Source organism: Aethalodelphis obliquidens, unplaced genomic scaffold, assembly GCF_003676395.1.
Source record: "Aethalodelphis obliquidens isolate GAN/ISIS:26980383/991018 unplaced genomic scaffold, ASM367639v1 scaffold12, whole genome shotgun sequence".
NCBI classification, from domain to species: Eukaryota; Metazoa; Chordata; class Mammalia; order Artiodactyla; family Delphinidae; genus Aethalodelphis; species Aethalodelphis obliquidens.
The window spans coordinates 12,972,314-13,116,492 of NW_020837956.1; the positions used below are offsets into that span (position 1 = coordinate 12,972,314).

The 144,179-nt window shown below is 40.5% G+C and overlaps 2 protein-coding genes, 1 long non-coding RNA gene and 2 pseudogenes across 3 annotated transcripts in view; 2 read left to right on the top strand and 3 right to left on the bottom strand.

Annotated features, from left to right (window-relative positions):
- GALM (galactose mutarotase) overlaps positions 1–21,708 on the bottom strand; it is a 46,211-nt gene extending 24,503 nt beyond the window's left edge. The window contains exons 1-4 of the mRNA XM_027113343.1: positions 21,349–21,708; positions 14,241–14,395; positions 10,616–10,822; positions 4,649–4,730 (exon numbers count right to left, since the gene is read on the bottom strand). Of these exons, the coding sequence (XP_026969144.1) occupies positions 4,649–4,730; positions 10,616–10,822; positions 14,241–14,395; positions 21,349–21,538 (634 nt within the window). The 5' untranslated portion in view covers positions 21,539–21,708. The remainder of the gene's footprint in view (positions 1–4,648; positions 4,731–10,615; positions 10,823–14,240; positions 14,396–21,348) is intronic.
- Positions 21,709–53,671: 31,963 nt separating this feature from the next.
- LOC113623827 (uncharacterized) lies at positions 53,672–66,646 on the bottom strand. The gene is made up of 3 exons (XR_003434088.1): positions 66,426–66,646; positions 62,830–62,973; positions 53,672–56,640 (listed from the first exon to the last, which is right to left on the bottom strand). It is a non-coding gene; the product is annotated as an uncharacterized LOC113623827 (long non-coding RNA).
- Positions 66,647–67,004: 358 nt separating this feature from the next.
- HNRNPLL (heterogeneous nuclear ribonucleoprotein L like) lies at positions 67,005–104,492 on the top strand. Its single transcript, XM_027113342.1, has 13 exons — positions 67,005–67,332; positions 77,929–78,047; positions 83,469–83,706; positions 85,168–85,253; positions 86,798–86,894; positions 86,982–87,054; positions 91,558–91,629; positions 95,867–96,084; positions 97,964–98,085; positions 98,534–98,735; positions 99,411–99,468; positions 99,559–99,657; positions 102,770–104,492. Exons 1-13 carry the CDS (start codon positions 67,129–67,131, stop codon positions 102,823–102,825), a joined length of 1,644 nt encoding a protein of 547 aa, XP_026969143.1. The 5' UTR covers positions 67,005–67,128; the 3' UTR covers positions 102,826–104,492.
- LOC113624225 (uncharacterized) lies at positions 97,248–97,347 on the top strand (annotated as a pseudogene).
- A 30,208-nt stretch (positions 104,493–134,700) lies between the features above and the next one.
- On the bottom strand, positions 134,701–136,091 carry LOC113624176 (tyrosine--tRNA ligase, mitochondrial pseudogene; annotated as a pseudogene).
- Between the last annotated feature and the right edge of the window lie 8,088 nt (positions 136,092–144,179).

Consider the following 144,179-nt stretch of genomic DNA (forward strand, 5'->3'; position numbering starts at 1 on the left):
ACTCCAGGCCAGCCTATGGTCATCCAGGGCCACCCCAGGGATTGCAGCCATATCAGAGCCTGGTGCAGATGTGACTTGGCCCCAGCCAACTGCTTATTGGCCCATCCATTTTCTGCCACCAAAAGCATGCCCTGAATGCTTCAGAAGCCCAGCACTTCCCTGGGGACCATCCTGCTGTTTCCTGCACTGCCCATTCTTGTTCATCTCCGTAGAAAACACATTTCTCCTCCTCACTGCCTGGCAAAACACTACTCGCCCTTCCAAGTTTTATTTCATTCTCATCTCCTCTACCTGGGAGCCCCCAGACAGTGCTTTCCTTCTGTACCAAGTCTCTTAGTTACATCTACATCTCTTAGTTAAGTCTACTTAGTTACATCATTGACATGATTTTCCAGGTCAGTGGATAATATTCTGGCTGATTCCTCCACTGGACTGTCAACTCCTAGCAAGCCCAGATACACTGGGGAGGCATTTCTGAATGACCAAATGACTTTGGACTCATCTCAGTTAAGCCACTTGCTCGTGGGCTTTTGGTCAATGTTAAGAGTCAGATGAAGTCTGAGCTCCTAGAGATTTCCTCTCTGCTGAAAGTGGGCCAGACATGTGAATTCTTACATCACTGAAGGGTACAGTAGAAGTTACTGCCCTTTTTGAGGAAGTTACAAAGGAATAATATAATTATTTGTTTCTTAAGCATTTCTGAGAAAGGAGGAAGAAAAAAAACTCTATAATTTCAGTTTGTGTCATTGGGCAAACAGATATAATCTATGAGGGACCAGCTAATGTATGGATATGTAAAAGATACTTACAAATTTTTCATGAGCTCTGAAGTTGTTGCAACTTATTTACTTCTGTAATAGAGTTCTAATGAACTTGAAGGGTGCTGGAGATAGCCGTAAAATGTTACACTAAGAGCCTTGTAGAATCACAGAATGTAAGAGTTACAAGTGACCTTGCAGACCATTATTGGTTCTTGATCATGAGCGCATAATAAAATTTTCACTGGTCCACAGAAAACTGAGATAGATTTGGATAATCAGCTGTCACATTTCTTTAAAAAGTAAGAAAAATTGGGCTTCCCTGGTGGCGCAGTGGTTAAGAATCCCCCTGCCAATGCGGGAGACACAGGTTCGAGCCCTGGTCTGGGAAGATCCCACATGCCGTGGAGCAACTAAGCCCATGCGCCACAACTACTGAGCCTCCACTCTAGAGCCCGTGAGCCATAACTACTGAGCCCATGTGCCATAACTACTGAAGCCTATACGCCTGGAGCCCAGTGCTCTGCAACAAGACAAGCCACCGCAATGAGAAGCCCCCTCTCGCAGCAACTAGAGAAAGCCCGTGCGCAGCAACAAAGACCCAACACAGCCAAAAATAAAAGTAAATTTAAAAAAAAAAAGTCAGAAAAATTCAATTTAAAGGGTCATTTCTATTCTGAGATTAAATTTTCCCCACTTTTATGGTGTTAATATATTCTTTCTTTTATGAAACATGGTGATTATGAATGGTAGTTTCAGCTTTTTTTTTTTAAATGTAGCCTATTTATCTCTGTTCCTTATTATTATCCCAATTGGTTAAATTTTTTAAAATTGAAATATAATATGCATATATTCCCAATTAATTTTAATAGCCCTGTATTTGTAATAGCTTTCTAGCTTGGCAAAATGAAAAGTTGGGCAACCCCAGATAAGTTTCCCAAACGGTTTTTTAAATAAAATTTATGGGTCTGATTTATGAAAATTTATGAACCCTGATTGAGTTGAACCTCCTATTTGCAGAAAAGGAAATAAGCATCTATAGAGGTTAAATGTTAAAGCATTATACATGCACCCAAGGTCCCCTAGCTAGTCAATAGCAAAGCCAAGACTAGAACCTGGGCTCTTGCCTCCCTGAAAGTCCAGAGATCTCACAGCCAACTCAACTTCACAGGTGTTCAATATTAGTACAGAGTGTAGAATTTGATCCTAAAGCCACTTACAGTGCAGAACTGAGATGAACATGAGTTTTATGCAGTCAATTAGATTGCATGTTAAGCTGTACTTTGCTTTGCCACAATTATCTCTTACAATCATGACAAATAATCTTTACCTGGTATGAGTTATGCATTTTTGTGATTTTCATCTGATCAAAACTCAGCAGGATAGCATAAAATTTTATAAATATACAGAAATAAATATGCCCTTATTTCATCACCTCCATTTATAAGCTACTTAGTTCATTTTCTTCCTTATCAGTCACAAAACAGGAGCTGCCACCATTTTCCCCTTGCAGTTCACATCACATAGTTCTAATGCAATAATTCTGCATCTAGGACAAGATGGGCCAGCTTATTCACGCCCATCTATTGAGCCATGTCAATATCAGAAGATAACACATTACCAAGACAAACATAAAAGCCCTGGAGCCAGAAAAATATTCAACACTGTGACGCCAAAAATTTTTTAATCCATGTATCTTGATTCCTCATTATTATTCTAATTAGTTTTGTAGTCGCCTTGTTTATGGGAGTTTCTAATTCCTGCTGTTAACTGAAGTTGCTGTTCAGTATGCAGGCTCACATTCTTTTTCCCCTTAAGAATTCTGAACTACCAGCCATAAACACAGCCCTATTGCTTTAAAGATGCCGAAATAAAGATGCTCAAACAAAAGCCCTTACCTAAAGTAAGGCAGGTGCCCGGTACACTTTAGTATCTTACTTGGATCCCTGGGTCTTTCTTTTTTTCCAGTTTTGAAAATTTGAAATAATTTTAGACTTACAAAAATGTTGCAAAAATAAAACATCTATGTGTACCCTTCACCCACCTTTCTCTGCCCTTTTTCTGCCTCATGATGCAGTCTAGGATCCCATGTTGCATTTAATTATTGTATCTCCTTAGTCTCCTCTGTGACTGCTCCTCAGTCTTTTTTTGTCCTTCACGATCTTGATCTCTTTGAAGAGTACTGGTCAATTATTTTGTACATGATCCCTCAATTGGGTTCATGTCATGGCTTCTCCTGAATGGACTGAGGTTCTGCATTTTTGACAGAAAACCACACAAGTGATGTGCTTTTTTCAGTGCATCATATGAGGGGGATGTAATGTCAATAGTCTTCTTACTTGTGATGTAAACCAAGTAACTAACAAAGATGGTGCCCTTGGCTTCTAATTGCTCATATTCTATCACCTAAGCTCTTTATTGGAGCAGAGGTGACAACTAAGGTACTAGTACCCTTACACAGGGTGGGAACAGAAGGGACAGGTCTTCCTGACCTTTCACACGTAGCTACCATAGCAATGGGCTTCTGGAGGGCTGGCGCCCTAAACAGAAGCCTGAGAGAACAGACCACAGGACATAAGCCATCTGATAAAGGAGCTATGAGATAACACATCCGAGAAGTCAAGTCACTGTCAGACACAGGTAAGAGGCCTAGATCAGGCAAGGGCAGCACGAAGGTGGCCCTTCCTCCAGAAGGGGAACTGATACAGAAAGTGTTTGTGTCTTTCTAGATTTCTGTTCTTCCTTCCCTTCATCCTCTACTTTTGTTTACTTTAGTTTTCTTTGACGATGCCTTCAACATTCAGCTGATCTCTGATTTTAACAAAATCCCAATAAGAATATGTATCTACTGCTTTGGGGATAATTATTACAAGTTAATTTCTATAAACTGCCACAAATAACAGCACCCCTGCCGTTCATCTTGTCATCTATCTGTCCCCGGGAGCCAGATGGGGGTACACGTACAATCTAGTACAAAACTATACCCCTCAATCCTGGAGATAACACATGAACCAAGGTTCTTTCTTTCCTTTTTTAAATTGAGATATAATTCACATACCCTTTTAAAGTGCACAATTCATCAATGTTTAGTATATTTACAAGGTTGTGCAACCATCACCACTGTCTAATTCCAGAATCTTTCACCCCAAAAAGAAATCTAGTACCCATTGTCACTCCCCATTCTCCTCTGTCCCCAGCACCTGGCAACTCACTAATCTACTCTCTATCTCTATGGACTTGCCTATTGAACCAAGGTACTTTTGATCCCAAATAATAATGACCAAAATGATCTCAATCCAGTAAACCTAGGAGACACACACACACACATACACATGAATTTGACTCTGCCAACACCTCGCCTTCCCTTTTGGTACGCAGAACTCCTCCTTCCACCCCATCCCCCTAACTGTGTCTTGGAGGTGATGTATCTGTATTTGTCCTCCTCAGGGTACAACCCATCCAACCCTTTCCTTTTCTGTCAAAAACCATGACATGTTCTATCAGCGTCCTGCATCTGTGAGGTAATGCTTAGGTAAATTTATCTCTGCTCAGATGCTAAGGAGTAACAGATTTACATTTTAATGCAGAACTTCTGGAGTCTATGGCTCAGCTAGGATGACCATCTGACCCAGCTTTTTGGGATTATCTCAGTTTATGCCTGTTGCCCTGGCAAAATTATTAATAGCATCCCCTTACCCTCTCAAGAGTGTCCTGGTTTGGGTGTTTAAGTAAATGGTCACCCAACCATAACCAAAATAAATGACTAATCATGGTAATTATGGGCATTGTGTCAGGCCAACAAGGGAAATGTATTTAGGGAAATGAAGTTTTAATGTTTCTCACACTGCACCGCAGCTCTGCATTCCCATAAGAGGTTTAAATTCACCAACCTGTAGGAATCAGGGTTTCATCCACAGGCAAAAAAGCATCAGCTTCTATAGTGACTTCATGGTCGTATATATTCGGGGAACCCTGGGAGAGAAAAAGTAGAGAAAGAAAAGAAGGTTTAGTGCTCAGTCTTATTTTATATGTTTGCTTTATAACTTCTCTTGCAGAAATGTTTTCAAGTATTGACGAAAACTTTAGAAATCCCATTTGACCTATGATGATGATTAATTCGTTCATTTAAGTTAGGTAGATAGGGGCTCAAACATAGCAGCCGATACATTTGGAAGAAACTTTCGAGTGTGACCCCAGCATGCATGTTCTTTTCTGAATGGAATTATGAAAGTGAAAAGTCAGAGAAACAACAGTGGTTTGAAAGCCTTTTGGATTTTGACTTATTAGCAGAGGGTTTTCTTCTACTGTCCTCACATGCCAGGCAAACAAAAGAGCAAGGGTCAGTGACCTGTAACACACAGGTGGACAGCCAAAGCATCACCTCTAGGCTCACTAGGGGTGGGCCATGTCACCCCTTCTCTGGCCTAGTTCCCACTCAGAGGACCCACTCCCTCCTCCATGGCAGAAGGCTGGAAGTCAGAACTGGGGTCCCATCTCCCCTGTAAAGATGCAGCCTGACCTCCTGGTGGAGTCAAAGGCTGGTCCCTGAAGCACTGGTCAGTGGTCAGAAAGGCCCGGGGTCTAGTTCTGGACTTATTTCCTTCAGTATAAAATCGGTCTGATGTCCCCATTCTGTCCAGGGTTCTTGGGGAACAGTTCAGTAAGGATGTGTTGTGTTACTTACAAACTGGAAAATACACATATATGTTTCTAATAAAAAGGATTACATTTTAATAGCAGTATTTTAAAGCTTCACAGCAAAAGACGTGGAAAGGAAACCAAGTGAGGGCTTTTGCTGAGTGAATGCTCAAAAATAAACGAAACCGGTAGTTTTCAGCTAGGGATGATTTTGCCCCACAGGTGTCTCGAGACATTTTTGATTGTCACGGCTGGGGGTGGTAATGCTACTGGGGAAGCAGTCGTGTGAAGAGGCCAGGGATTCTGCCAAACGGCCTACCATGCTCAGGTCAGCCTCCGCACCCCGGCAACAAGGAGTCATCTGGCCCCAAATGTCAACAGTGCCGAGGTTGAGAAGCCCTGAGCTCAGCTAAACTGAAGGCTCCGAGGGGTTCCTGAGAAGTGAGCAGAGAGAGGCAGAGTGCTCTGGGTTAACTGAGAACATATTCTACTGTCAGAAGGCCTCAGCCACGAAATCAAATGGAGTCGTCCAGAGGACAAAGGCCAAGATTTCAGAGGCTGTGAGAATCGATGTCTAAACATGACAGAAATCGGTTTATTTACACTACCAGGAGGCTCTGTTTCTAACGAACTATGATTCTCCTGTACTGTCCCAGCGGTCAAGGGTAGGAGTGGGTGGGAGACAAGGCTGGGGCAGAGGCTTCTGCCCACACTATCTTAGCCACTTGTTTGGTCCCTGATCTGACCTGGGAAGGCAGGTCCAAAATGGGAGTGGCCTGCACCCCCGCCTAGAGCTGTTCCAGCCTAGAGGGGTCTCTCTCCTGTGTGGCTCTCCCTACTGTCACCTCAGGCCTCAGGCTACTGCCAGTACCGAAGAGGCCCCTGGGACTGAGGGTAGCCGCTGTGAGGGAATGAGAATTTGGGACTCTTTCTTTGGCTCTAATTGTTCAATGCTCAATTCAAGACTGAGTAGTCTTCCACTGTATAAATATATCACAACTTATCTGTTCTCCTATTGATAGACTTTTGGGTTGTTTTGAGTTTTTTTATTATAATGAATAGAGCTTCTTAGGAATTTCCTTGTTCTGTTTATTTTTTAGCACTAGGGCAGGAAGAAAATGATTCAGTATGAAAATCACACACCACTAAATTGAGTCCAAGATGTGGGGAAGAAGCCTGGGAGGAGAAGGAAAGGAACACTGACTAGGCACCCACTCTCTGAATTGTTGGGTCATTAAACAGCAGTAACATTCCTTCAGTAAAGGAAGCACGCTTTTCATTTTATGACTCTTCTGACCTGGAATAATGCAATGTCTACTCTGGTGGAATATTACTGTTGGATTCTTTTCCTTTTCAGGCTGATGAAAACTTGGCAAGGAATGCTGATTCACAAACAGAACTGAGGCCCATCTCTGAGTTCAGTGTTTGCTTTGGTTAACTTTGGCTGCTACTATTTGTAACATTAACCATTTATAAAGCTCACTGTGGCTTGGATGGGGCTTTAAAGACCTTTTTGTGCGCTGCCACTACCACTTCCTTACTTCAGCTCTTATCACCTCTAGCAGGATATAACAGACACTATTGGTTACTACCCAAAAGCTATCTCAACTCCATTATCAGCACCCTCCCTCTCCCCTGGCAGAACACTGACTTGTTGATTTAGCCTAAGTGAGGATATATTCAGGGAAAGGAACCCCACCCAGGCCCCAGAGGGCAAACTTTGATTTGTCTAAGCCAACCATTGTAGTCTAATTCCCTTGCTGGTGATTGGGTTAAGCAGAGCGTAAGACATACTTCTGGCCAACAAAACGTGAGGAAAGTCTGCTGAGGAGCTTCTAGAAAAAGTTTTGCTTGTTCTTAAAAATGGAACATTAGAGATATGAAAAAAAGAATAGTTCCTTTTTTTATGTCTGGATGTGACTATATGAAGAGGTGATTCATGGAGCTGTGGCAACCATCTTGTGACCATGAGGGGATAAGCTGGAAGACAAAAACCAGCTTGAAGAAGCAGAATGGAAGAAGCAGAATGGAACGATGGAAGAATTTGGGTCCTTGATGACATACCTACACAGTCATACCAAAACCAGAACTATTGCTTTTCATCTCAAATTGCCCCAGGCCTGCTTTCATAGATCTTTAGATAAAGTTTCAGTTAAAAAAAAAAAAGTTCTCCCAGTTTTGTGTTAGATAAGAAAGGAACGGCCAAAAAAAAAAAAAAAAAACCAACCTGCAACCTACATACCTTTTCCATTCTTTGAAAAACACAGTGCTCTCCTCCCCCTAGGCCTCCAACACTCAAACTTAGAAGTGATGAGTCAAAGTTTGACCCCCAAGTAGGACAAAAATACTGCTTATTAAATTTAAAAAACAAACAAAAAGAAAATATATAAGATGAGCTGACTATTGTAAATATCAAGTTTCGAGCTATTTACCTGGGGAGGGTTTAAGACACACAATAATGCTTTTCCAGGTAGGGCAAGAGATGTTCTGAAAATGCAGGGAGACCCCTTGACCCCAGGCCGGATAACTGCCTACCAACCCTTACCTGATGCTCCAAAAGGCTGGTGGCCCTCACCCACCCCATCCCTGAAGCTAGAGGCTGTGGATGTGAGCTGTACTTACTAAGACAGCACACAGAAGGGAGTTGACCCTGACCGCCCTTCAGTGTGGGGTCTGTGATCTGGGAAACTATTCAGCCTCTGGAAAAAAATTTAGAAATTTTTAGGAGTCACTCCAAGTCCTTGTAGGATTGGAAGGGTAGAAAATTCTGGTCAGGAGGGTCCTCCTCTCACATAAGCAGAAAGAGCCTTAGTGAACCTTACGTTCCCATTTTGCATCCTACATTGGAACACATTGGCAGAGTAATACTTCACGCCTAATTTCTTTTTCTATTTCTGAATCTATTCCTTTAGATCACCCCCTTAGTTACAAAAATGTGGAAAATAGTGAAAAATCACCATGATCTATTACCCACATAAAACCATTAATATTTTGTTCTATTTCTGTCAAGTTTCTTTCTGAACTTATTTTAAAAAGTGGGGTCTTCCACCTCCTAGAGAAATGGAAATAAAAACAAAAATAAACAAGTGGGACCTAATGAAACTTCAAAGCTTTTGCACAGCAAAGGAAATCATAAACAAGACCAAAAGACAACCCTCAGAATGGGAGAAAATATTTGCAAATGAAGCAACTGACAAAGGATTAATCTCCAAAATTTACAAGCATCTCATGCAGCTCAATAACAAAAAAACAAACAACCCAACCCAAAAATGGGCAGAAGACCTAAATAGGCATTTCTCCAAAGAAGATATACAGACTGCCAACAAACACATGAAAGAATGCTCAACATCATTAATCATTAGAGAAATGCAAATCAAAACTACAATGAGATATCATCTCACACCAGTGAGAATGGCCATCATCAAAAAATCTACAAACAATAAATGCTGGAAAGGGTGTGGAGAAAAGGGAACACTCTTGCACTGCTGGTGGGAATGTGAATTGGTTCAGCCACTATGGAGAACAGTATGGAGGTTCCTTAAAAAACTACAAATAGAACTACCATAGGACCCAGCAATCCCACTACTGGGCATATACCCAGAGAAAAACAGAATTCAAAAAGAGTCATGTACCAAAATGTTCATTGCAGCTCTATTTACAATAGCCCGGAAATGGAAACAACCTAAGTGTCCATCATCGGATGAATGGATAAAGAAGATGTGGTACATATATACAATGGAATATTATTCAACCATAAAAAGAAACGAAATTGAGTTATTTGTAGTGAGGTGGATGGACCTAGAGTCTGTCATACAGAGTGAAGTAAGTCAGAAAGAGAAAGACAAAAACCGTATGCTAACACATATATATGGAATCTAAGAAAAAAAAAATGTCATGAAGAACCTAGGGGTAAGACAGGAATAAAGACACAGACCTACTAGAGAATGGACTTGAGGATATGGGGAGGGGGAGGGGAAAGCTGGGACAAAGCGAGAGAGATGCATGGACATATATACACTACCAAACGTAAGGTAGATAGCTAGTGGGAAGCAGCCGCATAGCACAGGGAGATCAGCTTGTTGCTTTGTGACCACCTAGAGGGGTGGGATAGGGAGGGTGGGAGGGAGGGAGATGCAAGAGGGAAGAGATATGGGAACATATGTATACATATAACTGATTCACTTTGTTATAAAGCAGAAACTAACACACCATTGTAAAGCAATTATACTCCAATAAAGATGTAAAAAAAAAAAAAGTGGGGTCTTTATGCTCATGATTGCAGAGTCTCTTATGGCTTGTGTGTGCTTATTTTTTGGTTTGTCTTTAAGATCTCAAGAAGGATGGTGGAAGTTCCTGAAGATAAGGAACAAGCAAGTGAAGAACTGTCTTTCTTATTTTCAAATTATGTAAGAACCAATTAACTCATGCTATTTGAAAAGATTCTAGAAAAGAAATCAGCATATCATCAACAAAATCCTAAAAAGTGTAAAAATGCAAGATATTACTAGCTGGCTGTGAACATCATTTTGTAGTAGGAAATCATGCCAAAGCGATTCAAGTCTAGTATACAATGATGAGCTTCTTAGATGAAGAGAAAGTCATAGATAGAATCTACAGATTTTAGCTAAGCCTTTTTTTTATTCTGTCTCATGTAATAGCCTCCTCAGCAAGCTAAAATATTATCATTAGGAGGGAATGAGGTAGTTTAGAGGGAATTACCTAAGGGGGGCTGTCAGTGTCTCCACACCACTCCTAGGGTGGGCCGTACAGCGGGAGCACACAAACATTGTCAGCATTTATCTAAAGGGGCTGGGCTAAGCACATCTTCAAGGATCCAGTGATGGAAAATGCCTTAATTGGAAGTAATTTTGGTGGGGCGGTGTGGTGAAACTGGAGTGAAACTGGTGAAGCAAATGTAAGCACTTGCTACAATTAGATGACAGGGAGTTCTTTAAATAGCTTGTTACCTGTCTGAGCGTGTGGGGCAGCACAATGTACTCATTTCCCTATAACTTCCATTTGTGGACCACCTATTATGAGTCAGATGCTTTGCTGGGCACTTTTCCTCATCCCAGGGGTGACCCCATCGCCAGGGTAATTCCATACTGGGTTAGTCTCTCCAGTCACTCCCCCAGGTCATTCCACAAAGCACAATGCAGGAGAGAAGAGGGAAGTGGCACTTCACACTACAGCAGGTGATCAAAGGCAAGTTCACCTACCTGGCCTGCCAGGTTGAAGTAAGAATGGTTGGTCAGATTGACCGGAGTGGTCTGACTGGCCTGTGCTCGGTAGTTGATCACGAGCTCCCCGCCATCCAGTGTGTATGTCACCCAGACTTTTAACTCTCCAGGGTAGCCTTCCTCACCATCTGGACTGACCCGTGAGAACTCGACTCCATTTGACAGCACCTGAGGGGTCCACAGGACCTGGAAGAAAGTGTTTTTAAAGCTGTTTAGTCACTCCAATCCCAAGCTAAATGCCACATTTCAATATTTAAAGACAACTTGGAATCTGAAAAATAAAACAAACCAGTGAATATAACAAAACAGAAACAGACTCACAGACACAGAGAACAAAGTAGTGGTTACCAATGGGGTTACCATAGGGGTAGGGGATTAAAGGTACAAACTACTATGTATAAAATAAATAAGCTACAAGGATATATTGTACAGCGTGGGGAATATAACCAATATTTTATAATAAATTCAAATGGAATGTAATCTTTAAAAATAGTGAATCACTATGTTGTACACCTGAAATGTATATGTAATCTTATATGCCTTATCGAGTGCCCATTATGAGCCTAGGCTCTTTGCTAGAAACTTCGCAGACACTATCTGTCTCAGGGCTGACGTAAAGCAGGTGCCATTATCCTCATTTAAAGATGAGAGGATGGAGGCTCAGAAAGGATAAACTGCTTGTCCCAGGCCACACTGCCAATAAGACAGTGGATTTGAATCAAGTTGTCTGATCCTGAGTCTGCTTCCTTATTCTACACCATCAGAGGACAAGGTAGCCAGAGACCCCCCAGTCCCTTTGGGGAGCTCTGGGGTCACTAGGAAAGGGGCCCTTTGCAGACATGAGACCTCCATTTGTTGGGTGCTCACCAGCCAGTCACTGACCTGGTGCTTTACATAAACCATTTTATAAGGTAAGGATTTAGTTGAACCAACCGAAATTACCATCTTTATAGGTCAAAACAGTTGAGCACTGGCAATTTCACCTGGCTCCAACTAATATTATTACCCCCATTTTATAGATGAGCAAATTGAGTTCAGGGGGGCTAACTTGCCCACTTCCACCTCCCACATTCCAGGGGATGGAGTAGAACCCTGTCATAATTCATGCAATTGTTTAAAGGGAGAAATATCTTGTTTAAAGTCATACGTGTAATTAGTGACAGAGCTAGGATTCAAACTTAGCCTGACAGTCTACACTATTCCACATCTTACTTTCAGTCAGTGTTTTGTTCCAATCTTCGTTCCCAACAGCAGAGTTGAGGCCAAACACTCTCATTGCAAATAGAGTTGGAAGATAATAACTTCTGTGGGTCACAGGAATGGCCCACGAGCCCAGGCTCTGCCCACCCACTCCTGGCATGGCCTGGATCTCTCTCACTGACACTGCATTCACCAGGAAGAGGAGCCCAGTGGGAACGGAGGTCTCTGCCTTCACCTACAGTGAAAGCAGCTGGTATTTGAAACAAATTTGCTGACTTTAGTAAAAAATTAATTTTACACCCTAATTATCTCCCGGAAATGTTGCCTGGTATATGTGTTATTAAATAAAGAAAAAGGAATCCCCCAAACGGAAAATTTTAGGAATAGAATATTTGAAATAAAATCGTCTTAACTTGCTACCTAGTTTTTTTCCTTTAGAGAAAGGACACAATGGAAAGATTTTTGTGTAAAGCAATATTATCAGATAAAGTGGAAAGTATAATTCCTATTCACGGGAGGATTTCCCTGACCCTATGGTTTCCAAATTTCCTGAAAATTTCCGCATTTGCATCTCTAGGCCTACTTAAACCATTTCTAATCCTGTCAGGTTGTTCAAATTTCATCTTTAAAAAAATGTGTTGGTATAAGTAGAAAAACACATACCTGCAAACCAACAATTATTCAGTAATTGTTGAAACCAAATGCAACTTAAAACAAAGTCCATGTGATACTGCTCATGTTGCTACATGAAAACCTAGTGGCCTAAAACTTTCAGTGGCTCCAAGATTGCATTCCAAGTCTTTCCCCATCCCTCTGTGGGCTGTTGCACAGCCACTCTCCAATATCCACTTATTAAATGACATACTATCTTTTCTTCAAGAACAGTTCAAATCCAACCTCCCCAGTTGCCATTAATTTGTCCATACCCAGTTCCTGTAGCACACCCCTGGCATCTGTGTTATGGGGCTTGTTGCCTGCAACAGTTATGTAAGAATCCCTCACTATACTGGAGTCTCAGGAATCCCCATCCCCCTGGTTCACAGAAGGGGCTCAGCTGACACACTGCATAGGACATGAATACTATCCTTCTGCGTTTGTTCATACAGGGCATGCCCCATTACACAACACCACAGAAAATTCCATGTGGAACAGGAACCAGGTGAGCAGGAACAAGCTAGAACAAGGTGCTGAGGCTCCTCCGAAGATCCCTGGCCAAACAGAGCTGGGTCTAACTTCCTCTGGCTGGGGTTTGCCCATGCACCTGGCATATTCCAGAGACCCTCTGCCTTAATATTGCCAGGACAGAGGATACCCTCTGCCTTCATGTCTCCCTGGCGTGAGGAGTTCCATCATGGAGGAAAGGGGAAGTGATGGGGCAGTCCGGCTCTAAACCACAGACAGGAAGCTGGTAGGACAGGGGAAACAGAGTGACCAACTTCCTTCAACAGCATGGGTGGCGGTAAGAGGTAGAAAAGAAAACACTGTGATCCTTAACTGCCATACATGTTCCTGTCTTCTCTGGCTTTTTTCTAGGAAGTAACCTGGGTGGTATAATTTAAAGGAAAGCTAACTACCAAAATTACCTCTCTGAAATTAGACTAGTAACAGAATCACTGGGGTTCACCTGCAGGCTCCCACGCAGCTAAGAAACAGGAGGGCAGGCATTCCTACCTCAGGGAGAAGCTGTTTGGTCAATTTGTTTTCCTAACCTGGTTTTCCAGGGATTCACTTAGGGGATGGGAGTTTTAACGTGGAAAGGGGGAACCGGGGAGAATCGAGGTCATTTTGAGGCGTGAGGCACTTCATTGGAAGGGCAGCCTGGATGCAGTGCCACAATGCATAGGGAGGGGCTCACAGACAGATACATGGGGTGTGTTGGGTTGGGGGCACCCACAGCAGCCGTGGCGGACACCAGCAGCGGTAGTATAGGAATGAGGGCTTTGGGTCAGGCAGCCCAACTTAGGAGCTGTGTGGCCTTCCAGGGCCTCAGATTTCTCATTTGGTGACAGTACAGGGTTCTAGTGAGGGTGGGAGATGATATATGCAAATGCCGTGTGCAAGAAGTGATGGGTATTATTTTTAATCCACTTTTCTGTTGTGCCTAAGGTCAACCAACTCTGATGCCAAAACTGTGAGAAAGGTGCTCCCTGTCTTTCCTAAGGGCTGTCATCCTTTCACTCAGGGCTCTCCTGCCTATTAGAGTCAGATGAGCTAGTGAAGGGTGGCTCCTGGAACACAGCCGGCACATCTGCTCCCCCAAACCATGGGAGCAGCCTCTTTCCTGTATCACCTTACCATGCATTTGCTCTAGGGCCTAGGATTGTGCCTGGCAAACAGAAGGTATGCTTGAAGGTACTCAGTGAAGTGTGCCAGGTGAGGACTCCATCCGATGCCCCCAACTCACCTTATCAAACCCTCTGACTCCTCCATGCAGGCTGTTGGGCCCATTGTTAATGGCCAGCTGATACTCCTTCCCATCCAACGTGAATGTTCCTTTGGCAATTCTGTTGGCCACCCTGCCAACCACTGCTCCAAAGTAGGGTTGCTTTTGGAGGTATCCTGCAAGGGTATGGGATGACAGAGTTTTTTAATAACTTTAAACCAAAGACAAGGCTCACACCGCTGCCCACCACTTCCTTCTGAGGGCAGCTGCAACTTGGGCATATCTGCGTCCACAGGGAAGCAAGGAAAAATGGTGTTCTTTACACATGACCTTTTCCCTTTCCAAAAGCAATTCATGTTCTTTCCAAACATTTTAAAAGAGCTTTCTAGGGCTTCCCTGGTGGCGCAGTGGTTGAGAGTCCGCCTGCCAATGCAGGGGTCACGGGTTCGTGCCCGGGTCCGGGAAGATCCCACATGCCGCGGAGTGGCTGGGCCCGTGAACTATGGCCGCTGAGCCTGCACGTCTGGAGACTGTGCTCCGCAATGGGAGAGGCCACAACAGTGAGAGGCCCAAGTACCGCAAAAACAAACAAACAAACAAAAGAGCTTTCTAAAGCACAAAGAAGAAACTTAAATCATCCTGATCTCAACACTAGAGAGGACTGTTAGTATTCTTATGTATATCTATGTATGTATACCTTTCCATCTTTTAGTATATGTGTGCATATGCTTTTCTTCTTATAAAACTGAGGTCTTCATATATATGCTGCTCTGTAATTTGCTTCTAGGCCCATTTTCTTAACTAAAAATTATATTTTTGTGTAGTCTTAAAAAGAAACTATCTTATGCTTCTTTTTCTTTTTTAAAAATTATACAATTAGTACATGAAAATTTCCTTTAATGAGCATTAAATACCCAAGTATATAGAGTAGCCTTGCTGGAGGAAACACAGGACACCTGTTAAATCTGAATTTCAGATAAACAGTGAATAACTTTTTAGTGTAAGTATGTCCATATTATTAGAATACATGGGACATTCACATAAAACATATTTATTGTTTATCTGAAACTCAAATTTAGGTGGGTGTCCTACATTTTTATTTGTTAAATCTGGCAAGCTTAATAAAGAGTAAAACATGAAAACCATCCTTCATTTCTCAACTCCTCTCCTTCCCACTGATAATCACTGCTAACACTCTGGGATATACACTTCCAATTGCTTGTTTTTGTTTTTTAAATTAACTACATATAAGCACAAACAAATACTCAAACACACACATATTCTACATAAAGAGACAAACTACACATATTGTTTTGCAACTTTTCATTTATCAAATGTCTTAAGATCATTCCATGTGACTCCATATCCGTCTACCATATCCCTTTTGATGGCTATATGGCATGCTGATGAGCATAAACTGTTGTTGGGCTTTTCTGGGGGGCGGGGGGTGGGGCGGGGACATAAAGAGTGGTGTAGCCAGTGTCCTTGTACGTACAACGGTATGTGTGGGCATATTACAGTAACTTCCTTGTCTTTAAGCTCCTCTATGCTATAATCTTTTAGTTTAGATCATCATGGCAGAGATTAAGGTTTGGAGGTAGTTCATTTTTTTGTATTATTGCTACGATTACTTTCTGCTCTATTTTTCACTCAGTTGTCCTTGGAACTCCATCCCCCCTTCATGTGGTACTCTGTATCCATCACACCTACTGTGGGTCAGAAGAGTATGTGATTCAAGTGCATGAACTCTTTTTACCATGGCTGGAGGGGCTCTCAGGATATGGGCCCTGAACCTACTGGGCCAGTTATAGGTCACACGTTCCCATTACTCAACTGGTTGGGCATAAGTGAAACATTAATCACTCTCTTCCAGGTCTTCCCTGGTTCACTTCCTTGCCAATCTGCAGGTCCTCAGGGTCCTGCCCATAGACTCTCACAAGAGCTAACGGTTACTGACCGCTTCCTAAGTCTCAGCCGCTTTCTAAGTGCTCTACATTTAAATCATTTCATCCTCAGAATACTGCTATAAGGTAGGCAGTATCATTACTCTCATTTTACAGGCATGGACATTGACGACAGAAGGTTAAGTAACTTGGCCCAAAACACACAGCTAGTTAGTGGCAGAATCAGGGTTTAAACCCAGGCAGTCTGGCTCCTGAGTACATGTTCTTAAGCATCACATTATTTGGAGAGCACAAGACTTTCTGGTTAATTGACCTTACCACCATCTCTCAGCACAGGCAAGGCTGAGTCTCCACCAGCTTCCACCTCTCTCCCCACCTTCTTCTCTGAAGCTGTAGCTTTAAAACCCCTTACATTGAGTAACAAAAAGGGGTCTCTAGGACTTCCCTGGTGGTCCAGTGGCTAGGACTCCACACTTTTCCTGCTGAGGGTGTGTTCCATCCCTGGTCAGGGAACTAAGATCCCACAAGCCGTGCAGCACGGCCAAAAAAAAAAATAACTAACTAATAATAATAATAGGTCTCAATGTTGTTTTCATTTGCATTTCCCTGATGACATATAATTTCATTTGCTAATCGGGAGCTCAAAAATGTGAAGAAAAGCAGAATTTTTGTTCAAAAATTGTTTGGCTCTATCTCTTTTTGACTCCTACATTGGTCCATTCAACAAGCGTACACCAAGCCCCTACGCTCTGCCAGCCCCATGCTTGGCATCAGAGACAAGGACGAATTCAACAGCAAGGCTGCTGCCTCATGGGCTTGCAAGAATTCCCTAGGAAGGGACCACTTTTTGGCAACAATTAATAAGCCAGTGGAGGTAAGAAGCCCTTGGTTTAGATGAAGAGTTTTTAAGGATTAAACCACAAGGACAGCAGAAACCACTGTTCTCAACTGTCTCTGAGAAACTCTTCAGAACACATGGATTTTATACTATTTTCACAAGTTACTAAGCTTTTAAATCAAGTCAGAATTACAAAACGTGATAGTCCCCAAATTCTGATTAGGACTAAAAAGCTTGTTTTTGAAATGCAGAAAATACTGTTTTCCATGAAAAAGGGCAAAGTTTCTAGGTCGACAGGAATGCTGATTCAGTCGTCAGTTGCTGATGTAGGATAAAGGGTAGACAAAAAGTTTGTCCCTTTTTCTGGGCAAGGGACTGGCCAGAATATATTAATAAATGCTTAACCATGGGGTATGGCCCTGTCCACTCCTCAAGTATCCCAAGGATCCCAGCTATGACACCCACCTCAGACAGCCCAAACTTCAGCACGAGTGCCACAAATCTCAAATAAAATCACTCAGGAGTCTCAGTCAAACACTCCACACCTGAGAGACTTTCTTTCGGCTTTCTAAGGAAAATAAACACTAGTTTAATTGACAAGCACTTTTAGCATCCCAAATATTTTATATACTTTTAGATGGCTGCTGGTTGTCCCAGAGGAAGCTCCATGCCATTTTGTGCACAGTTAACAAAGTGAAATTAAAAAGTTCAAGGAGTAAGAGGGAAGATATTTGGGGGCAAAGGAAGGAGAGGAGATTAAAATGATTAATTGTTCACTATAGTCAGACATGATCACAGCCAATAGCATTTTAATCCATTTGGTTCAAGTGAGGAAACAGATCTAGAGAGGTTAAATAACTTGCCCAAGGTCTCATAGCTTTAAGGGACAAAGCAGAGATTTTAAACTAGGAATCCTCAAAGCTCCTACAAGGACATTCTTGGGCATCTGTAATATTAAACTGCAACCTCTAAACTGGTCTCTTTTCCTCCCACCCCCTCTTATAAACGCAGGTTTTCTAAGAGCACTAAGTTTATTTTTTTCTAAGCTTTCCATAATGGCTCTCATGGCAGTAATAGCTGGGTGTTGGTGGCAACTGGGCAGAAGATGAAGGGGGAGGAATAGCACTGATTACATGGGTAGATTATTTACACCTCTGGCTTATAGGAAATATCCTCATCACGGGTTTTGAAAGAAGTCATAATGACTGCAGGTGGGACGTGCAGATGAAAAACATTAAAAAATATTTTTAATTAAAAAAATGGCAGAAAAAATACTTCACAGGAGGCATTACTGATTTTTCTAGCCTATAACTAAAAGATCACATGATTTACCTCTTTAGAATTCTAAAGAAGAAAGATCTCATTTTCCGAGGGAGAATTTGAACTATTCTGACCTCCAGTCATGCCATCAGCCAAGTAGTTTATAAAATCTATCTGGGAAATTAGAGGTAGTTCACATCTAACCTGGCAAATTACAAAAGGACCATGTCTCATGGAATCATCCATGCTTAGCTCTTCACCTTGGCTCAAAACATTTTTTGGAGCATGGTAATATTACTCACTTTTACATCTTATTGCTTTAAATTATTTGCCTCAGTTTGTTTATATAATACTTACATACTCAGACGTTCTAAAAGACAGTACAGTGAAAATCTAGCCTCCTTCCTGTCTCTGTACCCCAGCTACCCAGAGTCCCTTCTTAAAGACATCCTCTGTCGCCAATTTCTTAACATGGGTTTTAATACACTAGAATTGATCAAAATAGTAGCAGACCGCCATTTCACACTATTCTAATTGAGGCAGTTATGCTTCCTGTAATGACATATATGAAGTTCAACCTCGAAGATGGCTAAACATATCAGAAAGCCTCACTTGACATTCTAAATGCTTCTTTATCTTTTGAAAATAGCTTGCTCTCCTTTTTAAATAAGTAATTAAATTATCTAAATTATAGCATAGGATTGAAAATGTCTATCTTGATCTAGCACCTAGAATACTTTACTTTTTTTTTTTTTTTTTTTTTTTGGCCACGCTACTACGCGGCTTGCCGGATCTTAGTTCCACGACCAGGGATGGAACCTGTGCTCCCTGCAGTGGAAGCGTGGAGTCCTAACCACTGGACCATCAGGGAATTCCCAGCACCTAGAATACTTTAGATGCTTTGATTCGACCTGGCATTTTGTGGTGCCTGTGACACAGCCTGATAAGAGAATACTATTTAACTTTCTCAAGAGATGTTAATAACATGGGGAACAGTAGTCAATACAAGCTAGACCATTGTAATCTGAGGGGGGGTCTATTTTTTTTCTCCCTTTTAAGAACATTTGGGGATAATACTTTCTTCCATCTAGACTCCCACAAGATTCATAGACTCACAGAGACGACTGCATTATTGCCCTCACAAAATAGGCACTTCTATGCCTGCTAAGAAACTGGTGCTTCCCAGGTGCCACATCATCATGGCACACGTTTCATATGAATTCCACAAAGATGCCTTGTGCTTTAAGGTCCATGTGACTCTTATATGAGAACTAAAATTAGTAAGAAGTGAGTGTGTGTATGAGTGGGAGGAGGGGAGGGGGAGGGTAGTTACCTCCTGAATGGTGAGAAAGAAGAGATGGAAATGGGGTGATTAAAGCAGATGCTCACTGCTTATCAACTCCAGTGCTTTACTGGCTCCGAAATTCTAGGTCATCTGTCCAATTCTCCTTGGACTCCACTGGGCAATTTTGCACCAGTCAAGTTATCTCTTTGTGATTCTGGTTCAGTCTAGCAAATGGTTATGCTACTAACAGAGAGAGGTGACTCAGCAAAAGTGATTCTAAAGAATCCTCTTTTGTCACTTGTCAACTCTCTTGCTTTCTGACTCTGAAGACAGAAGATAGGAACACCACCCCCAGAAGTAGAAGGGGGCGTGGAGAGCAAGGGTAAGAGGAGCTGATTTCCCCCAGCCCCTGCACCTTCCTACCAGTGAGTCTCCTGTAATAGACTCGCTGAAATCACCGAAGAAATTCTGCTGAAGGTTACCTACGTCCTGCTCCGAGCCAAGCTGTGGAGGCTCCAAAGGAGCTAAAGACAACCAACCAGAGGGCAAGGAACAGGATCCTCAGAAATATTTTTATAATACATTTCGCTAAGGAAATGAGCCAGTTTTATCCTCCTAAGGGAAAACCAATACTCTCAGGTTTCTTGACCTCCAACAATGAGCTATGTTACATATCTAAAGAACCAAACAGACAGAAAAACAGACACCTAAAGGAAAACCTCAAGCCTCCTCTTAACAGATTTCTCCCGTTGTGGAGCACAGGCTCCGGACGCGCAGGCTCAGTGGCCATGGCTCACGGGCCCAGCCGCTCCGCGGCACGTGGGATCTTCCCGGACCGGGGCACGAACTCGTGTCCCCTGCATCGGCAGTTGGACTCTCAACCACTGCGCCACCAGGGGAGCCCCTCTTAACAGATTTTGTCCATGCCCCTACCACTGAGCAGAGAGAATTAGTTCTCAAGCAGTTGCCCTCTGCTAACTTTATTTCAACCTCATTTTCTGTCTAGCTACTCGGGTGTGCCAAGAGATAGCAAGCACTATGTATATTTTCTTTTGCCCCAATCAAACTGCACTGTGAGTTATTTATTTACGCAAATATTTGGCTAAGGTCTATCTCCACATCTACACTGCAAGCTGCATGATGATGGGGACCTGTCTCATTGAATGAGACAGTTGGATCAACAGTGTTTGAATGCTGGAATTAATACATGTTCTTAATTGTCTACGGATTCCCACAGAACAAAGTCCACCCTAGCTATAAGGAGACTCGTTTCTCGACAGTAAGTTGGTCTTCCTCATTCTTTCAGCACATAGTTATTGATCAGCCAGGGGGTGATCACAGACCAAAGCGGATAAGCTTCTGCACCCACTAAGCTTACCTTATGGAGCATTTCTGAAAAAACCAGACCTCAGAGAATCTGATCAAGGAGAAAGGAAGTAGAAGACGCACGTCTTTGATCATTTTCCTTCTTCAGAAAGGGCAGGAGGAAGAGCAGGGGGCCACACCCGCTCTGGCCTGCACTTTCCCCTCCCCCCCTTACAAAGATCCGGCAGCTCAAAGATCGCTCCAGTGTTGCTGGAGTTTATCTTACCCTCAACTGACTTTTTAAATAAGACAAAGCCTGAATGTATAACCAGAGGCCCAGTCCTACGTCAGTTTCTATTCATTTTGTCTTTTTCCAAACACTGGATGGCAACACAGTGAGTTAGCCGGATCCAAGTACTCCTGATGGTCACAAGCTCCGTACTTCCCCTGCATCCCTGCATCCCGGGCAGGCTGTGTGGGGCAGTGTGCCAGGTGGAACTGGGGCCCGTCCGCAGCCCAGGGCGTAATTCAACCCACCTTCCAACTCAGCAAAGCCGAGCACCAAGTCTGAGGCTCTGCCCTGCCTGTCTTTAACCTCCAGGGCCGTGATGGTGCAGCCCCAGGAGATGATGTCTACTCTCAGTTGGTCTGACTGCAGCTGGAACTTCTCCACCGTCCCTGCCCCCAAGGGCAGGTCTCCAAAAACCGCTCTGGTCACCGAAACCATGGGGAAAGCCAGGGGTGTGCAGCTTCTCCAGGTCCTTCGAACTCCCGCCGCCAAACCTGGAACGGCAGAAGTTTACTGGAGAAGGGGCGGGACACGGCTCAGACTCCTCCCTTTTCTTGCCTGGATTTAGGGAGTGACCGCTCCTGCAAAAAATATCCTCTGGGAGATTTCTAAATCATTCCTTTGCCTGAGGGTGGCACGCAGGCAAAGTTTCCAGCCAGGCTGGCAATTTCCAGCTAGTTCCTTTCCTTTACTAACGCTGACTGCATTGCATGTTGGGAATGGTAGTCTTTGGAAGGTGAAATTGCATGTTGGGGCCTGTAGTCTTTCTAAACCCAAATCCTGAATCTGCAGGGTTCTATTGCCTTCGCTGACACGAGGTTCTCAATATGCAATGATCTGTTCATTAATGGTGGCTAACTTTCAGATAAAACGCTGATTAATGAAGAGATCAGAATTAGGAATAGTGAGGGAAGGAAAAGTTGGGGGAAATTTTGGTTTTTAAGTTAACTCTTTGATCCAGACCGGAAAGAAGTATGGAGGTAATTTAGAGAAGGGGTAAATAATTGCAGGTTTCTCTGCACACTGACTGAAGATGCATTCTGTTTGTCCCGCACAAACAACTCTGAACATGTTTCTGCTGGAGCCACTGCCAACAGCCTGGACAGGGTCACGTGTAGGTGATTAGGGCCTAGTTTATATGGAGACAATCTCTGACTTTCTTTTCTTCAGGGAACCGGGAAAGGACCTTGGGTATATACCCCTTCTTGTTCCTGAAATCCAAAGTTCCTTTAAGAAGGGATTAAGGATAAATATTTATTAATGTCATATACTGTACTTTTATTATCTGCTTTCCATAAGCAGAAAAAGGCTTTAAGTGGGACTTCCCTGGCAGTCCAGTGGCTAAGACTCTCCGCTTCCAATGCAGGGGATGTGGGTTTGATCCCTGGTCAGGGAACTAAGATCCTGCGTGCTGTGGGGCGTGGCCATCAACAACAACAACAAAAGGCTTTAAGTATGCACTGCTAGAAGAGAAAAGACACAGAGGTCATAAATAATAGTTATGCTTTGATGTGCCTCAGAATTATCTACAGAGATTTATTTTTTTTTTTTTTTTTTTTGCGGTACGCGGGCCTCTCACTGCCGTGGCCTCTCCCGCTGCGGAGCACAGGCTCCGGACGCGCAGGCTCAGCGGCCATGGCTCACTGGCCCAGCCGCTCCGCGGCACGTGGGATCTTTCCAGACCGGGGCACGAACCCGTGTCCCCTGCATCGGCAGGCAGACGCTCAACCACTGCGCCACCAGGGAAGCCCTACAGAGATTTTTTTAAATGCATCTCCCCAGGCCCATACCTGGAATTATGGATTCTGTGAGTCTAAGGTGAAACTCAGGAATCTGCTTTTTTCACAGGTTCCTCAGGTTATTCTTATGCAGTTTATCTGCGACCAGACTTTGAGAAATATTGCTCCAGGTTTTGATGGCTAATCTCAGATTTTTTTTTCCCTCTGATGGCAGAGGACTAAGATAGAGCTACCAAAAGCCTTGATAGGATTGTCAGATAAAATACAGGGGCCTGGGTTATTTCTTTGCTAAATCTGTCCAGACAGTACTGGGCCTAGGAAGGCAGAGGATTCTGGAAGCCTGACGACATGTTTTACTTGACCATCTGTATACTCAACTCAACTTTGCTTGACACTGCTTTTGATTTGATTCCTAGATACTTCAGAGGGGATCCAACTAGACTGTGGTGAACGCCAAAATGCGTCTATGACTAGGAAATTAGGAGAATTGGGATCCCATTCCTGGAATCAGATGCTAATAAAACATAACAGTCTCTCAGCCCTGTCTGTGTAGTTTGAAGGAATACTTAACATTCTTGCCACAAAACCTCAATTCTCATTCATGAATCAGGGGAATTCTGATAGCAAAGGAAAAAGAGAGCTTGCAGCAAGCTTCAGTGAAGCATAACATATAATAACAAAAAGACCCAAACAAGTCAAATTATAGACTGCACTGCACTCATACAATAACGGGTAGACACTCCTGGTGCTGCTTCATCAGAAATTCTCATAAACTCTGCCACCCTCATCAGCCCACTTAACGTTTATGTGTATGCTGATTCATACACAAGCCCTTTCTGCAATGCTGTATTAGCAAGGATGTCTTAGAATCTCTTCTGTGAGCAGGAAGACCGAATTTTCTTTTCTCGGCCACCCGTTCTCAATGTTCTGCCAAGCTCATGTTGTCACAGAAATAAATAAATGCATCTGGATGGCCAAAGCCAAGTGTCACCAGTGGGTGTCTTGTAGCTTGGCTTGTTGGAAAATGAAACATACCATGATGTCTCTCTAAGAGCTACACTTCTTGATTTCATTTTCCTTTAGCTTTGAAGGGTTTAACATATTGTCCCCAATAGGACTGCTTTGTGCTAAGTCAGGTGTCAGGCACAAATCTTGATTTTTCTTACCAAAATATCTTATGTTCTTAATCTCACAGTGCTAATTTAAAGGAATATCTGTGCACTTAAAAAGGAGAAGAAGGGGCTTCCCTGGTGGCGCAGTGGTTGAGAGTCCACCTGCCGATGCTGGGGACGTGGGTTCGTGCCCCGGTCCGGGAAGATCCCACATGCCGCGGAGCGGCTGGGCCTGTGAGCCATGGCCTCTGAGCCTGCGCATCTGGAGCCTGTGCTCTGCAATGGGAGAGGCCACAATGGTGAGAGGCCCACGTACCGCAAAAAAAAAAAAAAAAAGAGGAAAAAGGAGGAGGAGAAGAAGCTGAAATCTAAGGAAATATTCTCCATCCCAAATGTTGGATTGGGTTAAAAGCAAGGTAGTAATCTTGAGAATGATGAGAATGAAGCATTGTCAAATTTAGGGGGTATTTATTTTTATGTGGGGGATAGGGGCTGAGGGTAAGGTTATGAGGCAAAGGGAGTGGGAACTGTGACATTTAAGTCAAAGAGGAGTTACTTAAAGTGGATACCTTTTCTTTCAACCAGAGAGAGAGGTATCAGGGTGGACAGGTCAAGAATAAGGTCTGTTTTTCTTCTCAGCTGGAGGTTAGTCCCCAAAGCTGAATGCTAGGAGAGTCAGGAATGAGGAATCAAGGCCCTTGCTCCCTGGGCCCCACCTCCTCTTTCTACACAGAAACTGCAGGTGGGCTGTTCCTAGGACCCATTAGACCCTAAGCCCATAAAGATGTCTCCAAAACCTTAAGCTATTGACAGCCTGCTATGCAGAGCAAACTCTCTGAGATATAATAATAGTAAACTCTCTGAGCTATAATAATAAAACCAACTCACAATACCTCACAGTTTGTCAAAAGAGACCTAGAATAGATTCTCTTCAGTCAGGTTGATACATTACCATCCTCCTGTTTCCTTTCTCTTTGCTCAGAACTCCAGTGATGTTTACTGTCAGTTCTCTTTATCAGGTGCTCAGTATGCACTGTCTTAGATGATCCCTGATCTTTCCATGAATACATTTTGTTGTTGTTGTTGTTTATTCAACTATTGGCTCCCTGACTCAGTTTTTTTACATGTATGTTTTATAACCCAAACAACACTATATTTGGTTTCAGATGAAAACTACTTGTATCTGGAAGCCAGGCATACTTGGGAGAATGCAATCAAGTTCATGGGAGGTAGGATTCTTCACAGTTCAATTCATCTCCATTTCATCAACAGTTTTGAAGGAGCTGCTGGGGAAGGTATTATGGGGACAGGTGAGAAGTTGCTGAGGAAGATAGATAAGTTTTGCTGTATGACATGTTCATTTATCAAATAGTCAATAAGTATGTGCCAGGCACTGTGCTAAGTGCTGGTTGTACACTGGTAGGTAAAACATGATCTTTGCCTTCAAGATGTTTACAGTCTAAAGTGATATAATGTTCATCTCTATCCTCCATAAAAACTTCAGTAAAATCTTCAAAATTCAATTCATAGTCAATGCTAGATGAAACAAAGTACTGGGACTGGCCTCAAGATAGCTATAATTTCAGGCTTGCCCAAAGATGATCAGCCATATTGGGAATATTTTAGAATTCCCTAGCACCAAGAACAGTGACAGGCAATTTTAGATGCTCAATAAATAACTATTCAACAAATACATCATACATTTATATATACAATTTTCTAGTGGAGAATTGGTTCTGGTGCCAGAAAACCCAGGTTCATGAGGCAACAGAACTTACTGTCTGGGCAATTTGTTCAACCACTTTGGACCTCAGTTTCCTCATCTATGAAATGGGAATAATATCACATGTTTGACCCATCCAATTGTTAATTGATCACCAGTAAATATTAAGTACTAAAAATTTACTGAGCACTGTGATAAGCACCCCTATGAGTCAGACACTACTACCTTATACAGAAATTGAGACTTAGAGAGATTAAGTAACTTGTTCAAAATCACATGGGTCAGGAAACCAAGATTTGACCCCGGGCTGCTTGACTACAGAGATAGGAGCATTTAACCACTTCCTTATATGCTGCCTAGAATTATGGTCAACTGAGAACATGGATTCCAAAGCACTAACTGAATACTAAAACATAACACTAATGTAAAATATTCATCTTCTAATTTTATGGTAATTGCAAGTTTTAAAAACTCAGTTTCTGGAATTAGGTCACATTGGGTTCAAGAGGGCATTGTATTCACTTACTGTAGGTAAAGAAGGACCCAAGGAGAAGAACTAGTCCTTGGCAACCAAAGACTCTGGAAACTAGGCACTCGTCACCTCTGGACCTATTATATATTCATTTTTTATTTGTTATTATGTCTCCTGCCAAGAAAATGAAGCTCCAAGAGAGCTGGAAATTTCACTGTTACATCCCAGTACCTAGAACAGATTAGTAGATGACTAAAAAAAATTTGTTTAGTGAATGCTTGAGTGCTAGAAAGGATGTGAAGCATCTCTTTTACAAAGCTGGTGAAAGTCTCAAGTGATAAAACTCTGGAGGACAGCTTGTCAATATCTAGTAAAGTCAAAGTACATATAACTCAGCAATGGTCCATAACCAAGCAATTATATTCCTTGGAATATACCGTAGATGATCTTTTGCATATAGGCATAAGAATATTTATGGCAGGGTTTCCCTGGTGGCGCAGTGGTTGAGAGTCCGCCTGCCGATGCAGGGGACACGGGTTCGTGGCCCGGTCTGGGAAGATCCCACATGCCGTGGAGCAGCCGGGCCCGTGAGCCATGGCTGCTGAGCCTGTGTGTCCAGAGCCTGTGCTCCACAACAGGAGAGGCCACAACAGTGAGAGGCTGGCGTACCGCAAAAACAACAACAACAATATTTATGGCAGTAGTATGCATAAGAATGAAAATTTGGTTAAAAAAAAAAAGAATAAAAAATTGGAAACAACCTAAGGTCCATCAATTGAAAAGTGAGTAAAAATATTGTGGTAGGGGACTTCCCTGGTGGTCCAGTGGTTAAGAATAGGTCTTGCAATCAGGGGACGCTGGTTCGATCCCTGGTCAGGGAACTATGATCCCACATGCCCCAGGGCAGCTAAGCCCTCACTCGCCACAACTACTGAGCCCACGTGCTCTGGAGCCTGCAAGCCACAACTAGAGAGAAGCCCGCGCACCACAACTGAGAGCCCGCACGCTGCAACAAAAGACCTGAGCTGCAACTAAGACCTGACGCAGCCAAAATAAATAAATAAATAAATAAATATTTAAAAAAATATATTGTGGTAGATCTATGTAATGGAATATAACATAACAGGAAAACGAATGCACTAGGGCTCCACAGGACCTCAAGCATGAATTTCATATTTATGATGTTAAGGGAGAAATAAATCACTGGCAGAAGGATGCAGATATATCATTTATATCAAATACAAAAATTTGTAAAACAAACTAGATCTCCCAGAATTTGAGCCATTAGTCCAGGGTCATTTAGCTTGGTAAGTTGTACAGCTAGGATCTGAACCCAGAGCACTTTCCATTATATCAAAATGCTTCTGGTAAACACTGAAAGGCAGATATGGATTAGACCTTCGCAGAGCTCTGGCAACCTTATTGATTGATCTTTTCTTAGCTTGAGTCAGTTGTGGTGCCAAGCGACTGGCCTGGAGGGTGAGGTATTTTCTTCTCCTCATTCTTTGATATGAATAATAGATGTTTAAGCAAAATTACGTAAAGCAGCTTTAGAACAAGTCCCTCATCCATTACCTCTGGCTTGACTGTAGCACCTATTTATATGAATTCTGGAGCCACAGCTAGCCTGAGCACATTCTTTGCTTTTACACAGACTAGACAGCCACTTCTAGGTAGCTTTTGTGACAGCAATACCTTCAAGAGTCAAAACTCTTTTATTTCTCAAGGTATAAACCACCTCAAGCCTGGCTTAGGCAAAAAAGGGAATTTATTGGCTAAAGATAGCGAAAAGTCTAGAGATGTTCAGGCATGTTCAGGTATGGCTGGATCTGGGTTAAAACTATGTCAGTAGGACTTGGTATTTCTCTTCCTCTTGGTTCTGTTTCCACTGCATTGGCCCTATTTCCAGGACTGCTTTTTCTATATATGATTTCTAGCATCCCCAGGCTTATATTATCCTATGATAGCAATCTTAAAATAAATCAAACTTCACATTCCCAATAATATCTATAAAAGTCCCAGTACTGAATCTCACTTGGTCATGTGCTCTTCTGAACCAATTACCTGCTGCTTGGTAGGGTGAAGTCAGGCTGACCCAACAAAATGGACTAGGAAAGTCCGGGGGTGGGAGAGGGAAGGTAACTCCCCAAGGAAAAATCTGAATGCTGTTCCCAAAGAGAAAATGGATGCTGATCAGGCAAAAACAATGTGTGTCCACCAAAAAGAGTAATGTCATTAGAGTGTTAGAAGTTGGAAATAAAAAATAACTACACAGGGAAGAATGTAAATTGATACAGCCCTTATGGAAAACCGTATGGAGGTTCCTTAAAAAACTAAAAGTAGAACTACCATATGACCCAGCAATCCCACTACTGGGCATATACCCAGAGAAAACCATAATTCAAAAAAAAGGATATGCACTCCAGTGTTCATAGCAGCATTATTTACAATAGCCAGGACATGGAAGCAACCTAAATGCCCATTGACAGAGGAATGGATAAAGAAGACGTGGTACATATATACAATGGAATATTACTCAGCCATAAAAAGGAAAGTAATTGGGTCATTTGCAGAGACGTAGATGGACTTGGAGAGTGTCATACAGAGTGAAGTAAGTCAGAAAGAGAAAAGCAAATATTGTATAATAATGCACATATGTGGAATCTAGAAAAAAGGTATAGATGATCTTAGTTGCAAAGCAGAGATAGAGACGCAGACGTAGAGAACAAATGTATGGATACCAAGGGGGAAAGGGGTGGGGTGGGGGGAATTGGGAGACTGGGACTGACACATATACATTATTGATACTATGTATAAAATGGACAACTGATGGGAACATGCTGTATAGCACAGGGAACTCACCTAGTGCACTGCAGTAACCTAAACGGGAGGGAAGTCCAAAAGGGAGGGGATATCTGTTATGTGTATGGCTGATTCATTTTGTTGTGCAGTGGAAGCTAACACAACATTGTAAAGCAACCATACTCCAATAAAAATTAATTTAAAAAGATAACTACAGGGCTTCCCTGGTGGCGCAGTGGTTGAGAGTCCGCCTGCCGATGCTGGGGACACGGGTTTGTGCCCCGGTCTGGGAAGATCCCACATGCCGTGGAGCGGCTGGGCCCGTGAGCCATGGCCGTTGAGCCTGCGTGTCCAGAGCCTGTGCTCCGCAATGGGAGAGGTCACAACAGTGAGAGGCCCGCATACCGCAAAAAAAAAAAAAAAAACTACACAGGGAATTCTTGTAGAGAGTTCAAGCATTTAGAATATTTTGACACATCAGAATACCTGTGTCTCATGAAGAGCTTTCAACATTTTGTCAGTGCTTTCAGTAGCAGGTGTTGCCACATCCCCACATCTATTCTTGTTTTACTTTTGCCTTGGTCTCTTGACTAATGTGGTACTGACGCAAACTTGCTCGAAACTTTCTCAATATTTTTCAATTACCCTTCGGTTTTTCAAAGGACAAGAGTCACCAACATTCTAGAAAGAATGTTAGCTTAAATCCAGTCTAGTCTGAAGCACATTAATCTTTGCCTTGTCTGAAGACAAGGTGGATCAAGGAATTGCTCTCCAAGTTTATCTGAACTCCATCCCTCATAATATGAAAACATATCAAAAATCATGGGTGAATATAATTCTTGGCATAAAATAGCATTCAAAAAACATTTTAAGGGACTTCCCTGGTGGTCCAGTGGTTAAGACTCCACGCTTCCACTGCAGGAGGCACAGGCCCAATCCCTGATAGGGGAATTAAGATACCGCGCTGCGGTGCGGACAAAAAAAAAAATTTTTTTTAAGAAATCTTACTCAAATAAATGTGGAGCATTCGCTCTCGTGATCTTGCCTGCCTGATTCAGTAAGCTTTGATTCAGTCCGTTCCACTGCTAACCATGGGAACCAGTCATAGTGTGATCTTAATTCCTTAACTCCTATATGCTATGTCACTTGTTCAAGAGGTCCCAACACTTTTATAATTTCCTGCTTTTGAATGGATCACATTTGGCTCAGCTTGAATGATAAATTTCTGACAAGATGTAATAAGCAGTTTTTTTTGCCAAATCAGAACTTCAAAAAATTACTCTTTGATTTGTTAGAATTATATTTGGCTGTCTGTAACAGACATCCAAAATAATAGTGGCTTAAAAGAGATACAAGTTGATTTCTTTCCTAAAAACAGTCCAGTGGTAGGTATGTGAAGTTCTGGGGGTTTACTTTACTTGCAAGCTAATAAATTGCTGTTTCACGGATGCTGGCTGAAGATGCAAGATTCCTAGGTCTGAGACAAAAAATTTTATTACTCACTGCATGCAAGCATCATGGGCATCATGTTGGTGCTGGTTCCTCATGCCTTTCAAAACCCACGGAGGAGTACTTCCCTGGCGGTCCAGTGGTTAAGACTCCCAGTGCAGGGGGCACGGGTTCAATCCCTGGTCGGGGAACTAAGATCCCGCATGCTGTGTGGTGCGGCCAAAAAAAACCCATGGAGGCAGCATGGAGGGACAAAGATGGACACTCTACATATAGTGGGTTTGCATTTCAACTGAAATCTACCACTTTTACAGTGGCTGGTAAGAAAGCCTGCTCTTTGTCTGGGAGAAGACGTTACATTATCTCTTGAGCCTGTTGATTGCAAACTCAACTCTGAGAAATGATTGGCTAAAAGCAGTCAAGGTCTTGCATTGCTGGCATACCCAAAAGGGATGTTCAGGGATGCTCAGGCTCACCACTGCTTGTTTCAACAAGTGGTCCGAGGTTGGGATGGCCGCTCTGCTCAATATGGTCATCTGGGACCTAGGCTCCCTCTAACTTGTTGCTTCATCGTCTGTAGGGTGTGGCCTAAAGTCCACTTGGCCAAGGAGATATGCTACCATGTCCACAATTAGAGGAACAGGGTGGAGGAGAGGAGACAGGGAGAGGAACTGTTGGAGAAAGGGCAGCCCCCCTCCCTTTAAGAACACATCCTGAAAGTTCTATACTTCACTTCCCTTCATCTCCCATTGGCCACAGTGTATTCACATAACCATATCAAAGTTCAGGGTATGTTGGGAAATGTATAATCTTTATTCTAGGTATTCTATTAATGTAGTATAAAGGAGAAGACATTGGAGAATAACTGGCACTCTGCCACATTCTTTACTAAAAGTTGGTGGTATTTAAATAAATACTTTCCAGGGACCTTAGAGGGTTGCTAATCACCACTTTGTTCCTCCCATTCTTTGTACATAATGAGAATCTGACCCTGTGGCTTGGGTGGGTACTGGTCGCAGCCAGATATCTATGAGTACACACTCGGGATGGGACTACAGGTATCAGATACTCTACAGGCACTGCCCAAAGTGAGAACACAGAGGAATCATATGACTTCCAAGGATCTGGAAAATGACAGACATTTTACTCCAGATGATGGTGTGTTTGTGAGTATGGTGAGACTCCGAGGATCAAAGCTGCAAGGTCTGGAAGAGCTCTGCTTGGAGAAGTTTATTATGCCCAGAAGGTGGGTGGTGCAGCTTGGGAACCATTTTCAAGAGCCCAAGCCACACAGGATTTCCCCCCAACCCTCACATAAGTGGATCCTGTAAAAGACGTGGAGAACTCCAAGTCAGTCAGCCCAGGACAAGGGCTATTTCTGTCATGGAAGAGGAGACAGAACCACAGTTGGAGGGAGGGATTTCCAAGAGTCAGTGTTGACCCAGTATAGTTACAGTAAGGAATTTCCCAAGGCCAGCTGACTGGGAGTTGCTTGGGGCACTGTCCTAAGTAGTACCCAGCTGAGGTCCCTGGGATGACCTTGTAGCTGGCAGGTGTTCTCTACTAGTTAGTGGTGGCTCTGGCCTTCTAGTCTCGGGGAAGCTTCTCCTTCATGGAAGACTTGAGCCTCTGCTCAAAGTAGAAGCATTTGGCCAGTTCATTCTACTTGGACTTCAGCACATTGCCTCAGTCACCTCCCTTGATTTTGTACCATCTCTTACCAAATTGACTGTGTCTCTCTCCCTGCAGGTGGGTAAGACAATTATTGACCAGGTTAACTTTGTCCTGAACAGGGCTCTGGCAGAAGAAATCCTTGTCAAAAAGTATCACATATTAAAAAAAAAAAAAAGACTAAGAATGAGGCCCTTGGAATGGTCTCAGGTACATCAGCAGATACACCAAGATGTGTGGCATTGACTGATGAAACTATGTGGGTTCTCTAGGAAGAGAGAGAGAGCAGAGAAGGCAAGGAAGTGAGGGGATAGCATTTTAACAGCAAACGCTGGGGGCACAGGAGGCCTATCAGATGTGAGGCCAGGATGGAAAGGCTTATCAGAAAAGACTTTACCTGGACTCCTGGGGCACATTCCAGTGGAAATTGCTATGTGAGTTTATGGCAGCAACTTTGGGGCACTGGTAAATAGCCAAGAGGAACAGAGGCAGAGAATCTAGCTAGAGGGAAGGGGCCTGGCAAACACTAATGGCCAGGTTCCAAAGGTTACGGGGCGGCTCAGGCAGGGTCCAGCCAGAGTCAAGGCAGTCAGCTAGTCCATAGATGATTCCAGTAGATGAGCTCGTACCCTACTGTAAAGCGGGCCTTTTGCTCTTTGGTTTGTTGGAGACCGTCTTCTGGGCGTGCTGTGGATTACAGTCAGCAAGTCAGAAGCCTATAGGCAAATTCTGCCCTCCTTTTGGGTAGGCTTGAACAGGGAAAATTTTAGCCCTACTTCTATTCCTCTTCAAAAGGTCAACACTGAATTTAGGTCAGAGAATTGCAGCGGAATTGGCTGTTTCTTCTGGGCTCAACCACATTCTATAAAGGAGTGTGGTTATACAAGGGCCAGGTGAAGTCAAGAGGAGACAGAATGTGACAGGCCCCTGTGTAGTGTTTTTTTTCTGACACCACTTCTGATACGAAATGTGTGCTGTTTTACCACATACCAACCAATCCTATGACACTAATTGAGTGCCCAACAATTCAATTCAATTCTGACACTATCTACCTAGAATTAGGGTAAGGTCCCATGAGTTAAGGGGCTCACTCCCACATGACTGCCCCTACTTCAGACCAGCTGCAAATGGGGTACGCAGGCTACCCACTCTTCTGCCTGGCTAACTACAGATTTGGGAGTTCCCACGAGCTCCCCTCAGGTTTTTTTTTTTTTTGAATTTTATTTATTTATTTTTTTATACAGCAGGTTCTTATTAGTTATCTATCTTATACATATTAGTGTATACATGTCAATCCCAATCTCCCAATTCATCCCACCACCACCCCCCTGCCACTTTTCCCCCTTGGTGTCCATTCCCTCAGGTTTGATAATATTCTAGAATGACTCATAAAACTCAGGAAAAACACTTTACTTACATCTACCAGTTCCTTATAAAGGATATAACTCAGGAACAACCAAATGGAAGAGATGTGTCAGAGAAGAAAAAAAATTTCCCTTACCCTTCTAGGTTCTTCTGGTTGGTCTAAGAATTAAATTGACATGAGAAAGATTAACAGGAGAAAATCAAACACTAATTTAATAACATGTATACATGAGAGAGGCCAAGGAAAACTGAGTAACTCACCAAAATGGCCAGAACCCTCACCTTAAACACCATCTTCAGTTAGAGACAAAAGAGGATGTTGGGGGTAGTGGTTTGGGACTCTAAAGGGGAGGAAGGCAATTAACATGAGGTGGAAAAGCAAATGTTTGTTGGTAAACAAATGTTTGCTGGGCCATGCAGAGACAGTGGGACACAGAGAGGGATTTTAACAAACAGACTTTGCTAGGTTCCTCTCTGCCAGTCATACTTAGTTCATACTATAGTTATCTATGGTGATAGCTCCCTCCCTAGAACAGGGCCTCTACATTCTTTAGGCAGTTAGGGGGAAGGTCAAAAGTTCTTCCTAAGTCTTTTGGGCCTTGATAGTTTTCAGTTCAGAATAATCTGCATGTCAAGAGATATTTTGGGGTGGCAAATTTTGCTCCCCTACAGATGCATAGGGCCAGTTATAGGGGATGGGGGTGGGGAGTGGGGATTGGCACAGAGCTTCCATGCTCTCTCCTGCCGTGCCATCTTCCCAGCACATGAATGTGTTCACCAACTTGCAAGCCCATGGAACTTATTTTTTAGGTTTTTAATCAAGGGTTTATTAGCTAGGCATGATTAGTTAAATTACTGGCCACTGGTGATTGAACTTAGTCTCCACCTCTCTCCCTCCCTGCGGAGGTCAGGGGCTGGGGCTGAAAGTCTAGCCCTTTCATCACTTGGTTGGTTTTTCTTGTGACCAGTCCCCATCCTGAAGCTATCTAGTGTGGGTCCCCACCACTTAACTCCCCTAAGGGTTACCACATTAGCATAAGACACTCATCACTCAAGAGAGTCCAAGGATTTGGGAGCTTTGTGCCAGGAACTGGAGACAAAGACCAAATAATTTTTTATTATTACCACAGCCCTCAACTGGGCCCCACCACCCACTCTGTCTACCAGAATAACCAGGTCAAGGAGGAGAAGAGAGAAACTTCCAGACAGGGCAGTGATTCTCATACTTTGGTGCACATTAGAATAATCTTGGAAACTTATTTTTATTTTTTATTTTTTTGCGGTACGCAGGCCTCTCACTGTTGTGGCCTCTCCTGTTGCGGAGCACAGGTTCCGGATGCGCAGGCTCAGCGGCCCTGGCTCACAGGCCCTTTGCGGCATGTGGGATCTTCCCGGACTGGGGCACGAACCCATGTCCCCTGCACCGGCAGGCGGACTCTCAACCACTGCGCCACCAGGGAAGCCCTCGGAAACTTATTTAAAATGTAGATTCTTGGGTCTGACTCTCAGTGACTCAGTGACAGTCACTGAGAGAGGAACCTGAGTATCTGTATTTTTATTTATTTTTAAATTTTTATTTATTAATTGTTATTATTTTTGGCCACTTGGCATGCACAATCTTAGTTCCCCGATCAGGGAAAGAACCTGTGCCCCCTGCAGTGGAAGCGTAGAGTCTTAGCCCCTGGACACCCGGGGAAGTCCCTGTATTTTTAATAAACTCCCTAAATGATTCCCATGCTCGCTGAAGGTTGAAAGCCAGGGAGTGAGCATTTCCTTTAGTCTTACACCCAACCCCAAAACTATTCCTTTCTATAAGCTTGTCCAGTCAGAGCTCCAAGTCTGATTGTAGGTTACCACCTTCCCCTGACTTAAAGACGAGGAAGAATTACAATTGAGTACAAAGGACTCCCAGGTGAAGCAGATTTTTAGGATCCTGGAGATTCTGCCTCAGGTTGGAATCAGAATCTCAGCAAAAGGAATCAGAATTAACACTGGTCAGTGTCTGCTGTGTCAGGGATGTGCATGCTAGGCGTTTTCATGTGGTTTATCTGTGAGGAAGGTATAGCTGTTATTATTTCATGGCTGGGAAAACCGAGACTCAGAGAAGATGTGGCCAACTATGTACGGCCGGTATTCAAACTCAGGCCTGCCTGGCCCCAATACCTACCTCAGAATGGTAAGTAATTAAAAGGGAACATGCTGAGCTGGTGTGACTTAACTGTGGGCTGGAGTCGCTGCAGCCACAGTACCGAATGTCAGTCACTCCGTAATCACTGCTATGGAAATGGCAGCGCTGACACGGCAGCACTGGGCTGCCAAGTAGGAAAAGCTTCGGCCTACAAATGCTACTTACTGAAAAGCTACTTTCTCAGAGCCTCCCTGGGAAATCACCAGTCCTGCTGAATGTTTTCCTGTCTTTTTGCTGAACTCAAATCCCTGTGGTAGGAGAGCCCAGCCAACGGTTCTGGAAATTGCTGGGATCATCACATCTTGGGCTGAATCTGGTTGAGTCCAGCATGGTTGAGTCTAAGTTGTTCCTCTTCTGACAGGAGGAGTGTGCCCTGGAGAGTTCTATGCATCTAAGTTCTGTCAGCAAGGCCAGGGCAGGCCTAGTGGGAGAGTAGCCCTTCAGATCATGGCTGGGGTAGAAGGAGACAGGCTGAAACAGGAAAGGTGTCACCCAAGGCTTTTTGAGTTAGCCAAGGTCAAATCCAATGGGAGCAGTGGGGAAATAAGTAGGAGAAGGAATATAAAAGTCAGCAGCCAGAATTTTTTAGTTGGTCAGAAGGAAGTAGACCAGGTGATAGGAAGTGGTTCAGGGATGAGTCACTGAGTGGACAGCTTGGCCACCACACCTGGAGTGTGTCACGGGGCAGGCATAGGACCTTAGAAGAAATATGTGGATCTGGCCAGATTCTGTTCTGCTTCCATGTAGGTTCTTCTCCTTCTCAACTGGAGTCCACAGTGTGACATGACATTGATAGAAGGAGCAGGACAGGGAAATACTGGTGTCACCAGGAGAAACTGGCCAAGCAATTACCAGGGTTTGGATTCACCCATGAGCCCAGAGTCTAGTCCTCGGCCTTTCAGGCAAGAAACTCAGTCCATTTTTTTTTTTTTTAATTTACTTTTTCAAGTACTTTTTGGAGTTTTTTGGCTGTGCCACACGGCTTGCGGGATCTCTGTTCCCTAGCCAGGGATTGAACCCAGGCCGCGGTAGTGAAAGCCTGGAATCCTAACCAGTAGGCCACCAGGGAACTCCCTATTGAAGTACAGTTGAATTATGATGTTGTGTTAAGGAAACGCCATCTTGTTAGAGCCCCAGGATGAGTCCTGCTTAGGGCGACTAATAGCAGCTACACTCTTAGGAGACTGATGTATAAAATAAAAGCCCATTCTATTTCCTTAAAGGGAGGTTATCCTTTTCCACTGCCAGCCTCTAGTATTGAAGAACTAGTGATGATGAATTAATAATCAAGGACCAGTTGATAAGCATGGATTGGAGCAGAAAGCTGGAGAGTTTGGGCCAGGGCTAGGCCCCCCAAAATGTACTTGCTCGTAAGTGGGAGTTGTCTCTGATGACTGGATTGCTGACGCCCCACGGATTCAGTGCCTCCCATGGTGGGTGCGGCATATAACCAGCCAATGTTTGTATTTTCGATTTGGCTTTTTTTGTGTGCTTCTGATTCAGAGTGTATAATTCAACTTGGTTGTGCAGAGAAAATGGATTTTCTTATTATTTTGTCCATAACTGATGTGCTCTTCTCTTGAGCTCCTACCTACTGGTTAGTTGTTTGTGGTGGTGATGATTAGCCAAACGTCCCAACTGGTTTAAAGCATGGTAATGCTGGTAACTGAAATGAGCCCTTTAAGTATGTTAAAAGATACAGTGAGGCATTTAAAACTTTTTAAGAGTTTGTTTGAGCAAAAATGGATTGGCATAGGGCACCACCAAACTGGAAGTGGTCAGGAGCTCTCCACTAACAGGAGCCTGGAGAGACACTTTTATAGAAAAGTGGAAGCAAAGTAAGGAAATTATTGATTGGCTATATATATATATTTTTGGCTGTGCTGTGCAGATTGTGGGATCTTAGTTCCCCAACAAGGGATCGAACCCAGGCCCTTGACAGTGACAGTGAGGAGCCCTAACCACTGGACCGCCAGGGAGTTCCTGATTGGCTGTATCTTAAAGCCCAGTTGGCTATTTGTGACTCGTTGTCCTTAGGTTTCAATTTCCTAAACTTGAGGCATTGACAGGCTTAGATTTTGGTTTGCTTACATAGGCCCCCATGGCATTAGAGCCACCTCAGTTTAATGGATTCCTTGTTGAATTAATTTAACAGGTATGTTCAGTTTCTCTTGCATTAAAAAAACAGAAAACAAATCCCCCTCCCCCCAAAAAAGCAACAACAAAAAAATCCAAACTCTCAGATAACCGCCCCTCTCCCTGCTTCTTTTTCTAACTTGTTGAGCAGGTGTTGAGAAGAGGGAGGGGTATGGCTTATGAGTACATGTCACAGCAGGAAGAGCCAGGGTCCTCGGCTGCGGGTCCCTTGCTTCCTCTGCCCCCACGTTCACTTGTTTGCTATGGGCCTCATGGGTTTCCAAAGCTGCAGCCTGCTGCAATTAACACGTGGCTCTTAACAGCCTTGGCAATGCTTCCTAGGAATGCTGACCCCCCCTCTCCCTTGCAGACTTGGCCTCCACTCAGCTTCCTCTGACTGTGAGCCTCTGCTTCACCCTCCATTGGCCTGCTGCCCTGGGGGTCCCCTGCAGCGTCTGCAGTGGGGTTTTCTTAATGACCTTTATCCTCTCTCATTAGTTCTACTGCAATATTCTCCAAATAGCCTCTATGGCCTCCTCCAATCTCTTTTTCTTTCTGAAACACCCACATAATCACGTCACTCCCTTCCTTCAAAACTTCTAAGAGCTTCCAGTTTGCTGTAGGATAAAGTTTAAACTTTAGTGTGCTTAGTCTGGTATATAAGACTGAACAATTTGACTTCAATTTGCTTTCCAGCCTCATCTCCCCTTCTCCGGCCTCCCACGCCCACTTAACACATCATGCCCTTTCATGCTTCTCAGTTTATGTATTCTTCTGTCTGGAATTTTCCTTTCTCTACATTCTTTAAGGCCTAGCTCAAATGTGTTTCTGTGAAACCACGTTTTCTTTCTCTTCATCTTTGCGTAGATCTCTATTATGGCACTTATTAGATCTTTAAGGAAGATAAAATATTTTAAATTAAACTTAAAGGCTTAAGGAAAATTTGTGTCTTCAATAAATTATATAATAATTTGAACCTAGATTAACTATAAATGGTCTTTTCTGTGTACAACAAGCAGCCCCTGGACATTAAAGTAAACCCACTTTGACATTGACATATTTAGATAATTTTTAAATATAAAAGTCTCATAATTGGCTTGTTAAAAGTGCTTGTGGTTGCAAGTAATAGGATACTTGTTTGCAACAGCAAGTCATAGTAGGTTAACAAAAAAGAGTTTTCTTTTTCTCACACAATGAGAAATCCAGAGCTGAGCAGTCCAGCACTGGTACAGCTGCTGAGAAATGCTGACAAGGACCAAGTCTTTCTGCTCCACCTTCATTAGCTTATGGGCTTTTATTCTCATGCTTGTCCTCTCATGTCACCAGCTGGCTGTTGCATCTCCAGGCCTCATGCCTGCTTTCTAGGCAGGAAGAAGGAGGAAAAGACAAAGGAACAAAAGGGCTCTGCCAGTTGTGATTACCCCTTTTAATCTGTAAATAAAACTTCCCTGGAAATCTCATCTGAGAGAGTTCTGCTTACATTCTATTGACCAGAATGAAGTCATACAGCTGCTTCCAGCAGCAAAAATGGAAAAAGAAATATAGTTGTTGGGGGATTGGTTCCAGGACCCCTTCGGATACCAAACTGTGGATGCTCAAATCCCTTATACAAAATGGTGTAGTATTTGCACATAACCTACTCATATGCTCCCTTATACTTTAAATCCTCTCTAGATTACTTATAATACCTAATAAATGCAAATGCTATGCTAATAGCTGTACATACAATGTAAATGCTAATGTAAGTAGTTGCCAGCATGTGGCAAATTCAAGTTTTGCTCTTTGGAACTTTCTAGACTCTTTTTTTGCTTTGAATATTTTCAATCTGAGGTTGGTTGAATCCATGAATGCTAAATCCATGGATAAATACAGAGGGCCAACTGTATTTTGCTCTCTAGCCCCTATAGTGGAAAAGGGTGGGAGAAGAGGACATTGTGAATGGCTTTTGGGTTGCCAATACCTGAAGTCTATCACAGGGCTCCACTGGGTTATATTATTCATGTGATAAATTATAAAGAAGGATCTTGATGGAAGGTAGGGAGAGAAAATGGTGGAATATTAGGATATATTGAATCAAAAACCTCAGGTCTGACCTTTGTTTCCTGGCCTTAAAGCTTTGGCAAAGAGATTACTCAAATCCAAGAGACTTCTCTTTATGGCACTCTTCTCTTTCAGATTCCTCCTGCAGAACAGATTTTAAAAAAATCTTTATTGAAATAATCCGCAAACCATAAAATTCATCCATTTAAAGTGTACAATTCAATGCTGTTAGTATATTCACAGAGTTGTGCAACCACCATCTAAATCTAAGTTCAGAACCTTTTTATTATCCTAGAAAATAACCCCCTACCCAGTAGCAGTCACTCTTATCCCCACCCCTAGCCCCACAAGCCTAGGCAACCACTAATTTACTTTGAGCACACATTTTTAAAAGAGTGACTTTCTGCTGGAAAGTCAGTAGGAAGCACTACAAAAATGAGCTTTGGGGGTAGGTAATTGGATGTAAATATATCATGGAAGGCAATTCATCTGCTGTAGTAGAGTTTTGTGTGTGTGTGTGTGTGTGTGTGTGTGTGTGTGAAGGAACTGATGATGCAGTACTGCACCCAATGAAAGCAGAACTTTTAAGCACCTCATTTCTTTCCTCATTTTGTCCCATAGAATCATGTTGTTTTCTAAATCTTGTCTCTTATATTTCAGCCTTTCTTAAAAGTAAGTGAGATTTATGAAGACATAAATTAGATATAAAGTTACAAAACTCAAAATTCAAATGCAAAATCTCATTAGTGGGAAGCCAAAGAGAAAAGGAAAAAAAAAAAACAACCCTAAGGCCTGAAGGGGCCAAACATTTGCTGATTGAAAGTGATAACTGAGCCAGGTGCCTTTCTTCTCCCCTGGTACGGGTACAGCCCCTGTACCTCTTTGTGTTATTTGCAAGAGAGAATATCTTTTATCTGCTGAAATGAAAATGAGCAAATGGGCCTAAGACTCAGAGTAATTGCTTTCATTATTGTTTGCAGCATTCCCTCTAACTGTCATATCCTGCTCTACTTCATACCTGTTGTATGTATCTAGATGAGAGAGAAAACAGGAAATGAGGCAGGTACTGAGCAAACAACTATCACCAGAGAGGTCTAGAACCACGGCTTTCTGACCAGAGGTCTGAGGAACTTTGGAAACAGAAAATTTGTGCCAGATAATATTGAGAAAAGAAAAACCGTGCCCAAACAGAAGTGAAGGAACATTTCAATGAGACAGATTTTGATATTGGGTTACGTTCCACTTAAGGTAGAGATCTTACCCCTGAAGACTGCAGATTTGAATGTTGTTCATTTGGTTTCTGATACAATCAAACTATCAAGTTTCTTTTCCTCTTAGCTACATTTTTCCTTTGCCTTTAATTACTATCACTATAGCAGGAAGACATTTTGTACCAGTTTGCTATTAAAAATGGTGTACAGTTAAGTTAGCTTTCTGTTTATTTTTATCTTATTTTTTTGAGATTTAAATAAATCAACAGCTGCGTGGATGCTTTAATAACCAATAATTTCACCTCTGAAGAAAAGATAAATCCTATTTTAAAATCTTTTTCCAATTTATAAAGTTCATAGGACTTCCCTGGTGGTCCAGCTGTTAAGACTCCGCACTTCCGCTGCAGGGGGCATGGGTTTGATCCCTGGTTGGGGAACTAAGATCCCGCATGCCGCGTGGCACAACCAAAAAAAAAAAAAAAAAGTTCATAAATGGGAAAGTAATATTTTTGGTTTCTAGAACAGTACGATTTCTTCATAAGCACAGTTTTTAATTCTCTGCTTAAATTTTTGAAGCATGCAAAAAAAAATAGAGAAAAATATAATAAACAGTCAAGTTTCAAATCTTGCTTAAGAAATAAAACTTTGCAAATACAATCGGCCCTTCTGTGTATTCGTCACCTAGTGCATTCCTCACTTTTCCCACAAAAGAAGAAAATTCATACCTGAATTTGGTTTTTACTCTCAGACGTGCCTTTATAATTGTGGTACATATCCATGTAATCCTTGTTAAAAACAAGACAATAGGCCCAAAATGGAGTCACTTAAGCTAAGCCCTCAGTTTCTCAACTGAGACTTAACTACAGTTTGGCTCTCCCAGAAATGAAATCTTAAACCAGTCAATTAGGAATCAGCACTAGTTAGGTAATCTGCCTGACAGAACCCCTGTCATCTGCCTTTTTGCCAAGTACAACTTCCTTGTACCTGCTCCCTTCTACCTATAAAAGTCTTTCATTTTGTACCACTCCTTGGAGCTCCTTTCTATCTGCTAGATTGGATGCTGCCTGATTCATGAATCACTGAATACAGCCAATAATATCTTTAAAATTTATTCAGTTGAATTTTGTTCTCTAACATCCTTAAACAAAATCAGGTTTTCTGCATATTTTAAACTTTTCGGAGTGAAGGAAGCACTACAATTCTGGCAGCAGCTTTGGCTTTGGGAAGGCCAGATAGCTGAATCCTGCTTCAAGGTCATCTCTGGCACCCAGTTCAGGGATCAAGGCATGACCAATGATCACACGATCTTGTAGTTAACTTTACAGCTAATCAGTGCAGCTATAACAAATTACTTGAACAAGACGTGTAAGTTGGATTTATTGTTAATATCTGGAAATTCCTTTTCAAATATAATTTAGCTTTCTAGATATAAGTTGGAGTGAAAAATCTCTTTGTACGCTTTTGTATGTTGAAATTCTATCAGTCTCTGAAGTAAAAATATGTATTTATTATTGCAAGAGGAATATGCCAGAATAATTAATGATGATTATGAAAGATGTTAATTTTATATGAAAATTATTAAGAACTTTTCAATAGTTAAATAAATAGGGAAATAGATGGACATTTAATACAACTATTAAGAGTGCATTTGCTAGACTGTTGTAGGAAAAACAATAGATTTATATTGAGTCAATAAATGTAAATCCTTATGAAAATAATAATACAAGTCAGAATAATAAAGATTATATCATAATTTTAATAATTGTGCAATTATTTGTATACTGGTACAAAACATTAAATAAAATAATCTTTAAGAACTCTACTGTTGAGTTCTTAAAGGAGCGGCTGGGCCTGTGAGCCATGGCCGCTGAGCCTGCGTGTCCGGAGCCTGTGCTCTGCAACGGGAGAGGCCACAAAAGTGAGAGGCCTGCATACCGCAAAAATAAATAAATAAATAAAATAAATAAATTTTAAAAAATAAAATAAAGACTGTTACAAGAGACAAGGAAGGACACTACATAATGATCAAGGGATCTATCCAAGAAGAAGATATAACAATTATAAATATATATGCACCCAACATAGGAGCCCCTCAATACATAAGGCAAATGCTAACAATTATAAAAGAGGAAATGACAGTAACACAATAATAGTGGGGGACTTTAACACCTCACTTACACCAATGGACAGATCATCCAGACAGAAAATTAATAAGGAAACACAAGCTTTAAATAACACAATAGACCAGATAGATTTAATTGATATTTATAGGACATTCCATCCAAAAACAGCAGATTACACTTTCTTCTCAAGTGCACATGGAACATTCTCCAGGGTAGATCACATCTTGGGTCACAAATCAAGCCTTGGTAAATTTAAGAAAATTGAAATCATATCAAGCATCTTTTCCGACCACAACACTATAAGATTACAAATCAATTACAGGGAAAAAAACACAAAAAACACAAACACATGGAGGCTAAACAATACTTTATTAAATAACCAAGAGATCACTGAAGAAATCAAAGAGGAAATCAAAAAATACCTAGAGACAAATGACAATGAAAACGCGATGACCCAAAACCTTTGGCATGCAGCAAAAGCAGTTCTAAGAGGGAAGTTTATAGCAATACAATCCTTCCTCAAGAAACAAGAAAAATCTCAAATAATCTAACCTTCCACCTAAAGGAACTAGAGAAAGAAGAAGTTAGTAGAAAGAAACCAAACCCAAAGTTAGTAGAAGGAAAGAAATCATAAAGATCACAGCAGAAATAAATGAAATAGAAACAAAGAAAACAATAGCAAAGATCAACAAAACTAAAAGCTGGTTCTTTGAGAAGATAAACAAAATTGATAAACCTTTAGCCAGACTCATCAAGAAAAAGAGGGAGAGGATTCAAATCAACAAAATTAGAAATGAAAAAGGATAAGTTACAACAGACACCGCAGAAATACAAAGCATCTTAAGAGACTACTACAAGCAACTCCATGCCAATAAAATGGACAACCTGGAAGAAATGGACAAGTTCTTAGAAAGGTATACCTTCCAAGACTGAAGCAGGAAGAAGTGGAAAATATGAACAGACCAATCACAAGCACTGAAATTGAAACTGTGATTAAAAATCTTTCAACAAACAAAAGTCCAGGACCAGATGGCTTCACAGGTGAATTCTATCAAACATTTACAGAAAAGCTAACACCCATCCTTCTCAAACTCTTCCAAAAAATTGCAGACGAAGGAACACTTCCAAACGCATTCTATGGGCCATCATCACCCTGATACCAAAACCAGACAAAGATACTACAAAAAAAGAAAATTACAGACAAATATCACTGATGAATATAGATGTAAAAATCCTCAACAAAATACTAGCAAACAGAATCCAAAAACACATTAAAAGGATCATACACCATGATCAAGTGGGATTTATCCCAGGAATGCAAGGATTCTTCAATATATGCAAATCAATCAAGGTGATACACCATATTAACAAATTGAAGAATAAAAACCATACGATCATCTCAATAGATTCAGAAAAAGCTTTTGACAAAATTCAGCACCCATTTATAATAAAAATCCTCCAGAAAGTGGGCATAGAGGGAACCTACCTCAACATAATAAAGGCCATACACGACAAACCCACAGCAAACATCATTCTCAATGGTGAAAAACTGAAAGCATTTCCTCTAAGATCAGGAAAAAGACAAGGATGTCCACTCTTGCCACTATTATTCAACATAGTTTTGGAAGTCCTAGCCATGGCAATCAGAGAAGAAAAAGAAATAAAAGGAATACAAATTGGAAAAGAAGAAGTAAAACTGTCACTGTTAGCAGATGACATGATACTATACATAGATAATCTTAAAGATGCCACCTGAAAACTACTACGCTAATCAATGAATTTAATAAAGTTGCAGGATACAAAATTAATGCACAGGGCTTCCCTGGTGGTGTGGTGGTTGAGAGTCTGCCTGTCGATGCAAGGGACACGGGTTCGTGCCCCGGTCCGGGAAGATCCCACATGCCGCGGAGCGGCTGGGCCCGTGAGCCATGGCCACTGAGCCTGCACGTCCGGAGCCTGTGCTCCGCACCGGGAGAGGCCACAACAGTGAGAGGCCCGCGTACCGCAAAAAAAAAAAAAAAAAAAAAAAAATTAATGCACAGAAATCTCTTGCATTCCTATACACTAACAATGAAAGATCAGAAAGAGAAATTAAGGAAACAATCACATTCACCATTGCAACAAAAAGAATTAAATACCTAGGAATAAACCTACCTAAGGAGGTAAAAGACCTGTACTCAAAAAACTGTAAGACACTGATGAAAGAAATCAAAGATGAGACAAACAGATGGAGAGATATACCATGTTCTTGGATTGGAAGAATCAATATTGTGGAAATGACTATACTACCCAAAAGAGTCTACAGATTCAATGCAATCCCTATCAAATTACCAGTGGCATTTTTTACAGAACTAGAACAAAAAATCTTAAAATTTGTATGGAGACACAAAAGACCCCAAATAGCCAAAGCAATCTTTTTTTTTTAATATCTTTATTGGAGTATAATTGTTTTACAATGGTGTGTTAGTTTCTGCTTTATAACAAAGTGAATCAGCTATACATATACATATATCCCCATATCTCCTCCCTCTTGCGTCTCCCTCCCACCCTCCCTATCCCATCCCTCTAGGTGGTCGCAAAGCACTGAGCTGGTCTCCCTGCGCTATGCGGCTGCTTCCCACTAGCTATCTATTTTACCCAAAGCAAACTTGAGGGAAAAAAACAGAGCTGAAGTAATCAGACTCCCTGACTTCAGACTATACTACAAAGCTACAGTAATCAAGACAATACGGTACTGGCACAAAAACAGAAATATAGATCAATGGAACAGGATAGAAAGCCCAGAGATAAACCTGCACACCTATGGGCAACTAATCTATGACAAAAGAGGCAAGAGAATACAATGGAGAAGAGACAGCCTCTTCAATAAGTGGTGCTGGGAAAACTGTACAGCTACATGTAAAAGAATGAAATTAGAACACTTCCTGACACCCTACACAAAAAATAAACTCAAAATGGATTAAACACCGAAATATAAGGCCAGACACTATAAAACTGTTAGATGGAAACATAGGCAGAACACTCTATGACATAAATCACAGCAAGATCCTTTTTGACCCACCTCCTAGAGAAACGGAAATAAAAACAAAAATAAACAAATGGGACCTAATGAAACTTAAAATCTTCTGCACAGCAAAGGAAACGATAAACAAGACGAAAAGACAACCCTCAGAATGGTAGAAAATATTTGCAAACGAAGCAACTGACAAAGGATTAATCCCTGAAATATACAAGGTCTGGGTACATTGACAAGATTTGTTGCCTGAAAGACTTTGCTGTAGAATGACTGGGTAGTGAACTAGCCTTATTATTGGAGGATCCTCTACTGTCAGTGTCTGGAGGTCTCTTCTTTGGGACTGTCTACTTCCCTACAGGAGAATCTCTGATTGGGCAAGGGTTGGGGCTAGGTATATGCTTGGTTACTGACATTCTGGGAGCAGGAAAGGGACATGCCTGGAGCTTCCATAGTTCAGCATATAGCTTCTTACATAATATACCAGTTTTCAACTCTATGACTTATCCTTGCCCTGCATGTGGCTTAGTCTCCAAGTCCAGAGCTTTTTGGGTTGATTTCTCTGGAGTTTGAACTTCCATTCTCCTGTGCAGTGGTGAGTAGAGAGGGGAATATTTATCTGGCTGCTTAGAGTTAGGATGGGGACCTAGGACTAGAGGTCCAACCATTTTCCACACATATAGTCACCAATCCCACTAATTTTAGAGTCACATCTTCATTTCTACCTTTTGTGGTACTTGCTGCCTCCAAACACTGAGACTTTCAGTTTCTAGCTCATTCACTGGAATTCCCCTCTGAGATGCTTAGATTTCACCTTCCTCTGTTCTATTAAGTTAGTTATAACTTCATTTACTTTCCATCTTCCATAGTTTGTTGATTATTCTTTGTTTCTGTTTCCTTTCCAGTGTTGTTGGGGGTAGTGCCTTTTTATTGTATATTCCTTTACTTTTATTTTATTGGTGCTTGAGAGGAAGAACAGACATGTGATCACTCTGCCAAGTCTTTCTTCCTTTATCTAGTTAACTTGATTTTGAATCCCAGGAATTATGGTAGTGAGCGTTCCCAATAATTGGCTGTAGGAATAAAAACCCCAGAGAAAGGTTTTATTTATTTATTTATTTATTTGGTTGCTCCGGGTCTTACTTGCAGCACGTGGGCTCCTTAGTTGCGGCAGGTGGGCTCCTTAGTTGTGGCACACGGGCTCCCTAGTTGTGGCATGTGAACCCTTAGCTGCGGCATGCATGTGGGATCCAGTTCCCTGACCAGGGATCAAACCTGCGCCCCCTGCATTGAGAGTGCAGAGTCCTATCCGCTGTGCCACCAGGGAAGTCCCCAGAGAAAGGTTTTGAGTCACTTTTTAGTGAAAGAAACCCTGTGCAAACAGGCTCAAGCAAAAGGAGAACTAATTGGCTCATGCAAGTTGGGAGGTTCAGAGGGTTGAATGAACAGCTTTGGTCTAAAAGAGAAATTCAGAGAAATAATCTATTATGTAGGAGGAACACAAGTTATCTATGTTAATTAGTATAAGTAAAATAAGTTAAATTAATAAATTCAGGACAAAGTGAACATGTCAGCTAGAAGTTTTGGAAGAAGACAAAATGAGAAGAGAAATGGGTAGGAAATGCAGAATGCCTATATTTTTGTGAACACAAAAGCAAGGGCAGTGAAGAACACAGTGGAAATTGAATCTGGTGTGGTTCACTCAATTGTGATATGCGTGTTCTTTCCCCACAGTTGTTCTGGCAATAGGACATTCTCTTTATAATAATGACAAAGACCACACGCAAATGAAGTAAATAACTAGTAAGGGCAAGTCATAGGTAGTCCAGCTAACTGAACCTTGGGGGACTATTTATTATTTTTATTATTATTATTATTTTTTTTTTCGGTACGCGGGCCTCTCAATGTTGTGGCCTCTCCCGTTGCGGAGCACAGGCTCTGGACGCGCAGGCTCAGCAGCCATGGCTCACGGGCCCAGCCGCTCCGCGGCATGTATCTTCCCGGACCAGGGCACGAACCCGTGTCCCCTGCATCGGCAGGCAGACCCTCAACCACTGCGCCACCAGGGAAGCCCCCTTGGGGGACTATTTAGAGAGGAGTTTTTGGAAGTGATTTGACCACAGATAAAAGAGTAATATCATGAAAATAATTTGTTTGTAAAAAGGATTATCTAGAGGAAAATAATTTGTTTGTAAAAAGGATTATCTAGACCCTGTGGGCTTGAGAGAGAGCTTCTAGGTACTTCCAACCTGTTATTTTTCTCCCTGACTTTGGTCAAAGTTAACGAAGACAACAAATCATGTGCTTGCATATTCTTATTGTCTCACCAGTTGTTTCATTGGCACCAATGCCTGAAGGAAACCCTAGGAATCCAGGACTGGGAAATAGTGGGAGTTTCTACTCCTGGTGAGCTGGGTAAATTAGTCTGGGACTGGAGGAATTGAGCCTACTGCTCCAAAGCAGATGGTAGGAGAAAAAATGAGTTAACATGGAGTTAAAAGGAGTTAGGTATAACTGGATCCAGGGGCTCAAATGATGTCATCAGGGCTGTTTCCCTATCTCCTAGCTCTCCTTCTCTCTTGCAGTTTCATTCTGGGTTTCTCAAGTCCCAGATGCTTATGCTCCCAGCTTAGCAAATCCAGCAAAAAGAGCAGCCTTTCCCAGTAGCTCTGACAATAAACTCCTGAAGGTGATTCTGGTATGTTCTGCTAGGTCACCTACACATCTATGAAACAAGCAATGACACTAAGGAAATGGGGAACTCTGGTTGGCCTGGTCTGGCCACTAGTGTGCTCTTGTGATGATGATCATGTGGCCCTGAGGGAAAGTTCAGCCCCAACTAAGATACCCGGATTAGGTTCCTTACAGGAAAGAAGAGCTCTATTATAAGGGGGAGGAACCAGACTGTTAAAAACAAGATATGTCCCTTAGAGGTTCATTTGTCACTGATGGAGTAGAATCTTATCATGTGTGCTAGCCAGTGTGGTCCCTAACAGAGATTACATCATTTGATATAAAACGTTCCAAGCTTTTAGAATGAATAGGGAATTAACTTGTTCTAAGTAATATTAAGTAAATTTTAATTTAGTGTGACAATCATAGTACCTGCAGAAATGATGCGATAGCCTCATTTTTTAGGCTTCATAAGTATGAGCTTAAAAAATTGGTAGCTGTGAACATGGAGACCATGGCAGTGGCTAACAGTGGAGGAATAATTTCAGAGTAGGGGATGTGTCCCTGTTGGCTTGACAATGCCCAGACTTCTCCAACCTAGCCTTCATCTTAATGCTCTTCTTTGGGGACTTCCCTGGTGGCACAGTGGTTAAGAATCCTCCTACCAGGGCTTCCCTGGTGGCACAGTGGTTAGGAATCCGCCTGCCAATGCAGGGGACACGGATTCAAGCCCTGGTCCGGGAAGGTCCCACATGCCGCGGAACAACTAATCCCATGTATCACAACTACTGAGCCTGCGCTCTAGAGCCCGTAAGCCACAACTACTGAAGCCTGTGCACCTAGAGCCCGTGCTCTGCAACAAGAGAAGCCACTGCAATGAGAAGCCCACAAACTGCAACGAAGAGTAGCCCCCACTCACCGCAGCTAGAGAAAGCCCGCACAATCAACGAAGACCCAACACAGCCAAAAAAATAAAAAAATAAAAGTAAAATAAAATAAATAAATTTATAAAAAAGAATCCTCCTGCCAATGCAGGGGACACGGGATTGAGCCCTGGTCCGGGAAGGTCCCACATGCCGCGGAGCAACTAAGCCCGTGAGCCACAACTACCGAGCCTGCGCTCTAGAGCCTGCGAGCCAAAACTACTGAAGCCCACGCTCCTAGAGCTTGTACTCTGCAACAAAGAGAAGCCACTGCGATGAGAAACCCGCACGCTGCAATGAAGAGTAGCCCCCGCTCACCTTCTCAACTAGAGAAAGTCTGCACGCAGCAATGAAGACCCAACACAGCCAAAAATTAATTAATTAATGAATGAAAACCTTGAGGATATATAAAAAAAAAAGCTCTTCTTTTTTTAAAAAAATATTTATTTATTTATTTGGTCTTAGTTGTGGCAGGTGGGCTCCTTAGCTGCGGCTCCAGGACTCCTTAGTTGTGGCATGTGAATTCTTAGTTGCAGCATGCATGTGGGATCTAGTTCTCTGACCAGGGATCAAACCTGGGGCCCCTGCATTGGGAGCGTGGAGTCTTATCCATTGTGCCACCACACATTGAGGGAGTCCCTCAATGCTCTTCTTTATCAAGTGTTTAATCCAATTTTTTCCTGACTAGAAAAGAATATAATGGTTCCTTGTATGTAAATGATACCTAAAAATGGCCACCTATGAGAAAATAGAGTTTTACCTATCAGAAAATAGTCAACTTTTCTGAAATATTTATTTTATAAAGTGAGGACTGCCTAGGAAATATAAAACTGGGAAACGGCAAGGTATTTTTTTGTAAATCAGATGTAGTCTGAATGTTCTCACACCTAGTTAGCCCGTGGGAACCGAAAAAGTCACATCAACAATACATGCCCACCTAAAAGACTTCAATAACTTCTGCTCCCAAAATCTTCACCAGTTAATTCAGGAGCTGTGAGCGGGTTTCTTGCATGTGCTTAGGAACAAACCTGCTCATGTTCCTGTGGTGGCCCAATGTCCTGGTAGGAGTCCTTTGTTCAAAATCTGTTTGAAGAAGGCACCAACCCTGTTGCTGGGACCCGCCAGGTAAATTCTGCTTTTCTGCTGCAGGATCCTACATAGCACCTGCTGTACTTGCTTTGCTCCACCCATTCAGAAATGAAGACAATACCCCCAGCCCACTCTGTTCTTTATTACTTGGGTCTCAAAATAATACTGTACATGCCAAGTCTGACAAAATATCATGAGAAAGTTTCTCCAGTTTCGGATTCAGACTCTTCTTTGAGGGACCTAGTGGCTCAGGGTGGAGTAGAGGTGGAGGGGTGAGACGCCGTGCCTTCCACTCTACTCTTTCTAGATTCTTGTTCACAGTCAACTCTCTTTTCCTTTCTTCCTCAGCTTTCAAATCCCCCAAGCCTCCAGGCATAACTCTCTGAGTCAACACCCCTGTATTAGTTTACAGATTCAAATATAGGCCCCAGAACAGGAGACGGTGTATGTCAACCATTGCCCTCTCTGACGAAGTGTAGGTCCACTGGATCACCTGCTTCTCAGATAGATTGCTTTTCAGAATAATGTCATCAAAACTTTTAAAAATAGCTTTTAATCATCTGTACTAATGGATCAGGGGACAGAATGGCTATATAAATGTTGACAATGGTTTTATTCTTTCCTAATCCTACAGTGGTAGAGTAGCCTACACTCTTCTTTGTCCTATATTCTATACTAGCTGTGTTACTCAGCACATGTTCATAACTGAAGTTCTATTTCTTGTGCTCACTTCCATTAAATGAGAGAATGAATGCTGTAAAGTATTCTGCAAATGTTAGATGCTGTAATCCCTAATACATTTTTAACAAAATTGGGCATTGTCAAAATGTTTTCAGTAACTTTCCCATTGAAGCCAAACGTACAATAAGTTCTTACTCAAATCCAGTGATGGGGATTGGTCATGAAATAATTCTGAATTCATTTTTTTCTTGTATGAAGTTTCTTTCCTTTGAAATCAGTGGCAATTCTGAATGTGGGCTAAGTCCGAGAAGCATTCTGCAGAATAAGAATCACATCCAGTACTAATGAGTCATCCTGTCCTTCTTCCTTATCTGAATCACATATCAATTTGGCTTTATGGGTTTTTAAAAAATGATTTTGTAACCATCTAAATAAAGTTTCTTTTGATGATATGCTTATAGTGGGGAGATTAAAATTATCTCTAATAATGAAATGTATAATAATCTTTAAAGATTAAAACTCCTTAGAAGAGTTTGTGAATCATAACAGTACTTAATTTTATTTTAACCCTTGTGGTTAGGGCTCCATGCTTCCACTGCAGGAGGCACGCGTTCGATCCCTGGTTGGGGAACTAAGGTCCCACATGTCACACAGCGTGGCCAAAAAAAGAGAAAAAAAAAGCCTTTAAAATTTTTTCCAAATTTCCTTCCAGCTTTGTCTATACGTGCATATATTTTATATAACTGTGATCACAGAATATACACTATACATGTAGTTCATCTAATGAGGATTCTCAAACACGGGTGATTCCCCCCCCCCCCCCCCCCCCCCAGACAGTTGGAAATGTCTGGAGACATTTTTGATTGTCCCTACTAGGGGCAGGAGTGCACTACTGGCATTTTGTGGGTAGAAGCCAAGAATGCTGCTAAACATACTACAATGTATAGCCCCCTCTCAAAAAAAGAATTATCCAATCCAAAATGTCAACAGTGCCAAGATTAAGAAACCCTCATACACACACATTTGTATTATGCTTTTTTTTGTATTACGCTTTTTTTTAACGCTTTTTAAAACTTTGTTAATACAGCCTTTTTTATAAAAAGATTCTTGTAATTATCCCTTACTTTATCTATTTGACAATCATAATTTATCTAATAATTTCCCCTCTCTCAGATGTAAATAATGTTATGAACACCTTCATACATACAGCTTCTAAATTAGTTTGGATTAAACTTAAATTCTCATGAGTAAAATTACTTTGATAAATGGTATTATCATTTTATTGCTCAAACTTGGTATAGGGACCTTATAAACATTAACTTGGGCAAAACACATTCATTATTAATTGCTTATTAAAGAGAAATAAAGTTTGCCTTTAATTACTGTTTCTAATGCTATAACTTTGTAAGTGGGAAGTAATGGTGCTGGGGGAGGATTATGTCTGACAGTTTTAGCTTTTTGAATAGGCAATGTGATTTCAGGAGCAGAGGATATCTCTTTATCCATTTTTTTTTTCTCTTTTTTTCTCTTTATCCATTTTTATGTTCCCCACTATTTTTTGAAATCTCACTTAAGTCTGTGTGTGTGGGGGGGAAGGTAACCATGTGCCTTAGCCTCCTTTAAAACATAAATACAGGGAATTCCCTGGCGGTCAAGTGGTTAAGACTCCGCGCTTCCACTGCAGGGGGCGTGGGTTCGATCCCTGGTTGGGGAACTAAGATCCTCGTGCTTTGTGTTCCCATAAAACCATTAGCATTCATGTTGTGATTGGTTCTTATAGTTATCATTATACTTAATGATTTAAGAATTGTTGCTCTTGTTATCATACTCTGCTAGAAATATCTCCTAAGGGTGGTGGTAGAAGCCAAGATATTAAAGGTCTGGGAACAAACACATGGCTCTTTCTCTCAGCCAGCATGAAAAAGCACTCTCTAGCAAGATAATATTGGTTTTTGTTTAATTTAACAGGGACACAAGGCATTAAAAATTAATGAACTGATTGAAAATTTTTTTTTTTTTTTCGGTACGCGGGCCTCTCACTGTTGTGGCCTCTCCCGTTGCGGAGAACAGGCTCCGGACGCGCAGGCTCAGCGGCCATGGCTCACGGGCCTAGCCACTCCGCGGTATATGGGATCCTCCCTTACCGGGGCACGAACCCGTGTCTCCTGCATCGGCAGGCGGACTCTCAACCGCTGCACCACCAGGGAAGCCCGACTGATGAATTTTTAATAACTAGGGAATACATATACATGGCACAAAAGCTGAAAAGTATAAAAGAATGTATCAAGTTTTCTTCAAACTGGGATTTCCAGCAATCTAGTTTCCCTCTCTGGAGGGACTAACACGGATATGCTAGGTATAGGCTAGAAACTGCCATAAACAACAGGTCCCCAAATAAGGCACACAGGCAAAATAGAAGTTCATCTCTCTCATGTAACAGTCTGGAAGTACATGGGGATGGCGCTGCTCCATAAACATCATCCCAGGATCTGGTGCCTTCAATCTTGCTATTCTGCTCTCCCTTTTAGTGTTGCACATGGTGGAAGCTAACTCAGCGCCACATCTGTACTCCAGGATCAGGAAGGGAAAGAAAGGTCATGGAAATCAAACAATTTCTTTTTAAGCAAATGGTGCAGAAGTTGCACCGTCATTTCTACTTATATTCCATTGGCAAGAACTTTTTTATATGGCCATGCCAACTGCAAGGGAGGCTGGGGAATGAAGTTTTTAGCTGGGTGGCTGTATGCCTAGCTGAAAATGCAGAAGAGAGCTTAATTTGTAGCTATGGGGGTCTATAAATAAGAATCCTTTCATAATGTGGCAATGGTGTCAACTGGATTATGAATGATTGAATCTGTCCCAGTAGTGAACTGTGAAGTCTGGCATGTCACAACTATATCTCTCAAAAATACCGGGAGATAAAGTAAACAGCAATCAACAGAGACTTGATGATTCAATACAGTTCATTTCTAGATTGTCTTCTTTAACCCATTCTTCTCTTTCTTATATTTGAACCTCTAAGACTGGGGCATGATAGTCTAGAGGTCACTGGCAATCCAATCTTCCTTCTCCACTACAACACCTGGCAGAGTTAATCTTTTAAAGTTGTGAAGTAGGTGAAATTTATCTCTGGTGATCTTAGCTTTCCTTGCCCTCCTTCCCTTGACATACAATACCCAAGGTGCCATGACCATTCAGAACCCCACACCATAGTACATACAAGACTGCTCTCCATGTAAGGCTGTGGTTACAAAATTCTCTTCTTTGCTCACCTGACAATTACCCCCTTGGTATTCCACCTCCAGCTGGTTGATAGTATTGAGAAATGGGGGTATAAAAGGGGTTTAAGGAGTGGTCGAAATGTTACCACTTGTGAAAAGAACTCAATTTGATTAGGTAGAACTGTTGCCTTACCTAGTTTAAAATGACTTGAGTTTGTCTTACTGTTTCCAGGACAAAACCAAAAAAAAAAAACAAAACAAAACCAAAACCAAAAAAACCCCACAACCCTCCCAAACATATATTTATACACAAACACACATGTATCTATCTATCTGTCTATTAAGATGTCTGAATTGTACAGGTACACATTGGTATTTATGCAGAAACATTTCTAAATACCATTTTTGTAAATTTTCACTTCTTTTCACTTTGCTTTTCAAAAGCATTGCACTATGGAAACAATCAAGCAGATTGACTTTCTTCTCCCTTCCTATGGTCATTCTGGTGTCATTGGCAGAACAGCTGAAGCCATCTTAAGATTTGCTTTCAGAATGAGATAACATACTGTATTAGTACTTTCTTTTCTCACTGTACATCTTTATTACAAGATGTAAATCAACTATACTTCAATAAAAAAAAATTATTACAACAGTTAATTTGGTGATATGTAAGTTGATTATTTCTATTTTTACTTCTCTTAATTTGTTGAAAGAATACTTAATATTAAAAAAAAATCTGTGACTAATAAAAGATTCCACAAAGAGCATATATACTGGCCAATACTTGACCAAGACTCAATAATGGACATATTTATTCAAACATTTATTCAAATGCTTCCCACATCACAGCACAGGTAGAAAATATTAATATTGCACACTGATGTAAGCTGGAGCCATCTGGTCTGGAGGCTCTGCCTGCACCTGGCCTAACCTAACTGCCCCAAGTGTTGAAGGGAATCATTATCTCAGCATACTCCATTCATTGGGCAACCTGGTTGGAGAGGGCTTATAAAATGCTATTCAAAATGTGGTCTTCACATCAGCAGCATCAGCATCACCTGGGAGCTTGTTAGAAATGCAGAATCACAGGCTCTATTCCAATTTACTGAATCAGAATCTGCATTATCATAAGATTCCCAGGTGATTTGTGTGCACATTAAAGTTTGAGAGTACCGATCTAGAAAATAGTGGGTAATAATACTAGATAGATGGGAGGCAAAATAGCCAATCATTAAAATGTTTTTTCCCTTGCAAGAAGTTGTGCTAAAATGGCCTGCCTGGGATCTGAGATTTGATCATACAATTTTTCTGTCATCATGGAGCTTTATATATATATAAATTATATATACATATATTACATATGTGTATAATTTCAGTGTTCTATAAATGTGCAGCACAAAATGCGTGGTCTACTTAAACCAAACATTCGTTTTTTTTAGGTGAGTATGGAACATAAACAGGCTTGCACCTAACAGCCATTTCATCCTCCTTCAAGCTTCAAGTATGCTTCCTGTAGGGCAGAGGACTGGTAAGCCAAAAATCACATTCTCCAGACTCTGTTGCAGCTAGTTTTATGGAAGTATGTAGGTTTCAACAAACAAACACTTTCGTGTAAGATCTGGAAGTCTGTTTCTCTGATAGGCATAGCTGTGGAGAAAATTTTTTCTTCTGTATCAGAGATAACAGAGTTCTCATTGTTCAGTCATTAGCTTTGTGAACATCAAGAAGCATGGGTGGTGCATCCATTTTGCTGATTCAGATTACAGTTGGTAAGGTGTGACTCTGGAGCTGGCTGTGGAAGTGGCAGCTTCTTGATTCTGGTAGCTTCCAGACAGTGGCTGTGGTGTCGTAGTTCTGAAGATGTCAGGTTCTCAATGAGGAAGAGCACAGCTCTTTTGGTATCTTAGTTCTGAGGTGTGGTTTTGAGAATTGTTCCATTAATATTCTCAATTATTCTCTTCAAGTGTATTAATACTTCCTGCTAAAACTAACTGGAGTATATTCTGTTCTCTGCAACCAAACTTTGACTGATATAATCTGCTCAATATGTTTTCAAGACCACTCATTTTTCATTGATTTATTTAGCAAATATTTATCGAAGGCCTTCTCTGAACAAGTGTTGAGATACATATTAAATATATATATTTTTTCAGATGTGTAAAACAATAGTTTTAGTTCACACAAATTACATGTTGCTTTAAAAATTATATTTCCAGCAAAGTAGTTCCATCCAAATAGAGCAAAAAAATTAAAAGTTCCATTTCCAATCTAATCACCATGGATAGTTCATATGTCCTCATTGGTATAATGAAAAGATGATGGGGGGACTTCCCTGGTGGCACAGTGAATAAGACTCTGCGCTCCCAATGCAGGGGCCCAGGTTCAATCCCCGGTCAGGGAACTAGAGATCCCGCATGCATGCTGCAACTAAGAGTTCGCATGCCACAACTAAGGAGCCCAGGAACCACAACTAAGGAGCCCGACTGCCGCAACTAAGACCCCACGCAACCAAATAAATAAATAAATATTAAAAAAAAAAAAGAAAGAAAAGATGATGAGAATTTAGAGACAAAAGATTAGTCTTTCCAAACTTCATCTAACAAATGGAGGCAGAAAGGACCTACCCTACCTCATAAGGTTTCTGTGAGAATCAAATGAGGCAAAGTATGTGAAACTGCTTTATACATTGGAAAGGGCTACACAGTGCTGGTTATTTATAATTAGTAATAATAGTAACTTTATCCTACAAAGTTTTCAACATTGGATACTTATGATAGCACGTTTAAAGACAACTATTTTTGTTTGCCTAATTCTCAATTCAGTGCAAATTCTGATTTTCATATAAAGGTGTTCTTAAAGATAAATCAGAGTGACTACTCACTTTGGGAAAGGAATTTTCACTTTTGAAAAATATTCACAGTAGGAAATCTTTCATTAAATGTGCCTCTCTCTCACATTTAATACAATTGTTGATTTACAAATTTAAATAATACACATTTTGGTACATTCAGTGCACAAAATGAGCTATATTTGTTTAGTTGTGTGAAAAACAGAATTATATCTTACAAATGATCTCATTTCAAATATGGGTAAGGAGCAAATCAAATTACAGATCAGTCTCTGAGACACCTACATAGTCATAATTTGCCATGTTCACATGCTTTATTTTATGCACTTCTTTTTCTTGAGCTATGCGAAAGAGAAGCATGATCTAGATCAAGAAGTGTCTAGTTAGGGCCTCCTATGTACCAGGCAGTGTTTTAGGTTTTGAAGACACCAAGATGAATGAGATACAGTCATCCCCTATGTTACAGTTCAGTCCAGCACTGTCCAAAGCAGCAGCCAATTGTATATGTAGCCATAGATCACAAGTGTGGCTAGTGTGACTCAGAAACTAAATTTTACATTTTATTTAATTTAAATTAATTTAAATAGCCATGTGTGACTAGTGGTCACCGTGTTGGAGAGCACAGGTCTAGGCCAAACCCAATAGCTAACTTGGGGTTACCAAAAAAATAAATAAATATAAGATGCATGGGCAAGACCCTTTTCTTCTGTCTTAAAATAAAGGTGGCCTATTAATTTTCTGGTCTTAGGGGTGGGGGTGGGGAAAGTGCTGCAATGGTTTGGAAAAGTATATAGCAACAAGAGAAAGTTATACAATTCTGTTTAAAATCTGTTCTCTTTGATTAAAATATCCCCTAACATGTCTAGAATGAAAGACATTGCCAGGCCAAGAAAGCTAAAGACAACAAAGGTCAAAAAACTGAGGTCTAATTCCATCCAAAAACAACAAAATATACTTCCTTCTCAAGTGCTCATGGAACATTCTCCAGGATAAATCATATCTAGGGTCACAAATCAAGCCTTCGTAAATTTAAGAAAATTGAAATTGTATCAAGTATCTTTTCCAACCACAACGCTATGAGACTAGATATCAGTTACAGGAAACAAACTGTAAAAAATACAAACACATGGAGGCTAAACAATACGCTACCAAATAACCAAGAGATCACTGAAGAAATCAAAGAGGAAATCAAAAAATACCTATAAACAAATGACAATGAAAACACAATGGCCCAAAACATATGGGATGCAGCAAAAGCAGTTTTAAGAGGGAAGTTTATAGCAATACAATCCTACCTCAAGAAACAAGAAAAATCTCAAATAAAAAAATCTAACATTAACACCTAAAGGAACTAGAGGAAGAAGAACAAACAAAACCCAAACTTAGTAGAAGAAAAGAAATCATAAAGATTAGAGCAAAAATAAATGAAATAGGAACAATGAAAACAATAGTAAAGATCAACAAAACTAAAAGCTGGTTCTTTGAGAAGATAAACAAAATTGATAAACCATTAGCCAGACTCATCAAGAAAAAAAGGGAGAAGACTCAAATCAACAGAATTAGAAATGAAAAAGGAGAAGCAACAAATGACACTGCAGAAATACAAAGGATCATGAGAGATTACTACAAGCAATTATATGCCAATAAAATGGACAACCTGGAAGATATGGACAATTTCTTAGAAAAGCACAAACTTCCGAGACTGAACCAGAAGAAATAGAAAATATAAACAGACCAATCACAAGCATTGAAATTGAAACTGTGATTAAAAATCTTCCAACAAACAAAACCTCAGGACCAGATGGATTCACAGGCAAATTCTATCAAACATTTAGAGAAGAGCTAACGCCTATCCTTCTCAAACTCTTCCAAAATACAGCAGAGGGAGGAACACTCCCAAACTCATTCTATGATGCCACCATCACCCTGATACCAAAACCAGACAAAGATGTCACAAAAAAAGAAAACTACAGGCCAATATCACTGATGAACACAGATGCGAAAATCCTCAACAAAATACTAGCAAACAGAATCCAGCAGCACATTAAAATGATCATACACCATGATCAAGTGGGGTTTATCCCAGGAATGCAAGGATTCTCCAATATATGCATATCAATCAATGTGATAACCATATTAATAAATTGAAGGATAAAAACCATATATCATCTCAACAGGTGCAGAAAAAGCTTTTGACAAAATTCAACACCCATTTATGATAAAAACTCTCCAGAAAGTAGGCAGAGGGAACTTTCCTCAACATAATAAAGGCCATATATGACAAACCCATAGCCAACATTGTTCTTAATGGTGAAAAACTGAAACCATTTCCACTAAGATCAGGACCAAGATAAGGAAGTCCACTCTCACCACTATTATTCAACACAGTTTTGGAAGTTTTAGCCACAGCAACCAGAGAAGAAAAAGAAATAAAAGGAATCCAAAGCAGAAAAGTAGAAGTAAAACTGTCACTGTTTGCAGATGACATGATACTATACATAGAGAATCCTACAGATGCTACCAGAAAACTGTTAGAGCTAATCAATGAATTTGGTAAAGTAGCAGGATACAAAATAAATGCACAGAAATCTCTTGCATTCCTATACATTAATGATGAATCATCTGAAAGAGAAATTAAGGAAACACTCCCATTTACCATTGCAACAAAAAGAATTAAATACCTAGGAATAAACCTACCTAAGGAGACAAAAGACCTGTATGCAAAAAACTATAAGACACTGATGAAAGAAATTAAAGATGAAACAAACAGATGGAGAGATATACCATGTTCTTGGATTGGAAGAATCAATATTGTGAAAATGACTATACTACCCAAATCAATCTACAGATTCCATGCAATCCCTATCAAACTACCAATGGCATTTTTCCCAGAACTAGAACAAAATATTTTGCAATGTGTATGGAAACAAAAAAGATCCCAAATAGCCAAAGCAATCTTGAGAACGAAAAACGGAGCTGGAGGAATCAAGCTCCTGGACTTCAGACTACACTACAAAGCTACAGTAATCAAGACAGTATGGTACTGGAACAAAAACAGAAATACAGATCAATGGAACAGGATAGAAAGCCCAGAGATAAACCCACGCACATATGGTCACCTTATCTTTGATAAAGGAAGCAAGAGTATACAATGGAGAAAAGACGACCTCTTCAATAAGTGGTGAACAGCTACATGTAAAAGAATGAAATTAGAACACTCCCTAACACCGTACACAAAAATAAACTCAAAATGGATTAAAGACCAAAATGTAAGGCCAGACACTATCAAATTCTTAGAGGAAAACATAGGCAGAACACTCTATGACATAAATCACAGCAAGATCCTTTTTGACCCACCTCCTAGAGTAATGGAAATAAAAACAAAGATAAACAAATGGGACCTAATGAAACTTCAAAGCTTTTGCACAGCAAAGGAAACCATAAACAAGACAAAAAGACAACCTGCAGAATGGGAGAAAATATTCGCAAACGAAGCAACTGACAAAGGATTAATCTCCCAAATATACAAGCAGCTCATGCAGTTCAATATCAAAAAAACAAACAACCCAATCCAAAAACGGGCAGAAGACCTAAACAGACATTTCTCCAAAGAAGATATACAGATAGCCAACAAACACATGAAAGGATGCTCAACATCACTAATCATTAGAGAAATGCAAATCAAAACTACAATGAGGTATCATCTCACACCAGTCAGAATGGCCATCATCAAAAAATCTACAGACATTAAATGCTGGAGAGGGTGTGCAGAAAAGGGAACCCTCTTGCACTGTTGGTGGGAATGTGAATTGGTACAGCCACTATGGAAAACAGTATGGAGGTTCCTTAAAAAACTAAAAATAAAACTACCATACGACCCAGTAATCCCACTACTGGGCATATCCCCTGGCAAAACCATAATTCAAAAAGAGTCATGTACCACAATGTTCACTGTAGCACTATTTACTGTAGCCAGGACATGGAAGCAACCTAAGTGTCCATCGACAGATGAATGGATAAAGAAGATGTGGTACATATATACAATGGGGTATTACTCAGTCATAAAAAGAAATGAAATTGAGTTATTTGTAGTGAGGCGGATGGACCTAGAGTCTGACATACAGAGTGAAGTAAGTCAGAAAGACGAAAACATATATCGTATGCTAACACATATATACGAAATCTAAAAAAAAAATAGTTCTGTAGAACCTAGGGGCAGGACAGGAATAAAGACACAAACATAGAGAATGGACCTGAGGACATGGGAAGGGGGAAGGGTAAGCTGGGAAGGAGAGAGTGGCATTGATATATATACACTACCAAATGTAAAATAGCTAGTGGGAAGCAGCCGCATGGCACAGGGAGATCAGCTTTGTACTTTGTGACCACCTAGAGGTGTGGAATAGGGAGGGTGGGAAGGAGACGCAAGAGGGAGGGGATATGGGGATATATGTATACGTACAGCTGATTCACTTCGTTATACAGCAGAAACTAATACAACAATGTAAAGCAATTATACTCCAATAAAGATGTTAAAAATAATAATAATAATTGTGGAAAAAAAATAACAACTGAGGTCTAAACAACCTAGTTTAGGGAGTTCCCTGGCGGTCCAGTGGTTAAGACTCTGAGGTTCCACTGCAGGGGGCAAGGGTTCGATCCCTAGTCCAGGAAATAAGGTCCCACATGCCACATGGCATGGCCAAAAAAATTTTTTTAATTTTAAAAATAAAAAATAAACCCCCTAGTTTATGTGTTATCGTTAGCATTCCTTGCCATTTTTATACTGGTCTCAACATCGACAATCAGGCAAGGATGAGGTTATTAGTGACTTGCTTACCATGGAAACTTCCTTGATGGGGTGGGGTGGGCCATACCCAAGATATTTTTTTACTCAAATTTAAAAAGAAAAGGAGAACTGAGAGCTCATAATTAACAAAGTTATTACATGCTACTGATCACTTATAATTGGGAGTGGTCTGTAGCACTTAATACGTTTTTGTTAAACATTTGAGCAGCTACCGGTTAATTTTACCTATATTTTCATATGCAAGATGAATTTACTTTGATAAATTCTATTTACTCTAAACAGTGGATGCTATGATTTTACTCTTTTTATTTATTACAATTATTTTTAAAGATGTCTAAACACTATCAATTTATATGAGTCAAAGAGAAAGGTGAAAATAAATATTATTTCTAAGACTAAAGGTAAGTGGTTATAACTGATAACAAGAATATGAATTTTACCTGTCATTGTCTGGTCATATACCAGATATCCTTCTAGGGTCAATATATTTATTTTTGCAGATCTGTCACAAATTATTATTTTTTTGAAGAGGCCAAACACAGTGGCAGCTCCAGACCCAAAGCAGATGTGCCTGATAACAGCATCTGAAAGAGAATACCATTGTGGTTACACTTGACTACACAGTGAGCTAATAGTGCTTGAGGCACTTCCTGCAGGGTGCATCCTCCTGGAACGCTGGTGTCTTATCACCATAACTAATCAAATGTGGACTGAATTAAAGGGGCTAGTTTGGGTAAAAGCACCATAGTGCTCGTTCTTGGTGATCTCTAACAAGGAAAGTGGTATCATCACAAATAGTATATTCTGGATTTGACAAACTTTCATAGGAACTAATTGATTTGTCTCTGAATGGACTTTGTTCTTTCATGTTAAACATGTCTTAATTAAAATACATCTCTAGGGTTCCAATCCTTTGGAAATATTGCTCACAAGTAAGCTGAAGGTTTTATTTGATTTTTGCAGAAGGTGAGGCAGGAAACAAAAGTTTTGTATATTAAGTGAAATAGCAATATTGGAAATTGAGTTTGGGTATGAATATCTTATAATTTGCATCTCTAGTTGTTCAAACGATGCATCCATCAGAAAATGGTGAGAATTTCCTTTTTATTTCTGCGCCTTGTCTATAGAAATTACATTTTAAAATGAACACTAAAACAGTGTATTATATTTAAAATTTCCTATGGAAGCTAATTGAATTTCATTATACCAACGAAAAAACTGATAATTATAACCTATTTATGCCTTCCCAGAGTTACAGCTGTATAAGCTCTAGTAGAAATTAATGAATGAATAAGTATCATGATAAATGATTCTAAATTTGATCTGTATGTCCGTGGCAGTAAGCAATGCAATACTTAAATCATCATTCTTCTCTACGAAGAGTACTGGCTCTGGAATCGGACGCTTGGGTTCCAGTCCTGGCTCTCTAGTTTACTAACTGTGGCTCTAGGGCAGGTCTCTTAACTTCTCCTAGACTTTCTATAATTGTACAACGGCCATAGTAATAATAATGCCTCTGGCTTTTGTCAGAATTTATTGACATGACACTTGCAGTGGTTAGCACAGTGCCTGGCACATTGTAAGTGGCTGCTGTTATTACATGTATGTTAGATGTGCCTTGTAGCCTCTCTTGGGTATGTGCCCTGTTTCCTCAACCTGATGGCAAGCTTTGAGAAGACAGATACCAGGGACTTCCCTGGTGGTGCAGTGGTTAAGAATCCGCGTGTCAATGCAGGGGACACGGGTTCGAGCCGTGGTCGGGGAAGATCCCACATGCCGCGGAGCAACTAAGAAGTAGCCCCGCTTGCTGAAACTAGAGAAAGCCCGCGCGCAAGCCCGCGCGCAGCAACCAAGACCCAACGCAGCCAAGAATAAAAATAAATTAATTAATTTAAAAAAAGAAGACAGAAGCCAGCTCATATATTTTTCTAGTCTCTTCATCGCCCAGCACAATGTCTTATAAATTACTTTACATAGGTCAGCAATGAGGTTTAAAACTGAAGGGCAATTTGGGGCTAGATTATAAAGGACCTTGACTATCAGTTTCCCTAGACCTTCGCTGGAGCTCTCTCTCACTCTAGTATAACCCCTAAGTCCCCTTCGAGCTGCTGCGTCAATGGGAATTCATGGCTGATTGCCTACCCCAATCAACAGCAGCCAATCCAATCAAGCATTCAGACAATTTACCAAAGGCCTGAGGCTGTATGTACAGTAGTGCAAAAAAGAGATTCCAGGTTGAGCTAAGTAACTGATTATTTGCACGCATTTAGGAGCTGTTTCTGAGTTTTAAAGGCATTTCTGGCTAACTGGGAAGTGTGTAATTTCTTGATCTCATCTAAGTTAAATCGTGCAGAATATAATTTATGCCCTCCTTATTTAGCTCTTCTCATGTTTTAGTGATGAGCTAGTTAGCCTTTTCCATATCTAAGAAATTACTGTCACTGAACAATTCATCTGCAATAAGCTCAAAGGTCACTGTACTAACGGATGAGTTTTAAACAAGCTTCCTGAGTTTTACTTCTTAGTCTTTTAAATTAACAATTTGATTTGAGCTGTCCGAAAAAAGAATTAAGTTTAATACTAGTACGTATTGACTCTAACCTACTTTTAGTGAAGTAAACGCTGAGTATAGTAGCAAGGTTCAGCAAGGCTGGGCTTCCTTACCAATTGATTGGTGCGAGAGCTGCATTTTAACCTGGTATAATCCATAGGTTGGTTGCAGGCTTTGAGAATTTTAAATATTTTCACTATCACACAAAATATTTGGGAAGTTTGTACAAGGCCGTTCAGCTCTGCTCACTGCTCCCAGTGCTCTGGAAACATTTCCTCATCTGCACCCAGCTCTGCAGCTCCCTCTTTGATACTTCTACTTCCATTTTATCATAATTTAGAAAAATAAAATTCGAGTTGTTTTTTAGTTCTATTTTGTCAGTGTACACCTGCAGGCGCACACGAATTTGATTATAGCTGTATGGTGTTGTAAAGAAGCTTGCAAATGGATTCCGAAACGACAGGCAGTGTAAATTATAAAAGTAACAAAACAAACGTAGGTTAAAGCACTGTCAGCAATAAATACAAATGGCTTTTTGGGGGGGAGGAAATAGCTTTGGAAAGAAGCGACAATAGGCTGGGGGAGGGAAAAATCCACCCCATTAGGAAAGGAAGAGCCACACTTAGGGACGCATCTGAGGGACAAGGACATTAGAAACACTTAAGTGACTCTTGATCCTCGGCAATCCTCCAAGGGTTAGAGTCACAGAGGGCAGCTAGGTTGCATGAGATCTGCCAGTTCCTCTTCTGACACTGGACCTTTATTTCCCAAGGCCCACTCGTTCAGCCTTGTTGAGCAGGGAACTTGCGCCCGGGACTGTACAGGAACTGGGTTTGCAAAGATGAAAAGAGCACACACAGTTCCTGTCTCCAAACGCTTCTAGTCTTGAAAAAAAGAACATCCTAGTAGGTGGGTATAAAGGGCCCTGTTGCAAAAAGAGGGCAGTAACTAGAAGCTCGCGGAGGCCTCAGGGCTCCACAGAGGAAATGAGCTGTGTGTGGTCCAAAGGACAAACACTTTTGATAGGTTTTCATATCTTTCAAAAATAAATGGTGTGAAATAAATAGATCGCCTAGAAAGGAAGGGGTTGGCATGCAGGAAGAAACTTTATGTGGAAGGTTTAAAACACATTTAATGGGAGCTGGGACTTGATACAAGTCTCCCGTAATTGTCAGGAAAGAAGGGTCCAGAAGACCCGAGTGCTAACCGATCAAACGAGCGGCTTTCTTCACACTTGCACCTCAGTAAATGTTGAGTGTTCTGTAATATCTACTTAGGGGCGGGGAGAGAGTCCATCCACTTGTATCAGATTTTTCACACAACATAGGGAGAAGGCTACTTTCACGATTCTAATCCCTTTTTCCCCTCACAGCCTGTAGTTTCAGGGCTGCGAGATGTCTCTGCAGGGATTTTCTCTTTTGAAGAGAAGTAATAAAAGCATTTAAATTAACGGGAGGGCGGTTAACACCGCAGTCCTGGACCCACCGCACGCCTCCTAGTCCGCCGGGGTTCACTCCGCGCCTCACCTCCAGTTGGCCCAACAGCGCTAATGGCCGTCGGGTAGCCACGGCTCCAGATCCGGACGCTGCGGGCATTGAGCGGTCAGGACTAGCAAACCAGCTGAGAGTTCGGAAGGTGCAGGGAGAGGGGCGAGGCCGGGCCGTGGGCGGCTTTTGACGAACAGCCCTTGCAGCCAATTGGAAGCCTGGTCGACTTTTCTCTCTGCCAATAGGGAGCGAGGCCCGGGCTTGGGGGGGGGGCGCTTCCCGCGGGCTGAGGCTGGATTCGATCCTGCCCGGCGGCCGCGAAGGTGGGGGTGGAGGCTCGGCCTGGGCGGCGAGGAGTGGATTAGGGGAGGAGGGAAGACCGGAAGCCACGGTCGAGTCCCCATCCTTAGATTTGCTCCCCGAGACTGGGAGCGGAGACGGAGGAGGAGGGAGAGGCTGAATGTTGGCTCCGTGATAAAGGGGAGCGGCCGCTCCGGAGCCTCCTCCCGGGGCGCCCTCCTCATCCCGCGCACTCTCCGCACCCACCCGGCTTCTGGGCGCGCGGCCCACGCGGACAGACGGGCCGCGCAGACCTTCGCTGAAGAGGCGCTGCCCGCGACGGGGACTGGCCGGCGGCGTCCGAGGCCCGCGCCCCGCCGCCACCCCCACCCGTTAGCCGGCCGGTCCCTCCGGCCGCCGCCATGTCCTCTTCTTCATCCTCCCCCAGGGAGACGTACGAGGAGGATCGGGAGTACGAGAGCCAAGCCAAGCGCCTCAAGACTGAGGAGGGGGAGATCGACTACTCGGCCGAGGAAGGCGAGAACCGCCGGGAAGCGACGCCCCGGGGCGGGGGCGATAGCGGCGGCGGTGGCGGCGGTGGCGGCGGCCGGAGCTTCTCACAGCCGGTAACAAAGCGCGGCGCCCCGACCGCCGTGCCTGGCGGCTCCCCGGGAAGCAGGGCCCAGCGGCAGGGACTCGGCCTCGGGGCCTCCCGCCCTCCTCGTTTTCCCTTTTCGCTGCGGGAAGCGCCGGCTCTTCTCTTTGGGGCTTTTATTCTTCGCCCTACCTGTTTCCAGCAACCCGACCGCGGATCCGGTCCCGGCCTGGCCGCAGGCCCCGCAGCGAGTCCTCTGCCGGCCCGAACTTGGGGAGGGTCGCGGGGCGGGGGCGGCGGGGAGGCGTTGCTTCCGCTCCGGGGGGCTCTGGTGCGCGATTAGCCCTTTGTTAGTTTTCACTCCTCGGGCGGCTGGCCGGCGTCTGACGACCCGCTCCCTTCAGCCCCCTGCCCGCAGCATCCGCGCGCTGGTCACAATCACGGGATGGTGGCATTGGTTCCGCCCAGGGCTCTCTTCGCCTGGGTCCTGAGGAGAGCCGCCGCTAAGTGACAAATTAAGCTCTGGGGCTCACCGCCCAGTTCCCCTGAAGGTTTAATTAAAAATTTTTTACTCTTGGCAGGCCTGGCGCGCACGCTTTGCTCCCCAGTTTCCTGATGATTGCTTAGTATAGTGTTTAGCTCTTCGGTTAAAAATAAAATGCGTTGGCAGGTGTTCGCACACGCCTACTTACAAGTAAAACGAAATCTTAAAATCACCTCAGTTCTTCATGGGCAGTGTGTTCCCAATTCGTTCCACAAAAAGAACTGAACTCAGGACTGCATCAAACACACGTTCCTAGATTCTTGTTTCTCTCATCAGAAAGCTTAGATGGAGGCAGAAGGAATGTGAAAATCGTTTTATCCACAGCAAGTGGCAACTCAGCTTCAGCTGGATGGAAACTAAGGAAACAAAGCAAAGGAAACGTTTTTGCCCTTTTTGGTGCGCTTAAGCTGTTTTAATGACTGGATGTTCTTTAAACATTTAACACATTCTAATTGTGATTTTTTTTTTAAAGCAAACTTAACCCGAAATTTACGAAATAGTGCACATATATTCTAATATTAGATTAAAATGTTTTTCACCTTTAATAAGAGGGAAATTAGAAGTCTTTTAGCTCTTGTTTGCATTTTAATGTAAAAAATTCTGGTCAGTAATCCCCGGTGTTAGAGTTTACAAATACGATAATGTTGCAACACATTTTAAAAAGGAGCTTCTTCTTCCTCTAAATAAAATAGTTTATTTTTTAAGTGAAATTTTATTTTTATTTATAATATTTATTTTTTTGGCTGCACTGCTCTGCATGTGGGATCTTAGTTCCCTGATGAGGGATCGAACCCGTGTCCCCCTGCAGTGGAAGCATAGAGTCCTAACCACTGGACCCAGGGAATTCCCAAAAATAGTTTTATTATGGCTAGATATTGCTTTCTACTTCTGTTCCTGAATATTTGGAGTATTCAAAATGCAACTTGAAAGTGTGAATAAAGAAAGTGCATTTTTTCTTAGGAAGTTTCAGTTCAAAGCTAACTCCATTGTGGAAATTGAAAACACAATTGGAATATTGGACTCTTATAACTGATATTTAGATGCATTGGATCAGTGTATTTCTTTTGCCAAAAATTTGCTCGAGTTTTTATGCAGTAGCATGAAATGTCTTACATTAAGTGTCTTGGAAAGATACTTTAACCAGTTTACAAAAGTTGTTTTTGAAAACATTAAATATTAAGCCAATAGTATTATTTTGGATGTTGGGAAGAAAATAATGTATAATTAATACATCCAAAGTGAATTGTATTTAGCAGTGGAAATAGCACTGGACAGGTCTTGGGGAGAGTCAGGAGTCTTAGCTAGCATACAGTCTGTGTGACCTTGGGAAAGTCAGTTAACTACTGTTCTGAGTTCTGTTACAATGTAAAATGTGAAAGTTGAACTTCACGTTTTCCATACCTGAAGTTGTAGTTCAGTGATTAATGTCATGCAGCTTTTAAATTACCCAGGCAGGAACTAATGTATGCAGATTGAGTTATAAATTCAAATTTTGTTTATCTTATTGCTGTTTTTTCTTAGGAGCGGGTGAATTGCTTTTATTTAACAGTAGAACCAGTATTGTACTGTGAAATCTAATGAAGGATTATTTTTCCTGTTTTTAAACATTTTTCTTCGTGTAATTTTGGGTACTTGTTTGAAATCATTGCAACTATGGAAACCTGTGCATAATAAATTTTACTAGGACAGGAATGCCCTGAATAGAAGTTTACTGTCTAGTGCGTCATCATCGAGAAATATGGTAATTCATCTAACGGAAAAGGATTTGACTCAACTGCAGCCCAGCCCCTTTGTACAAAGTGTTTAAGTAAATGCAGATCAAGTACAATGATAGGTAATTCTTTCAATGCTAGTTGGAAGTTTGTAAAAGTGTACAGTAAGACTTCAATGATTTACATTGTTTGGCTTTTCATTTTCCTTGAGTTATTTAATAATAACTAGATTTAAAGAGGAATGTGAGTATTTAAGAAAAACTGTTTCTACAAATGCTCCTGATTTAAGGATGAATTGTGAATGATGTTTTAAGGTGTAAAGAGAAATGAGTTTGTAGTTTGGATATGAGAAGTAAGACACTCTTCAAATTTGTGTCTTCTGGTATTAATTTGAAGAGCAAAAACTCGCAGAGTGTTTCAAATTCTTTGGGCTGCATTTTGAACAAAGCTTAATTATGGAGGTTCATGCTATGTATTATACAATTACTTTATTCTTGTGGAGTAAATTGTGTTCTTAAATTTAACAGGCATGATCTTCAAGATCATAATAGTAAACTTCTGTATCTGCTAACTTTTATGAAAGCAGCTTGACTTCTGAATATTAGCACTTCACTTGGCAAAACCGATTGAGGAACTGAGTTGGGAGTTTACTTACAAAAAAAAGTCTGCTTTTATAGAGATTGGTATCAATAAAAATTTATGGAGTACTAATGCATTTTAGAGACTTAAGTTTTTCTTTTACTCTATTCTGCTAGTGACTAAACAGGCAAATCAAAGATTGTTAAAGTGATTGCTGATGAGGTGAAAATTTAAGTTTCTCAACTTTTAATAAATAGACTTGTAAGATGGCAAAATGCCAAGATAAAAAATATGGATCCTAGGATTTCCAAACAAAGGAATATGCATTATATAGAGAATCTAGTTTGAATTTAAGATATAGTTAAACTTTAATGATCTGAATTACAGAGATGATAAGACTATTATGATGGCTTATTGGGATGAATATAGAATGGGAGATGGGATGAAGGCACTTTGTTAGCTTAGCTCCCACAGGAAAAGTTTAGAGACTGTGACAGTGAGCATAGTAACTACACTGTGGTGTGTACCTCAGAGGTAAGTGCCAGAGCCTTGAGGCTTCTGTAACGGTAATGTCCTGTGTCTTATTTAGCTAAGCTGCTGCAGTAGAGTGAGAATTTTAGGCTTAGTTTTGGGAAGTAAATGAAAAGTAGTAGGTTTTACTATCTTTTGGTTTTAACAAGTGACAGTTTCTTCATGTTAGTACATATAGTGAAAAGTGCTGTTAATAGAGCCCTAAGCCCAACCAGAGCAGGTGTCTTGGCTCTGCTACCAACATGCTTTGTGACTTAACCTCTTTGGAACTCAACTTGCTACCTATCACATGAGATGGCTGGATTAGATGATCACTGTGATCTCTTAGCTCATTAAAAAAATAATACTTGAGCCCTGTCACGTGCTAGGTGCTGTTCTTGGTGATGGGATATAATTTTAAAAAAAATTCCATATCTAAAAATCTGTGATTCTACATCATTTAGTGCTTTATTTTATAAAGGAGTGAAAATATATATTTTCCCTCTATGAAATTGAATACAACTTTCAAAGCTTGCAGTTGCAGCCACAGCACCAACTCAAGATGAGCTTAAGCAACAAAAAGGGGGCAGGGGTAGGGAATTTATTGGCCCGAATAACTATGAATGCCAAGTTGTAGCATTAGTTTTAGGCATGGCAGTATCGAAGGTTTTAGATGATGTCATAGGGACTAGATTCTGTCTCTTTCCATGTTTCAGCTCTATTTCCTCTATGTAGTGATAAAGCTAGGTTTACATTTTTATAGCTAGTAAATAAAGAAGAACAGTCTCTCCCTCAGAGTCCATAGCTATCCCCTCTGATCAGCCATTTTTTATATCTCCCTACCCGCAACTAGTCACTGGACTACCTCTGAAGTTGGGGAGTTACGACTGTGTGACTGAGAATACCAGTGGAATAATATGAGGTTGAGGAGTTTTTGTTTGTTCGTTTGCTTGTTTTTGTGTTCAGCCACAAGAAGGGGGAAGGAGTTTTGGGTAGGCAAAACCAAAGGATTTCTACCACATGAGCAAAAAAAATAAAGATTACTTTTTAAGAAGTTATTTGAATCAAAGTTATTTTTGTTATGTGATCAAATGTTCCTTAAAACATTTTAGGATAGGAAAATTAAAGGGTTTCCTGTGTTTTGGATCTGCTCTATTAAGAAAAAGATCAAGTAAAGAGATGTGATTGTTTAATTTTAAGAAAAACCGGGACTTCCCTGGTGGTCCAGTGGGTAAGACTCTGTGCTCCCAGTGCAGTGGGCCTGGGTTTGATCCCTGGTCCGGGAACTAGATCCCACATGCATGCTGCAACTCAGAGATCGCATGCTGCAACTAAGACCCGGTACAGCCTGAATAAATAAATAAATATTAAAACAAAAAAAAGAAAAACCATGTACTAGTTAACTCTAAGTATAGTGTGAGTTAAAAGCTATTTGCAGCTGTCCCTTAAAACTAGTTTGTCCTTGATCTATGTGAAGTATCCAAAGTAAAAGGGGGGATAATCTTAAGTATCTGGAAATCTGTACTCATTTCTTGGTAGTACTTTGATAAATTCTAATGTATCCAGAAAATGATTACCAGAATAGAGAAGGCACTCAAGATCATATCATAAGAGGAATGACAGAAGACTCTGGGGGACATTTAGCCTGAAGGGTAAACTTAGGTGTGATTTAAGAAATCATTTCAAATTATAGGAAGGTTATGTAGCAGAGGGAAATGAAGATAAGGACAGGAGGTGGCAATTAATGTTTACCGAACCCTGTTAATAACAACATCTAGCACTGTGCTAGACATTTCATATTTGTCCTATTTGTTGTAATTTTAAGTGATGAAGATTTTGTTTTATTTTTTATTTATTTAAAATTTTTTTTTTTTTTTTTTTTTGGCTGCGTTGAGGCTTCATTGCTGTGTGCGGGCTTTCTCTGGTTGCAGCAAGCGGGGGCTACTCTTCATTGCAGTGCGTGGGCATCTCATTGCGGTGGCTTCTCTTATTGTGGAGCACGGGCTCTAGGCACGCGGGCTTCAGTAGTCGTAGCACGGGGGCTCAGTAGTTGTGGCTCGTGGGCTCTAGAGCGCAGGCTCAGTAGTTGTGGTGCGCGGGCTTAGTTGCTCCGCGGCATGTGGGATCTTCCCAGATCAGGGTTTGAACCCGTGTTCCCTGCATTGGCAGGCGATTCTTAACCACTGCGCCACCAGGGCAGCCCTGTTTTATTTTTTTTAAAGTGAAACTGAGGTTCAGAAAGGTTAAGTAAGTAGCGTAGCGTAAGATCGCACAGCCAGTAAATGTCCAAATATTCAAACGCTTGTCTGACTTCAAAGGCCATTTTGTGTAGGAAGTTACAGGGAGACAGATTTGGATGCATATTATGAAGAACTTTCTAAAAATATAGTAGATTGTCTCACAAGGTAGTGTGTTTTCCTGTCATTGGAGGTGATTAAGGAGAGGCTGATAATCACTTGCAGTGGATCTGTGCACGTTTGGTTTTGGAGGATGAATTATTGAATTTGAGCTTGGTCTTTTTTATATATTATATTTATAGGAGGATAGAAAAGGCTGTTCAGTGGCTGTTGAGCACGTGTTATGCGTGGAGATGTTGGGAAAACAAAAAGCCTGAGGACATTATGCATTGCCTTTGTGAGTTTACAGTTTTACTATATCGAGAGCTTTAATGGGCCCTTCTCATTCCTCTCATATGGAAGCTTCATTTATATTCTGTTCTATTCTGAGCTTCCCTTCTCTTTAGTTAAGCCTGGTTTTCAGTCTGCAGTTGTCAAAATTGGCATTCAAGATGGATGTTATTGGAGTTTGTCTTTGAGGTAGCCTTTGAAGAGGGGCTGGGGGTTTGTAACTGGTCTGTAGCTTGCAGTGAGGACCAAATAATGTCTTCATTATAGTTGACCCAGTTTACTTAAAGAAGGGATTGAGTAATTAAAAAAGAAAAAAGTATACGGAAATTGCAGGTATGCCTCCATTTGCTGGGTACTTATTTGGAATATTGTTTCTAGTCTGATAAATAATAGATATAAATAGACCAGGAGAGAGCCTAGATAACTAAACATTTGAAATGGAAAGAATTTGAGCTTCTGTATGAGAAAGGATTAAAAAATACTCCTTAAGCTTTAGAAGACGTGGTCAAAGTATTAATATATGGATGGAGTAAACAATACTGACTATTCACCAATTTAAGATTCAGATGCATAGTATGATGCTTACAGGAGGTAATTTTAGGGTAGTAAAAGAAGCTCTGAAGATGATTTCAGATTTCTTATCACCACCATATAGTATAGGTAGAGATAAAATGTTGATTTAAGAAACATGTTAGGGGCTTCCCTGGTGGCGCAGTGGTTAAGTATCCGCCTGCCATTGCAGGGGACACAGGTTCGAGCCCTGGTCGGGAAAGATCCCACATGCCATGGAGCAACTAAGCCCATGCGCCACAACTACGGAGCCTGTGCTCCAGAGCCTGCGAGCCACACCTACTGAAGTCCGTGCGCCTAGAGCCCATGCTCGGCAACAAGAGAAGCCACCGCAATGAGAAGCCTGCACACCCCAGTGAAGAGTGGCCCCTGCTCACCCACAGGCAGCAACGAAGACCCCAACACAGCCAAAAATAAATGTAAATAAAATAAATTTATTGTTGTGATGAATTAGGAGATTGGGATTGACATATATACAGTAATATGTATAAAATGGGTAACTAATAAGACCCTGCTGTGTAAAAAAATAAATAAAATTCAAAATAAATAAATTTATAAAAAAAGAAACATGTTAGTATTTGTGGGGAAAAAGAGGGGTGGTGAAAATATAGTTTGAAAAGATAACTTTAATATATCAGTTTTATATTTGGAAACACCACTAGGGTTTTTTAATTTTTTAAATAAACTACAGAAAGGATGAGAAAATTTTAAGTTCAAGAAAAGGGGACAGGGCTTCCCTGGTGGCGCAGTGGTTGAGAGTCCGCCTGCTGATGCAGGGGACACGGGTTCGTGCCCCTGTCCGGGAAGATCCCACATGCCGCGGAGCAGCTGGGCCTGTGAGCCATGGCCGCTGGGCCTGCGCGTCTGGAGCCTGTTGCTCCGCAACGGAAGAGGTCACAACAGTGAGGGGTCCGCGTACCGCAAAAAAAAAAAGAAAAGAAAAAAGAAAAGGGGACATAATTTAAAAATAGAGAAATATCAAGGTAGATAAACTCACGAAAGGCAGAGTCATTGAGTGGGAATAAGGGAAATACAGAGGGTATGGGATATATTCTCATCCTTGAGGTTGAGATAATCATATCTCCCCCTGAGTACCATATTGATTGCATTTAACATCTTTCAGCTTTTAAAGAATAACTTAAATCTTGATCTGTTTCATTTAAGAAATATAATTAAGTAGTAATGTATTAAAATCAGATCTTTTGAGAGATTTTTAAAATTGATCCTATAATCCATTTCTTGTAAGAAGACCAGTTTGAAAAGTACTCATTTTTTAGCACCGTATTCAGGATAGTGGTTCTCTGTGTTGGGAAGGGAGGTAGGAAGAGGAGATGTGTTCAGCTCCCTCTTCCTAGTGTTTTATTTATTAAACTGGGTAGTGAGTTAATGAATATTTTTATATTCTTCATACCTTTTCGTAGGTCTTAAATGTATTATACAATAATTTCCCAATTTTTTTATTATGTAAAATATTTAATTACATATGCCCTTCACCTAGATTCAGCAGTTTTTAACATTTTGCCATTTGGGATTTTATCTCTATATGTGTATATATTTATATACATACTTTTTTTCTCTATACTATTTGAAAGTAAGTTGAGACACCATGATAGTTCATTCCTAAATATCACAGTTTTCCTAAGAATAAGGATATTCTTTTCATATAGCTATTGCCATCATAATGGTACCTAAGACAATCAAAAACATCTTACAGAAAAACCCAAATGAACTTTTTGGCTAACTCAGTAATATCCTGTTTATAATTCAATTTCTCCAATTTTCCCTAAGATGTCTTTTGTAGCAGTTTTTATCAATTGTAAAATGAAGGCTCACATACTGCATTTGGTTGTTGTCTTTACTCTCAGTCTGAAATTTTCCTTCCACTATTTTTTACTTTTGGAGGAGCCCAGGCCAATATAATTTTCTTTTGCATTTTTACCTTTGCTAGCTCATTTCTAAGGACCAAAGGAGATGACTGTCTTATTTCTTGTAGTTTATTATTGTCTAATTATTTTTAGAGTAAAACTTATTATTTATACTTTAAATGTTTTCTCTAAGTTAGGTTTTTAGGTATTATTTAGAGCTTTCTTCCTGTGTTATTGTCATCCAGTAATTAAGAGCTTAATGAGGATAATGTACATTTGGTTGTTGAGTTTCACCGAGGCGGTCGCATTTGTTAAAGTTGCTAATAAAGTGTTGGTATACATAGGGTACAATCAGAATGGTTCATTTCAGACTTAGTGGCATGTAATGAATATCTGTTGAACCATAGAAAAAACTCAGCATAAGCAATTCAAATAAAATTCCAAGGACTGAATTAGTATTTGCAAAGGATTTAATTTATTTGTTGGATTTGACAAGAGTGTAAGAATAGTCTCATGGTTACTTTATATACTTAAATTAGTTCTATTTTAAAATTCGGACATTTTTTTATTGGCATGGCACAAGACTGTTACAGTATTTTCTAACAGTCTTTATGATAATAAAGCAAAGTTGGTGAGTCTTTAAAAATAGCCAAAAAGGGATTTAATGTTCCTAAAATGATTCTTAAGTTTTAATGGTAAAACATTTGTGTTTTTAGATTAGGAGGAAAAACCCTTTTTTCCTGTTTATAGGAGGAAAAAACCTTTCCTTTAATAGATTTTTTTGGTATACGTGTGAATTGTACTTGGAATTCATTTCTTTCCTTTTAGAAATTACTTTTTAATTGGAATATAGTTGATATATAATATTATGTTAGCTTCAGGTGTACTGCATAGTGATTTGACTTTGCATACATTATGAAATGATCACCATAAGTCTAGTAACCATCAGTCCCATACAAAGTTATTATAATATTATTGACCATATTCCTTATGCTGTATATTACATCCCATGGCTTATTTATTTTGTAACTGCAGGTTTGTACCTCTTAATCCCCTTCACCTGTTTCACATCCCTCCCCCCCAACCACCCATTTGTTCTCTGTATCTGTGAGTCTGTTTTGTTTTGCTTGTTGCTTTATTTTGTTTTTTAGATTCTGCATAATACCCTTTAGATCCAACCATGTTGTCACAAATGGCAAGATTTCATTTTTTATGGAGGTCATTTCTGAAGTGATGCAAGAGAGGTACCCAATGGCTAGTTGTAAATACAGATCTTTGTCTTAATAGAACTTGAATAAGTAAATGAGAGCTATTTTCATTTTCAAGCTAATTCTCCTACATAGTCCCTTTTAAAATAAAGTTTAAGACCATATGTTTTAAAACTTCTTGCTGGGCATACTCAAAGATACACAGTACTTCACAGAAGCCCAGGAAGGCTTGTTTGTTTGTTTTTTTTTTTTTGGCTGTGCCACACGGCTTGTGGGATCTTAGTTCCCCAATCAGGGATTGAACCCAGGCCCTGGCAGTGAAAGCACCAAGTCCTAACCACTGGACAGCCAGGAAATTTCCCAAGGCTTGTATTTTTGAGTACTCCTTGTTCATCAGCAAAGATGGTATCTTGTATAAATTTAAGTTGTCAGGTGTACTGAGTAACTTCAAATTATTGTGGGACTAGGTAACCAATTAAACAAGGACAAATGATGATATTAATCTATATTGCAGGAAAAATAAAGTATATAATCTTTATATTAAAGAAGAAATTTTAATTGGGACTTTTTGTTCATTTGGTCTTCTTGAGATTTTGATTTTTATGGAAGTGAAATTATGAATATAAAGTATGTTTCCAATTGTAGCATGTAGCATGCTCTGTGTATCTGCTGACTTTTTTTCTGAGATTTTCTTGAAGTTGAAGGTTATTTTTTTATTGAAGTATAGTTGATGTACAATATTATGTAAGTTGAAGTTGAAATGAGTTATTAAATAACTTATCTGTAGTTCTTATTGAGAGAGAATGCTCCCTTTTAAGAAATCAGAATTTTCATGCCAAACATTTAATTAGTGATTTTACTCTCGGGTCCTTTCGCTAACTTATGAATTGCAGTTTGGTTTGGGATTTTTTTTTTTTTAATGTTTGCTTTTTAATGCAGAGATGGGTTTACTAAAAGAGCAATTTATTTAGACTTTTAAAGTTTTTAACTAGAAATTATTTTATCTTGCTAGGAGGCAGGTGGAAGTCATCATAAAGTTTCTGTTTCACCCGTTGTCCATGTTCGAGGACTCTGTGAATCTGTGGTGGAAGCAGACCTTGTGGAGGCTCTGGAAAAATTTGGGACAATATGGTAAGGCCAATAGGGACTTCATACAGATTGTGAAAACAGTATGGTAGAACAAACTTTGCTTGCTTGCTATAAGCCTTGATGTTTAACCATAGTATATATTGTTTGCCTATGATCGTATATCTTTGAAGCCTTCTGAGGCTTTCTGGGATTATGCATGGATGAATTTTTGTGTATCCATGATCCCCTCTCACTCCTCAACCAGGTTGTGTGTAAAATTGATTATTGCATCTTTCATCTGATTTTCAAATGAATCCATGATTCCTTCTTAAACGCTGCTTTTAAACCATTGAGTTAATTATGCCCTTCATCTTCAGAATTTCAAATAGTGGTACTTAAATACTGATTTTGTTTTGTTTTGTTTTGTTTGAACTATTTAAGAATTAGTTGGCAATGAAAAGTGTGTAGATTAAGGGTAGGCATTATTTGCTTAGGTGCGTGTTGCTGTGAGTTCTTATGCAGATCATGAGCGTCAGTGTTTTATCCTAGCTTGTCTTCCTTTTGTGTTTTATATTCACTCAGGCTCCTCCTTTTTCCACAGCTGGTGTGTACTTAAGAATATTGACTTAAATGAAATATATAATTAGAAAAGTGAATCTGCTGCAAAAATAGACACTCTAAAACATTTTGTAGATTATTTTTGGAATATGCCTGGCTGTTCTCTTCTTAGTATGGATAATCTAGAGTTTATTTTATTATTATTTTTTCCATTGATGAGTACATTTGGGGTTTTTGTTATAGGCATCAGACACAGACTAAGTCATAATATGTAAATAGAGAAATTTCAATATACTTGCTGAGATTGCTTCAATTTATAAAAATTTATGTGGAGTTTTGAGTATTGAAAGGATGGTGAATAAATAGATGGGGAGGGAGTGATCAGAGGTTTCAACAGAGGAATCATTGCTTCAAAGGAGTAGGGGTTGTGTTACCTTCCATCATGAGATCTTTTTGATTAATTTCCTTGGTGACCTCATCGAGAGATGGATGACTTAGCAAACTTGTTACCCTTAACTTATGTACCTCAGAAACCACTGTTAACATATTGTTGATCCTTGGAGGTACAAATTGGAAATCCACACAGGCATTAAAAAAGCCCATTTCTTGAAATATCACTAAGATAACTATATCACTTCTTAGTCATTTGGAGTGGATATTGGAAGTTAAGTTTGTCTGGACAGTTACATAGTATTGAAGCAGACTCCTTAGGCTATATTTATTTAGACTTGCATGTTGGTACTAGTCTAACCCAGTCACTATAAGGACCTTCTAGGTGGTGCACAGTCTCATGGAGTTATAAAAAGATGGTTATCTCTGAATTATTACTTTCTTCTGTTCTTATATATTTAGGGGTTTTTTTGTTTGTTTGTTTTTCTTTTTCTTTTTCTGCTGTACGCGGGCCTCTCACTGTTGTGGCCTCTCCCGTTGCAGAGCACAGGCTCCAGAGGCGCAGGCTCAGCAGCCATGGCTCACGGGCCCAGCCGCTCCGCGGCAGGTGGGATCCTCCCGGACCAGGGCACGAACCCACATCCCCTGCATTGGCAGGCGGATTCTCAACCACTGCACCACCAGGAAAGCCCCATATTTAGGGTTTTTAAAGTTATTTTCTTAGAGCCAAGAAGTACCAAAGCAATGTCAGAAAACAAGTTGATGAGCAAATACAGTTGGAAACTTCAGGGAAATAATAACTATATTGATATTTTGATGTTAATTATGACCATGACCTGAATGTTGGGGATTAAAGAAATAGAACTATTTGTTTAAGTTTGTAAGTAATTTGAATTACTTCTGAGTGGCCTGTCTGTTTTTATTATTTTATTTATATACTTAAAAAAATTATTTATTTGGTTGTGCTGGGTCTTAGTTGTGGCAGGCAGGCTCCTTAGTTGCAGCTCGTGGACTCTTAGTTGCAGCACACATGTGGCATCTAGTTCCCTGACCAGGGATGGAACCCGGGCCCCCTGAATTGGGAGCTTGGAGTCTTATCCACCGTGCCACCAGGGAAGTCCCAGTTTTAGACTCTATACTGTTCGATACTTAGTCCATGGTAATGTGTTCCATATATGAATTTTATTTATTTATTTTATATATAATTTTATTTATTTATTTATTAATTTTATTAATTTGCATATTACATCGTTCTGTCCTCGAGATTGGTAGTTATGTGGTTAGAAAAGTCATGAAATAATCGGAACAAATTAGTGTATAATTACGAGCGTAATTGGCATAAATATGTATAATAGGAGTTTCAGTTGTGTGGAATGATCTTGAATAAGAGGTGGCTGCTACTAAAGCTAACAGAACCTTGAAGAGCCTCCTATGAGGAGTAGGTGTTTTGCTTCAAAATGTTGCATTTATAGAACCTTTCCCTATTTTTTTATTTGTTGATTTATTTAGTGGTGTGGGGGGGGAGGGAATTACAAAGATTATAAAGAAACTGCTCGTCTTAAATAGGTGAGTCACCAAGTTCAATATATAGTAAGTTGATGGGCTTCCCTCGTGGCGCAGTGGTTGAGGGTCTGCCTGCCGATGCAGGGGACGCGGGTTCGTGCCCCGGTCCGGGAGGATCCCGCATGCTGCGGAGCGGCTGGGCCCGTGGGCCATGGCCGCTGGGCCTGCGCGTCCGGAGCCTGTGCTCTGCAGCGGGAGAGGCCACAGTGATGAGAGGCCAGCGTACCGCAAAAAAAAAAAAAAATATATATATATAGTAAGTTGATACTTAAAAACTAGATGTATAGGAAAGAAGTTCAGGAGAAACTATAACAAGATCTTGAGAATGGTTGTGTCAGGATAATAAAATTGCTATTTTTTTTGTCTTTATTTAATCAAAAGAATATTTAGAAATACATACTGAGTCGCTTTTCCTCCCTTATCCCCTCTCATTAAAGGAGAGGATGCTAGGTAGTGATTAGCTATACCAGTTTAAATTTTAAAACAAAACTTTTGGGACCTAATTTGTGTAGTAAATCTCTTGCTTCCTCCTGTTTTTATTTAAAAATTAGTAAACATGTTTTAAGCTGTTAAGTTGAAAGCACCCACCCTACCTACCATGTTCTTTAGACTTTTTATTTTTTCTCTCTTTGGTCTTCCAGTCTTTCTCATACTAATGCTTTAAAAAAAATTTTTTTTTAATTATGTGCCAGGGCTTCCCTGGTGGCGCAGTGGTTGAGAGTCCGCCTGCCGATGCAGGGTACGCAGGTTCATGCTCCAGTCTGGGAGGATCCCACATGCCGCGGAGCTGCTGGGCCCGTGAGCCATGGCCGCTGAGCCTGCGCGTCCGGAGCCTGTGCTCCGCAATGGGAGAAGTCACAACAGTGAGAGGCCCAAGTACCGCCAAAAAAAAAAAAAATTATGTGCCAGGGGCTTCACTGGTGGCGCAGTGGTTGAGAGTCCGCCTGCCGATGCTAGGGGACACGGGTTCGTGCCCCCGTCTGGGAAGATCCCACATGCCGCGGAGCGGCTGGGCCTGTGAGCCATGGACGCTGAGCCTGCGCGTCCGGAGCCTGTGCTCTGCAACAGGAGAGGCCACAGCAGAGAGAGGGCTGCGTAACGCAAAAAAAAAAAAAAAAAGTGCCAAACACTTTAAGTGAATTCTAAAATGTCTTTGTGACATTCTAATTTTCCCTTCCCTATCTTCATATGATGCCACTTTTCCTGGGTAACCTGTTTAACTTTTAGCTCTGTGCTTCTAGCTTACTTCTTATAGTAGTTAATGACAGTACTTTTTACTACAAACAGGTGAGTCTATTTTAATAGGCCAATAAAGAATTTAAATATTTTTGGGCCTTTATAATTTTTCTGTGTTTCCAAAGAGCCAAAGGGCATTATTAACATATTTACTTGGTGATATCATTTAGCTATAAAACAACTTATTTGTGAGAGGAGAATATTTATTATTCCTTAATTTCTTTAGCGTAGACCTGATTCCAGGGTTTTCTATGTTTTTGTATGCAAGACTTTAGAACTTTAGCTAGGAGTTTGCATTTCTAAAACGAATGTTTCTCTCTGGGACTTTATATCTTGCATTTATAAACTAACCCCAGGCGTTATTTTTTCTGTGTTTTATTCTTTAATTGTGAATGATGTGGGTTGAGAGAACTAATAAGCCTCATAGACCAACAAATATTGATTGAATACCTGTCATGTGCCAGGCTCCATTTCTAGATTCTGAGGATGTAAAGATGATTGAGGCAAGGCAAGCAATATGTATGCAGGAACTGTAATCTTGATGATAATCCTCCCAGTTGTATAAATTAGGAAGCTGAAATTCATAAGAAATTACATAATTTGCCAGGCTACAAAGTGGTCTGTTTCTTACTAAGAAACACTTGCTAGGTTTTGAAGTTTAGTGGTTGGTCCTGGATGTCTGATTGAGAAGCAGTGCTGTCACTGAGTACCTGACCTGATGTTATTTCTCTGGCCTTCTGCTATTATAAAAAGCACATTGATTGTATTTTAAAATATTTTTAAGGTCCTTGTTCCTGTGAATAAAGGACATGTTTCCCTGTTCTGATCCATGTGTTCTGATTTCTCGCTAACCTCCCTTCCTTCATTTCTTTATTTTTCATTTCATGTATTAAAATATATTCCCCTTCCCAAAGAGTATAAAATGAAGAGTAAATACTTCATTGTCTTGGCCATAGCATCCATGATTACCATATTCTAGTGAATATCTTTTTATGGATTCTTTAATATTTAAAAATATTTAAGAATTTTAGAGGAGATTATTTTATGAAATTTGGTCTGTTTGTAGTTGCTTCTTTTGGTTCTCTGTTTTTAGTAAGAGAAATGGAAGTGTAGTCATTTCTTAGTGTGGCAGTTACTTGTTTGCAAAATTCAATAGAGATGGTAGTTTCTGTTGTCGAGGAGATCCATCTGCTAACCTTCTCGAGTTTTATCTCTATTGATTACTTTTTAAAAAATTTTTTTTATTGAGGTATAGTTGCTTTACAGTGTTGTGTTAATTTCTGCTGTTCAGCAAAGTGGCTCAGTTATACATATATATTCTTTTCCATTATGGTTTTTCACAGTATGTTGAATATAGTTCCCTGTGCTCAGTAGGATCTTCTTGTTTCTCTACTGATTTCTGTATCTAGGTATTTTCTAATGCTGCTTGGAAGTGGCAGCCTGAGGAATAAACTGGATGGCATTATTAACAACTGGTAACAGAATTGTGCTTGAGGAGGGCATGAGGTAGTTAAAAGCTTTCAGTCACAGGAAGAGGAGGTTTCAAATATGTACAATCTACCTGGTATACCACAATTTATTTGGATAATTTAAGAGTTGACTAATATTGGATACAGGTAGTGAAGACTACTAATCTGTATGATTTGAGACATTTTTATTAAAGTCTGCTTTTACTTGATTGAGAAAAATAATGTTAATTGAACTTGCTATATTATTCTTTTCCAATCTCCCTTTCAGCTATGTGATGATGATGCCTTTTAAACGGCAGGCTCTAGTGGAATTTGAGAACATAGATAGTGCCAAAGAATGTGTGACGTTTGCTGCAGATGAACCCGTGTACATAGCTGGTCAGCAGGCTTTTTTCAACTATTCTACAAGCAAAAGGATCACTCGGCCAGGAAATACTGATGATCCATCAGGAGGCAACAAAGTTCTTCTGCTGTCAATTCAGAATCCTCTTTATCCAATTACGGTGGTATGTATTTTAGTAAGACAAGCTAAATTAAAAGTGATTTTGGAATTTGTCTTGAGTGACTAATCTGTAGTTTTCTTCACTGCCATATAGATATTTGAAAATAGTGGATTTTTAAAAAACAATTATTAAAATTGATTTTTTTTATTATTAAAATTAATTTTAATTTTGACTATCAAATTTAATGAACAAAGACATGGTGAGCACTAAAGCTATAAAAAGTCAGAAGCACAGTTGTCATAATTAAATAAGCACATTAATTTTTTTTATTAACATCAGTGTTAACTCTCCTTCTGTTAATAAAGCGTTAGTCGGACTTGGTGGAAATGATCCAAGAAATCTCTCTCTAATATGCCAGCACATGTATTAAGAGCATCTACTAGGTAGTGACAGAATTCCATAGTACAATAAGATACATTTATCATTATAAGCTGTTTAGAGATAGCTTGTTAAAAACTTCTCTGATTTACCTAAAAATTCCCTTCTTCACTCTTTAGAAAAGTGATATTAAAATTTAAAAGGATTCATGTTCTTGAACCAGTTCAGTTTTCTACTTCATGATAATCACATACTGTTTAATAATAAACTAGTGATAAGGACACTGGATTTTTGTAATGAATAAAATATCACAATAAGAAGAGCTTCATTTAGTATGATTTCTAGGGTATATGATATTTGGACATAAACTTAAAGCATAAGACACTATTTAAATTTAGACATTATGTATCTATTTACTTTTGTAATATGTATAGACTTATTAATAAACAATATTAATATATTTACAATATTTGGTGTTTTAGGAGAAAGAATATAACTAGTACAAGTACTCCGATTTGTTTACTGTATCCTTAGTACCTAATGGTGTGGCTGTGTAATTGTAGGTACTCAGAATTTTGAAAGTTGAAGAATTGTTCCTAAGTGGGTATTTAGGGTTCTCTCTTAGATGATTCAGGCATCTTGTTTGGTGAAATTTAACTCAATATAAATGATCTTCCCTGGGTCTTTTATCTATAGCCATTGTCCTTGAAAATAAATACTGAGTTGATCTACTACTACTCTTTAATAAATATTTATTATTATAATTTAAGTGATTATAGTATTAAACATTTCAGAGTCACATTTGGAAAAAAACAAAGTGATTACAGCTTTGGTTTATTAATTGTGTATTGTCAGAGATTCTTTTAGGTACCTGTTAAGAAAATAAAAATTGAGGATTCATTTAGGAGATTAAAAATAAGTAATAATGCTTTTCAGATGTTTCATTGGAAGTTCTCTAATGTGGGTATATTGTGTAGGTGAAGAAATAACTTTAGATTTATTAAAGTGTTGCAGTTTTTAAAAGTTTAATTAATACTTAACAGAAATGACGTCTTGACAGTTTTTTTTTAGTAAAACAAAAGAGTATAGCTTTATTATTTTTCTAAGTATAAAATGTGATGAAGTCTTGTTTTCTTTACTTCATAGGATGTTTTATATACTGTATGCAATCCTGTTGGAAAAGTGCAACGTATTGTTATATTCAAGAGAAATGGGATACAAGCAATGGTTGAATATCCTTTATTTGTAAATTTTTTATTGATGTGTGTGAATACTGTGTAATATAGATCTTAATTTTTCCTGTTTAATCATTTCTAGACAAGTGATGTTTATTCTCCCCACCATCCCCTATATCTATTTGTCTTTGATTTAAAGAATGAAACTGCAATACCCACAGAGAATTTTACTATTTTTGATAAAATAACTTGCTACCATAAAATAGTCCATTGTTTCATCTTACAGCGTGCTTTGCTGTTTTAATGAGGAAAAAATAACACTGTTTGATAATATGTTCACTTGTACCTTTTTGAAATTTTGAAAGTCCCAAATGGACTTTTCTGAATCTCTCTTTAAAATAGGCAGCTTGGAAGTATCAAAACGTTGGAGTTAATAGACCATTTCTTGCCTTTCTTCACTGAATCTTTTAAATGGTCATGGTTTATGTAAGACCTGCTTCCCTATGTTAAATTTGTTATACATTGAGTAAAAACAGCAAGTTGCAAAATAGTACATATAGTACAATCCCATTAAAAAATAATAATTTTAAAAAGACGTAACTTATGTGTATGCATAGAAAAAGGTTGGGATATACAACAAACGCTTTTTTTTTTAATTTTTTAAAAATTTATTTTATTTATTTAATTTTGGCTGCATTGGGTTTTCGTTACTGCACATGGGCTTTCTCTAGTTGTGGCGAGTGGGGGGCTACTCTTCGTTGTGGTGCACAGGCTTCTCATTGCGGTGGCTTCTTTTGTTGTGGAGCACAGGCTCTAGAGTTCAGGCTCAGTAGTTGTGGTGCACGGACAGGCGGGTTCTTAACCACTGCGCCACCAGGGAAGCCCTATAGCAAACCCTTTATGGTGCTTACTCTGGCAAGTTGTTTTTTTTTTTTTTTTTCCTACTACTTTTGTGGTTTGATTTTTTAATTTTTTTTAACAATTACAAACTTAAGTAATTTTTAAAAACTAGTAAAATGAAAGATAAAGATTATAAACTCAGCCTTCTCAGAAATATATAAAAATCAAGTATTTCTTTTGTATTATATTGATTCTTTGTAATGTTCTTCCTACTTTATTTATTTATTTATTTTTGGCCATTCCATGCAGCTTGCGCAGCTTGCAGGATCTTAGTTTCCTGACCAGGGATTGAACCCACGCCCTTGGCAGTGAACGTGTGGAGCCCTAACCACTGGACCACCCTGTTCTTCCTACTTAAAGAGTAAAATATTTCCTGTTTCAAGATAGAAAGCTGGCCTTTGCTAGGGAATGGGACCATGCTCCATGCTCCCTCCCACACACCCCCAAACCACAGGTTATAAAGTACTTCTGATAACCTAGAAGGATTAATGTATTATAAGTAGTTTTGGTTGTATTACGTTTTCTTTGGTACCCTTGATCTTAAAAATAAATTCTCCTACTAAAATTCATAGAAATTTTATTTGGTAAAGCATTTTCAGAAGTGAGAAAGTTATTTCTCATTTTTTTCAGTCCATTTCTTAATGGAGTGAATAATGGTAAATTTTGGACACCTTAAACCAAATTTCCTTAATAGAGCTTATGTTTGAATCAGTCCTTTGTGCCCAGAAAGCTAAAGCAGCACTCAATGGAGCAGATATATATGCTGGATGTTGCACACTAAAAATTGAATATGCAAGGGTAAATATTTTTTTTCAACACTTCACCAAAGAAATATATATGCTTTGGATATACAATGTGAACTTACTTTCTTTTTAATCTTAACAGCCAACTCGTCTAAATGTTATTAGGAATGACAATGACAGTTGGGACTACACTAAACCATATTTGGGAAGACGCGGTAAGTATTTTATGCATTTTAGATGTACTTACATCTGCTGTCAAATTTTTACATGCAGTTAGAGTCCTTTTTCCTGAGATGAGCTAGTTCATTCAAATGATGAAAACCTTGTTGGTGAAGCTTTTGTTGCAAAAGACCTTGTAATGCTGGAAAAGAACCTTGAACATTAGTGCCCCTTACTGGTATGTACTGAGTTATTTATATTTAGTTCAACAAGGAGCCCACACATACAGGCACGCCCGCAGTTCAAGGACTTGCATTTCTCCAAGCAGCTCTCTCTCTTTGGAGGAGAGGAAACTGATTCAGAATATTACTTACAAACTGCAGACTTGCACACTGCTTCTCTATGGAAAGGACTTTTCCCCCAAGCTGGACGAGGCATTAAGAAGGATAGAGGACTCCAGCAGGCTGACTCTACACTTCATCACGCACAACATCGGCATCAGCAAAAAGCCCTCTGAAAAACTCAGACTTGCAATTCACCTTGACTGCATACTGCATGCACCATCACCCCAAGTTTTTAAAGGAGGACACTTAACAGTACTTCAGACTTGCATGGGATGAATACCATGATAGACTGTGCCCACTTATTCAAGTTGTATGTATATATTGGTTTGACTTCCCTTAAGGTTTCAGTTGTAGAATTTAAAACTTTTCACTGACGGATACTAGATTTTATAACAATGTTGTAAATCTTAATGCCCGTTGCTGTAACTGTTAGCAGCTTAGATTCAAATTGTTAATTGACAAATAACCAGGGCCAATTTATCTACAGGTCTTGGGAATTATAATGCTCAACCAATCCACACAGATATTAAAGATAAAAGGATTAGAAAGGTGCATACTTGCTGCACTTTAAGTTTACTTTTTTTTTTCCCTCAATTGTGGACATTGAATAGAATAACATAATAATGAAAAGATGCATTATATGTAAAAGACGATTTTCTGTGTGGTTTGATTTTTGTAAAGTGGCTGTTTATAAGTTGTCACTTTTTGTAACAATTTAAGGTTATCACTCATGTTAATTTGTGTAACTAGAAATTTTGACATTTCAAGTGTAGGTGAAAATACCATGTGTGTTCAAGGTAGAATATATTTAAACTTGATAAATCTGAAAATAGGAGCATTTCATTTGAGATGCATTTTCACCTATAACTTATAAATGCTAGATTTCATGAGCATAGATTTGACTGATAAAATTGTTCAACTAACTGTATGGCAATTCTGGAATATACAAATAAAAATGTGGATCTTGTAAAAACAAGGGGGCTGCAGTATTGGCTACATCTCAACTACAATATCAGTGTCTGAACCATGTGTTGGAAAAACTCACCAAGATGAGTATGTCTGTAGAAGTCAGTAAAGTAGGAAAAAATTTTATGGCATACAAAATATCTTGGGCAGTAGGGACTCCATAGTGCATGTACTCTTGCCAAAAGAAAAAAATGAGACAGTGTGGTGATCCTTTGCATGTTTGAATATTTAGGACTTTTGGATGATTGGCTCCTTTAATTCTTAGTTCTCAGGAAATCATCTTGCCTTATGCATGGGGTTGCAGACAGGTTTGTTTAGTAATGCAGCTTTGGCTGGACCCCACATTTTTCACTATCACAGAAATCTGCTTGGCAGAGGCTTGGTACATTTGAATACAGTATTGAAAAACAAAGCCTTAGTACTCAAACAACAGAACAAGTGGTTGATGAGAAATCTCTCACTTCTGTTAAGTTACAGTTACTGAATATTCAGTTTTTTTTTTAACTCATTTGAAATAGTTTTGATTACATTTCTCTTAATGTCTCTTAAAGCATTTGTAGTATGCTTCTTATTTTAATAGTGTTTATTCTTTTTTTTTTTTTTTTTCTTTGCGGTATGCGGGCCTCTCGCTGTTGTGGCCTCTCCCATTGTGGAGCACAGGCTCCGGACGCGCAGTCTCAGTGGCCATGGCTCACGGGCCCAGCCGCTCCGCGGCATGTGGGATCCTCCCGGACCGGGGCACGAACCCGCGCCCCCTGCCTAGGCAGGCGGACTCTCAACCACTGCGCCACCAGGGAAGCCCAATAGTGTTTATTCTTTTAAAAGGTCTGAATTTTACAAAAGCCAGCTTAGATTTTTATACAAGGAATTACAGTCAGAAAGTTTAGAAATGTGTAAGGTAGATATTTAAATAGGGAAATATAATTAAAGGAGGTAAAACAGAGTTTTAGTTATTTATGCTTTCAAGGGAAAAGGATTCTTGTTTTCTAATTCCTTACAGGTAGATACTTGTCTGTATAGCAAATATCATATGGCAGTTTGGTTTTTTGTAGTGGCTTTAGCTTCCACTCACGTTGATACTGAATTGTAACTTTTTCTACCCAAAAAAGAGTGATTTTATAAATATAACCTCATTTCAAAAAGTTCTTTTCAGCTCAAATTACGTTTTAGTGCAAAGAATTCGTAGCCTAGACTCCAGAGAATCCCTCCAGAAATGTTAAGCAACACTTGTGTATGTGTGCATCTTTTGGGGGAGAAAAAGTCCACAGCTTCCAACAGATTTCAGACTGAATCCATGAAAGGTTACAAACCACTATTTATAGATCGATATATTCAGTGTTTGACTCTTCCTCACCCTTCTTTATGTGACCTTATATTAGGTAGTAAATACTTCCAATAAAGAGAGTTATTGAAGAGAAATTACTATGAGAAATACATTATGAAGAGAAATTATTCAAGAGAAGTAATGACAATGTTTGGCTGAAAGATACCTTGGAGATCATCTACTCTAACTTCTTCACTTTATGAATGAAGATTATTTCTATGATTATATAGCAAATTACTGGTTAAGTTGAAAATTTATGATTCCTGATTCAGTGCTCTTTCCTTTATAGCACACAGTTAACTATATCAGTAAAACTAAGCCATGAAGACTTTATGGTGGTTTTGGTTTAAGATTCTTAGATCAGATAAGGACTTATATTTACCATTTGGTGGCATGCTTAAGCAGAGGAACGTTAGCAGAATGGAACAGCAGACTGGATTGATTGAAGAAGAGTGAGACTTAAATGATGATGCTGGAAGCCGTGTAAAGAAGGAACTGTGAATGTTTAGACTGGAGAAGAAATGACTTTGGGGAAATGGAGGATCATAATAACTTCTAAGCATCTGAAAGGGTTCTTGGAGGAAGACTAAGTAATGAATAAGGCTGCGAGGCCCTAAATGGAGTAGAATATATGTAGAGGACAAATTTCTGTACAATATAGAAATTAATTTTCTCATAATTTAGAACTAACTGAAAATGTAAGGGAAAGTAGTGAGTACCTTGTTACCAGTGTTGGGTAAGCAGAGGCTAGATGGTCCCAATTGATGGTCTCAGGGATGATGTAAAGAGAATTTAACACTGAATAAAAGTTGAACTAGATGACCTCCTAGGTCCCTTTCAGTGCTATGATAACTTGGAATAGGTAATTAAAACAATACTTCTGTAGACTGAAGTGAAAATTAAAGTATTTCTCATCTCCCATAAACCTCATTTGTTTAGGTGACTAAGGATATGTAGAAAGCCTTTCTCTTTGAATTTTCAAAGATGAGAATGATCAGACTCTTTAGATACATTTAAAAAAATCTTACTGAACACCATAATTTGATCAGCAAACTTTCCCAAAGTATTATACAATGATTTTTAAAATTTACTAACATAGGATGTACTATTTTAGAAACTTAGAAGTAATTTTTTTATTGATGTCTCAGATTTGGGAAAATTGGCATGCCTTCCCTAAAAATGTAGTTAGCATAAAAATTATCCTTTAGGAGTATTGTAGTACTCTCGTCCAATAATGTAGCCCCCTTGGTTAGCTTTAACTTGACATATTTAAACTTTGGGGAGTGCTTCTAGTGTTGCCTGGTGTTAATTTAAGGTCTATAGACAATGGCCAGTCCATGACACAATATGGACCAGTGATGTGAAAATTTCCAGCTCTCCAGTCAGTAGGTGTTTGTAAATATGTGTATATACATACAAAATACTCTGTGTTTACTGATTGTGAAACCATGTAATACAGGTTGTTGTTGGCTTATGCTGAACTTCTTGAAAGAAGCCCACTTTGAAAATGTGTTGCTGTTGAAGCTAATAGTATGCATCAGGTACTGTCTTTCAAAAGTACTGCACTTAAAGCTTGTTTTAAAGACATGTATTGGTAAAAACTTCTGTACAGTGTCAAACTCTAGCATTGTATACATCACCTTCTGAAAAGTATCCATTCTTTCCTTTAATTTGAAAGTGTGATTGTATTTGGCATTTGCCAAAAAGATATTCTCAAGTTAAGTGGAATTTGTTAGATAGAATTATTTTCTTAAACTTTTGGTGTTTGTATTTAAATTGGATATGAATGGATGTTTAACATTAACCAGGAATCATATTTCTCTTATGAATTGTAATGGATGTTTTGAATGGGTGTTTCCCATGTGAGAACTCTGTTAAGTACTTGGGTCAAAATTGTTAAAACCATGTTTCTACTTTTGTGTCAGATAGAGGAAAGGGTCGCCAGAGACAAGCCATTTTGGGAGAACACCCTTCTTCGTTTAGACATGATGGCTATGGTAAGTTTGTCAAGGCAGAAGGAAGGTAGTATAGACAAACTATTAGAATTTTTGCATTTCTGATGAAGAATGGCACAATTCTTGTCTCTATTTTTCCTGCTCACCTGACTTGGTTTATGGGATCAGTCCCTTATAAATGTACTCCAAAGGAGTTGTCCCAAATCCTTTGTTTTCTTAGACTATTGTTATATCACATAATCTTTGATGTAAATGAGAGCTATTGTTTGGGATTGAAAGCTTTTTTACCATTATATTTTGTTTTGTTTTGTTTGGGCCTTGATTAGTAAGGGGCTCTAGTCTGTCAGAGGACCAGAAAGAAGTATAGCTCAGTAAGTGTATTTTCTTCCATTCTAGCAGTTATGAGTAAAGAGGAATTTAGAGTAATAAAAGGCAGAGAGAATGAGGTATTTGTTGAAAGGAAACATGTTTTTGGTTAGATCCTTAATTCTTTTAGTTCTACAGTTGGTACTTCAGCTTTGGTTAAATTTGTATTTAATTCTTTTTTAAAAACTTCTCAGTTTTAATGTTTGCTATGTTGATAAGTTAAGATTATGAAAGCTAGAATAATAATCTTCCCCAGGAAGAAGTTAGGTATCAGACTGTTGTCTTTGTTAAGTAGATGTTGAGAATTGTTATTGATAAAAGTTTAAACTGGTTATAAGTTCTGTGTTTTTAAATATTTTTTTAGTTTTTAGCTGTAGTTATTGACCCACCTATTCTGTGGTTTAAAGTTGCAGTACAATTAGAGGTACTGTTAGAAGTGGTAGAAAATAGAAATTGCTATGTTGTACTCTTGGGAGTTATTATCGAAAAGCCACCAGTGTTTCCTGTTGTCCGAAATATTTTCAAATTGTGTACATGTTTGATGACCATTCTTAGCTGTGAGTTTTAGCTTATTCCTTAGTGTCTTTATTTGAACTCCAGGAATTTATTAACCCTGTGTGTGTGTGTTTTTGTGTGTATGTGTATTTGTTCAAGTTTCTGTGGTAGTCTGTATTGCAGAAGAGATTATGAAACAATCTCTATGTTATGTCAAAACAGTAAGTGTGGTATAGAAGGAAAATCTTACTACAGTCGTTTTCGTGTGTTCCTTGTTCATTTTTCTTAGTTGTTTCTTTAACAGAGTAAATATTAAATATGGTCATACAAGTAGTTTTCTGATCCTGCAATGAAGAAACACTTATTAGGAATCTACTGTGCATTGTATAATGGAGGATTTCAAAAGAATGGCTAATCAAAGTTTGTAGTATAGTTGTAGAGTATGTAAATGTGTCATGGCAGTTAGCTTAAGGCCAAAAATTGGTTAAATGTTCTGCTAAAGGGGGTTAGAAAAATCTGTGAGCATATAAATGAAGGACAAAACTCTACTGTAGTAATGTTGACACAGGCTGTTTTCTCAGTATGGCTTTTCAGTTTTGTCTTCACTTAATAAAATACAAGAAAAATTGCATAAACAAGAATATGTTATATGCCCTAGAAGAACTTTATATTTTCTAAAAGCCTATTGTGAAGTTGTGTGTCAGTTTCATGCCCTTATTTATTTAGAGTGTGTGTGTGTGTGTGTGTGTTCACGTGCGTGCACATGTGCGTGTGTGTATAAATATTAAAATGTAAGCTTACTTAAAGAGAGGTGCAAAATTCTTTGGAATGACGTTTCATTCAGGTTCTGGAGAGTCCTGCTGAGGAGGAATGGTTATGGTGGGTTGTGTAGGGGCGTCCATTCTGAGCTATGTCCATTGAAACATTTAACTAAGGAAAATCTGTTCTACTTTCCTAGGGAAGTAAGCAGAACAGGATATAGGAGATAGTGACAAATAAAGATTGATTGAGGAGAGAAGTAAGATGAGGAAACTGGGGAAAAAGCAAAGATGACAGTGGGTGCTAGTGATATTAGCCTTTTTACAAATGCTTCAAATCACAGCTGTATCCCTTCAGATCAGCAGTTCAACAAAACAGGTTTATTTGCATTTTAGTGTCATATCATAGGTAGCTTTTCCTTTATAATGGTATGTGAGAAAGGAGGAATAGAAAAGGTTTATTTAATAGATTAAATTTATTCACATAGTTTATTATAGCAGTATAAATTTGTGCTTTCAGAATTCTTTAGATCTTTTAATTTGGGAAGCCCAGCCATGTGAGATGAACTGATAGAAGCCCTCATATTTGAAAAGTGGCAAAAAATAATGTACAAATTTATTTGCTCTGAGCACAAGAAAAATTTCTATATTAATTGTTAGCATCTTTGGATATGGTTCCTGGACCAAAGATATTTTAAGTATCAAAGATGGGAAAGGCCTTCAAAATGTTCAAGATGCTGTTTATGTAGGATTTTTCCATATAAGTGAATTTTTTAAAACCTGAAGCAGCAAAACATTTTGCATGAACTATTTAGTATAGGAAGCTTTTAAGAGACTTTTTTTTCTTATCTCCTTAATATAGGTAACAATTTAAATAGTGTAAGTAACATAATTTAATACTCGTGGCCCAATGTCATAATTACAAACATCAGGTATTCTTTTGCACTGAATTTAATTATTACTTATGGCAGTAGATTATAAGAGTTTTTGGACCTTGGTCAACTTAAGCAGAGTGTAAGTTTCCACTGCCCATCTACTGTACATTTTTCAACTTACTGTAAAAAAATTTACTGATAATAGTGTAGGTCATTACTGTACTAACAAATGGTAGTAGTGGGGGTAGGGCTGGGTGGAGTATAATATGCATGTGTATTTTTGCAATAAGGGTAAGAATGATTGATATTTGACCCCAGTATAGGTATAATAGTCTAAATTAGAGGCCAAAATACATAATTACAAGTAACTCATCATGAGCTATATTGATTGTCTTGATAAACTAGATTACCAGCAATAAGAACAGTTGAAAACCATGACCAATTTAAGGCAACACTGATGATGATGTATTGATAAAGTATGCCTCCATAAAATTGCAGAATTTACACTATATTTGCGTGTGCTCGGTGGTAGTGTTGCTGTGTTGTTATGAATGGCAGCTATATTTAGAATACTGAATTGGAGTCCACATAAGCTGTAATAATGTGCTATGATATCAAAATATAGTAGTTCTTAGTAACTCACCTAGTAGATGACAAGTGTCCCTTAGTCTAACATAAAAATGAAAGCCGGTAACATTACATATTATTCTTAAGAAATGAGGAAAGAACTTGGGTTTTTGGATTGGTTTCTTGCACACCAGGAGAATCGTTGCATGCACCCCAGAGCATGCTTCTCTAATCACTAACTCAGGAGTGCCTAAGATGTTGGTTTATATTTTTGGGTTACGTATCTCCATCTTAGTTGCTTCTTCTGAGTTCTTACGCCTCTCTTCTTGCTACTGTAAATGTGCCCTGTGCAGACTTTTAGTATCACAGTTTCTCCAGACTCCCTCATTCCCATCTCTTCCATTCACCCTAGCTTTGTTTTTCCTCTTACTTCTAATCTATTATGGATGGGAAAACAGGATAAATTAAAGTTGTTTTGAACTACTCTAGAGTTAGCAAGTTGATTCTTAGTAAAGATTCTTAGTATAAGAGCTGGATTTGTTTGTGTTTCTGTGACAGCAGTTTCAGATACTCAAGCATTTTTTTCTTCTGGATTCTTGATGTTGTTTCAAATAATAGAAGTTGCTGAATAATGACACCTCTGAGTATGTGTGTGTGTGGGGGGCTTATTAACTAAATCTAGGGTTTTAGTTTCCTAAATTATAATCAGGGGAATAAAATACTAACCTGCAAGTACATTAATAGTAAAATATATTCAAGGGGACAGCTTTTCAGTGGAACTAAAGATGTTCTTTTTGTTATATCTGTATATAGTTTACTAGATTTCACTGTAGATTTTATTATATTATCCTCCAAAAGATGTTGGCAGAAGTTTTTTTTTAAATTTTGAAGTATAATTTATATATAGTGGCCCAAAGTTTTACACTGATTCCTCCTCTATCTGTAGCCTGATCTTGTATACTTTTTTGTTAAACTACTGTTTTTTAAAAATAAGGACTTAAAGCCTGGTATATGCAGGTGTGTGCAGGTCAGCGTTTATTGGATCTGGTGCAGTAAATACAGATTTTTGTTAATTCCCACAGGTTATATTTGAATATTCATACGTTTGAGTTTTCCTTGGATATACATCAACCTAGCTAATATTAAGAGTTTGTTTTTGTGTGCGGTGAAGTGTGTCTGCTAAAGTTGTGTTTTGTTTTGTTTTGTTTTGTTTAATAGGATCCCATGGTCCATTATTACCTTTACCAAGTCGTTACAGAATGGGTTCTCGAGATACACCTGAGCTTGTTGCCTATCCATTACCGCAGGCATCTTCCTCTTACATGCATGGAGGAAATCCCTCTGGTTCAGTTGTAATGGTTAGTGGATTACATCAACTAAAAATGAATTGTTCAAGAGTCTTCAACCTATTCTGCTTATATGGAAATATTGAAAAGGTGAGTTTTCATTTAAAAAAATTATTATTTGTTTTAAGTTTCATTTTATATGAGCTTCTTTTGCTAGGATATGTAGTAGGAAAATCTGAAAAGGCTGCAAATATGTGTGTCTTCTCACACACAAGTTATTTCAGTAGTGATCCACATAAGCTAAAAATTCATTAGGTAGGAATTCTAGAAATTATTTTTTGTAGGTAAGTGATCAGAATAGGATGTTGGTACTAAAAATATTTTTTAAATTACTAATATAAGTCCAAAACAGCAAGTAGTTTAATCAATTACTAGCATATTATAGGCATAAAACCTATATATTTTTTAATCATTTCAAAGATATTCTAACATTTAACATGTTGAACTGTGGAATTTTGAAAAAGCAGTTACTTTCTTGGAGCTAGGTATATATAAACATGTCTCAGAGTTTGACCATAGCTATGAATTTTAGGAGAGTTCTAGATTCATATATTTGCCTCCCAAATATTAGAGTTCTAGTATCTTCTGAGGAACAACATACTTTAACCTCAGTCAGTATTTGAAGTTGATCCACTTTGATAGAATGTGTCCAAAACTTTCTGTCTGGAGGCTTACACTCAAAACGTAGCAAAACATTTAAATTTCACACATTTTGAAGATCTTTAAAATTGTAACTTTATTTTCACCAGATAACTCTGTGGTTTCCCCAGATCTGTGATGTTTTGTTTATTTTTTTATTTATTATTTTTTTCAAAGAGGTCTTTATTTATTTTTGGCTGCGTTGGGTCTTCATTGCTGCGCACGGGCTTTCTCTAGTTGCAGTGAGCAGGGTCTACTCTTCCTGTGGTGTGTGGCTTCTCATTGCGGTGGCTTCTCTTGTTGCAGAGCACGGGCTCTAGGCGTGTGGGCTTCAGTAGTTGTGGCACACGGGCTCAGTAGTTGTGGCTCACAGGCTCTAGAACGCAGGCTCAGTAGTTGTGGCACGCGGGCTTAGTTGCTCTGCGGCATGTGGGATCTTCCTAGACCAGGGCTGGAGCCCGTGTCCCCTGCATTGGCAGGTGGATTCTTAACCACTGCGCCACCAGGGAAGTCCTGTTCAATGTGTTATTAATGTTAGTGGTACTTAATAGCTGTTTAGGGACTTTCCAAGGTGTAGGCACTATCCTGAAAGATAGTCATACTTTATTCCATCTAACCCTTACAGCATTATATACTAAAATTGGAATAATATAAGAGGATAAGTATGGCTCTGTCAAAGATGTCATGAAAACTTGTGAAGTGTTGCCTATTTTTTAAACTGCCCCTCCTTGCCTAAGCCTTCTTACTGGCAGTGCTGTCTCAAGGCCATCTTGTGTTATTTCTTATATAGTATCTTGTTTATTGCTTAAAGCAATAAATGGCACTCTGAATAGTTGGTAATTACTATTTACTTTAAAATTTCTGACCTACCTACTGGAATATAAGCTTTAAGAAGACTGTGTCTATTATGTTTGCCATTAAATCCCCAGTACCTAGCACAGTATGTTTATTAGAACATGTTAGGCACTTAATAAATACTTACTGAATGAATAAATATTGATGAGTCCTGCCAAATGTTATTATTATCTCCATTTTAAAAGGAAGTCTGTGGCTCAGAGAAGTGAAGTAAATTGCCCCAAATCACACAATTAATAAATAGCAGAGTCAAGGCAAGCCTATGCTCTTCTTTAGTGTGCTGTACAATAGAACTGTAGTCTTGCTTTTAAACTTTATTGAATTTTGGTTAGAATGTCTAATAGCAGAGCAGAATAAAGTTAAGATTCCAGGTGATCTTCTTTATTTGATATCAACCACCTATAGTACCTTTTAGAAATTCTATTACTGTAAAAGGGAATTAAATGTTCACCTTTTTGGGATTTTGTATTTACAGGTAAAATTTATGAAGACCATTCCTGGTACAGCACTGGTAGAAATGGGTGATGAGTATGCTGTAGAAAGAGCTGTCACACATCTTAACAATGTCAAATTATTTGGGAAAAGACTTAACGTTTGGTAATTATTTATCTTAAGTGGTAAATTTAAAAAATACTTATCCTTTTTATTAGAGACATTAATTTCCATTTTAGAATATCTGAAACTAGCAGCTATAGTGATGTCATTTTAGACACTTAGGGTCGTATAATTTAGATTTTCCATATTATACCTAGTTTTAGTTTTATGGTCATAAAATAGCATGTTAAAATGAGCAAGTTTTTTTTATTAAAGTTTTCTAATATGAAAATATATTCAATAGATTTTTCTTTCTAAGTGATGTCTAAACTGTAAGAGTGATTATAACTCAAAATTTAAATATTAGTAAATACTGAAACTGTAAATTGCTACATATGCCTTTTTTGTTAAGATTGATACAGGCCTTTATGTTAACATTTTGAGACTGCCTACTTGCTGCTTTTTATCTAACAAAGGTATGTTCTGTACTTCTTACCTTTCCGATCTTTAGTGTGTCTAAACAACATTCAGTTGTTCCAAGTCAAATATTTGAGCTGGAGGATGGTACAAGTAGCTACAAGGATTTTGCAATGAGCAAAAATAATCGCTTTACAAGTGCTGGCCAAGCATCTAAGAATATAATCCAGCCACCCTCGTGTGTACTGCATTATTATAATGTTCCATTGTGTGTCACAGAAGAGACCTTCACAAAGGTAGGCACTGGAATACAAATTGTGTAGAATGTTCCTATTTCCTATTTTAAAATATATCATGTTTTAGCCTCATTTTAAAGTCTTGCTCTGTTCATCTTCTGCTTTTGATATTATTGGTATTCTGTTACTTATTTGGTACTTAATATAGTACATCCTTTGACCATTGTACTTTTCTGGCCTCCATCCTTCACTGGTCTCTTTGTTGTTTTGTGGCTCAGTCGTTTTGAGAGTTGGAATTAGAATGAGGTACCCTTAGTCCTGCATTCAGAAAGTTCTTTTACCATGTCCTTAGATCTCACCCATAACAAAATTTTATATATCCCTGCATTTTTCCCTAACTATAGGAAATGCTTCAGAAAAGAATTGATTTTTCTGGAACACTACTCCCTATCTTAGGTACTCGATAAACCCTGGTCAGCTTTGAGAATATATATTTCAGTTACAAATCTTGTTTTTATTGTACAACACTAAAATTATATACATAGTTTATAGGATATCACTATTTTAATTGATTTTCTCATGCACCTTGTTAATCTAAAAACATATTTGATTTAATTCATTCATGCCATACTCAAAACTAAAATGCTACCATAAAGTTTACTTTCTGGGGGGAGAAAAGGGTAGGAATCTTTATTTTGGCTGTATTTTTAATGGAGTTTTACATTTCTTTGACAGTTGTGTAATGACCATGAAGTTCTTACATTCATCAAATATAAAGTATTTGATGCAAAACGTAAGTGCACATTTTCTCTTTTTAAGTTTCCTGGTTAATTTGATGATAAGCAAATAACAACTGAAGTTGTGTTTCTTTGTTTTGTTTTAGCTTCTGCCAAAACACTTTCTGGGCTGTTAGAATGGGAATGCAAAACTGATGCAGTAGAAGCCCTCACAGCACTAAATCACTACCAGATAAGAGTTCCAAGTAAGTAAAATCGTGTCATAATTATTCAGTGGGAGTTACCATCAGAAACATTGTTGATAATTTAAAAGTAATATTTATTGGTTGTTTTTTAATACAGAGAAGTTTGAATTTTAAAAAGGCATATAAATCCCACAACCCTCATAATTCTTACATTAGTTACCTCTTGCTGTGTAACAAATTATTGCAGTATTTAGCAGCTTAAAACAGCAAAACATTTATTATCTTACTGTTTCTGAGGATCAGTAATCTGTGTACAGTTTCGCTGGGTAGTTCTGGCTGGTAGTTCAGCCTCTCATGAGGCTGCCTGCCGTCAGCTATAATCTGCAGTCATTTCAAGTCTTATGACTGGCGGCTGGAAGATCCACTTCCACGCTCACTCATGTGGTTCTTTGTAGGGACAGTAAGCCACATTGGCCATTTCATGGTAGCTCTTTTCTTTCCGAATGAGTGATTCAAGAAAGATGAGAGCAAAAGGCCAAAAAAACAAAAGCCACAGTGTCTTTCATAACCTAATACCGGAAGTAACATACCATCACTTATGCTGTAATCTTGTGGTCCCACTGACCAACCATGATCCGGTGTAGGAGGCAGGGAACATTGGGGCCATCTTGGAGGCTGACTTCCATAATTCCTGTTGATCTTTTTAGAAGAAAGCGATAAATATATATGGTTAAAAAACTCAAACAGTAAATACTGGTACAAATGAAAGTTAAAGCTTTCTATAACCTCTAACCTTTCTTTTTCCTTTTATTCCTCCTCCCCAATGTATATATCTACATTTTAAAAACTTACACAAAATGGTTCTTCTATACATACTATTGTGTGCCTTGCTGTTTTCACTTAATATATCTTGGAGCTGTTTTCTCTATCAGCAGGTGCAACGCTACCCTGGTTTTTTTTCCCCCACAGAGTAGCTATTTTTAGTAGAGATGTACCACAGTTTATTCAATTTATCCACTTCCCCACTGATGAACACTGGTTGTTCCCAATTGTGTTTTTCTATTAGTGCAGTAAACATCCTTATAGTTGCATGTTTTGTGTTTGTAGGGCAGTTTCCTCATAGTGGAGAGCAAAAAGGTTTATATTTTGGTAAATGTTTCTAGATTGCCCTTTACAAAGGTTACACAACTCTACCACCTGTGGTATATGAAAATGCCAACTGCCCAACACTCTTACCAACACCGAGTGTTGTCAGACTTTGAATTTTAGCAATATGATAGATGAAAAATGGTATTCCACATTATTTTAATTTGTATCAAATGAAACTGTCACTCTCTTTGTTTATTCTCTCTATAATGGTAAATGGCCTCTTTTTTACAGTGCAAAGAACACTCAAGTATTTAACTTTTGAAGTTTGTGCTGTGTAATTTACTTTGATCTTGGATCTGAAGAGTGTTGAAACTTTATTTTTCTAAATGATAGGAGAAAAAATAGTATTAATTTTATTAGGTGTGATGATGAATGATTGTGGAAGGGGAAAAAAATGAATACACACTGAAGGATTTATGGGTGGAATAACATATCTAGGATTTGCTTTAAAATATTCTAGCCCCGGGCTTCCCTGGTGGCACAGTGGTTGGGAGTCCGCCTGCTGATGCAGGGCACACGGGTTCGTGCCCTGGTCCGGGAAGATCCCACATGCCGCGGAGCGGCTGGGCCTGTGAGCCATGGCCGCTGAGCCTGCGCGTCCGGAGCCTGTGCTCCGCAACGGGAGAGGCCACAACAGTGAGAGGCCCGTGTACAGCAAAAAAAAAAAAAAAGTTAAAAGATATTCCAGCCCCTCAAGAGTGTGCGGAGAGTAGGTAGATGAAGTAAGACTGCCAAATGTTGACAATTATTGAAGCTATGTGGATGTTTATTATACTGATCCATATACTTTTTTTATGTTTGAAAATTTTCTTACTAAAAAGTTAAAAAATAAACAAGTAGGAATACCTCTTTTCATTTTACCTTTAGTCACAAAAGCAAATTTTAAATAGTGAGTCAACACTTAATTTTTGATGGAAAATTTTAAAAGACTTTATATGTATATTTGAGATATATTCAAAACAGTGTATGACTTGCAAACTCCTTGGAGACAGGTACAATTATTTCTTTTTTTATCCTCTGCAGTGTCTTGCAAATATTTGTTGATGTATATGCTTTTTCTTTTATAGGAATTTTTTTCCTTAAGGAGCGATAACCTTTTTTTTTTTTTTTTTTTTTTTTTTTTTTTGCGGTACACGGGCCTCTCACTGTTATGGCCTCTCCCGTTGCGGAGCACAGGCTCCAGACGTGCAGGCTCAGCGGCCATGGCTCACGGGCCCAGCCGCTCCACGGCATGTGGGATCTTCCCGGACCAGGGCACGAACCCATGTCCCCTGCATCGGCAGGCGGACTCTCAACCACTGCGCCACCAGGGAAGCCCAGGAGCGATAACTTTTAATACTAAAATTCTGGTACATTAAGATACCAGAATTATTTCTGCCTGTTCTGAAAAGTTAAAGAGGAATGTATAAAATGGAAGTATTTTTGTGGATTATACCTTTTTTTTTTTTTTAGCAATTTTAAAATTCATATGCCCCGTTGATGATCAGAGATTTAATACTTGCTCTCCTGGAACTTTTTCAGCTCATTGATATCTTCTTATACATTTCAGTCTTAACCCATTTCCCAAGCTATATTTGAATTAACTTTTATAGAGTAATTACCATTGGTAATATTTTCTGCAAAGTAGTTTTGCTGTTGGACTTAGATAAGCCTAATCCTGATACTATTTATCTGTAATGTCTAATTCACTAAAAAAAGATTGTGGGAGCCTCCTATGTGTCAAATAATGTGTAGAACAATAGGAATGTAAAAATGGACAAAGTTCCGGCCTTCATGGAGCTTACCTGCTAGTAGGTATGAACGAAAGAAATCTTGCCCTTACCTTACATAAAAATTTTCCTTCTTCCAGTACTATAAAAAGGTGAAATATTGGGTCGGTTAAAAAGTTCATTCGGGTTTTTCTGTAAGATGTTACGGAAAAACCCGAATGAACTTTTTGGCCAACCCAGTAATTTACTCCGCTAACTCAAGGTAATCATGAAAGTTTAAGGGAACTATTAACTTTGTTTTTTAATTTTTACAGATGGTTCCAATCCCTATACATTGAAGCTTTGCTTTTCTACATCATCCCATTTATAAGAAGAGAAGAGCATGTTAGAATTTATGTTTACCTTTATTACAACTTCAAAGCTACACTTCATTTTAAAAAAGAACTAAAATGGTTCATCTAATGTTGCCTTGCTTACTTTGATTCAATATCCTGTCCTGTAATAAATATTTTGCCTTGAGTAAATTTGTTGTAAACTTAAATATTGAATTGCTTTCATTTTAAATAGAATATCATAATGTAGACTATCTACAGCTTTCTTGTAGATTACACAAATATATCATTTCTAATCTTATTTTTCTTCCACAGTGAAAATATATTTGCATTCTTAATGCTAATTATATGCAAGTATTTTTCCATTGTGTATGAGATTAATGCAGGTGAAAGTATTGCATTTTAATATTATAGAATTCCTATTATATGTTTAGATGTTTAAGTATGTTGCAGTTATTCGTATTAAACATAACTTGTATTTATTAAGTATTTTAATCAAGTTTGAGAATAACATTGCATATATGAAATTTTAAGTACTACAGATTTAGCTGATTTTATATTTCTGAAAGGCTAACAGACATATGGATACACTTGTACAATATGCACTCAAACTTATTTAAACTGTTTTTTTTTTTTTAAGTCATTGTCCATTTGTATTGACATGCCTCTGTTTCTAGTTCCAGTTTGGAGATTTTATAAAGTTACAACAATGAGTTAATGTGTTCATCTTCATTTGTTGCATGTGACTTGATCTTGAAAACACATCTGGTATTTGGCATTGAAATTTTAATAGAAGTTATGATTAACAGTTCCTCTTCTAGGTAATGTGAGATCCACGGATGGGCTTTAGGGAGTCTGTGAACTCCCTAAAATTGTATGTAGAATTTTGGGTACTTGCATTTTTATTTTTTACTCTTAAATCCATCAGTAATATATGTATTTTTCTACATGGTACAAGGTATAAGGATCTAATTTTATTTTTATTCCAAACAGAGATATCTATTTCTTTCAATACCATTTATTAAACATTCTTTCTCCCACTGGATCTGTTTTTTTTTTTTTTTTCTTTTTTTGGGAAAACAACATAATGCATACATAGGCAAGTAAGATATAAGGACTAAGCATTGTATTGAGAGACTATACTATAACACACATGTTATCAGGTTCACAGCTTTTTAATAATAGAAAACTGAGCTAGCCATTTTATTTTCATCTTTAAAAGAAGGGAGAATATGTTTTATCTACCTAGAGTAACTGTGAAGTCTATAGTTGGCAATAGCAGTTTTGTGATCCTGAGAGTTTTAAACAAATTTGTATACAGAAGTTTCATTTAGATCTTTTGAAAAAGCTTTATTTTGAATTTTAACAAAATTCAAAAAAAAGCAGTTTGCCTTAATCCTTTTAGAAATGATGCAGGGGTTTAAAAAATTTTTAAGAGCTATTGAATAGAAAGTTTAGATGGAAATTAAACACACACGTTAACATTTATTTCTCATTGAATTTTGACAGCAATGGACCAATGTCCCTTTAGCCCTCTAGATCTAGAAAATCTTAAATTCAATCTAGAAGCATTTTAGACCCTTATCATGGAACCCAATAAGTTACGCCAAAGGTAACCTGTGAATGAACTATAAATGTATGATACTGGGCTGTGTACCTAAGTTTACCTGACTTTACAATAAATGAAGCTTTTTTCCCTCTTCTATAAGTACTTTTCTACATTTGTTGCAAAATTGCTATGTCTTAATTTTAAAAGGTAACTTGTGAGTTTATGCAATAGTTGTCTCCTTCCCTTGCCCTCCTCTGAAAATAAAGATGGATGTCAGTGTTATAGATTATTTTGTGCCTAAAAGTTTAGGAGACAAACCTGTGGATGGTGACAGGGCTTATTTAATTTATATTTGCTTTAAGTAGTATTGACTTTTAGATATGAATTCTATCTTAATGCTTTCTCCCCACCAAAGTGACAAGTAAATTCTTCAGATGTAACTGAGTTGGTAGGTTGGGCCTTGCTGATTTATGCACTGGTGTGTCAGTCCTACTCTGTTGCTGTCAGTAATGTCTTTGACAGTTTACTTGGGTATCACCACTGTTTTTAATCTTTTACTTTTTAAAAAAAATTAATTTTATTTTTTGGCTGCATATTGGGTGTCTGTTGCTGCTCATGGGCTTTCTCTAGTTATGGCGAGCAGTGTGCGGGCTTCTCATTGTGGTGGCTTCTCTTGTTGCGGAGCACGGGCTCTAGGCATGTGGGCTTCAGTAGTTGTGGCTCGTGGGCTCCAGAGCGCAGGCTCAGTAGTTGTGGCTCGTGGGCTCTAGAGTGTAGGCTCAGTAGTTGTGGCGCATGGGCTCAGTTGCTCCACGGCATGTGGGATCTTCCGGTACCACAGCTCGAACCTGTGTCCCCTCCTGCAGTAGCAGGCAGATTCTTAACCACTGGGCCACCAGGGAAGCCCAAGAGTATCACCACTGTTAATGGAGTTTGCTTTGGCAACACCAGCAACATTTTTCCCTTTGTTATCTTTCTGCTTTTAAGAGAACATTAAAGGTTAGGTCTTATAGCTGTAAAGAAATAGTAGTTTTGAATTTATTTTTTTAATACTGAAATTCTATTCCATATCCAAATCCCATGAAATATTTGATAATAAATCTACAGAAGTGATTCACGGAATATAAGCTGCCTTTTAAAATTCCTACTTTCCTGCAGAGGGTATTACCCTACCAAATAAAAAATATTTGCAGTTGCAGCTGACATGAGACTTAGCAGCACCTTAGTGATTTGATTTATCTAAACAGTATGTTTTCTAGGACTGAACTGAGAGATGAGGATAAGAATGACTAAATGGGGTCAGTTATGTTTCATGTTTTCTTTACATTGCTATCTGGAGGAATAGATAGGTTGCTGGGTAAATGCTTCTTAGTAGTTATCAGTGATATTCTCTTTCTAGAATAAAGAAATTTTGAGTGCAGAACATTCTTCCATAGTTAGGAATATAAAGCACAAGATTTGCTTTACTTAAAAAGTTCAGGTGACAAAGGTCCTTGTACGAAAGGTAACTTACAATAACCTTCCTGTCTCCATATGGCTGTCTGGCCCAGGAGACTTTCAGTCCATTTGAGGGGCCATGTAAAGAGAGCCTTCTTATTCATAGTACTGCTGGTTGGGCTCATAGAGTTAAGCCTTAAAAAAACAAGGCCATTTGATGAAATGAAAATGTAAGGTTCATAGGTTCTGTCTCTCAGCATGTTTTATCCAGAGTTTTTTGTTTTTTTTTTTAACTATAATGATTTCCAATATCAACCAAAAAGTAAGTGAGTGTGCAGACATGATTCTTGTTTAAGCCAAAAAAAAGTTGCTGGGGATTTTAAATCTAGTGGCTGTTTAATCTGTGATGTCATTGCTTTTTCCTAAAACCTAACATTTCCACCAAATGGATTCAAGTGTTAATTAAAATGATCTATTTTATTTTAGTAAGCTTATCATTTTCCTTGCCACCTCAATTTTAACATGCTTTGAACTTGAACAAATACAGTGGATTTTGCTTTACTAGTAAAAGTTTCTTCGATATAAAGCCCCTTATCTGAGGGAACACTTGAAATTCTCTTAGGTTTAATTTATGAATGAGGAAGTTAGAAATGGTAGGTATTGCTGTGCCTCCGCCCTTCCCTGTTATGTAGAGTAATCAAGGTTTGAGTGAGCCTGACTGAGTCTTGTCCCTCTAGCCCAGTGGTTCTTTTTTTTTTTTTTTGCGGTACGTGGGCCTCTCACTGTTGTGGCCTCTCCTGCTGCGGAGCACAGGCTCCGGACATGCAGGCTCAGCGGCCATGGCTCACGGATCCAGCCACTCCGCGGCATGTGGGATCCTCCCGGACCAGGGCACGAACCTGTGTCCCCTGCATTGGCAGGCGGACTCTCAACCACTGCGCCACCAGGGAAACCCTAGCCCAGTGGTTCTTAATAACAAAGCTACCGCCCCCTTGGAGGACATTTTGACAGTTTGTAGGGGTGCTTTTTCACAGCATGGGGGATACTATAAATATTTGATTGGCAGAGATCAGGAAAAATTGTCCCTTGCCCTACAATGATTTTCCAGTATCCCGTCAGATATTATCCTAGAAAGTACTTCTCTTTTATATTTGTAAACACAAAATATTTTTGTATACAGTACACTGAATTTTCTAGGAATGCAGCTATCTAATAAATCAAGGAAAGAGGATTGTTTTATTTGGAATATTTCCAAGAGTTGTTCACCACTTTGGAAAATTACATCATCCAAGTGCTATTTGAGTTGACATTGCAACGTATCAGGGTCAGTTTTCATCTGTAGTGGTCAAATTCATCTCGTTTTGTCTTCTATTGTAGCCATTCCTGAGTATTTATGTATCACTATGCATTTTATTATAATTTTATTTCTCCCTTATATTACAGTTAGGGTTTTGTTTTGTTTTTTCATTAAATGGTGTGTGTGTGCGTGTGTAGGTAGTTAGGTAGGTATTATCCAAGAATTTTATTTCAGCATAATAAAAGGGTGTCAGATTGTCTAGGTTGGGAACCGTTGCTTTAAGCAGAGTAATCTGGGGACTTCCCTGGTGGTCCAGTGGTTAAGACTTCGCCTTCCAGTGCACAGGGTGCGGGTTCGATCCCTGGTTGGGGAGCGAAGATCCCACATGCTTCGGGGCCAAAAAACCAAAACAGGAAACAAGCAATATGGTAACAAATTCAATAAAGACTTTAAAAATGGTCCACATAAAAAAAAAAAATCTTAAAAAAAAAAACCCACAGTAATCTTGTTCTGGGTTGAGGAAGTGAATCTAGGTTAATCCAAAAATAGTGAAGCCTAGGATTTGTGGTAGAGTCGGTGAGGAGAAGCTCTCCCAAAGGGACATGGTTTGCATGTGTGAGGTAAGCCTGGCTTTGCTCTAGTCATTTTGCTCTCTTGAGAGAAACTAGCTGGAAGAGAAAAGATGATACACAGAGGAGGATAGAACTAAAGTCACCGTAATTTAGACAGCATACGAAAACCACTGTGAACATAGGTTACTTTGATCATACAGTATTAGCTGTATTAGCCCAAACTAATTGCTCTGGTAAATGGTTAGTGGTTACCAGAGACTGGGAGTGGGGAGAATAGGGAGTGACTGCTAATGGGTATAGGAGTTCCTTTTGGGGTGATGAAACTGTTCTGGAACTAGATAGTGGTAATTGTTAACCACATTGTAAATGTACTAAGTGCCACAGAATTGTACACTTTAAAATTGTTAAAATGGTAATTTTATGTTATGTGTATTTTACTACAATGAAAAAAAGTCTGGCCCAGAAATCTTTCCATTCAAACAAGGGCCAATACAGTGCTTCTCTTTAACCTGGCTAGATACGTTGAGAGAGGGGTGTGGGGATATAATTCCAGGTCTGGCTTATGGTTATATTGCTGTGGTGGCTGACAGCTTCTGTGCTCCAGTCACCCTGGACTGTTTATCAGGGGAATTGGGGCCAGAGGAGAGACTGGGGTCGTGTGCACAGTGAGAAGTTAGGAAAGGATCTGAGATGGGGAGGGGATGATTCCATGAGTAGAAACTAGAATTTCTCTGTGTTCTTAAACCAAAGTAATGCACTGGCTGCACAGTTCAGGTTCTGCTGGGACTCTACTATGTTTTGAGCTACCCTGACTTAATGAGTCTCAGCCTGCAGGAAGACATATTCGTGAATATGTCTAAAATTTCCTTGAAGATTAAGAAACTATTTTACCCACTCTACCCAGTTTTATTTAGACTTTCACCTGTGTGCTAACATGTATAGCTGCTTCAAAGTCTTGAAGAGGAATTCAGTAAGAGATTGATTTACATAGAAAACAATACATAGAAACAAAAACACTTATATATGTAAGTTCTTCAGAGGGCATTAGGAGCCTTTTATCTAAAATTGTTACCGAACCAAATTTGGATCCACTCGCCCGCACACTGTAAAGCCAATCTGCTGACGCCAGATTGTGGTGAAGGAAAGTGCAGTGTTTACTGCAGGGCGCCAAGCAAGGAGTCCAGGCAGCTAATGCTCAAAAAACCGTAACTCCACAATGGCTTTCAGGCAAAGGTTTTTAAAGACAAGGTGAGGGAGAGGGTTGCGGTGTGTGTGATCAGCTCATGGACATTCTTCTGATTGGTTGGTGGTGAGGTAATCGGGGATCAACATCATCAACCTTCTGGTTCCAACCCATCTGGGGTCTACATGCTTGTGGGCAGCATACAGTTAACTTTTTCCACCTGGTGAGGCTTTCATTATCCACAAAACAGCTCAAAGGTTATGGCTCAGAATATTATCTATAGCCCTTGAGGAGGAACTAAAGGTCCTTGACTTTGTTTAATGGCTAAATTATTATTTTGTCTTGCTTGACTGTTTTCCTTTGTTTCTGCGTTTTCTCACTTCTCTGATTAAATTTATTCTTTGGAACTTGGGAAAGGCCTAGGAGGCTAAAGTTTTTCTGCAAAGGCAGGCAGGGGACTTCCCTAGTGGTGCAGTGGTTAAGAATCCACCTGCCAAGGCAAGGGGACATGGGTTCGATCCCTGGTCCGGGAAGATCCCACATGCCGTGGAGCAACTAAGCCCGTGCGCCACAACTACTGAGCCTGCGCTGTGGAGCCCGTGAGCCACAACTACTGAAGCCTGCGTGCCTAGAGCCCGTGCTCCGCAACAAGAGAAGCCACCGCAATGAGAAGCCCGCACACTGCAACAGAGAGTAATCCCACTCGCCGCAACGAAGATGCAAGCAATGCAGCCAAAAAAAAAAAAAAAGCAGGCAGAAGATGGGTCGGGGGTGAGGGGTGGGGGCTGGGGGTTCTGTTCTAGAAAGGTTCTGCTTGGTTACAAAATGAGAATGCAAATGCGTTTGTTTTAGGCCCTTGTGTGATATGTGATAAAACCTGAACTTTTCTGCCTAATACAAAATAGGACTGATGCAAATGTCAATGACTGCAATCATGGTAGAGCTTTTCTTATTTAGACTGTTACAAGTAACATCCACAGTACTGTTGCTAGCACAAATTCAGACTTGTCCTACAAAGGCCTTATATGCCATGATACCTATCAGCAAAGTGCTGATATCTGTGCTGAAATTTCCACCCTTGACCAGAGAGACTAAATAGTTCTACCACCTCTTGTACTTCTTCCTGCTGTGTAATCTTTGCTCCCTACAGTTTCTGCTCAAAACACCAGTCTCCGAGTCAGTAAAACCTGTTATTTTCCTTAGTTTATTTATGTTTCTGAGGAAGGCGGGACTGCTTTGGGGAGTTATTTCCATCACGTGTGACTGAGGACCACGTGGTTTATAAATTCTAGAGAATGTACAGGGATAACATCTTGGAGCCTCAGCCTCAACCTCCTCGCCACCAGGTGTGACATACTGGATTGATCTGCAACCTAGAGCTGTATCATGGGCCATGATGCTCTTCCAGTGAGGAGCAGGTAAGCATGTGACTGTGTATAAGGGAAAGGGCAGAGACTGTGAGATAGGAGAGACCTGTACTGCAGTGATGGTTCCTAGTCTAATTCCACATTGATACAATGTAGAGTTTAGGCTAGATGACATAGTTTGCTAAAGAATACAGTTTTATTCAACGGTGATATTTTTTCTGATTCTTTTTTGACCCAGCAGTTACCACTTGTGGAAAGGGGCTGTTGTAATCAGTAGGGACATAATACTGTACATCAACTATATTTCAATTTAAAAAAAAAAATAACAAAGAGCTTCAGTAGCTTTAGAGCTGCTTCTCCCACTGCACACAGGCAGGGAAACTAATTTATAGCCCTGGTGATTGCCGAATACAGCCTTCAACCTGCCGGACCAGGGAATCTAACCAGAGGATATGGGAAGCTGTGTAGCCCATCCAGTAGCTCTACATACAGTGGGACTTGAACAGAGAGCACAGCCCATGGCTTTCCCCATCTGCAGAGCAAAACTTGTGGCCTCACCTGACCAGGGAATTCAGTGCACGCTTGCCTGATTCAGGTCCCCAAACAACATGCCATGCAGGCCCTGGCTGCTCTCCTGCTGCTCTGCCAGCACAGGGAAGCTAATTCATAGCCCCGTGTACTACCAAATATAGTATCTAGTCCCAGCCACCTAGTAAGCCTGACCAGAAAATCCAGACGACAGTGAGGCCCATCCCTTAGCCTCACTTGGGAAGTGAGCAGTTCTATCCAACTGTTCTCAGGGCAAAACCCCCCCCCATTCCCATCCTCAGAAAAAAAAAAAGATCAATAGGTAAAATTGTTAATTGAGTAACAGTTTTATTTTTGCCTGAATTATTCAGATAGATTTCTTAAATTGATCAGGTTAGTTATTCTCTAGTCATTTTGCTTTTGTAGCAGTCTTAGTGAATAAGGGAAAGGATTAGGCTACCCAGTATCTTGCATCATGAATGCTCATGTGATGATCCTTTTTTAAAAGTTTTTAATTATAATTGACATATAGAAGGTACACAATGAGTTGATTTGATACATTTATAAATTGCAGTATGATTATCACCACCATCGTGTTAGCTAACACCTCTGTCACTTCACATAATTATCATTTTTTCTCTTCCAGTTTTGAGATATAATTGACATGCAGCACTATATAAGTTTAAGGTGTACAGCATAATAATTTGACTTACATACATCATGAAATGATTACCACAGTAAGTGTAGTGAATGAACATTGATCACCTCATATAGATAGAAAATAAGATGTAAAAAAAACCTTTTTCCTTGTGATGAGAACTCTTAGGGTTTACTGTCTTAACTGTCATATATAATGTACAGCAGTGTTATATTTATCATGTTGTAGCTTATACCCCCAGTACTTATGTATCTTATAGTTGGAAGTTTGACTTCCTTCCTGACCTTTTGACTACCTTAATCCATTTACCCTTCCCTCGCCCCCCATGTGACGAACCTTAAAAATGGTTTAGGTCAGATAGCTTGGATTAGGGTAAGAACTTCCCATCCCAACATAAAGCTAGCTGAGGAGGTGGTTGCTAACAATAGGGGTTCCATTCCATGGGATTCCCAAATGCCGCCAACCACCTGTTGCTTAGATTGTGGGTAAGGTGGATGGGCCCAGGATATGGGTTGGGTTGCCATGATGGCGGGCAGGGAGTGACTGTGTTGGCACACCTAGGTGTTAGGTTTGGATATCTTGAAAACTGCTCTTCAAAGATGAGCCTGTCTGAACTTGAAGAAATATCTTGAGTACACAGATCCTAACTTCGAGACTTGGAGAAAAGAAGCACGGTAGTTAAGCAAGCTTCAAGGAAAAAGAAAATTCTATGTGGCTTTGAGAAAAATCTAGACATTTGTAGTCACAAGAAAATCTCACTGTGCCATTGGCTATCTAGAGGTGAGAGGGATTGATCATAGGCATTTAAAAAACATCTCCATTAAGTGGGAGGGACTTTACTGGGAGAACCTGGATTATAGTCTGTCTGGACTAGAGTCATACAATATCAACCAAAAATCCTGCTTTGACTGTGTATACATATTGCCAGCTCCCAAAGCTTCTTGAAAGAAATATCTGTGCTGGCAGACAGGTGGCTGAATAAACTGCAAGGAAGAGTGGTATTTTTCAATTAAGGCACAGTTTATACACGTGCCAAGATAATATATTGGAATTAAGAAGGGACGGAAACAAACTCTTATTACATTCTGGTTGTTCTGGATGAGTCAAAAATAATTCCTAATAACTTTGAAGGTAGTATTGTGTAATAGAGCACTGGGTTAGAACTTGTAAGGATTGACTTATCCCAGCTGTGCCACTAACAAGCTGTGTGACCTTGAGCAAGTCATTTTTAAAGGAACTTTTAAACCTTCGATTCCTTTTGTGTAAAATGAGAACAATAATATCTGACCTACTTATCTGACAATGAAAAAATACATATAAAAAAGCACTTTTGGTGATGCTCATTATAAATCTTCAGGAGAGATGGGGCACTTCCATTTGAGAGGGCCTCTACACTGTCATGGGATTGACACGTGGGAAGGAAATATAGGCTGCCACAGCTCAATCATTGCCATTTTAAATCTGTTCAGCTGCTCCTTTGAGAATTTTTCAGCAATATAAATGAATTTTATAGATTAAAAGTAGTGTAGCTCAGGTAATAGAAGATCCAGCAAGTTGATGATTCAAATTATTTCAACCTATCTGGACAGGTTTTTTTGTTTGTTTTAAAAAAGACTTGGCTCACATCTGGCTTCTCTTCTAAATGGGAGAGAAGGAGTTTAGCACAGGCCCAGGGGCAGCATGGGGCACTTTCCCCATAAGTGCAGGCAGCCCTGATGATAGACTAACTAACAAAGAGTACAGGAGGGACAAATCTGGTGAGAACCCTCAAACACAGCTAAGCCTCCCATGGAAATCTTTCCTGAGACCTGCTCATGACATCAGAGCGAGAGGTGGAAGCTGCCTTCTCCATCGGCCCGTCCCCTCCCTTGTGTTGAACAATCCATGTCCAGATCAATAAAAGTCCTCCTAAATTCTAGAGGCAGGCAAAGTTAAATTTAACTATTAGTTTAAAAGAAGTATATGATAGAACTTTACTTTTAATATTGAATATATACAAATTATGTATATTTGTATACCTATCTTATAATAAGTGGAGATCTCTTATACAACCAGGATGTGGTACACATAGACCCTTTTATTTTTAGTGAATAAGGAGTTTGGAAGTCGTAATGCTGGATTTTAACACTGTGTTGGCCATATCTGATTTATTTGACAAATATTCCCTTGGTCAAGACTCTTCATCATTCTGGGAAATGGGAAACAATGTGAAAACAATTTAATTCCTAATGACCAATTTATAATATTTTCCAGAAACTCAGTGGTATGAAGACTGCCTGCCTGAATATTTCTGGCTACTTCATGAAAGTACAGAGGTTGTTACATTTCTTTTCTACTCTGTGAAGTAATTTTACAGGACTTTGAAAGGTACCAACTAGATTATAGCAAACAGTACCTGTCAGTTTTAGTTCTGTCTGTCTGGATTTGATAGAATTTTTTTTTTTCTCAGCTGTTAATATTTCTAGGCTGAAGAGTCACTTTTCTTTCTTTCTCCCTCCCTCCCTCCCTCTCTCCCTTCCTTCCTTCCTTCCTTCCTTTCTCTTTCCCTAGTTTAGTTTATTCTAATGAAGTAGCTCTGCTTTCACCGAAGTCCCCAAATTTCCATCATTTAGTTGTTCTTTTTCTCAGGTTCTGAGATGCGTCAAGCAGAACTTGATGCCAGCTGTGTAATCACTCCAGTTCATAGGAGGCTGTTTTCCATTTTGTTTTCCTTACCCTCAGAAGGAAGAGTGCTGAGGCGGAAGGAGTGTAGGATTTGGAGTCAGACATCCTAGGTTCATGGCCTCACTCTGTCATTTATTAGCTATATGAGCCTGAGAAAGTCCTTTAAAAATGTCCTGAACCTCGGTTGTTTATTATCTATAAAATCGAGAAGTTAACATCTGTGTGTCTCATTTATCCATTTAAAATTAAATTGTCATAGAGTGGGTGTTGGGTACTGTTACAGTGACGCTATTTTTTTTTTCTTTTGTTTGTGAAGGATTCATTAGACTTTGAACTCCATAGGGCAGGAACCTTCGTATTTTCTTTCCCCTTCCTATCAGTACCTCACCCATAGAGTCAGTCTCCCACATGAAATTATCTTCACAGTTGAGGGCTGTCTCCATTGGTGCCAAAGCCACAGCTTGACCTTGCCTAACTTTGTGTCTGGGAGGAAAAAGCAAGCATGCTTAACAAGGGGAAGATAACAGAAATCTAAAAGGAAGTTATAATACTGAAGACCACAGAGTCAAGGTTAAAAACTCTTTTGACAGGCTGTGGCCCTGGGTTGGAAACAAGGTGAAATTAAACTGTGATAAGAAAAGGTTCCTCATTTAAGTTTAATAATAATAGCTAATATTTATTGAGCATTTATGTATGCTAGGCATCCTGTTAAATATACATGTTATGTAATTCTTATGACAGTCAGATGAGGTAGGTATCATTATTATAAAGATGGGGAAATTTAATGTAACCTATCCAAGGTAGCTCAGCCATTAAGTGGTAGAACCAGGATTCCAACCTATGAAGTTCTAAAGCACACACACTTAACTGCTGTGGCAGTTAAGTTAATGGTAATTTGTTATGGCAGGAATAGAAAACTAATTCTGTTGCATTCATTTCCCAACAGAAACCACAGTCTAAATATTAAACCACACTACGATGAGGCTAAAACAAAACTAACAAGGATAGAGAAGCATTAGTTTTCAGATCATGCCTTACTATTTTCTAGATTGGCCAGACTATTTCGGGAATATTGGGTCAATTCAGAAAGCCATATTTTGAAAGTCATCAGCAAATTAAAAGTGAATCAAGCATAAGAGTGATGAGCGTAAGAGTCACAAAATTTTAAAACTTTGGAAATTGATGCATTTTGTACACACCTAGTTTTGTCCTATTCCAGTATCTTCTGGGAGTATTGATGTATTTCATCAAAGTATATAACAGATTTTTTTGCTGTTTTTTTTTCTGATTTCAAAGATTATCAGACAAAGTTCAAACATCTCCAAAATATAAAATAGGTGACAGAAGTCCACTCGAATCCCTACTCCTCACCACTCTCAAAGCCTTGCAGGATCTTACTCTTTTTATTTATATGTCTATTAACCTATCTATATATGTGTTTATATTTTTGAGTAAAAAGCATCACAAGGTTTATAGATTATGAATCTTGAAAGACAAAACCTTTTCCAAGATTCTACAAATATTTTCCTACACTTTAATGGCTTTTTTTTTTAAATTTAGATTTTTTGGTCTACTTGAGAATTTATTTTTGTGTACTATGTAATATAATGATCTAATTAAAATTTTTTCTGTATGCATAACTAATGGTCTTAACAGAATTTGCTGAATAATCCCACCCAGGTGGTGACCTTTACCATATACTAAATCCCCATAGTGCTTGTGTCTGGTTTTGTATTCTCTAATCTGTTCCACTGGTCATCTATTCCTGAGCCAGTGCTGTGCTTTTGTTTAGATATCTGGCAGAGTAAGCTACCCTCATTCATCTTATTTTTCATACTTTTATTTATTTATTTAAAATTTCTTTATTTTTGGCTGCGTTGGGTCTTCGTTGCTGCGTGTGGGCTTTCTCTAGTTGTGGTGAGAGGGGGCTACTCTTCACTGCGGTGCGCAGCCTTCTTATGGCAGTGGCTTCTCTCGTTGTGGAGCATGGGCTCTAGGTGCGTGGGCTTCAGTAGTTGTGGCACGCGGGCTCAGTAGTTGTGGCTCACTGGCTCTAGAGCACAGGCTCAGTAGTTGTGGCGCACGAGCTTTGTTGCTCTGCGATGTGGGATCTTCCCGGACCAGGGTTCGAACCTGTGTCCCCTGCATTGGCAGGCAGATTCTTAACAACTGTGCCACCAGGGAAGCCCCACTTATGATGGTTTGACTTAACAAATTTTCAACTTTACAGTGGTGCAAAAGCAAAACTCAGTAGAAACTGTACTTTGAATTTTGGTCTTTTTCCAGGCTAGCAATATACCCTACAATACTCTCTCCTGATGCTGGGCAGTGGCAGCGAGCAGTAGCTCTCAGTCAGCCACTCCATCAAGAGGGTAAACAACTGATACACTTGCAGTGATTCTGTTCCCATATAGCCGTTCTGTTTTTCACTTTCAGTAACTGTATTGAATACAGTTATTTATTGAATGTATTCAGTAAATTACATGAGATATTCAACACTTTATTATAAAATAGGCTTTGTGTTAGATGATTTTGCCTGACTGTAGGCTAATGTAAGTGTTCTGAGCACGTTTAAGGTAGGCTAGGCTAAGCTATAATGTTTGGTAGGTTAGGTGTATTAAGTGCATTTTTGACTTATAGTATTTTCAATTTACAATGGGTTTATTGGGATGTAACCTTTCAGTAAGTCGAGGAGGATCTATAGAGAAGCGTCAGACTTGGGAACAAAGGCAGAGAAGATGAGTGTTGAGGCACCATCCTGCAAATGAAAATTAAGTGAAAATCTACATATGGAAGGATGCGACTCCCTACACTTGGTCCTCATCCTCCCTCCTTTTCCTTCTTCAAACTAGGCTCTCTGGACAAAAGATTGAAGAATTCTCTGGAGAACCTGTCTGGCCCAAGGCAAAAATACCACAGCTTCTGACAATTTAGGGTTTCTTGGGAAATGGGCAGTTACCCTACAGAGATGGCTATTATTGAACCATCCTTGCCCATGCATACAGAGCTTTTTAGTATCTCCCTCTTAAACAGTCCCTCATGGGCAACGGCAGAGAATGTGGTCAGGCTACAGGCAGTCCAGAGGCTGCCAGACCTCTCTATATAGCAGACGGTTTGTGGAAACATTGTACCAGCTTAAGGAGTCTAGTCCATATGGCATGTACAAATTTTCAATAAATGCCTAACATTTTTTTAAAAATCAGCTCTTTTGTATCTCCCTCTTAAACATGAATAGACTGCCAAAAATATAGTCCTTTAACATGAAAGATAGAGACCCAAACAGAAAAAAAGAAGTCCAGAGAAAACAGACTACTAAGGAGCAGAAGAAAATTAAAAACAAAATCTTTTACATTCTTAGGGAAATGAGAACGTTTTGCATGAGTGAAACAAGTATGGAATACTTTTAAACAACAACAACGAAGAACAGAACCATAAAGAGCTCTAAGAAATTAAAAAATTAAAGTCAAAATTAAAGTCATGAATACTAGCAATGAATAATCAGAAATTGAAAATATTTATAATACCACTTTACAGTAGCATAAAAAATATGAACTGTTTAGGGAATAAACCTGAAAAAAGATGTGCAAGACCTGTACACTGAAAACAATGAAATGTTGCTGAGAGAAATTGAAGAGGATAAATAAATAGAGAGGTGTATTTTGTTCATGGGTTAGAAGACTGAATACAGTTTAAATGTCAATTCTCCCAAAATTGACCTATAGATTTAATACAATCCCTATCAAAATCCCAGCAGGCTTTTTTTTTTTTTTTAATAACCTCACTCTAAAAATTCACATGAACTGTGAAGGACCCAGAATAGTCAAAACAACTTGGAAGAAGAAGTACGAAGTTGGAGGACTAAAACGACCTGGTTTCAAATATTATGATACATCTATAGTAAGCAACACGGTGGTGGTGTAAGACAGGTAGATCAGTAGAACAGAATAGAGTGTAGAAATAGATCCACACATTGCTGACTGATTTCTGACAAAGATGAAAAGATAACTCAGTGGCAAAATGATAGTCTTTTCAACAAATGTTGCTGGAACAATTAGATATACATATGCCAAAACCCCCAAAAAACAAACAAAAAAAACCGTAACTTCATATCTTGTACCATATACAAAATTAATTCAAGATAAGTCAAAGACCTAAATATAAGAACTAAAACCATAAATCTTGTAGACAAAAACAGGAGAAAAATCTTTGCGACCTTCGTTTAGGTAAATATTTCTTAGTTATGACACCAAAAGCATGGTCTATAAAGAACAAACTCATAAATTGGACTTCATCAGATTAAAACCTCTGATCTTAGAGAATGAGATGACAAGGAGAAAATATTTGTAATGTGTATATATGATAAAGGACTTGTATATGGAAAATATAAAGAACTCTCAAAAATCAACAATAAGAAAACAACCCTATTAAAACGTTTCATCAAAGAAGATACGTGAATGATCAATAAGCACATACAAAGATGCTTAACATCATTAGTCAATAGGGTAATGGAAATTAAAACTTTAGTGAGATACCACTCCATACCTATTAGAATGGCTAAAATTAAGAAGTCTGACCATACTAAGTGTTGGTGAGGTTTGCAGAGGAACTGGAGCTATCATATATTTCTGGTGGGAATGTAAAATGGTACAACACTTTGCAAAAATAATTTAGCAGTTTCCTAAAAGTTAAACCATGCACCTGTCATGTGATCCAGCCATTCACTCCTAGAGAAAAGAAAGTATATGTTCATACAATGACTTGTACACAGATGTTCATAGCATCAATAGCTTTACTTATAAGAGCCCCAAATTGGAAACAGCCCCAGATGTCCATCCACAAGTGAATGAATAAACAGATGGTGGTATGTCCATATATAGTGTCAGTTCTGCCCTGCCCCAAGACCAACCAGATTCGAGGGAAGGGTACACAGACTCCACCTCTCACTGGCAGTAGTGTCAAAGTCACAGTGTAAGAAGAGCATGTGGGATGAGAGAGATTGTTGAACATGCCACAGTGTCTCTAGAAATACTAACCCTTTTTAAAGCCCTTCATCACATATCAAACTCAGAACACAAAAGAACCATTGTCCCATAACGTAGTACAGTGCCCCTGTTTGTTGAGAGCCCATTAACCAGAACAGCTCTGCCTCTGGTTAATGAAAGCTCGTTTCTGAGAGGCAACAGGGTGTGTCCTATCATACACTAAGTGCTCTTCAAGAATTGTCTGAGCTCAAAGAAATGCAGTACAGGATTGTGGCTTGAGGGTCAGATGTGAAAATTGTAATTAGTTTAGGTCAACACTTATCGTGGCTGCTGTTTTCAGTGGAGTATTTCTGGTTGCCAATCATGTCTGTGCATGGTGTGGCCAAACCTTTTGGCATTGTTCAGTTCTCCTCCAACGTCTAGACTTTTCTAGAAGATGCTCACTCTCTTTAAATTAGACCCAAGGGACTTCCCTGGTGGCCCAGTGGCTAAGACTCTTCCCTCCTAATGCAGGGGGCCCAGGTTCGATCCCTGGTCAAGGAAATAGATCCCATGTGCCGCAACTAAGAGTTCGCATGCCACAACTAAAAAAAAAGATCCCACATGCCGCAATGAAGATCCCACATGCTGCAACTAAGACCCAACACAGCCAAATAAGTAAATAAATAAACATAAAAAAAAAGAAATTGCACCCAGGCAGCTATTAAACTAGCTCCTTCATTTGAAAAAAAAAATTTTGTGGTAACCAAATGGCCCCAGTTGATGAGGAAAAATCTCTTTTTACCAAACGATATCTCCCAATAATGTAGTAGAGTTGATAGCAAATCAACATTCTATAACACCCTTAAAGTCAGGCAACAATTATCAACGGTGTTGAAAGCATCAGATTGTTGGGAAACTTTTCATATAGAGCCAGAGTGATACCATACAGACTACTTCCCAGTTGCAGGGGAAAAAATGTAACTGTCCCGTCATAGGATCACCTTCATCCAGTGGTTGATCTTAGCACCACTAATGGTAGGTCAACCAAATGTTACATGTTTTCTGATGTGCTACACAGATGAGGTAAACAACACTACCTATGATGTATAGCCAAACTTGACTCCACCGAACTTTAATCTCCAGTTGATAAGCAATACAGAAAACAGGAGAAACTAATCAACACTGTAAAGAAGTATCCAGAAAAATCTAAAAGATGGCACAGACCATAGCACATCTGGCTTGGTCTGTTTAATAAATCAGTGTTATGAAGAGAGAAACTGTTACTATTTCAGAAGAGAAAATTATTATGATGCAATGTGTGGACTGTTTAAGCCAGATATATAGGACATTTTAGGGATGACTGAGGAAATCTGAATATGGATTGGTATTAGAAAAGATTAAATTTTATTTATATGGAACAGTAGTAATCATTAAATAAAAATCCAGGTTATAAAATAGTATATATAATATGGTCTGACTTTGGTACAAAAAATACAGAAATATATAGTCGTCTCTTGGTATCCCAGAGGGATTGGTTCCAGGACCCCTTGTGGATACCAAAATCCAAGGATGCTCAAGTCCCTCATATAAAGTGATGTAGTGTTTGCATGTAACCTATGCACTTCCTTCTGTATACTTTAAATTGCCTCTAGGTGGGCTTCCCCGGTGGCGCAGTGGTTGAGAGTCCGCCTGCCGATGCAGGGGACACGGGTTCGTGCCCCGGTCCGGGAAGATCCCACATGCCGCGGAGTGGCTGGGCCCGTGAGCCATGGCAGCTGAGCCTGCGCGTCTGCAGCCTGTGCTCCGCAACGGGAGAGGCCACAGCAGTGAGAGGCCCGCGTACCGCAAAGAAAAAAAAAAAATTGTCTCTAGGGACTTCCCTGGTGGCGCAGTGGTTAAGAATCCGCCTGCCAATGCAGGTTGGATCCCTGGTCCGGGAAGATCCCACATGCCGCGGAGCAACTAAGCCCGTGCGCCACAGCTACCGAGCCTGCACTCTAGAGCCCGCAACCCACAACTACTGAGCCTACGTGCCACAACTACTGGAGCCCAAGTGCCTAGATCCTGTGCTCCGCAGCAAAAGAAGCCTCCGCAATGAGAAGCCAGTGCATCGCAACGAACAGTAGCCCCCACTTGCTGCAACTAGAGAAAGCCCGCGCGCAGCAGTGAAGACCCAACGCAGCCAAAAATAAATAAATATTTTAAAAATTGTCTCTAGATTACTTGTAATAGCTAATTCAGTGTAAATGCTATGTAAATAGTTGCAAATACAATGTAAATGCTATGTATTAATATATTGTTGCCAGCATGGCAAATTCACGTTTTGCTTTTTGAAATTTTCTGGAATTTTTTTTCCCTAATATTTTCGATCTGCAGTTGGTTGAATCCATGAATGTGGAACCCAGGGATACAGAGGGCCAACTGTATATGCAAATTGATTGTCTAAACTGAAACACTTAGGAGAATAAAGGGGGGCACTATTGATACTTATGCCAGGACAACAGATATAAATTGGTTCTTCCAGGTGAGCCAGGAGAATGGCCATCCTAGAAGCAGCTGTTCTCAAACCTCATCGTTCTGTAGAGTTGCCTGGGAGTGGGTGGGTGTTGGGTATGTAAAGTGAAGTTTCTGAGGCCCCATTCCCAGAGATTCTGACTCAGTAGCTCCAGGGTGGCCCAGGAATTGGCCTTTTTCACACGTGCCCAGGTGATTCTCATGCTGGGACCGGTGAGAGAATGGAGCTTGGCCTAAAGCAGTTTTTCTGCTGATGTCAACACTAAGCAGGGATTGGCTAATCTTTGTGGATATATTTAACTGAATTCTGCTTTTTTTTTCCTTCTTGAGTTAATGACTCAGCAATCCATCTGTTGCCTATTAAAAGAGACAGGAAAGTACAGTGGTTAAATGAATGGCCTCTGCAGTCTGATAGAACTGGTTTGAGCACCAGCTTTAGCACTTATTAGCTGTATGACACTGGGTATGTTTCTTAACATCTCTAGGTTTGTTTTCTTTTAGGTAAAATAGGAATATTGATAAAGTTATGAGAATTAAATGAGATAATACATTTAAAGCATAAAGTAAGTCTCGATAAACAGTAGTTATGACTGTTATTATGATCACTATTACTATTACTGAACAGGCAGGCATTGCACTGGGCTGACCCTGGAAGTGCGTGATGTGTGTCACTGTCTCTCAAATGTAGGGTGTCCCCTGGAAAACAAAACGAACTCCTCTTTCCTGACCCGCACAGATGATTCATAAATGCTTGGTGAACAGCTTTACACTGCACATCTGTTCCCTGACAGCCTCTGAGAAGTCTGTGGAACGGTTTCCTGAGTCTTTGGCATGGGAGTCCTACACAGCACAGCTGCTTCAATATTGTGTTCTGAAATCTCGGTTCTGGTTACTGTGGAATAAAAAGCTGAGCACAGGAACTAGAGGGAAATTCTCCAGCCTTTTGAACTCAACTTGTCCTTTCTGGGTATGTTTTATTTCTTATCCAACGAAAGTCTAAGAAGGCAAGGTTTTCATGGCAACATAATGATTGCTACCCAATAAGGGAAGATGATTTCCTGAAAGATTCCTGCTGTTTTCTTAGCAGGTGGAAACTTCTGTGGCTGCAGAGGCTGTGTGCTGTTATTGTCCTTCCTGGACTCATTCTTTCCATTCTGAGACAGGAAACAAAACATCCAGAGGAAACAATTGGTAGTTCTGTCCCTATTTGTACTTACTGGTGGGGGGGAGGGGGTGGGGACACTGGTTTTTGGGGGGAGGGTTTCGCTTTGTTTTCTTTGTCTTTTATGTTTCCATCCTGTAACATTATCACCTATATTTTTTGAAAATCAAGATGCATCCTTTGACACATGGCCTGATAAAATATTTGAAACTGGAACTGTCCTGAAAACTCTGGGGCTTCTGGTTGCTGTGAGTACTTCCTCCTGGAGGGGTCTGGGCAGCTCTGTCCAGATCCATGTGAGGGATTAGAAAGGGTGCCCCGGGCTTCCCTGGTGGCGCAGTGGTTAAGAATCCACCTGCGAATGCAGGGGACACGGGTTTGAGCCCTGGTCTGGGAAGGTCCCACATGCTGCAGAGCAACTAAGCCCGTGCGCCACAACTACTGAGCCTGCGCTCTAGAGCCTGCGAGCCACAATTACTGAGCCCGCGCTCCTAGAGTCCGTGCTCTGCAACAACAGAAGCCACTGCAATGAGAAGCCCGCGCACCGTAACAAAGCGTAGCCCCTGCTTACTGCAAGGAGAGAAAGCCTGCGCACAGCAGTGAAGACCCAATGCAGCCAAAAATAAATTAATTAATTAATTTAAAAAAAAAAAGGGTGCCCCAGGTATGTCCTACTTTACTTCATATAAGGCCCAGAGGCAATTTTACCCCTAAGCTTTAAGAAATTAAGCTTCTGCACCCCTCACTTGCCAGGGCCTTGTTCATTCTAAGGCACTGGGAGGAGGCCTAGTGATGTGTTCATATGTTTGTGTATAAATAGCAAAAATAAGATATTTTGTATTATTTTCTATTGAAGATGATCTCAGAAATTTTATAAGCTTTAGGCCCTACAAATCTGGATCCACTCCTGACAAGGATTTCCTTTCTGGCCACACCTTTACATAACCAGATGGTAAGCAGCTTCAACTGCAGGCCAGGACACGCTGGAATGCCAAGGATCGAGGGGGAATGCAAGAACAGAGGAGTGTTCATCACTCAATTAGCTACTGGAATGCAGAGAAAACTGCAAGCTGAAGCAAGAGCATACCTCCTGAGGAAAAACAAAGTTATAGACTCTGGTCTGGTGCAAAGGGTTCTTTCTTCAGAGGGATGGGTGGTTAAGTGGCACTAATCAGTTATTTGTTTAAAAGTCTTCGAGAAAAATTAGTGATCTACCTTTAAATCCTCCACATATAAAAATACCATTTCCTATGTGCTGTGCTTCAACCACCCCAAGCCCTGGAAGGGTTGCCTCCTGCAGTGGAGAGAACCCTCCAGTGGCTACTCCTAGCCCCAACTACTTTGCTAAGTATGTGACTTTGGCCAAATTATGAATCCCTCCAAACCTCACTTGGTTCATCTTTAAAATGAGGGTGTTGGATTAGGCAGCCTCATCCTGAAACTTGAATAATTTTATGGTATGCAAGTAGAAGTTAAATGTTTTCTATAGTGATACAAGGATAATTCCATGGGAAAATAGGAGGCACGTGTTGGGAGGGAGGTTGACATATGGAGAAAATTTGTACCATATGGGATTAGGAAATTAAAAATTATCTCCTCCTGCTCAGTAAATGTGCCAAATATGAGCCTCTCACCCTAAGAACTGGTTTTCTTTTAGCAAATGAGAAGAAGACATTACGAGCATTTCCAAAATTAATAAAATATTCATGTCACGTCAAATGTGAGATGGGTGTAGGCAGTGATGTGTTAGGTTCTAGGAAGGAAATTTGTATTTAAGATGTGCTCTGTGTTATTTGGGAGACTACAACTAAAATAAGACTATCCCAGGGGAAACAGTCATCAAACAAAGCTGATAAGACATAACCATGAGCCAGAATTGATAATGGGCTGATTTAGTAAATCATGGCGCATCCATTCTATGGAAAACTATGTAATCATCAAATAGATTGAATCACATTTATATGTATTGACTTGGAAAGGTGTAGAAGACATATTGTCAAGTGAAAATAAGCAAGCGTTGAACAGTATGAAGGGAATGATCGTGTTTTTAAAAAAGCAAAACTGAGACTCTAAATAGGCAGTTCTGTGTTTGTATAATAAAAGTATGGAATGATACACACCAACATCCTGCCACCAGTTACTTTAAGAGGGTGGGGTTGGACAGAGGAGGAAGAGGGAATTACTGTTATTTTTTTATCTTTCTGTAATTCAATTTGTTTAAATTGTTACAATAAGTGTGTATTATAATTTTTAAAAGTGCTTTTGTAAAACAAACAAAAAGCATAACCTTTGTTTCCTCAGGCCTCACCAGTGTGTGGACGTGTGTTGGCTCATACGGCTCCATCTTTCACTCTGCAGTACCCCCAGCTCTGCACTAAAACTCACCGGGTGACTTCAAGCCCAGCCCTCTCCTATTTGGGAAGGGGCCTTAGCACAGCTCCGAGGCAGATGCCTGCCCTGAGGGGCGCTGTCCATGCTCAGCCCTCTGCCAGAGCTGCAAGGTGGCACCCTGTTCCCTCGGATTCCCGAAATCCCAGCAGCGCCTTTGTTGGGGAAGGAGGAATGCCTTTCCTCCCCCTTCTCCATCACCCTTTGCTGGGTGGTCACCATGGGGGCTCGCCTGGGCTCCACGAGCACATCTGCCCTCCCAGGCTGGTCCCACTCTTCAGAAATGCCTGGGCCCTCTATGTGGGATCCGCCTCCGGGGGAAGGCCCACACACCATGAATGCTAAGTTGTGTGGGGAAGGCAGAAATTCAGTGAAGGGAAAGGCCCAGGGTCCAGCCGGGGCTGGAAGTAGGGATGGAGATCGGGGACACCAAACTGTGAACCATAACGCCGGCCGTAGCGAGAGAGTGGAGCGGAGCGAGAGTGAGAAAGGGAGAGGCAGCCGGCCCACCACTGTTGGCCAGTCTGGGGCGCACTCTGCTTAAACACAAACAGTCTCACTGAACATCTGTATCAGAGAAGACCACTCTGTGACCCTGATGGATCGAGACAAAAACAGGACCCCTCTGGAATCATGTCTGACCGTAATCAAAGCCAAGAAATTGTCCAGACCACAAAAATGGCCACCAAACATTCCCCTGTCCTGGGTAACTTTGTCCTGAGTGACTTTGTCTTCTTTAGCAATTACAGCTGTGGGCTCGCCTTGTTCCTCCTGCCTTCTAGATGAGTAAGGTACCAATCCTAGGATCATCCCTGCTTCCTGACAACATCCAATCCAGAGCAGAGCCCCACTTCCTTGAACCCTCTCCAGAATCACTGAACACAAGCCCAAACCCTAACCTAAGCCCTTTTTTAACACCGTCTTACTGACGGTATGCAGTCTTCTCAAAAGAAGTGCAATTGTCGCAGCTGGAGAAAATGAATATCAGGGGCATGCCACGCAGCGTGTCCCATGCAGCAAGCCTTAGTGGGTTAGGGTGGAAGAAGAAATGATATAGTTAGGGACACTTCCAGAAAGTCAGCCAAACTCTGGGCTGGTGGGGACAGCAAGAGAAGCAGGTCCCTCAGAGTGCAGCAATCAGCGGAGGGATGCCTACTTCTAACCCTTAACTCCATGGGCTATAACACCTTTCACTTGTGCATTGTTGCCAGGGCTTTGCCATCACACAGAGAAGGGCTGCTTCTAACTGGAAGGATGCTGCTGAGCTCTGAAGGTCAGTTCTGGCTTTCTTCCACATTTTACTGTACTTGAGTGACCAAGGCAGGCCATTCCACTTTGGCCCGAGGGCAACTGACTCCAAGGAGGAGAAAATAGATGACAGATGTCAAGAGCTGCATTTTGCAACCAGTGTTTTCTCACCAGCGCTACCTCTGGTAGTTCCTGGATTTTATAGTTGATAGTACCCCAGTAGACCTTCAAGCTAGCACATCCCTCCCTTAGCAAGGAACTTTTGGATCTGGAGCATTTGTATTTAAAAACAAACAAAACCCAGGGTGATTTTGAATGACATTAAAAAAAAAATCCAACATGTACCATGCTGCAGATGGTGTTCAAGAAAGTCAAGTCAATAGCAAGTTGCCCCTGTGATTTGAGTCATCAAGTTAACTAATGTTTATTGGGCACCTACTTTCTACGAGGCTGGCCACTGAGGAATTAAAAGATAACTGAGCTGGGCTTCCCTGGTGGCACAGTGGTTGAGTCCGCCTGCCGATGCAAGGGACATGGGTTCGTGCCCTGGTCCGGGAAGATCTCACATGCCGCGGAGCGGCTGGGCCTGTGCGCCACAGCTGCTGAGCCTGCTCTCTGGAGCCCGCAAGCCACAACTACTGAAGCCCGCGCGCCTGGAGCACGTGCTCCGCAACGAGAGGCCACTGTGGTAAGAGGCCCGCGCACCGCAATGAGGAGTGGCCCCCACTCGCCACAACTGGAGAGAGCCCACGCGCAGCAACGAAGACCCAGTGCAGCCATAAATAAATAAATAAATCTATTCAAAAAAAAAAAATCTAATGCAAAGGCATAGGAAATGTACACAGATCACCATGGCAATGGGAAGAAGGGGATGATTACATCTACTGGAAGGATCAAGGTTGTCAAGTTTGGATTTTAAAATCAGAAAATGATCGTGAGGCGTTCTTGATCTGGGCTTCAGTTCATCGGCCAACAGCCATGGACATAACGGTCACCTCCTTGCCCCTCTCCTGGAGCGTGTGAGGGTCCTGGTCCCTAAGACATCCTCTCTGGCCCTCCACGTCTCTGCCTTGCGCGCCAGCAGCCTGATAGAAGGACAGACTCAGGAGAGAGTCAGCTGCTGCTCAGCTCTCTTGATCCCTAAGTAGTCTCATCCCCAAGGTGCAGAGGCCGTAGGAATTGGAAACTGATCATTATGAGACTCTCAGAGACTGGAGAATAATGATCAGAAAAAGGGGTCACTAGTGTCAAAAGCGTAATTATGATAACTCATTCAGCTTGCTGAAAGAGAGTGGAGGAATTGGGAATTATGTCCCTACACCTAGACAGTCTCCCTGCTTGATTTAACATGGTCACATTTTTTCCTGTTTTGAGAATGAGAGGAAGACAGATGCCTACTTTATTTTTATTATTATTATTATTATTTGCGGTACGCGGGCCTCTCACTGTTGTGGCCCCTCCCGTTGCAGAGCACAGGCTCCGGACGCGCAGGCTCAGCGGCCATGGCTCACGGGCCCAGCCGCTCCGCGGCATGTGGGATCTTCCCGGACCGGGGTACGAACCCGTGTCCCCTGCATCGGCAGGCGGACTCTCAACCACTGCGCCACCAGGGAAGCCCCAGATGCCTACTTTATAAATATAAAAACACAGCACTAGAGGGAATTCCCTGGCAGTCCAGTGGTTAGGACTCCGCGGTTTCTTTGCCGAGGGCCCAGGTTCAATCCCTGGGTGGGGAACTAAGATCCCAAGATCCCACAAGCCATGTGGCATGCCCCAAACCAAAAACAACCCCCCGCCCCCCGCCAGCACTAAGGTTTTTATAACTGTTGATTCGGTGAGGGAATCCAATTAGCCTGTTTAAACCACAAATTAAAGTGTGTGTGTGTGTGTGTGAGTGTGTGTGTGTATGTGTGTGCGCGCCTTACGTCAATAATTTAAAATGTTAACACATTTCCAAGGTGCCTTGAGGGGAAAAATTTGGTTAAATTTTCAGTGTGAAAGTGACATTGGCATTGTGTAAAGAACACTCCAGGAGACAGTAGTTCCAATGGTCCCCACCCCGTGCCACCCAGAAGTATTGGGTGTATATCCTAAAATCTTCAAGTATCTGGAAAAGTGGTTTCCTTCTTAAAATGGATCATATCCTGCTCTGAGTGCAGGAATCTGACTAATTAGGAGAAATCTTCCCCAACTGCGATAATTCAGCCTGGGGTGGGTCACCATGGATTAAAGAGCAGTCTTTGGATTCTCACTGGGAGGGAGCCAGGGCCTGAAAGCAATGTTCCTTCCGTAGAGAGAACACATCTCTTGAGAAGTGGAAATACTTTTCCAGCAAAGAAGCTGCTGCTGATTCAATATTCAGTTCCAATTTCTGTGTCAAATGCTGGTGTGGAAAAGATTCTTGTGTTATGGGAAGTCTCTGGACTGATGACTACAACAGATTGTGCACAGAGACAATATTAAATAAACGTTGAGCTTTAAAAGTACTGTGAATAGTCAGATATTTACAAATGAAGTGATGAGATGAGATTTGGGATTTGCAACTTACTGGAGGAGAGGATGTGGGGTACAGATGAAACAGAACTGGCCATGTGTTGATAATTATTGAAACTAGGTGATAGGTCCATGGGGGTTCATTATACTATTTTCTCTACTGTTGTCAACATTTGAAAATTTCCATATAGAAAGTTAACAAAATCCCCGAAAGTATGACTTTGTCTTGTTTGAATGAAAGATGTTTTTAAAAGTAGATAATTTGGGACTTCTCTGGTGGCTCAGTGGTTAAGAATACGCCTGCCAATGCAGGGGACATGGGTTCCAGCCCTGGTCCGGGAAGATCCCACATGCCGCGGAGCAACTAAGCCCCTGCGCCACAAGTACTGAGCCTGCGCTCTAGAGCCCGTGCTCTGCAACAAGAGAAGCCACCACAGTGAGAAGCCCGCGCACCGCAACTAGAGAAAAGCCCACACGCAGCAACGAAGACCCAACGCAGCCAAAAATAAATAAATTTTAAAAATAATAAAAAATAAAAACAAATAATTCATAGAAATTGCTTACTGAAATATAAAATATAGCTAACATTATCGGTGCTCACTGTGTGCTTGGCATATAACTTTATATTACGTACATATGTAATTATGTATTTTATGTAATGTATAGATATACATGTTATTTTAATTTGTATACATAATTTAATCTGTACATATATTAAATACACGTGTATGTAAGTGTATCAATTCGTTTAATTCCTGTCAACAACCCCATGAGTTAAGCTCTATGTAAATTACCGGTATTTGCAGATGAGGCAATGAGGTGATATGCAGGTTAAATAACGTGCCCAAGGTCGTTAAGAAGATTTGAACGCAGTCAAGACTCCAGAACTCACGCTCCTTCTTAAACAGCACCTCTGCTGTTGCCTGTATCCAAGCTGTTCTGTACATTTTCGCCAGCAACTTCCCGTATCAACTTATTTTTAATTTTTAAATTGATTTGGGAGTGGTGGATGGGCTGGAAATTTTTTTTACAAGACTGTTCAGCAATTCTGCTGAAGCCGCCTGTGCCCCTTGGCCCCAAGCGCGGGTTTGGCGGGACCCAGCTCCCGGGGTGCGGTCGGGTGGGTTGGCCCAGGAGGCCAGTTACTCCGGGTCCTCCGTTGCCGGACCCGCCCCCGCTGCTGGAGCGGCGCGCGGGCCGCCGCGTGGCGCCACCTGGTGGCCAGAAGCGCGGCAGCGGCGCCTGCGAGGGGCGGGGCGCGCGGTCCTCCCGGGGGACGAAGCGGAGGGGTGTCCTTGCGGTTACAAACCCGGGGCAGATGGGCCGCCCTTCAACTCCTGTCTGAGTGGAGCAGGCCTCCGGAGGGCCAGCTGGGCCCGGCCAGGGAAACTGGGTGAGCCCTCCCTCCAAGCCGCCTGCCCAGCCCGAGGCAGGGCTCCCCTCAGAACCTGCTCCACCTTTGAGAAGTGGGAATTCATTTAAGAGGGGGTGATTTTGCCTAAGGGCTCTGAAAATGAGCCCTTAAACATTTCCAAGCACTTAAAATTCATGTATTTTTGCATATAGGCATATACTCATTTATTTGTATCCTCACCTCTTTCCAGAAAGGGTATTAAAGCTGGAATTATGTCCTACAATTTTTTTCCCTCACAACAGTCATTCTTGTGAAGAGCAAGTGTGATGACCCCCAGAGCCCTGACCTATGGACTAAGCAATGCCGACCAGAGTGTGTGGAAGGGCATCTGTCCGCAGAATTGAGCACCTCCTTGACTGGCAGACCAGCCCTTCCCCCCAGCTCTGGACGAAAATGACACAACCGGAGAGGCAGAAGAGTACTTTAGGGCCCTGGCAGAGGGCACAGTGCAGAAGGTGCAGCCCCCATCAGAGCAGGGGCCTAGGTACCAATTCTCTCTCTTCCATTAGCCTGGCCAGAAGATCGGTGAGACCCGTGTAACTTTCTACCTGCACAAGGTGAATTCCCAGGACTTCATTGGCTGAAGGCAACCCTCTATGGCACATGCTCCCTTTCCTATGGTTTGCACTGCCTTGGGGCTAAGCACATCCTGAAGGAAGCTCTTTCTTGGGTCCTCTTCAGCTTGCAGGCCACAGGCCACGTGCTGCTTGGCACCTCCTGTTACGTGAAGCAGGTCCTGGGTGCCACAGAGGGAAGGCAGCCCCTCCAAGGTGGCCCCTTATCCAGACCTGCCCAGAGATACTTCAGTGAAGGCCCAAGTGTATGCAGCCTTTCCTGGCCCAAGACTAGACTGGCCATCTAGTTTACTTTGTGAATACTGTGTTACTGTGCTTAAGGGCACCCCTCTCCATGAAAGGCAAGGTCCTATCTGAAGGGTGAAGTCATTTATTACATCACTCTATTAAGGAGGAGGAACATTTCTCAAATCTGATCCTGAGATCTGAGCAGGGCATACTTGGGTGGGCTGCAGAGCCAGTGATCTCACTTTGTATAGAGATAGAGGATGTCAAGATTGCCAATGAGGGGACTAATGGGGGCAGGGCTGGAGAATGGTGTATAAATGAGGCACCCAAGAGGGATTAGTGAAGACTTGTTTCAGACCCTTTGGGCAAATGTGTAGGTCTCTCAGATACTGAGTGAATTGGGGTTTAGTGCTGTGAACTCTGGGGACAAATTAGCTATGTTGGAACCAACCCCCAAACTGGCAATGCCACTTGCTCTTAGCAGAGTCAAGAGAAAACCAACAGACAAGGGAAGGTGTGGTTCTACTCTTAGACTAGAGCTGGGACAGAAGCCTGTAGCCCCTGGGTACCAGTGCAGTACTGACTTGGTAACTGAAGTGAGAGCACCCACAGGTTAGTGATGGAGTCGGGGCTCCTTAGATAACCATCCCTTCCTCTTTGACTTCTCCTTCTGATGCTAAACCTTGCAGGATCTAGGTTTGGTTTTATTTAGGAAAACATTTTTCCTGTCATCCATGGTTTTGATATGAGCCAACAGGGAAACTGGTTAAGAAGGTAAATGCCAAGTTTGCATTAACAGCAAGCACAGCACCTGGGCCAAGGGATGTAACTATCTCACTGTAGTATACTTATTCTTTGCTGGTTGTCACCATTCCTCTGTTGAAAGGAGGCGGAGATGGCTGGGTCTTGGCCAGCCCTCACGTCTGGGTGAGCTTCAAGCACACCTTTTCCCTCAAACTAAGTGAAAAACCTCTTTGGCCCCCTTTATCTGACCTTTTTACTTGGTTGGTGAGAAGGCCTGGCAAAGCGACCACATTATTTCTCTTGGCCTAGAGTAGAGCCCTAGGCCAGCCACTCCCTATCTCCTTTTCCTGGCTTCACCTTGGTCCTGCGGGCAAGGGCAGGTTCCATCCCCATGCAAGGTGCAAGTCCTGGTCCTTTTGACTGGAGGCATGTGCTTCTGCAGGATGGAGATCCTGAAAAGGAGAGTGGAAGAGGTCAGAAGAATGCCCAACTCCATACCCTCAACCAGATTCCAGCTGCCTCCTCTCCTAGGGTGGACTAAGGGAGCCTCGACTTTCCCCTCGTGGCTAAAGTGTGCCATGACTCTGGTCAAACCATCTCTCTAAAAAGATGTGTGTTCCATTAGCATACAGTTAGCTAAAAGGTCATCCAGATGACAGGCCTGGCAACCAAGAAACAGCTGTAGTAACTAAGGATGTCTGGTTTAGGATAAAGAAGGCATGCCAAGACCAGTCTCTCTATTAAATATTCAGGAGTTTCGTAGAAGAGAAGATTTTTTGGGGGGAGATAGGATTAGAGGACAAAATTGGGACCGAGGAATAAGGTACTAGGAAGTGGATTTTTTTTTTTTTTTTTTTTTTTTTTTTGCTTCAATAGTAAAACTAGCCCCCATGGAGATATTCAAGGAGGTGTTTCTGACCACGTGATGGTGCCCTGGGAAGGAACGTCCTGCTGGAAAGCCATCCATTCCTGCATCCCTTGTCTCAGGCTTTCTGGAACAGTCCTATTTTCAATATTCTGCCTGTGACGGTGACTATGAACCATTACATGTCCCAGAAACTCCAGTATGCCCACATTCACTCCATACCCCTTTGAAAGCCTCTTGATCTTGGAAACAGAATAAGGATGTTTTGGCAAATATATTCTGACTTGTGGTTCGTAAAATATGGGCAAGGTGATAGGGTTTTATCCAACTCTGATGGTCTGTAACCCCACATTTATCAGGCAAGGTTAAGTAATCACTTTAGATTATCTAATGACATAGTGGCAGAATAGGAGCTAGAACCAAGGATCTGACTTCTCTTTGGATGTTATTTGAGGCTTTTACAAATTCTGGCTCAAGAGGGGCCAGCTGCCCGTGATGAGATACAGGACTCATCTCTCGGTTTGGAACAAGCTTTGCCTGCTCCATTCTGCAGGTCTTTACTCATCCCTCCCCCCTCCTCAACACATCTCCATAGTGATGGCTTTCATCTGTTAGTTCCGATGCCCCTGGCACAGTATGAGACCAGACAGAGTTCACTTCTGGGCTGAGCTGGTGTTTTTCCACAGGTGAGCTCTCAGCTGTATGTATATCCATCTACCTTTGGCAAGGACAAGCCCTGGTGCAATCCAGTGTCCCTAAGCTAGTGGTGTATTTGGAGAGTCTGCTATTGCCTTGGAGGCTGTTAAGTCCTTGAGGGCAAGGCACACGGAATCATTACTCTGAATCTTCAGGCAGCTAATAAGGTGTTACAGCCTGCAGGCATTGGATAGATATTTGGTGTTTGCTTCTCTTCTCCCACATGAAATCTCAAGATTCCGTCATCTGGGGAGTCAGTTCCACCTGGTCGCTCCTCTTCCAAGCTCAGCTTCGGGAAATAAGGAGTGTGTCTTCCCACATACGGCTCTGTTTTCAACTTAATGTGTTGATGTGAGTACCTAGAAACCATGGTGACAGGCACCATAGAAATAGAAAGAGCAGGGAGGTGGAATACAGAAAGGGAGGACCCCAAACACCAGGGGGCTGGAAGAAGTGTCTTTGTGACACCAGTGTTTATTTTGAGCTGGCAGGAGTATTTATCATGTCTTTGTGCACAGCCTCTCCCCTGGGACGGTAAATGCCATCCACTTCCTTATGTGCTTACATCCTCCTGGTCTCCAGAGGAGGAGAGACGCTACATTCAGTGTATAAGGATACACATCATCATCACTACTTCTTATCTTTGTGTCACTTGTCACTTTTCAGTGCACGTTCACGCACAGGGGTCAGAGCTAACCTTCAGCTCTGCTTCCTTGAGCGGGCTTCCCTCTGCTAAGATTGGGCTGTGCAACGATGGAAATTCAAAGCAGGCGGGACCGATGGCTAGTGCATTTTGGCCAGTGTCATTCAGGTTAGAATGTGCTGTGTGGAGTGATCCGAGTCATGGAGTGACAGCTGGCACTTCTGCAAGAAGCCCACAGAAAACGGTGATGGGCTGCAGGAGAAATTTTGCTAATTTTATGTCCCGAGACAAAGGAAAAAGTAAACCATTAATGGACCCTGTTTTCAAGGCCGATGGCTCCTTGCCAGCACAAGTAAACTTCAGTGCTCTCAGCTTGATCTGTCTGTGCTGATCCTGAGAAGGGCCACACAGCTGTCTCTATCCCTCCTCAAAGCAGACTGAGTCAAATGTGACAGGAAATAGAGTCCTGGGCGTGGCTGGGCATGTTCCAACTTCATATCTATGACCCCCTTCACGCACGTCCGATGTAGCTGAACGGTGCTGCCTACAAGTCCTGCAACTTCTTCTTCTCGTGTTACCAAGCAGGACCCTATGAGGCCTTCCTGAGACACTTCTCCCCTGTCCCCCGCCTGCCTATTGTTTGATTTGCATAAGCAAAGGTATAAGTTCGTATGTCTTGAGAATGAATTGTGGATAAGTTTGAACCACCAGAAGGATTTTTTTATCATTGCTGAAGCCATTTTATAATGTAGAAATTTCTTTTTCCTATTTTAAGTAACCAAAGTCCATTCTTAAGAATACGTTGTCCAACAACTAAAACAGTCTCAGAATTTGTTACTTGTCTGTGATTTATACTGATTCCGCCTTCTGTTATCATCCGATACCCTCGAGGTCCATTTGAAATGGCATTTACTTTGCAGCAGGCATCTAGGATGCTTGTTCCAGGGTCAAGAACTAATTCAGAAGATGAAGCTTCTTTTAAAAACTCTAAAAGAGTTTGATCAGACATGACCTCTAGTGCATCTATGCTACTATGATAAAGGGCTTGTGTACACCTTTTAGCAGACTCCAGTCGTTCTTGTCTGTGAATAAGCTTTGTTACTTCTGCAGCGAGTCATTTCTGACCACCCTGCTTTTCTGGCTCTCTGACATGCAGCTACATTATGTGGTCAATCTCTGGAAGGTTCAGAAAAGTGAAGAGCTTCAGGGACCTTTCTACCAAATCATCTTGCTGCCTCACAAAGAATTGATACAGTTCAAATGGAGATGTCTTATCTGTTTAGCCAGACAGCATTGCCAGCGGACTTTCCCAGTTTTGCTCCAGTTGTAATTAGAGGAAGATTCTAAATATGTCTTCTCCGGTGAACTTATGGATGAACTCATATCCAGACATGATATTGCCCAGCTGATCAGATCCACCTAGCTGGACCCGGCATCCATAAGGCTAGAACAGGTAGTAGCAATCATAGGCCTGGAGCACCTGGTATTAAAAACTTGGCCAAACTCATGCCTTCCAGGCTCTGGAGCGGAGTCTGCATGCTCAGTCGGCTCAGCAGCGCACCCCTGCGGAAGTGGCAGCCCACTGCAGCTAGGAAGTGCAGCAGGTGATACTTCTGGGACCACGCCGAGGTGTCCAGCAAGGTGAAGCTAACCTGGGTCCGCGCGTTAGTGAAGAGCTGCTGGTGATCAGCCGCCAGGGCCTTGAGCCCTCGCTGCGGGGCGGGCGCATTGATCTGCGAGTGCTCTGCGTCCGGTGCCTCGCGCTCCTTGGAACCACCGCTCGGGTCTCCCAGGCGCGCCGCGGCGCCTCCCACCAGCGTCATCGTGCTGTGGCCTGCTCGCTGGGAGTGAGACAGGCCCTGCAGCGCCAGCAGATGCCCCACGTGAAGTGAGCCGGCCGTGGGGTCGAAGCCGCGTGTGGAAGAGCTCTGGGAGCTCTGTGTTCATCCCCCTCCCGGAGAAGAATTCCTTGAACAGACCCCGAGCCTTCTGCACCACCAGAAACCCCTGAGCGCCCGTGTGGGCCTCACGCAGCCCCAGAAGCCGGACTCATGGCCCTCCTCAGGTACCAAACCACCGACCCTGGGAAATGCACAGCCACATGGGCGCCGCCATCTTGGCGAAGCCCCAGGCTAAGAGGAAGAGGATGATGGGGATATGGAGATGAACACGATGAAGATGAAGGTGGTCCACCTGAAGGATATGAGGAAGACGAGGAGGATGAAGAGGAGGAGGAGGAAGAAACGGTGCTGGTCTGGTTTGGTCTTGTCTGATCTTTGAGACGCCTCTGGTGAGTGGCAGAACCTCGAGCGTGAGGACACCAGGGTGTACTTACCTACTGGGATGCCTTGATTGGAGATTTTCTTTTTGGGGGGGGGGCGGGGGGAAAGGTGTGAGACTTGGTCACCTGGTTTTGAGCGGAGTGCCGCTTTAATTGGGTTTTCCCCTCTGAGGGGAGGCCCCTCTGAGGGGAGGAGTCCTTCCACCGTCGGGCACCACCTGAGTGGTGCTGGGAAAGTCCGGTAAGACCGAGGCTGGTCTGGACCCCCGTTTGGGACGGTAGGTAGGAAATTTTCCATTCTCGTGCTAGGGAACTGCGACCCTGAGAGGCCCGCGAGCTCTGGTTTATCTAGTTCTGGTCTGTTTCCGGTAATACCGGCCCTGTGAAAGAACAATGGGGAAACTGAAAGCCTGAATGATACTTTCAAAAAACAAGAGTTTCCGAGTATGGCTAATGTGGAACAAAGTTCACTGGCCCGACTGCCCAGCTTGAGTAACTTTGAAAGTTGGAATGTAGTGGCAGTATAATTTCTGGAGGCTTGAATATCCTGGCGGAGAAATGTCCAAGTCTTACCTACCTCAATTTGAGTGGAAACAAAATCAAAGATCTTGGTATAGTAGAAGCTCTGCAAAATCTTAAAAATTTGAAAAGCCTTGACTTGTTTAACTGTGAGATCACAAGCCAGGAAGATTATAGAGAAATTATTTTTGAACTGCTGCAGCAAATCACATACTTAGATGGATTTGACCAGGAGGACAGGGGGAATCGGTCCCAGGAAGGCTCCATAGGGTTCTGCTGGGTTACAGACTCAGTCTTAAATCTGAAATGATCAAAGGTGACTGGAAAGCTATAGAATATGGCAAAGAAGTGATTCAGGGACCCACTATTTAGGAAAAGAGGGATGAGCCAATTTGGACTAGTTGGAGAGTAATTATAGGACCCCAAATCATGTTTTTATCTCCCAACTAGTTGACATTATTCAATAAAATCTTTAGAATTATTTCTGCACTTGGCTTATCTCTCTTTTTTAAAATTGTGGGAAAAAAAGCCATAAGATTTATTATCTTAAACATTTCTAAGTGTACAGTGTTAAGTATATTCACACTGTTGTGCAACCAACCTCCAGAACTTTTTAATCTGGCAAAACTGAAACTCTGTGCCCATTGAACAACTTCCCATTTCCTGCTGCCCCCAGCCCCTAGTTACTATCGATGGACTTTCTGTTTCTATGAATTTGACTTCTCTAGATATAGAAGTGGGATCATACAGGATTTGACTTTTTGTGACTGGTTTATGTCACTTAGCATAATGTTCTCCAGGTTCCTTTGTGTTGTAGCATGTGTCAGAATTTCCTTCTTTTTTGAGGCTAAATAATATTCCATTGTATGTATACCTACATTTTAATGATATCTGTCAATGGATACTTGGGTTGCTTCCACTTCTTGGCTATTGTGAATAGTGCTATTATGAACATGACTACACAAATATCTCTTCAAGATCCTGCTTTGGATTCTTTTAGATATACACCCAGAAGTGGGATTGCTGGCTTGTCTTTGTCTGTTTGGGCTGTTGTAACAGAATACCATATCCTGGGTGGCTTATAGACAGCAGAAATTTATTTCTCATGGTTCTGGAGGCTGGAAAGTGCAAGATCAGGGCATGATTAGGTGTCTGGTGAGATTTGCTTCCTGGTTCATAGACGACTGTCTTTTTGCTGTGTCCTCACGTGGTGGAATGGGTGAGGGAGCTCTGTGCGGTCTTTTTTATAAGGGCACTAATCCCATCATAAGGGCTCTGCCTTTATCACCTAATCACCTCACCTCCCAGAGGCCCCAGCTCCAAATGCCATCACAATGGGGGTTAGGATTTCAACATAAGAATATTAGGGGGAAACAAACATTCGGTCCCTTACAAGGGTCATATGGAAATTATATTTTTAATTTTTTGAGGAATCTCCATACTGTTTTCCACAGTGGCTGCACTATTTTACTTTCCTACCAGCAGGGCACAAGCGTTCCTATTTTTCCACATCCTGGCCAACAGTTGTTATTTTCTGTTTTTTTGGTAGTAGCCACCCTGATGGATGTGAGGTATTGTCTCATGGTGGTTCTGACTTGCATTTACCTAATGGATAGTGATGGTGAGCATTTTTTCATATGCTTGTTGGTCATTTGTATGTCTTCTTTGGAGAAATGTCTAGTCAAATCCTTTGCCCACTTTAAAATTGGGTTGTTGTTGTTGTTATAGTTGTTATTATTATTGAGTTGTAGAAGTTCTCTATATATTCTGGATAGTAACCACTTACCAGGTATACGATTCGCAAGTATTTCCTTCCATTCCGTCGGTTGCCTTTTCACTGTTGATTGTGTCTTCTGATGAGGCTCATTTCTTTCACCAGTCTAAAGTTTTTGGAGGGCGCGCTTATATATCAGGGGCATCTTCAGTAAATGGTTGTGGAGCGAAGCAAGGAACATACACTGAAGGGAATTAGACAACATGCTTTTAATGAGATGGGATTTAAGTTTTGATGGGCAAGGCAGGCTCCGAGTGGAAATGCAGATGGCATTTGTGTGTGGCCCCCTCTTTCATCTGTTCCTCTCTGCTCAGGCATGAGGCTGTCTATCAGCAAGGTGATACCGAAACCCAGTTCAGTTTGACAAATGGTGTGGCAGGCACTGTGCTAGGGGTTACACAAGAGAGCAAGGAAGGCAAAGCTCTACCCTTACCAGGTGCCATCCTGCAGGGAGATAAACAAGATGGGAACTTCAGTGTAATGTGAGGAGGATGCCCTCAGGTAGTGGTTACTCACTGTAGGAAAAGAGGCAAAGAAGGGCACCTAACCTGGACCAAGGGATGACGGAAACCTTCCTGGAGGAGGTAGTCCTGAGGTTGTTTGGCACCTGGCCTGGTCTGCCCTCAATAAAGGGTAGCCTTGAGCTCCTCCACTCCTCAGAACCCAGGGCGGGGGGTCACCATCCAGAATCAGCCGGAAGAGGGCGCACCACTGCAGGAGCAGAGCTGCAGGGAGGATGTCAGGATCTACTGTATTGTGTTATATTTCCCCACTAACAAGCTCTCTATTTAAAGGTGCAAAAAAAATTCTAGACAGTTTATTGAGGAATTTCAATAAACTTTATTTCCTTTGGAAAACTAAAAGGAGCAATATATATGACTGATAAATTTATTTCAAAAATTAAGTGCTTAAGGGAATTCCCTGGCAGTCCAGTGGTTAGGACTCCACTGCTGAGGGCCTGGGTTCGATCCCTGGTTGGGGAACCAAAATCCCACAAGCCACACAGCATGGCCAAAAAAATAATAATAATTTTTAAAATGCTTAAAAAATATTTATTGTATTTACTAACATATTACGCTTCTTAGGTGCTAGTTACAGCTCTAAGCACTTTACATGTATTTAACTTACATGTATTTACTCACAACAGCCCTATGGGGTAGGTATTATTATTACTCCCCTATGAAGACAGGGAAACTGAGGCACAGGGAGGCTAAGTAACTGGCCCAAGGCCCCCAAATTATGAAGCAGCAGAGCTGAAATTTGAATCTGCAGCCTGGCTCTAGAACCTGTGCTCTTGGCATTGTATGCTTAGATTTAAAAAATTTTTTTAAATTTTAATTAAAAAATTTTGAAGTATAGTTGATTTACAATGTTATGTTAGTTTCAGATGTTCAGCATAGTGAGTCAGTATTTTCATAGATTATATGCCATTAAAAGTTATTACAAGATAATGGCTATAATTCCCTATGGTATGTAATATATCCTTGCTGCTTATCTATTTTATATATAGTAGTTTGTATCTTTTAATCCTGTAGCCCTAATTTGTTCCTTCCCCCTTCCTTCTCTCCTTTGGTAACCACTAGTTTGTTTTCTGTATCTGTTTCTGTTTTGCATATACATTCATTTGCATTATTTTTTAGATTCCACATATAAGTGGTATCATACAGTGTTTGTCTTTGTCTGACTTATTTCACTAAGCATAATATTCCCTAGGTCCATCCATGTTGCTGCAAATGGCAGAATTTCATTTTTTTATGACTAATATTCCATTATATATATATACCACATCTTCTTTATCCATCATCCATTGATGGGCACTTGGGTTGCTTCCATATTTTGGCTATTGTCAGTAGAGTTGCTATGAACATTGGGGTGCTTGTATCTTTTTGATGGGTGGTTTGATTTTTACCTGCCAAGAAAGTTTTTCCATTTCAACCAACTTGATCCAATAGAATATGTGTTATAAGGTCATTCCTTTTAAGACTCCATTTCCTCACTTGCACCTTCTGAAGAATTCACCATTGACTTAGTTGTTTGATGTAGGACTTGGTGTCACAGAGCCCTGGCACATCACCCAGGGGCTCCTGAAGTCACCTCTTAGCTCTGTTTTCCAGGTGCCTGGGAACCGTACTTAAAACCACACTTTAAAAAGGCTCAGAATAGGGCTTCCCTGGTGGCACAGTGGTTGAGAATCTGCCTGCCAGTGCAAGGGACACGGGTTCGATTCCTGGTCCGGGAAGATCCCACATGCCGCGGAGCAACTAAGCCCGTGTGCCACAACTATTGAGCCTGCGCTCTAGAGCCCATGAGCCACAACTACTGAAGCCCGTGTGCCTAGAGCCTGTGCTCTGCAACAAGAGAAGCCACTTCAATGAGAAGCCTGCACACCGCAACGAAGAGTAGCCTCTGCTTGCCACAACTAGAGAAAAGCCCGCATGCAACAACGAAGACCCAATGCACTGAAAATAAATAAACAAATAAAATTTTTTTTAAAGGCACAGAATAAATTAAAACAAACACACAAACAAATGAAAAAGGGACTTCCCTGGTGGTGCAGTGGTTAAGAATCTGCCTGCCAGTGCAGGGGACATGGGTTCAATCCCTGGTCCGGGAAGATCCCACATGCCGTGGGGCAACTAAGCCTGTGCGCCACAACTACTGAGCCCGCGTGCCACAACTACTGAAGCTTGTGTGTCCTAGAGTCCATGCTCTGCAGCAAGGGAAGCCACCACAGTGAGAAGCCTGCACACCACAATGAAGAGTAGCCCCCGCTCTCTGCATCTAGAGAAAGCCGGTGGGCAGCAACGAAGACCCAATGCAGCCAAAAATAAATAAAAAACAAAAAGACATAGACATAAGGGAAAAACCTCTAATGAGAAAGGATCTTAAAAAGTAACCACAATACCATTATTACACTCAATAAAATTGAAAATAATTCCTTAATGTCATCTAATATTACAGTCCAATTTTCTCTGATTATTTCAAAACTTTGTTTTCACAGGTATATTTGGTTTTAGGTCCCTTAAGTCTTTTCTTTCTTCCTTTTTTTAAAGTTTTTTTTTTGATGTGGGTCATTTTAAAGTCTTTATTGAATTTGTTACAATATTACTTCTGGGTTTTGGGTTTTTTTGGCCACGAGGTATGTGGGATCTTAGCTCCCTGACCAGAGATTGAACCTGCACCACCTGCATTGGAAGGCAAAGTCTTAACCACTGAACTGCCAGGGAAGTCCCTCTTAAGTCTTTTCTGATCTATAAAAGAATGTCTTCCTTTTAGTTTTTATACATTTTATTTGTTAGCAAAACTGGGTCATTTGTCCTGTGGAATAACTAGGAAGACTGAGAAAATCGGTTTAAGATGTCTTTGCGACCCTCTTTTTCCCTAGGCGCTATCCCACTAGGTGTGTTCAGTCAAAATATCGTGTTTTACTTTGGGCCTCTCACTGTTGTGGCCTCTCCCGTTGCGGAGCACAGGCTCCGGACGCGCAGGCTCGGTGGCCATGGCTCACGGGACCAGCCGCTCCGCGGCATGTGGGATCTTCCCGGACCGGGACACGAACCCGTGTCCCCTGCATTGGCAGGCGGACCCTCAACCACTGCGCCACCAGGGAAGCCCAAGATATCGTGTTTTAAAATCACCTGAAATACTTCTTCGCTATGTGATTATGAAATCAATATGATACACTGTTAGTTTCATTTGTTCCAGTTTGTTTTTGATTGATGGGGGTTGCCTTTTCTAAATATGATTTTGTTTTATAATACTGCAAGATATCTCCATGGCTGAAAGTCAAAATTATAAAAAAGATATAAACAGAGAAGTATAGCTTCCATGTCTGCTCTATTCCCCTTTCAACCCTCAGTCTCTTCCTTGCTTTAGAGATGTATTTTTTATTAGTTTGGCTTTATCCTACCATTTTTGTTTATGTGTGTGAACTTGTATTCCTCCTCACTTTCTAATATGGTGCATGCTCTTCTGACCCTGTATTTCTGGAGGCCATCCTTATTCTGTTTTACAGCGGCATAACACTCCAGTGTGTGTGCATTCCAGAATTTGTCCAACCAGTCCCATACGGATGGACATTTGAGTTGTACTCAAGCTTTGCTATTGCGGATTGTGCTGCAGAGAATAACCTTGAGCATATGTCATTTCACAATTTTGGTAGTTATATTTGGGATAGACTCCCGGGAACTGTGATGGCTGGGTCAAAGGGAAAAGGCATGTGCAATGTTGCTAGACATGACAAAATCCTCCAAAGAGACTGGTACATTTTGAATTCCCATCAGCAATGTAGCAGAGTAACTGTTTTCCTAGAACCTCACCAATAGAGTGTGTTGTCAGACTTTTGGGTTTTTGCTTATCTGAAAGATAAGAAATGGTATAGTTTAAATTTGCAGTTCTCTTGTTATGAGCAATGGGGAAGTATTTTCATTGATTTCGTTTGCTTTTCTTTTTCTGTGAAATGCCTATTCATATCTCTTTTTTTTTTTTTTTTTTTTGCGGCAGGCGGGCCTCTCACTGCCGTGGCCTCTTCCGTTGCGGAGCACAGGCTCCGGATGCGCAGGCCCAGCGGCCACGGCCCACGGGCCCAGCTGCTCCGCGGCACATGGGATCCTCCCGGACCGGGGCACGAACCCGCGCCCCCAGCATCGGCAGGCAGACTCTCAACCACTGCGCCACCAGGGAAGCCCCATATCTCATTTTTAAAATCAAGTTATTGGGCTTTTTCTTCAGAGTCTTTAATTGTTAAGGATATTAGCCCTTTGTCTATGATATATTGATAATTTGCAGTAATTTCTCCCAGGTTTTCATTTGCCTTTTGATTTTACTTAGGACTTAAAAAAATGCCATGGAGCCAAATTTATTAATCTTTTCTCTTATTACTTCTGGATTTCGCCTCTCTTAAGTTATAAAATATTTCACCCAATTTTTTTCTATTATTTGTATGGTTTCATTTTTACATTTAGAGCTTTGACCCATTTAGAATTATCCTGATGTTTAGTGTGAGAAATGGATCCAATTTTATCTTTTTCCCTATGGGTGTCCAATTGTATGGTATGTGAATTATATCTCAAAAGAGCTATTATATATATATATTATATATAATATATATATATAACCACTGTTTAAGTGTTAGGATATATTGTTCCAAACATATTTTTTTATATGTAGTGGTTGATTCTGGATGGTAGGATTGTAAATATTCTCTATTTTCTATTTTTTTCTCTACATGAATAGATAGGCCTTATTCTATTCTCCTGTATTTGCAAGAACATCTTTCTATGTTATACACCTCAGAAGTCTGGGATGTTTATTTCTGAGAGGATATAACGCAGGCCCAATAAAAATTTTTTTTGGAAGAAGTTTGTCCATACTTAGTTCATACTTAGGCAGCCAAACAAGTACTTGCATGTCTCCTGTGCACTCTGAACCACGCTATGTGCTGGAGAAAATTTTAGAAAAAGCTTAATCATCTAGACAGACATATGTAAAAGGCAAGTCAGTGCACCTTGATGGGAGTAGGGGCCATGGAAAAAGTTGAATAAGTGGTATAGACAGAGGATGAAGAATTCACAGGAGGGAGAGATCTCCATAGGCAGGGGTGGCCCTGGAGGCTTCAAGGAGGAAGTGT

Coding starts and splice junctions, on each gene's coding strand:
- HNRNPLL (XM_027113342.1), top strand. CDS start 67,129: ATGTCCTCTTCTTCATCCTCCCCCAGGGAGACGTACGAGGAGGATCGG. Junction 83,707..85,167: donor CTCTTTATCCAATTACGGTG/GTATGTATTTTA, acceptor TTTACTTCATAG/GATGTTTTATATACTGTATG. Junction 96,085..97,963: donor TATATGGAAATATTGAAAAG/GTGAGTTTTCAT, acceptor TTGTATTTACAG/GTAAAATTTATGAAGACCAT.